This window comes from Oncorhynchus masou, chromosome 31 (assembly GCF_036934945.1).
Source record: "Oncorhynchus masou masou isolate Uvic2021 chromosome 31, UVic_Omas_1.1, whole genome shotgun sequence".
Taxonomy (NCBI): Eukaryota; Metazoa; Chordata; class Actinopteri; order Salmoniformes; family Salmonidae; genus Oncorhynchus; species Oncorhynchus masou.
Window position 1 is genome coordinate 19,822,638 of NC_088242.1, and position 144,179 is coordinate 19,966,816.

General features: G+C 45.7%; 4 protein-coding genes across 5 annotated transcripts; 1 reads left to right on the forward strand and 3 right to left on the reverse strand.

Annotated features, from left to right (window-relative positions):
• Positions 1 to 26,563: 26,563 nt before the first annotated feature.
• Positions 26,564 to 32,652, reverse strand: LOC135524911 (calmodulin-lysine N-methyltransferase-like). Its single transcript, XM_064952755.1, has 4 exons — positions 32,299 to 32,652; positions 31,459 to 31,643; positions 31,301 to 31,365; positions 26,564 to 26,577 (listed from the first exon to the last, which is right to left on the reverse strand). Exons 1-4 carry the CDS (start codon positions 32,464 to 32,466, stop codon positions 26,564 to 26,566), a joined length of 432 nt encoding a protein of 143 aa, XP_064808827.1. The 5' UTR covers positions 32,467 to 32,652.
• A 127-nt stretch (positions 32,653 to 32,779) lies between these two features.
• prepl (prolyl endopeptidase like) lies at positions 32,780 to 46,746 on the forward strand. Of its 2 annotated transcripts, none has more exons than XM_064950277.1 (14): positions 32,780 to 33,156; positions 33,480 to 33,605; positions 33,701 to 33,767; positions 33,892 to 34,113; positions 35,824 to 35,950; positions 36,105 to 36,321; positions 36,928 to 37,119; positions 37,529 to 37,735; positions 38,011 to 38,186; positions 39,963 to 40,179; positions 44,456 to 44,605; positions 44,803 to 44,929; positions 46,191 to 46,279; positions 46,595 to 46,746. In XM_064950277.1, exons 1-14 carry the CDS (start codon positions 33,016 to 33,018, stop codon positions 46,724 to 46,726), a joined length of 2,190 nt encoding a protein of 729 aa, XP_064806349.1. In that variant the 5' UTR covers positions 32,780 to 33,015; the 3' UTR covers positions 46,727 to 46,746. The 2 variants fall into 2 exon arrangements, with proteins under 2 accessions (XP_064806349.1, XP_064806350.1); XM_064950278.1 differs by having other exon boundaries at positions 32,780 to 33,067.
• Positions 46,747 to 48,333: 1,587 nt separating this feature from the next.
• slc3a1 (solute carrier family 3 member 1) lies at positions 48,334 to 57,424 on the reverse strand. Its single transcript, XM_064950279.1, has 10 exons — positions 56,944 to 57,424; positions 55,890 to 56,069; positions 55,636 to 55,778; positions 55,357 to 55,482; positions 51,600 to 51,719; positions 50,972 to 51,096; positions 50,547 to 50,748; positions 50,214 to 50,396; positions 49,830 to 49,952; positions 48,334 to 48,923 (listed from the first exon to the last, which is right to left on the reverse strand). The coding sequence occupies exons 1-10, from the start codon at positions 57,422 to 57,424 to the stop codon at positions 48,495 to 48,497; spliced, it is 2,112 nt and encodes a 703-aa protein (XP_064806351.1). The 3' UTR covers positions 48,334 to 48,494.
• A 437-nt stretch (positions 57,425 to 57,861) lies between these two features.
• Positions 57,862 to 101,424, reverse strand: ppm1ba (protein phosphatase, Mg2+/Mn2+ dependent, 1Ba). The gene is made up of 6 exons (XM_064950280.1): positions 101,019 to 101,424; positions 70,327 to 71,184; positions 70,008 to 70,125; positions 63,087 to 63,198; positions 62,734 to 62,791; positions 57,862 to 60,397 (listed from the first exon to the last, which is right to left on the reverse strand). The coding sequence occupies exons 2-6, from the start codon at positions 71,167 to 71,169 to the stop codon at positions 60,368 to 60,370; spliced, it is 1,161 nt and encodes a 386-aa protein (XP_064806352.1). The 5' UTR covers positions 71,170 to 71,184; positions 101,019 to 101,424; the 3' UTR covers positions 57,862 to 60,367.
• Positions 101,425 to 144,179: the final 42,755 nt, after the last annotated feature.

A 144,179-nucleotide genomic window follows, 5' to 3' on the forward strand; every position in this document is an offset into this window, starting at 1 on the left:
ACTGTACTGTGAGACCATACGATACTGTACTGTGAAAACATACGATACTGTACTGTGTAGACATTCTGCACTGTGTAGACATACTGGACTGTACGGTGTGAACATAAGATACTGTACTGTGAGACCATACGACACTGTACTGTGAGACCATACGACACTGTACTGTGTGAACATATGATACTGCACTGTGAGAACATACGATACTGTACTGTGTAGACATACTGTACTGTACTGTGTGAACATACGATACTGTACTGCACTGTGTGAACATACTGTACTGCACTGTGTGAACATACGATACTGCACTGTGTGAACATACGATACTGCACTGTGTGAACATACGATACTGCACTGTGTGAACATACGATACTGCACTGTGTGAACATACGATACTGCACTGTGTGAACCTACGATACTGCACTGTGTGATCCTACGATACTGCACTGTGTGAACATACGATACTGTACTGTGTAGACATACTGCACTGTGTGAACATACGATACTGCACTGTGTGATCATACGATACTGCACTGTGTGATCATACAGTACTGCACTGTGTGATCATACAGTACTGCACTGTGTGATCATACAGTACTGCACTGTGTAGACATACTGCACTGTGTAGGCATACTGCACTGTGTAGGCATACTGCACTGTGTAGACATACTGTACTGTACTGTGTGAACATACGATACTGTACTGCTCTGTGTGAACATACTGTACTGCACTGTGTGATCATACGGTACTGCACTGTGTGATCATACGGTACTGCACTGTGTGATCATACGGTACTGCACTGTGTGATCATACGGTACTGCACTGTGTAGGCATACTGCACTGTGTAGGCATACTGCACTGTGTAGACATACTGCACTGTGTAGACATACTGCACTGTACTGTGCAGACATATGGTACTGTGCAGACATACTGTACTGCACTGTGCAGACATACTGTACTGCACTGTGTAGACATACTGTACTGCACTGTGTAGACATACTGTACTGCACTGTGTAGACATACTGCACTGTGTAGACATATGGTACTGTGCAGACATACTGTACTGCACTGTGCAGACATACTGTACTGCACTGTGTAGACATACTGTACTGCACTGTGTAGACATACTGCACTGTGTAGACATACTGTACTGCACTGTGTAGACATACTGCACTGCACTGTGTAGACATATGGTACTGTGTAGGCATACTGTACTGCACTGTGTAGACATACTGTACTGCACTGTGTAGACATACGGTACTATACTGTGAGACCATACGATACTGCACTGTGTAGACATACTGCACTGTGTAGACATACTGCACTGCACTGTGTAGACATATGGTACTGTGTAGACATACTGCACTGTGTAGACATACTGTACTGCACTGTGTAGACATACTGCATTGCACTGTGCAGACATATGGTACTGTGGAGACATACTGCACTGTGTAGACATACTGTACTGCACTGTGCAGACATACTGTACTGCACTGTGTAGACATACGGTAATATACTGTGAGACCATACTGCACTGCACTGTGTAGACATATGGTACTGTGTAGACATACTGCACTGTGTGATCATACGATACTGCACTGTGTGATCATACGATACTGCACTGTGTGATCATACGATACTGCACTGTGTGATCATACGATACTGCACTGTGTGATCATACAATACTGCACTGTGTGATCATACGGTACTGCACTGTGTGATCATACGGTGCTGCACTGTGTGATCATACGGTACTGCACTGTGTAGACATACTTCACTGTGTAGACATACTGCACTGTACTGTGTAGACATATGGTACTGTGCAGACACACTGTACTGCACTGTGCAGACATACTGTAACGCACTGTGTAGACATACTGTACTGCACTGTGTAGACATACTGCACTGTGTAGACATACTGCACTGCACTGTGTAGACATACTGCACTGTGTAGACATACTGCACTGTGTAGACATACGGTACTGCACTGTGTAGACATACGGTACTATACTGTGAGACCATACGATACTGCACTGTGTAGACATACTGCACTGCACTGTGTAGACATATGGTACTGTGTAGACATACTGCACTGTGTAGACATACTGTACTACACTGTGTAGACATACTGCATTGCACTGTGCAGACATATGGTACTGTGGAGACATACTGCACTCTGTAGACATACTGCATTGCACTGTGCAGAGATATGGTAATGTGGAGACATACTGCACTGTGTAGACATACTGTACTGCACTGTGTAGACATACTGTACTGCACTGTGTAGACATACTGTACTGCTCTGTGTAGACATACTGTACTGCACTGTGTAGACATACTGAAATGCACTGTGTAGGCATACTGAAATGCACTGTGTAGGCATACTGAAATGCACTGTGTAGGCATACTGAAATGCACTGTGTAGACATACTGAAATGCACTGTGTAGACATACTGAAATGCACTGTGTAGACATACTGAAATGCACTGTGTAGACATACTGAAATGCACTGTGTAGACATACTGAAATGCACTGTGTAGACATACTGAAATGCACTGTGTAGGCATACTGAAATGCACTGTGTAGACATACTGAAATGCACTGTGTAGGCATACTGAAATGCACTGTGTAGGCATACTGAAATGCACTGTGTAGACATACAGAAATGCACTGTGTAGACATACTGAAATGCACTGTGTAGGCATACGGAAATGCACTGTGTAGACATACTGAAATGCACTGTGTAGACATACTGAAATGCACTGTGTAGACATACTGAAATGCACTGTGTAGACATACTGAAATGCACTCTGTAGACATACTGAAATGCACTGTGTAGACATACTGAAATGCACTGTGTATGCATACTGAAATGCACTGTGTATGCATACTGAAATGCACTGTGTAGGCATACTGAAATGCACTGTGTAGACATACTGAAATGCACTGTGTAGACATACTGAAATGCACTGTGTAGACATACTGAAATGCACTGTGTATGCATACTGAAATGCACTGTGTAGGCATACTGTACTGTGTAGACATATTGCAGTGTACTGTGTAGACATACTGCACTGCGATGTGTAGACATACTGCACTGTACTGTGTAGACATACTGCACTGCAATATGTAGACATACTGCACTGCAATGTGTAGACATACTGCACTGCAATGTGTAGACATACTGCACTTCAATGTTTAGACATACTACACTGCAATGTGTAGACATACTACACTGCAATGTGTAGACCTACTGCACTGCAATGTGTAGACATACTGAAATGCACTGTGTAGACATACTGAAATGCACTGTGTAGACATACTGAAATGCACTGTGTAGGCATACTGAAATGCACTGTGTAGGCATACTGAAATGCACTGTGTAGGCATACTGAAATGCACTGTGTAGGCATACTGAAATGCACTGTGTAGGCATACTGAAATGCACTGTGTAGGCATACTGAAATGCACTGTGTAGGCATACTGAAATGCACTGTGTAGGCATACTGAAATGCACTGTGTAGGCATACTGAAATGCACTGTGTAGGCATACTGAAATGCACTGTGTAGACATACTGAAATGCACTGTGTAGGCATACTGAAATGCACTGTGTAGGCATACTGAAATGCACTGTGTAGACATACTGAAATACACTGTGTAGACATACTGAAATGCACTGTGTAGACAAACTGAAATGCACTGTGTAGACATACTGAAATGCACTGTGTAGACATACTGAAATGCACTGTGTAGACATACTGAAATGCAATGTGTAGACATACTGAAATGCACTGTGTAGACATACTGAAAAACGCTGTGTAGGCATACTGAAATGCACTGTGTAGGCATACTGAAATGCACTGTGTAGGCATACTGAAATGCACTGTGTAGGCATACTGAAATGCACTGTGTAGGCATACTGAAATGCACTGTGTAGACATACTGAAATGCACTGTGTAGACATACTGAAATGCACTGTGTAGACATACTGAAATGCACTGTGTAGGCATACTGAAATGCACTGTGTATGCATACTGAAATGCACTGTGTATGCATACTGAAATGCACTGTGTAGGCATACTGTACTGTGTAGACATACTGCAGTGTACTGTGTAGACATACTGCACTGCAATGTGTAGACATACTGCACTGCAATGTGTAGACATACTGCACTGCAATGTGTAGACATACTGCACTGCAATGTGTAGACATACTGCACTTCAATGTTTAGACATACTACACTGCAATGTGTAGACATACTACACTGCAATGTGTAGACCTACTGAAATGCACTGTGTAGGCATACTGAAATGCACTGTGTAGGCATACTGAAATGCACTGTGTAGGCATACTGAAATGCACTGTGTAGGCATACTGAAATGCACTGTGTAGGCATACTGAAATCCACTGTGTAGACATACTGAAATGCACTGTGTAGACATACTGAAATGCACTGTGTAGACATACTGCACTGTGTAGACATACTGCACTGTGTAGACATGCTGCACTGTGTAGACATACGGTACTGTGTAGACATACGGTACTGCACTGTGTATACATACGGTACTATACTGTGAGACCATACGATACTGCACTGTGTAGACATACTGTACTGCACTGTGTAGACATATGGTACTGTGTAGACATACTGCACTGTGTAGACATACTGTACTACACTGTGTAGACATACTGCATTGCACTGTGCAGACATATGGTACTGTAGAGACATACTGCACTCTGTAGACATACTGCATTGCACTGTGCAGAGATATGGTAATGTGGAGACATACTGCACTGTGTAGACATACTGTACTGCACTGTGTAGACATACTGTACTGCACTGTGTAGACATACTGTACTGCTCTGTGTAGACATACTGTACTGCACTGTGTAGACATACTGAAATGCACTGTGTAGGCATACTGAAATGCACTGTGTAGGCATACTGAAATGCACTGTGTAGACATACTGAAATGCACTGTGTAGACATACTGAAATGCACTGTGTAGACATACTGAAATGCACTGTGTAGACATACTGAAATGCACTGTGTAGACATACTGAAATGCACTGTGTAGACATACTGAAATGCACTGTGTAGGCATACTGAAATGCACTGTGTAGACATACTGAAATGCACTGTGTAGGCATACTGAAATGCACTGTGTAGGCATACTGAAATGCACTGTGTAGACATACAGAAATGCACTGTGTAGACATACTGAAATGCACTGTGTAGGCATACGGAAATGCACTGTGTAGACATACTTTACTGCACTGTGTAGACATACGGTAATATACTGTGAGACCATACTGCACTGCACTGTGTAGACATATGGTACTGTGTAGACATACTGCACTGTGTGATCATACGATACTGCACTGTGTGATCATACGATACTGCACTGTGTGATCATACAATACTGCACTGTGTGATCATACGGTACTGCACTGTGTGATCATACGGTGCTGCACTGTGTGATCATACGGTACTGCACTGTGTAGACATACTTCACTGTGTAGACATACTGCACTGTACTGTGTAGACATATGGTACTGTGCAGACACACTGTACTGCACTGTGCAGACATACTGTAACGCACTGTGTAGACATACTGTACTGCACTGTGTAGACATACTGCACTGTGTAGACATACTGCACTGCACTGTGTAGACATACTGCACTGTGTAGACATACGGTACTGCACTGTGTAGACATACGGTACTATACTGTGAGACCATACGATACTGCACTGTGTAGACATACTGCACTGCACTGTGTAGACATATGGTACTGTGTAGACATACTGCACTGTGTAGACATACTGTACTACACTGTGTAGACATACTGCATTGCACTGTGCAGACATATGGTACTGTGGAGACATACTGCACTCTGTAGACATACTGCATTGCACTGTGCAGAGATATGGTAATGTGGAGACATACTGCACTGTGTAGACATACTGTACTGCACTGTGTAGACATACTGTACTGCACTGTGTAGACATACTGTACTGCTCTGTGTAGACATACTGTACTGCACTGTGTAGACATACTGAAATGCACTGTGTAGGCATACTGAAATGCACTGTGTAGGCATACTGAAATGCACTGTGTAGACATACTGAAATGCACTGTGTAGACATACTGAAATGCACTGTGTAGACATACTGAAATGCACTGTGTAGACATACTGAAATGCACTGTGTAGACATACTGAAATGCACTGTGTAGACATACTGAAATGCACTCTGTAGACATACTGAAATGCACTGTGTAGACATACTGAAATGCACTGTGTATGCATACTGAAATGCACTGTGTATGCATACTGAAATGCACTGTGTAGGCATACTGAAATGCACTGTGTAGACATACTGAAATGCACTGTGTAGACATACTGAAATGCACTGTGTATGCATACTGAAATGCACTGTGTAGGCATACTGTACTGTGTAGACATATTGCAGTGTACTGTGTAGACATACTGCACTGCGATGTGTAGACATACTGCACTGTACTGTGTAGACATACTGCACTGCAATATGTAGACATACTGCACTGCAATGTGTAGACATACTGCACTGCAATGTGTAGACATACTGCACTTCAATGTTTAGACATACTACACTGCAATGTGTAGACATACTACACTGCAATGTGTAGACCTACTGCACTGCAATGTGTAGACATACTGAAATGCACTGTGTAGACATACTGAAATGCACTGTGTAGACATACTGAAATGCACTGTGTAGGCATACTGAAATGCACTGTGTAGACATACTGTACTGCACTGTGTAGACATACTGTACTGCACTGTGTAGACATACTGTACTGCACTGTGTAGACATTACTGTACTGCACTGTGTAGACATACTGCACTGTGTAGACATACGGTACTGTGTAGACATACGGTACTGTGTAGACATACTGTACCTGTTCCCTGGGTCCTGAAGACATGTATGTCGATTAAGGCAGCCCCCCGCACCTTTCTGATTCAGAGGGGTTGGGTTAAATGTGGAAGTCATATTTCAGTTATATACATTCAATTCGACAACTGACTAGGTATCCCCATTTGCCTTACCGTGTAAACAAACTGTACTGTGTTAACATGCTGTACTGTGTAGATATACTGCAGTGTTTAGAAATACTGTGCTGCACTGTACTGTGTAGGCATACTGAAATGCACTGTGTAGGCATACTGAAATGCACTGTGTAGGCATACTGAAATGCACTGTGTAGGCATACTGAAATGCACTGTGTAGGCATACTGAAATGCACTGTGTAGACATACTGAAATGCACTGTGTAGACATACTGAAATGCACTGTGTAGGCATACTGAAATGCACTGTGTAGGCATACTGAAATGCACTGTGTAGGCATACTGAAATGCACTGTGTAGGCATACTGAAATGCACTGTGTAGGCATACTGAAATGCACTGTGTAGACATACTGAAATGCACTGTGTAGACATACTGAAATGCACTGTGTAGACATACTGAAATGCACTGTGTAGGCATACTGAAATGCACTGTGTAGGCATACTGAAATGCACTGTGTAGACATACTGAAATGCACTGTGTAGACATACTGAAATGCACTCTGTAGGCATACTGAAATGCACTGTGTAGGCATACTGAAATGCACTGTGTATGCATACTGAAATGCACTGTGTAGGCATACTGCACTGTGTAGACATATTGCAGTGTACTGTGTAGACATACTGCACTGCGATGTGTAGACATACTGCACTGTACTGTGTAGACATACTGCACTGTACTGTGTAGACATACTGCACTGCAATGTGTAGACATACTGCACTGCAATGTGTAGACATACTGCACTGCAATGTGTAGACATACTGCACTGCAATGTGTAGACATACTGCACTTCAATGTTTAGACATACTACACTGCAATGTGTAGACATACTACACTGCAATGTGTAGACCTACTGCACTGCAATGTGTAGACATACTGAAATGCACTATGTAGACATACTGCACTGTACTGTGTAGACATACTGCACTGTACTGTGTAGACATACTGCACTGTACTGTGTAGACATACTGCACTGCAATGTGTAGACATATTGCACTGCAATGTGTAGACATACTGCACTGCAATGTGCAGACATACTGCACTGCAATGTTTAGACATACTACACTGCAATGTGTAGACCTACTGCACTGCAATGTGTAGACATACTGAAATGCACTGTGTAGACATACTGAAATGCACTGTGTAGGCATACTGAAATGCACTGTGTAGGCATACTGAAATGCACTGTGTAGGCATACTGAAATGCACTGTGTAGGCATACTGAAATGCACTGTGTAGGCATACTGAAATGCACTGTGTAGGCATACTGAAATGCACTGTGTAGGCATACTGAAATGCACTGTGTAGGCATACTGAAATGCACTGTGTAGGCATACTGAAATGCACTGTGTAGGCATACTGAAATGCACTGTGTAGACATACTGAAATGCACTGTGTAGGCATACTGAAATGCACTGTGTAGGCATACTGAAATGCACTGTGTAGACATACTGAAATGCACTGTGTAGGCATACTGAAATGCACTGTGTAGGCATACTGAAATGCACTGTGTAGGCATACTGAAATGCACTGTGTAGACATACTGAAATGCACTGTGTAGACATACTGAAATGCACTGTGTAGGCATACTGAAATGCACTGTGTATGCATACTGAAATTCACTGTGTAGGCATACTGAAATGCACTGTGTATGCATACTGAAATGCACTGTGTAGGCATACTGTACTGTGTAGACATATTGCAGTGTACTGTGTAGACATACTGCACTGCGATGTGTAGACATACTGCACTGTACTGTGTAGACATACTGCACTGCAATGTGTAGACATACTGCACTGCAATGTGTAGACATACTGCACTGCAATGTGTAGACATACTGCACTGCAATGTGTAGACATACTGCACTTCAATGTTTAGACATACTACACTGCAATGTGTAGACATACTACACTGCAATGTGTAGACCTACTCCACTGCAATGTGTAGACATACTGAAATGCACTGTGTAGACATACTGAAATGCACTGTGTAGACATACTGAAATGCACTGTGTAGGCATACTGAAATGCACTGTGTAGACATACTGAAATGCACTGTGTAGACATACTGAAATGCACTGTGTAGACATACTGAAATGCACTGTGTAGACATACTGAAATGCACTGTGTAGACATACTGAAATGCACTGTGTAGGCATACTGAAATGCACTGTGTTGGCATACTGAAATACACTGTGTAGACATACTGAAATGCACTGTGTAGACATATTGAAATGCACTGTGTAGACATACTGAAATGCACTGTGTAGACATACTGAAATGCACTGTGTAGACATACTGAAATGCACTGTGTAGACATATTGAAATGCACTGTGTAGACATACTGAAATGCACTGTGTAGACATACTGCAATGTACTGTGTAGACATAACGCACTGCAATGTGTAGACATACTGCACTGCAATGTGTAGACATACTACACTGCAATGTGTAGACCTACTGCACTGCAATGTGTAGACATACTGAAATGCACTGTGTAGACATACTGAAATGCACTGCGTAGGCATAATGTACAGTGTAGACATACTGTAGTGTTAATATGCTATACTGTGTAGACATACTGTACTGTGTAGACATACTGCACTGTAAATACATACTGCACTGTGTATGCAAACTACACTGTACTGTGTAGTCATACTGCAGTGTACTGTGTAGACATACTGTACTGTGTAGACATACTGCACTGCACTGTGTAGACATACTGTACTGTGTAGACATACTGCACTGTATAGACGGACTAAACTGTACTGTGTAGACATACTGTACTGTGTAGACATACTTGCACTGTGTAGACATACTTGCACTGTGTAGACATACTGCACTGTGTAGACATACTGCACTGTGTAGACATACTGTACTGTATAGACGGACTAAACGGCACTGTATAGACATACCGCAGTGTTAATATGCTGTACTGTATAGACATACTGTACTTGATACACACAAAGAAACAAGCCCTAACAAATAACTAAATAAATTATCTGAAATAGTATTTAAACACATTTCCATTGAAAGGAGATTTCTAATACCACCATGTCATAGTGAATGGTCCTCTTCTATCTCTCAAACGTGTTTACAGACTACTACACACAGGCACTGTTCACACACTCATATTTGTATTTCGAGTAAATGTTTTCCACACAGTGTCTAAACAAAGGTGATGTGAAATGTACGCACCGGGGGTTTGGAGCCGTCCAGTAAGAGAGACACAATTAGGACGTTACGCCAGATCAATTAACCAGCTCTCCAAATAAAAAGACATTAGTGTCCTCATTGTGTAAAAAGCCACTTGGAAAAGCTGCTGTATAGTTCTCAGGGTACACGGGGGTGTGTGCGGCCCCCTCTGTGTGTGTGTGTGTGTGTGTGTGTGGCAGTTGGGTGAGTGTTGGCAGCAGCAGCACCACATTGGCACATAGTCAGGTCTATCTATAATGGTGGTAGACCAGTGTTGGTGGGTGGTAAAATAGCGTTGGTTGGGTGAGGCAGATTAGCGTTGGTTGTGTGGGGGGGAAGAACAGTGTTGGTGGGGGGTAGACTACTGTTGGTTGTGGGGAGGTGGTAGACTAGCGTTGGTTGTGGGGGGCGAGCTAGACTAGCGTTGGTTGTGGGGGAGAGCTAGACTAGCGTTGGTTGTGGGGGCGACGTAGACTAGTGTTGGTTGTGGGGGGCGAGGTAGACTAGCTTTTGTTGTCAGGGGCGAGGTAGACTAGCTTTTGTTGTCAGGGGCGAGGTAGACTAGCGTTGGTTGTGGGGGGGGCGAGGTAGACTAGCGTTAGTTGTGGGGGCGAGGTCGACTAGTGTTGATTGTGGGGGCGAGGTTGACTAGCGTTGGTTGTGGGGGCGAGGTCGACTAGCGTTGGTTGTGGGGGGCGAGGTTGACTAGCGTTGTTTGTGGGGGGGTGGTAGACTAGCGTTGGTTGTGGGGGGGTTGGTAGGTAGACTAGCGTTGGTTGTGGGGAGGCGGTCAACTAGTGTTGGTTGTGGGGGGAGAGCTAGACAAGCGTTGGTTGTGGGGGGCGAGGTAGACTAGCGTTGGTTGTGGGGGGGCGAGGTAGACTAGCGTTGGTTGTGGGGGGGGCGAGGTAGACTAGCGTTGGTTGTCGGGAGCGAGGTAGACTAGCTTTGGTTGTTGGGTGCGAGGAAGACTTGCTTTGGTTGTTGGGTGCGAGGTAGACGAGTGTTGGTTGTGGGGGGGTAAACCAGTGTTGGTTGTGTGGGGTGGTAGACTAGTGTTGGTGGGGGGGTAAACTTGTGTTGGTTGTGGGGAGGTTGTAGACTAGCGTTGGTTGTGTGGGGCGAGGTAGACTAGCGTTGGTTATGGGGGCGAGGTAGACTAGAGTTGGTTGTGGGGGCGAGGTAGACTAGAGTTGGTTGTGGGGGCAAGGTAGACTAGCGTTGGTTGTGGGGGGGAGGTAGACTAGCGTTGGTTGTGGGGGGAGAGCTAGACTAGCGTTGGTTGTGAGGGGCGAGGTAGACTAGCATTGGTTGTGGGGGGCGAGGTAGACTAATATTGGTTGTGGGGGCGAGGTAGACTAGTGTTGATTGTGAGGGGCGAGGTAGACTAGCGTTGGTTGTGGGGGGAGAGCCAGACTAGCGTTGGTTGTGGGGGGCGAGGTAGACTAGCGTTGGTTGTGGGGGGCGAGGTAGACTAGTGTTGGTTGTGAGGGGCGAGGTAGACTAGCGTTGGTTGTGGGGGGCAACGTAGACTAGTGTTGGTTGTGGGGGCGAGGTAGACTAGTGTTGGCTGTGAGGGGCGAGGTAGACTAGCGTTGGTTGTGGGGGTGCGGTAGACCTTCGTTGGTTGTGGGGTGCGGTAGACCTTCGTTGGTTGTGGGGGGCAACGTAGACTAGTGTTGGTTGTGGGGGCGAGGTAGACTAGTGTTGGCTGTGAGGGGCGAGGTAGACTAGCGTTGGCTGTGAGGGGCGAGGTAGACTAGTGTTGGCTGTGAGGGGCGAGGTAGACTAGCGTTGGTTGTGGGGTGCGGTAGACCTTCGTTGGTTACGGGGGCGAGGCCGACTTGAGTTGGTTGTGTGGAGGCGGTCAACTAGCATTGGTTGTGGGGGGAGAGGTAGACTAGCGTTGGTTGTGGGGGCGAGGTAGACTAGTGTTGGCTGTGAGGGGCGAGGTAGACTAGCGTTGGTTGTGGGGGGAGAGGTAGACTAGCGTTGGTTGTGGGGGAGAGGTAGACTAGCGTTGGTTGTGGGGGGAAGCGAGGTCAACTAGCGTTGGTTGTGGGGGGAGAGGTAGACTAGCGTTGGTTGTGGGGGGCGAGGTAAACTAGCGTTGGTTGTGGGGGGCAAGGTAGACTAGAATTGGTTGTGGTGGGCGAGGTAGACAAGCGTTGGTTGTGGGGGCGAGGTAGACTAGTGTTGGTTGTGAGGGGCGAGGTAGACTAGCGTTGGTTGTGGGGTGCGGTAGACCTTCGTTGGTTGTGGGGGGCGAGGTAGACTAGCGTTGGTTGTGGGGGGCGAGGTAGACTAGCGTTGGTTGTGGGGGCGAGGTAGACTAGCGTTGGTTGTGGGGGCGAGGTAGACTAGCGTTGGTTGTGGGGGCGAGGTAGACTAGTGTTGGTTGAGGGGGGAGAGCTAGACTAGTGTTGGTTGTGAGGGGCGAGGTAGACGAGTGTTGGTTGTGGGGGGGTAAACCAGTGTTGGTTTTGTGGGGTGGTAGACTAGTGTTGGTGGGGGGGGGTAAACTAGTGTTGGTTGTGGGGAGGTTGTAGACTAGTGTTGGTTGTGTGGGGCGAGGCAGACTAGCTTTTGCTGTCAGGGGCGAGGTAGACTAGCGTTGGTTTTGGGGGGTAAACCAGTGTTGGTTGTGGGGGGTCGTAGACTAGTGTTGGTTGTGGGGGAGGGAGACGAGTGTTGGTTGTGGAGGGGTAGTAGACAAGTGTTGGTTGTGGGGGGGGGGTAGCAGACTAGTGTTGGTTGTGGGTGGGTAGTAGACGAATGTTGGTTGTGGGGGGGTAGTAGACTAGTGTTGGTTGTGGGGGGGGTAGTAGACTAGTGCTGGTTGTGGGGGTAGTAGACTAGTGCTGGTTGTGGGGGGTAGTAGACTAGTGCTGGTTGTGGGGGGTAGTAGACTTGTGTTGGTTGTGGGGGTAGTAGACTTGTTGGTTGTGGGGGTGGACTAGTGTGGCTTCTAGGGGGTAGAGTTGTGTTGGTTGTGGGGGGGTAGTAGACTTGTGTTGGTTGTGGGGGGGTAGTAGACTTGTTGGTTGTGGGGGTGGACTAGTGTGGCTTCTAGGGGGGGGGTAGAGTTGTGTTGGTTGTGGGGGGGGTGGCACACTAGTGTTGGGGGGGTAGTGTGTAGTAGAGCGGAGAACAGTATTGTTATAGAAACCCTGCAAACAAAATGTCTCCATCTGGGAGCCTCCTTCACTGTGGCCTTCTGGCGCCCGGATACGCCCCTGTCTAAGGCCCCAAACACACACGGTGAAAGACTCAGTGGGGTGGCCCATGGAGGTTGGGGTACGTTCTGTCGAAACTTGGTTACACAGCAATGTTCTTGTAATCCCCACCACACACACACACACACACACACACACACACACACTTCTACTTTATAACGTCCCAGATGACTCCCCATCATTACTACCACAATGGAGCAGGAACAAACCTGTTATCACATCGGGAGACAGAGAGAGAGAAAAGAGGGAGGGAGGGAGATAGAGGGTGTTCTGGCCCCAGCAAGGAGCCTGCCACGATGTCTTCTGTCCCCTCCTCTGTCTACCCCTCTGTCCTCTCCCTTCGGTCTACCCCTCTGTCCGCTCCCTTCGGTCTACCCCTCTGTCCTCTCCCTTCGGTCTACCCCTCTGTCCTCTCCCTTCGGTCTACCCCTCCGTCCTCTCCCTTCGGTCTACCCCTCCGTCCTCTCCCTTCGGTCTACCCCTCCGTCCTCGCCCTTCGGTCTACCCCTCCGTCCTCTCCCTTCGGTCTACCCCTCCGTCCTCTCCCTTCGGCCGACCCCTCCGTCCCCTCCCTTCGGTCTACCCCTCTGTCCCCTCCCTTCGGTCTACTCCTCTGTCCCCTCCCTTCGGTCTACCCCTCCCTTCGGTCTACCCCTCCCTTCGGTCTACCCCTCTGTCCCCTCCCTTCGGTCTAGCCCTATGTCCCCTCCCTTCGGTCTACCCCTCTGTCCCCTCCCTTCGGTCTACCCCTCTGTCCCCTCCCTTCGGTCTACCCCTCTGTCCCCTCCCTTCGGTCTACCCCTCTGTCCCCTCCCTTCGGTCTACCCCTCCGTCCTCTCCCTTCGGCCGACCCCTCCGTCCCCTCCCTTCGGTCTACCCCTCTGTCCCCTCCCTTCGGTCTACTCCTCTGTCCCCTCCCTTCGGTCTACCCCTCCCTTCGGTCTACCCCTCCCTTCGGTCTACCCCTCTGTCCCCTCCCTTCGGTCTAGCCCTATGTCCCCTCCCTTCGGTCTACCCCTCTGTCCCCTCCCTTCGGTCTACCCCTCTGTCCCCTCCCTTCGGTCTACCCCTCTGTCCCCTCCCTTCGGTCTACCCCTCTGTCCCCTCCCTTCGGTCTACCCCTCTGTCCCCTCCCTTCGGTCTACCCCTCTGTCCCCTCCCTTCGGTCTACCCCTCTGTCCCCTCCCTTCGGTTTACCCCTCTGTCCCCTCCCTTCGGTCTACCCCTCTGTCCCCTCCCTTCGGTCTACCCCTCTGTCCCTTCCCTTCGGTCTACCCCTCTGTCCCCTCCCTCGGTCTACCCCTCTGTCCCCTCCCTTCGGTCTACCCCTCTGTCCCCTCCCTTCGGTCTACCCCTCTGATTACCCCTCTGTCCCCTCCCTTCTGTCTACCCCTCCCTTCCGTCTACCCCTCTGTCCCCTCCCTTCCGTCTACCCCTCTGTCTACCCCTCCCTTCCGTCCACCCCTCTGTCTACCTCTCCCTTCAGTCTACCCCTCTGTCTACCCCTCCCTTCCGTCCACCCCTCTGTCCCCTCCCTTCGGTCTACCCCTCTGATTACCCCTCTGTCCTCTCCCTTCAGTCTACCCCTCTGTCCTCTCCCTACAGTCTACCCCTCTGTCCTCTCCCTTCAGTCTACCCCTCTGTCCTCTCCCTTCCGTCTACCCCTCTGTCCTCTCCCTTCCGTCTACCCCTCTGTCCTCTCCCTTCAGTCTACCCCTCTGTCCTCTCCCTTCAGTCTACCCCTCTGTCCTCTCCCTTCCGTCTACCCCTCTGTCCTCTCCCTTCCGTCTACCCCTCTGTCCTCTCCCTTCCGTCTACCCCTCTGTCCTCTCCCTTCCGTCTACCCCTCTGTCCTCTCCCTTCCGTCTACCCCTCTGTCCTCTCCCTTCCGTCTACCCCTCTGTCCTCTCCCTTCCGTCTACCCCTCTGTCCTCTCCCTTCCGTCTACCCCTCTGTCCTCTCCCCTTCCGTCTACCCCTCTGTCCTCTCCCTTCCGTCTACCCCTCTGTCCTCTCCCTTCCGTCTACCCCTCTGTCCTCTCCCTTCCGTCTACCCCTCTGTCCTCTCCCTTCCGTCTACCCCTCTGTCCTCTCCCTTCCGTCTACCCCTCTGTCCTCTCCCTTCAGTACCCCTCTGTCCTCTCCCTTCAGTCTACCCCTCTGTCCTCTCCCTTCAGTCTACCCCTCTGTCCTCTCCCTTCAGTCTACCCCTCTGTCCTCTCCCTTCCATCTACCCCTCTGTTTACCCCTCTGTCCTCTCCCTTCCGTCTACCCCTCTGTCCTCTCCCTTCAGTCTACCCCTCTGTCCTCTCCCTTCCATCTACCCCTCTGTTTACCCCTCTGTCCTCTCCCTTCAGTCTACCCCTCTGTCCTCTCCCTTCAGTCTACCCCTCTGTCCTCTCCCTTCAGTCTACCCCTCTGTCCTCTCCCTTCAGTCTACCCCCCTGTCCTCTCCCTTCAGTCTACCCCTCTGTCCTCTCTCTTCAGTCTACCCCTCTGTCCCCTCCCTTCGGTCTACTCCTCTGTCCCCTCCCTTCGGTCTACTCCTCTGTCCCCTCCCTTCGGTCTACCCCTCCCTTCGGTCTACCCCTCTGTCCCCTCCCTTCGGTCTACCCCTCTGTCACCTACCTTCGGTCTACAACTCCCTTCGGTCTACCCCTCTGTCCCCTCCCTTCGGTCTACCCCTCTGTCCCCTCCCTTCGGTCTACCCCTCTGTCCCCTCCCTTCGGTCTACCCCTCTGTCCCCTCCCTTCGGTCTACCCCTCTGTCCCCTCCCTTCGGTCTACCCCTCTGTCCCCTCCCTTCGGTCTACCCCTCTGTCCCCTCCATTCGGTCTACCCCTCTGTCCCCTCCCTTCGGTCTACCCCTCTGTCCACTCCCTTCGGTCTACCCCTCTGTCCCCTCCCTTCGGTCTACCCCTCTGTCCCCTCCCTTCGGTCTACCCCTCCCTTCGGTCTACCCCTCTGTCCCCTCCCTTTGGTCTACCCCTCTGTCCCCTCCCTTCGGTCTACCCCTCTGTCCCCTCCTTTCGGTCTACCCCTCTGTCCCCTCCCTTCGGTCTACCCCTCTGTCCCCTCCCTTCGGTCTACCCCTCCCTTCGGTCTACCCCTCTGTCCCCTCCCTTCGGTCTACCCCTCTGTCCCCTCCCTTCGGTATACCCCTCTGTCCCCTCCCTTCGGTCTACCCCTCTGTCCCCTCCCTTCGGTCTACCCCTCTGTCCCCTCCCTTCGGTCTACCCCTCTGTCACCTACCTTCGGTCTACCCCTCTGTCACCTACCTTCGGTCTACCCCTCCATTCGGTCTACCCCTCTGTCCCCTCCCTTCGGTCTACCCCTCTGTCCCCTCCCTTCGGTCTACCCCTCTGTCCCCTCCCTTCGGTCTACCCCTCTGTCCCCTCCCTTCGGTCTACCCCTCCCTTCGGTCTACCCCTCCCTTCGGTCTACCCCTCTGTCCCCTCCCTTCGGTCTACCCCTCTGTCCCCTCCCTTCGGTCTACCCCTCTGTCCCCTCCCTTCGGTCTACCCCTCTGTCCCCTCCCTTCGGTCTACCCCTCTGTCACCTACCTTCGGTCTACCCCTCCCTTCGGTCTACCCCTCTGTCCCTTCCCTTCGGTCTACCCCTCTGTCCCCTCCCTTCGGTCTACCCCTCTGTCCCCTCCCTTCGGTCTACCCCTCTGTCCCCTCCCTTCGGTCTACCCCTCTGTCCCCTCCCTTCGGTCTACCCCTCCCTTCGGTCTACCCCTCTGTCCCCTCCCTTCGGTCTACCCCTCTGTCCCCTCCCTTCGGTCTACCCCTCCCTTCGGTCTACCCCTCTGTCCCCTCCCTTCGGTCTACCCCTCTGTCCCCTCCCTTCGGTCTACCCCTCTGTCCCCTCCCCTTCGGTCTACCCCTCTGTCCCCTCCCATCGGTATACCCCTCTGTCCCCCCCTTCGGTCTACCCCTCTGTCCCCTCCCTTCGGTCTACCCCTCTGTCCCCTCCCTTCGGTCTACCCCTCTGTCCCCTCCCTTCGGTCTACCCCTCTGTCCCCTCCCTTCGGTCTACCCCTCTGTTTACCCTCTGTCCCCTCCCTTCGGTCTACCCCTCTGTTTACCCCTCTGTCCCCTCCCTTAGGTCTACCCCTCTGTCCCTTCCCTTCGGTCTACCCCTCTGTCCCCTCCCTTCGGTCTACCCCTCTGTCCCCTCCCTTCGGTATACCCCTCTGTCCCCTCCCTTCGGTATACCCCTCTGTCCCCTCCCTTCGGTCTACCCCTCTGTCCCCTCCCTTCGGTCTACCCCTCTGTCCCCTCCCTTCGGTCTACCCCTCTGTCCCCTCCCTTCGGTCTACCCCTCTGTTTACCCCTCTGTCCCCTCCCTTCGGTCTACCCCTCTGTTTACCCTCTGTCCCCTCCCTTCGGTCTACCCCTCTGTCCCTTCCCTTCGGTCTACCCCTCTGTCCCCTCCCTTCGGTCTACCCCTCTGTCCCCTCCCTTCGGTCTACCCCTCTGTCCCCTCCCTTTGGTCTACCCCTCTGTTTACCCCTCTGTCCCCTCCCTTCTGTCTACCCCTCCCTTCCGTCTACCCCTCTGTCCCCTCCCTTCCGTCTACCCCTCTGTCCCCTCCCTTCCGTCTACCCCTCTGTCCCCTCCCTTCGGTCTACCCCTCTGTCCCTTCCCTTCGGTCTACCCCTCTGTCCCTTCCCTTCGGTCTACCCCTCTGTCCCCTCCCTTCGGTCTACCCCTCTGTCCCCTCCCCTTCGGTCTACCCCTCTGTCCCCTCCCTTCGGTCTACCCCTCTGTCCCCTCCCTTCGGTCTACCCCTCTGTTTACCCCTCTGTCCCCTCCCTTCGGTCTACCCCTCTGTTTACCCCTCTGTCCCCTCCCTTTGGTCTACCCCTCTGTCCCTTCCCTTCGGTCTACCCCTCTGTCCCCTCCCTTCGGTCTACCCCTCTGTCCCCTCCCTTCGGTCTACCCCTCTGTCCCCTCCCTTCGGTCTACCCCTCTGTTTACCCCTCTGTCCCCTCCCTTCTGTCTACCCCTCCCTTCCGTCTACCCCTCTGTCCCCTCCCTTCCGTCTACCCCTCTGTCCCCTCCCTTCCGTCTACCCCTCTGTCCCCTCCCTTCGGTCTACCCCTCTGTCCCTTCCCTTCGGTCTACCCCTCTGTCCCTTCCCTTCGGTCTACCCCTCTGTCCCCTCCCTTCGGTCTACCCCTCTGTCCCCTCCCTTCGGTCTACCCCTCTGTCCCCTCCCTTCGGTCTACCCCTCTGTTTACCCCTCTGTCCCCTCCCTTCTGTCTACCCCTCCCTTCCGTCTACCCCTCTGTCCCCTCCCTTCCGTCTACCCCTCTGTCCCCTCCCTTCCGTCTACCCCTCTGTCCCCTCCCTTCGGTCTACCCCTCCCTTCGGTCTACCCCTCTGTCCCCTCCCTTCGGTCTACCCCTCTGTCCCCTCCCTTCGGTCTACCCCTCTGTCCCCTCCCTTCGGTCTACCCCTCTGTCCCCTCCCTTCGGTCTACCCCTCTGTCCCCCCCTTCGGTCTACCCCTCTGTCCCCTCCCTTCGGTCTACCCCTCTGTTTACCCCTCTGTCCCCTCCCCTTCGGTCTACCCCTCTGTCCCTTCCCTTCGGTATACCCCTCTGTCCCCTCCCCTTCGGTCTACCCCTCTGTCCCCTCCCTTCGGTCTACCCCTCTGTTTACCCCTCTGTCCCCTCCCTTCGGTCTACCCCTCTGTTTACCCCTCTGTCCCTTCCCTTCGGTCTACCCCTCTGTCCCCTCCCCTTCGGTCTACCCCTCTGTCCCCTCCCTTCGGTCTACCCCTCTGTTTACCCCTCTGTCCCCTCCCTTCTGTCTACCCCTCCCTTCCGTCTACCCCTCTGTCTACCCCTCCCTTCCGTCTACCCCTCTGTCTACCCCTCCCTTCCGTCTACCCCTCTGTCTACCCCTCCCTTCCGTCTACCCCTCCCTTCCGTCTACCCCTCCCTTCCGTCTACCCCTCTGTCCCCTCCCTTCCGTCTACCCCTCTGTCCCCTCCCTTCCGTCTTCCCCTCTGTCCCCTCCCTTCGGTCTACCCCTCTGTCCCTTCCCTTCGGTCTACCCCTCTGTCCCTTCCCTTCGGTCTACCCCTCTGTCCCCTCCCTTCGGTCTACCCCTCTGTCCCCTCCCTTCGGTCTACCCCTCTGTCCCCTCCCCTTCGGTCTACCCCTCTGTTTACCCCTCTGTCCCCTCCCTTCTGTCTACCCCTCCCTTCCGTCTACCCCTCTGTCCCCTCCCTTCCGTCTACCCCTCTGTCCCCTCCCTTCCGTCTACCCCCTCTGTCCCCTCCCTTCGGTCTACCCCTCCCTTCGGTCTACCCCTCTGTCCCCTCCCTTCGGTCTACCCCTCTGTCCCCTCCCTTCGGTCTACCCCTCTGTCCCCTCCCTTCGGTCTACCCCTCTGTCCCCTCCCTTCGGTCTACCCCTCTGTCCCCTCCCTTCGGTCTACCCCTCTGTCCCCTCCCTTCGGTCTACCCCTCTGTTTACCCCTCTGTCCCCTCCCTTCGGTCTACCCCTCTGTCCCTTCCCTTCGGTATACCCCTCTGTCCCCTCCCTTCGGTCTACCCCTCTGTCCCCTCCCTTCGGTCTACCCCTCTGTTTACCCCTCTGTCCCCTCCCTTCGGTCTACCCCTCTGTTTACCCCTCTGTCCCTTCCCTTCGGTCTACCCCTCTGTCCCCTCCCTTCGGTCTACCCCTCTGTCCCCTCCCTTCGGTCTACCCCTCTGTTTACCCCTCTGTCCCCTCCCTTCTGTCTACCCCTCCCTTCCGTCTACCCCTCTGTCTACCCCTCCCTTCCGTCTACCCCTCTGTCTACCCCTCCCTTCCGTCTACCCCTCTGTCTACCCCTCCCTTCCGTCTACCCCTCCCTTCCGTCTACCCCTCTGTTTACCCCTCTGTCCCCTCCCTTCTGTCTACCCCTCCCTTCCGTCTACCCCTCTGTCTACCCCTCCCTTCCGTCTACCCCTCTGTCTACCCCTCCCTTCCGTCTACCCCTCTGTCTACCCCTCCCTTCGGTCTACCCCTCTGTCCCCTCCCTTCGGTCTACCCCTCTGTCCCCTCCCTTCGGTCTACCCCTCTGTCCCCTCCCTTCGGTCTACCCCTCTGTCCCCTCCCTTCGGTCTACCCCTCTGTTTACCCCTCTGTCCCCTCCCTTCGGTCTACCCCTCTGTTTACCCCTCCCTTCGGTCTACCCCTCTGTCCCTTCCCTTCGGTCTACCCCTCTGTCCCTTCCCTTCGGTCTACCCCTCTGTCCCCTCCCTTCAGTCTACCCCTCTGTCCCCTCCCTTCGGTATACCCCTCTGTCCCCTCCCTTCGGTATACCCCTCTGTCCCCTCCCTTCGGTCTACCCCTCTGTCCCCTCCCTTCGGTCTACCCCTCTGTCCCCTCCCTTCGGTCTACCCCTCTGTTTACCCCTCTGTCCCCTCCCTTCGGTCTACCCCTCTGTTTACCCCTCTGTCCCCTCCCTTCGGTCTACCCCTCTGTCCCTTCCCTTCGGTCTACCCCTCTGTCCCCTCCCTTCGGTCTACCCCTCTGTCCCCTCCCCTTCGGTCTACCCCTCTGTCCCCTCCCTTCGGTCTACCCCTCTGTTTACCCCTCTGTCCCCTCCCTTCTGTCTACCCCTCCCTTCCGTCTACCCCTCTGTCCCCTCCCTTCCGTCTACCCCTCTGTCCCCTCCCTTCGGTCTACCCCTCCCTTCGGTCTACCCCTCTGTCCCCTCCCTTCGGTCTACCCCTCTGTCCCCTCCCTTCGGTATACCCCTCTGTCCCCTCCCTTCGGTATACCCCTCTGTCCCCTCCCCTTCGGTCTACCCCTCTGTCCCCTCCCTTCGGTCTACCCTCTGTCCCCTCCCTTCGGTCTACCCCTCTGTTTACCCCTCTGTCCCCTCCCTTCGGTCTACCCCTCTGTCCCTTCCCTTCGGTATACCCCTCTGTCCCCTCCCTTCGGTCTACCCCTCTGTCCCCTCCCTTCTGTCTACCCCTCTGTTTACCCCTCTGTCCCCTCCCTTCGGTCTACCCCTCTGTTTACCCCTCTGTCCCTTCCCTTCGGTCTACCCCTCTGTCCCCTCCCTTCGGTCTACCCCTCTGTCCCCTCCCTTCGGTCTACCCCTCTGTTTACCCCTCTGTCCCCTCCCTTCTGTCTTCCCCTCCCTTCCGTCTACCCCTCTGTCCCTTCCCTTCGGTCTACCCCTCTGTCCCCTCCCTTCGGTCTACCCCTCTGTCCCCTCCCTTCGGTCTACCCCTCTGTCCCCTCCCTTCTGTCCCCTCCCTTCTGTCTACCCCTCCCTTCCGTCTACCCCTCTGTCTACCCCTCCCTTCCGTCTACCCCTCTGTCTACCCCTCCCTTCCGTCTACCCCTCTGTCTACCCCTCCCTTCCGTCTACCCCTCCCTTCCGTCTACCCCTCCCTTCCGTCTACCCCTCTGTCCCCTCCCTTCCGTCTACCCCTCTGTCCCCTCCCTTCCGTCTACCCCTCTGTCCCCTCCCTTCCGTCTACCCCTCTGTCCTCTCCCTTCAGTCCCCTCTTCTGTCCTCTCCCTTCAGTCCCCTCTTCTGTCCTCTCCCTTCAGTCCCCTCTTCTGTCCACTCTTCTGACCCACCCCTCTGTCTACCTCTCTGTCCTCTCCCCCCCAGGGCCAGGGAACAGGTGGGTTTGGAACACATCAGACCAGACCACACCACAAACAGGTTGCTACCCAATAGAACTAAGTCACAAATTATACAAGACAAAACAACATCTACAAAGCTGATCCACTGAAGCTAATTGGAGGAAATCAGAGGGGGAACAAGATGGAGAAAGGGGGGCTGAGAGTAAAATATAGGACATAGAAAAGGTTGAAGAAGAGTAGGAGAGAGAGATGAAGGAAGAGGGGAAATACAAGCGAGTGGTTACAGAGAAAGAGCAAGCAACAGAAGCAGAGAGAGATGAATATGGAGGGGAAGGAGTTAGAGAGCAAAGGAGAGAGAGATGAATAAGGAGGGGAAGGAGTTAGAGAGCAAAGGAGAGAGAGCGACAGAAGCAGAGAGAGATGAATAAGGAGGGGAAGGAGTTAGAGAGCAAAGGAGAGAGAGCGACAGAAGCTAGGAGAGATGAATAAGGAGGGGAAGGAGTTAGAGAGCAAAGGAGAGAGAGTGACAGAAGCAGAGAGAGATGAATAAGGAGGGGAAGGAGTTAGAGAGCAAAGGAGAGAGAGCGACATTGAAGAAGAGAGAGATGAATAAGGAGGGGAAGGATTTAGAGAGCAAAGGAGAGAGTGTGACAGAAGCAGAGAGAGATGAATAAGGAGGGGAAGGAGTTAGAGAGCAAAGGAGAGAGAGCGACATCGAAGAAGAGAGAGATGAATAAGGAGGGGAAGGATTTAGAGAGCAAAGGAGAGAGAGTGACAGAAGCAGAGAGAGATGAATAAGGAGGGGAAGGAGTTAGAGAGCAAAGGAGAGAGAGCGACATTGAAGAAGAGAGAGATGAATAAGGAGGGGAAGGATTTAGAGAGCAAAGGAGAGAGAGTGACAGAAGCAGAGAGAGATGAATAAGGAGGGGAAGGAGTTAGAGAGCAAAGGAGAGAGAGCGACATTGAAGAAGAGAGAGATGAATAAGGAGGGGAAGGAGTTAGAGAGCAAAGGAGAGAGAGCGACATTGAAGAAGAGAGAGATGAATAAGGAGGGGAAGGAGTTAGAGAGCAAAGGAGAGAGAGCGACATCGAAGAAGAGAGAGAGAAAGAAAGCGAGAGCGGGCCCCTGTCCTGAAAAGCCAGTGATGCGGAGCCGCATCAGCACATATGAAACAGTGAGCAGGACAATGGACCCGGGTCTGTAACCGGACCCCGTGTGCGTAATCTCTCCGTCACAAAAGAAAAGAGCGAGGGAAGGAGGGAGGACGAGGGAGGGAAGACAGGGGGCTCGGCCATCTTAATCTGGCTTCTCATGGCAAGGCTGGAGCCCAGAGGTGTCATGTTCCAATCCACCCTCGCAAACATTCCTCATTTTTCACTTGAATTGGTGGTGTTTTGTAGCGAGCGGCCCCGTAATTAACACAGGGATCTTCAGAACTCAATGACTGAACATAATTACTTCTCTCCTTTTCTTCTCTCCCTTTCTGCGGCCTGGGCTCTCCCCGGCGAGCAGCCCCTGGGGCCCGGGTTTAGGCCTGACTGGCCAAACACAAAGGCTGGCCCAGCCATCACCCGCTGTGGAGAGAGAGAGGAGGAGAAGAAAGGGAGGAGGAGGGTGAGAAATGGACTGTCTCCAGCCTGCTAGGGCTGTTGGATCAGCTGTCAGTGAGACACTGGCCCAGTCAGCACTATTGAGAGAGCGCGCTATGACCTTAAAACACTGCTGCAGGGGCCCCACAGCCTGTACTCATCCTGGCCAAGCTATTACAGAGAGAGAGAGAGATGGAGATAGAGAAGGGGAGAAGGACAGAGAGATAAATACACAGACAGAGATAGACAGAACAAGAGACAGAGAGAAAGACCAAATGAAAAGAGAGAGACAAACAAAAAGACTATGTTAATTGTTGTCAGCCAGCAGCACATTTCCACGTTTCCCTGACAAAAACAAACAGCCCTAAAGGGCCCACTTACCATCCTCATACAAGTCAGTCACTAAATGAACACCGCCACTGTGCATTCTGTCACTTGCCAGGCTGTGAGTGTGTTCTCCTGGGGTTGACAGAGTGACTGGCTCCCTTGGCTGCCACTAAAGTCACAGGAAAATGGTCCCTACAGGCCCAGAGCCCAGGGATCCTCCAGTAGCACAGCTCCCTCGGAGGGCCACTTAAATACATGCGCAACTGTAGGCTAGATTAGGGCCTGCACAAGCTACATTAGCGTTAGCATCTCCATTAGCGTCACAACAGTGATTGACTGACAGGGCCACTCTGGGCTTTGCAAGTGTGAACACAACCACACTAAAGTAAGGGAATGGGGTTTGGATGCTAGCTAATGGTCGAGTACCTCACTGACAAACACAACAACAACGTCAAAGACATGGTAATAAACTGATCGAAATTCACTCAAATGTAGAGGGCAGATGCACAAAAAGGGACAAGTATGCTGATGACATGCCTTTTTACAAACAGTTTGAATTTTTCATGAATATATATGAATATTTACAGCACATAAAACAGACATAAATAAATCATAAAACACACAAATCAAAAGACCACACAACACCAAGTGCACCGTAGCAATTAATCTACACAAACAAAGCAATGCAACTGACACAAAAAGAACACATGAAACAAGTACACAAACATTATACACAAACATCATTTAGACTAACACATGATTAGTGGTCCCTTCTCCTGATGCGGGTTTTGCAGGGATGTTTCAAGCATGTTGCAGGGTGGCCATTTATAAACTGCACTCTCAACAAAGACGCTAATCAGATAATCATCTATTTGTTTTAAAACATCATTAAGTAGCCTCCATTAGGCCCGGACGACTCCTCACCAGCCGTGTAGCCGTTGCTAGGCAAACAGCGGCGAAGGGTTTTGTGAGGTGAAAAGGGTGGAAGGAAAGGACCAATAGGATGATGCGGCATGGCACTCCACGGACGCAGAGCGAAGAGCCACTAATTAACCACCATGCACTAATCACTTATCTCTCTAATGGGAGGACACTCACACACAATGTGCATATACACATTACAAACACAATGTGCAGACATACACGCTGACATTTGCAGGCATCACGTATAATAGGGAGAACAGCTCTGCACCTATCCACAATTTCATTCCATTCATGTTCATGCTTGGCATCTAGTGGCCTTAGCAAATAATTTGACTTACTATGGATCTCTGTAGAATCGGAAGCGTAGGGTTCACAGAGTGTTTTAGTTGTAGGTTAACACACTGGGCCAGGTTGGAATTAAAAACCTGATTAGAAGGAGGGGAGGAGGGAAGGAGGGGAGGAGGGAGGGTTGGCGTCAGGGGAGGGTTGGCTTCTGGGGAGGGTTGGCTTCTGGGGAGGGTTGGCTTCTGGGGAGGGTGACTAAAGTGGTGAAAAATCCAATAATTGTGCCATTCTGGGGTGTGGTATTACTCTTTCATTCTCCCTCTTTCATTCTCCCTCTAATACCTTTGCAACAGAAGAAAAGAGAGAGAGAGAGAGAGAGAGAGAGAGGACGAGAGAGAGAGAGAGAGAGAGAGAGGATGAGAGAGAGAGTGAGAGAGAGAGCTGGCTGGCTGGCTGCTAAAGTATGTAGTCTTTGTAATTACCACAGTATTACTGGTCTAACAATGAAGGGCAGCTCTGACTGGGCCACCATCATTTCCTCTCTAATCCTCCTGCTCATTGGCAACGCTCAGGTTTCACCACCCCCATCTCCTACCACCTATACTGACCAATACCCAACCAACCATACACTTCACCGGGGGCTTTATTTCACTAGCCCTTGTATTCATTGGCTATTTTCCACAGTGGTACGTCTATTGTTTGTGTGTGTGTTTTCTTTCTCTGAGAATGTTTTTTTCTTCTATTCAGGGCTAAGACAGTTGCCTGCCCTGGACACGAACCCCTGAGCTCTTAACAGCCTAACCCTTGTAGAAGGCAAAGCCATTTCCTCAAGATATGGAACCAAACCAATTACCTTAAATTAAGTCAACTGGCAACTCTTCCCCACTTCTCATCCCCTGAGCCACACGGGGCCCAAAAGCTAATCATCACATCCAACACCTCCCCCTAGCAAACAGACAGGCCCAAGGGTACATTCACATCACACTCACAAACCATTTACTTTGCTTTTTACAATTTACTAGATTAACTCAAGACTGTAAATATAATATAATTGGGTAAATAAATGCAGTTGTCATGTAGTAGCAGACACCTTCATCCAAAGCAACTTAGGATTCATAGTGACATTCCCAGTAGCCTTAATGTGGGCCATGCAGGAATCTAACCCACAACCCTAGTGGTGCTAGCAGCACCATGCTCTCTAACTAAGCCAATGACTCCACTGTAACAGTGGTTGTGTGTAGCAGCGCTGGTCGCTCCACCAGTATAGTGTTACACTGAGGGGCACATAGGCTCGTCACAGAGCCTGGCCTGTAAACACACACAGGGGAGCACTAATTAACTGTCACCAACACAAGAGTTAAGAGTTGCAGTGTCACAGTGTGTCAGAGTTACAGCCCCCAGACCTGCATGTAGTACCCAGGGCCCCAGCCCTCCGCCATTGTCTAACGGGATATAATTAGATAGCATTCTGGCAGAGTGAATTAGCATAATTATGCAAACAGGGGCTGCTAAAGGGTTGGCACAAGGGAGGGCCACAGGGGGAACCTCTTAAAGCACACACAGTATGCAATACACTCACACATACACAAATGTGCACACACACTCACACAGGCGTACATATTCATGCTCGAACACTTTCTGCATTAAGGCAGGATCATCCATTATAGAGCTATGGTATCTGAACACACACAAAGACACACACACGGTGATGTATGTAAGCTCTCGGGCCTACGAGACAGCAGGAGGGGTCGTGTCACCGGGTAATGAGGATGATTAGAAGACTAAAAAGAGTTGTAACCAAAGTGACAATGAAAGGTTTTGTAAAGGAGCCACATTATAAAGCCTGTTTCCAGAGACCTGCTGGGCCCAAACAGAGGTCTGAATGGACACAGCTCATCCCACAGCATATGGATGACCCCTATAGCCCTGATTCACACAGCTCATCCCACAGCATATGGATGGCCCCTATAGCCCTGATTCACACAGCTCATCCCACAGCATATGGATGGCCCCTATAGCCCTGATTCACACAGCTCATCCCACAGCATATGGATGGCCCCTATAGCCCTGATTCACACAGCTCATCCCACAGCATATGGATGACCCCTATAGCCCTGATTCACACAGCTCATCCCACAGCATATGGATGGCCCCTATAGCCCTGATTCACACAGCTCATCCCACAGCATATGGATGACCCCTATAGCCCTGATTCACACAGCTCATCCCACAGCATATGGATGACCCCTATAGCCCTGATTCACACAGCTCATCCCACAGCATAAGGATGACCCCTGTAGCCCTGATTCACCCAGCTCATCCCACAGCATATGGATGACCCCTATAGCCCTGATTCACACAGCTCATCCCACAGCATATGGATGCCCTTTAGCCCTGATTCACACAGCTCATCCCACAGCATATGGATGGCCCCTTTAGCCCTGATTCACACAGCTCATCCCACAGCATATGGATGACCCCTATAGCCCTGATTCACACAGCTCATCCCACAGCATATGGATGACCCCTATAGCCCTGATTCACACAGCTCATCCCACAGCATATGGATGGCCCCTTTAGCCCTGATTCACACAGCTCATCCCACAGCATATGGATGACCCCTATAGCCCTGATTCACACAGCTCATCCCACAGCATATGGATGCCCCTATAGCCCTGATTCACACAGCTCATCCCACAGCATATGGATGGTTCCTATAGCCTTGATTCACACAGCTCATCCCACAGCATATGGATGCCCCTATAGCCCTGATTCACACAGCTCATCCCACAGCATATGGATGCCCTTTAGCCCTGATTCACACAGCTCATCCCACAGCATATGGATGCCCCTATAGCCCTGATTCACCCAGCTCATCCAACAGCATATGGATGCCCCTATAGCCCTGATTCACACAGCTCATCCCACAGCATAAGGATGCCCCCTGTAGCCCTGATTCACCCAGCTCATTCCACAGCATGTCTTACAACACCTCCCTGTAGAGTCTTATGACAGCACAGAGTGAAACCTACAATGGAGGAGCTCTCTAAGACACATGACTATCTGAACCCAACGTGTGACCTAGCCTAGCATACACCCCCCCCCCAAACCAGCCGTTCCTCTCCAATCCAAACCCTGTGTCAACAAGGCTCTCATGTACCCAGCTAAAACCTCTTCAGCCCCACCTATCCCCATTGTGCCTGGAAACATTGGTCCTCACAGGAAACAAGGCCAGTTAAACCCTAAAACAAGCCCCCCTACAAGCCCTACTCCTATGGCCAATGCAGCATAGAGCACCGAAGCACACATTTGCAGGACTAATCCACCCCCAGCGTTTTGGACTCCCATTCAGGAAGAGAAGGAGCCCAAGGATTGTGGCATGTACTCTCCTCAGGGGAGGATTTAGGGATGTGCAAAGTTGAGGGGGGGTGGAGGGGAGCAGGGGGCAGCTAACACAGGGGCAAGGGGCACCCCCTCTTCAGACAATGAGCTCCTGAGCTCCCCCTCCAGCCTTTCTGACAGGGGTATTTGGGGTGAGATGTTTGGGCCTAGCAATGCGTGAGATCAATTAGAAGTGGTTGAGAGGAGGGTTTGAAAGGCACTGCCTAGCGGTGAGGACCCAGGGCCCCCTACCTCTAGAATCTCTACCTCCACCTCCCTCTCCCTCCCCAGGAAAATCCAGACCAGATGTGGGTCAAGGAGCCAGATATCTATCTATCTGAGCCAGTGAATAGCTCCTCTCGCTGGGATGGTACGAGGGAGGTGGAGAAGACAAGCATCCTGCTGTGGTCATTGAGGAGAACGAACAGAGCTGGAAGCACCACATTCCTACCAGATGGGCTCGCTTGTACCCTCTTAACCCCAGACCCTGGTCCTGGTGATAGGGTCACCTCTCTCATCCCTCAGTCTACCAACTGGACACCAGATTAGCTGCAGGTCAGACAAGGTTAAGCAGATAGGATCATCAGCTCTCCTGACAAATAACAACAACATCGAGCCTACAGCTGTCTATTTCATACCACATCAATCTCTATTTAGACAGAATTCTGTAGAACCTCTAATAGTTAGAGGTAAAGATCTTTCAGAAGTAAATATCCTTGTTTGGTATAATGCCACAATACATCTGAATAATTACTCTATTATACTGAAGGGTCAAAGTGCATTTTAGTATTACCTATGACCCCTAGTTTACACCAGCTAGGCCTACATGTAACCCAGATATGCTAATAAGGGCAAGGGGACACACGGCTTATTATTTCTGGCTGTTTTCAGGTCCTTCAGGATTAGCTGAGGTGATGGGAAATGCTGTGCTGTGTGACCTGATCATGTGGGATGACTGAGTACAGTCCCAGTTTTGACCTCTACTACCACCCTAGACCCCTGTGTAGCCATCTGGCTCACAGATGACCCTCTGATTCCCATAGCTATGAAGACACAGGAATAACCGGAACCAATCAGGTGACTGTAAAGAAAGCTCAACATACACTATGGGCTGCTAAGTCATCCAATCAAACACAAGCGGTCCTTATTATCTTATTGATTCAAATCAGGATTAATATATGCATAGGTCTACATAGCTACATACAATGATTACCGTGTGTACTGTTACATCACAACATACACTGCGTGGCGCAAACATTAGGGACACCTGCTCTTTCCATGACAGACTGACCAGGTGAATCCAGGTGAAAGCTATGATCCCTTATTGATGTCACTTGTTAAATCAACTTCAATCAGTGTATGAAGGGGAGATGGGTTAAATAAGGATTTTTGATCCTTGATACAATAGAGACATGGATTGTGTATGTGTCCCATTCAGAGGGTGAATGGGCAAGACAAAAGATTTAAGTGCCTTTGAATGGGGTACAGTAGTAGGTGCCAGGCGCACCGGTTTGAAGGTGTCAAGAACTGCAACACTGCTGGGTTTTTCATGCTCAACAGTTTCCCCTGTGTATCAAGAATGGTTCACCACCCAAAAGACATCCAGCAAACTTGACACAAATGTGGGACCATTTGGGATCAACATGGGCCAGCATCCCGGTGGAACGCTATCGACACCTTGTAGAGTCCATGCCACAACGAATTGAGGCAGTTCTGAGGACAAAAGGGGGGTGGAACGCAATATTAGGAAGGTGTACCTAATGTTTTGTATACTCAGTGTATATCCTGGGTGACAAATTATTTGTATTTTCTCTGTGGACCCATTTTCTGAAAGAGGAAAAGTGAACACACAGGAACACAGAATGAAAAGCCCAGACCACCAGTGTTGTTCGACCACAGTCCTCAGCTATAATAACAAAACACTCGAGTTTGGGCTCACTTGAGAGGGAGCTAGAACACAGATAACAGCTTTAGCCAATCTGTTCCTTTCATCACATTTGTGGAATGCTCACCCCACTGGGTAGCAGGTATGTGGGCCTGCTAAAGGCCAGGCTGGTGGGGATCACATGATCACATGACCTGGCTGTCAGGCAGGCATAGAAAGAGAGAGGCAGCTCCCAGGCTCTCTCTGGCTCTGCTGTGTGAATACTGCTGATCAGCGCTGCCTGCTAGTGGGAGTACAGAGAGATGCAGCCTTCCCTGAGGGGTTCCCTCTTCTACAAACAACCTCTGATTTACTGATCAAACTGTTACTCAGCGTTATATAAGACGATACAGGACAGCTGTCACCGTGGTAGCAGAACAGAAAACAATGTTTCCATTACCATGGAAAAACAGCTGCATGACCTTCTCACCTCATCACCATCTCCTCAGGATACTGATTTGATTGGCTTCCACAGCTTAACATCAGATCATTTGTATTGCATGAGACTGTGTTAAGTCCTTATGAAAAGGTGATCCTCAATCTGCCCTCAGCGATAATGGTAAAAATAGCCTTTTCTCACTCTCTCTTTCCAACAGGCTGAGTGACTCACCAGAAGAGCAATCGATGTAAGTGGGAAAACAGTGTGTTACCGGAGGTCATCATAGGGAGGTAGTCATAGGTTAAATGAACGCACACTCTTAACATGTATATGGAGGATGTACTCACAGACATTCCCTGTATTGTCAAAACTGTTGAGAACCTCATTCACTCTGATGGGCCCGAGGTTATCTCTGGAAATGAATGAGAGAGTAATATGATTATACAGTGTGTGTGTAAGCTACACGGTGCTTGGCTTAAACACAGGACAAGGATCTCAAACCCACCTGAGAAAGGCACTGAACTCTGGGAAGGAAGCACTTGTGTATTCCACCCACTGGCCTTCGGAGGGGTCATCGGTCTCTTGGTGCATGACACTGGTTTTGTTGAACAGGTTGAAGGAGGAGAATCTCCGGACAGACACCTGCTTGACCTCCGAGTCTGCACTGTCCAGCTGTTTCTGTCTCAGCACCTGAGGGAGTGGGAGATATAGCAACTGTCAAACCACACAACCTGACCTGCTTTAAAAACACCACCTCAAAACACATGTACTGATCAAATTAGAGTGACATGGAGGAATTAGAACCTTCTATCTAGCCTAGTGATGAAGATCTGATATGGCTCCAGGCTCTATTGTTCATCCTTGAAACTGATCCCCACAGTTCCTGTAGTAGTGTGGTCATTAACTTGTCACAGGACACCTTAAGTTTATTACTAGCACGTGCATAGTGCAACATGAATTAGTGATGTTTTATTTGTATTTTTTATACTTTACAGTATTTGAAATGCAAGAGGATATTTCTGGAAGCATTTTGTGTATCAGTGAAATGCCCATGTAAGGACAAAACCTCCCTCTCAGGTCATGCCCTCACACTGTTATGGTTACAGCCCAACTGGGACAGAGGAACTGGAGAGCTGTATATAATCTCAGTTACACATGTTACTGTAAATACAGATACAGGTCTATGAATGGTAAATCGATGATAAATGTAGCTTAGCTAAAGCCAGTATATATCTAGCTAGCTAATGGCGCAATTATATTAGCTAGCTAGCTAACGTTAGGCGCAATGCAACATTGATTCTGTCAGTTGATAACAAACCCATTGGAAATGTGACGCTTGTTTTACCTGTCGTAGGAGAGTCCATCTTGCACGAGCTACGTCGGTTCCACAATTAGGGTCTCGATTGGATTGGTGGTTGGTAGTTAGCTCTTTTTCTTTATTTTCTGGCAAGGATGGCAACGGCGATTCGTGATATTTACATTTTTCTGGTTCACCTGTCAACTTCCCTTCCATCCTGTCTTCAGTGTTTTGGGCAAAAATAAATAAAATTCTAAATGATTTACAGTGTAAAACACACGGTCTAATAAAGCGAGTATGGCTCTGTTTGTTCACAGAATAGGACAAGTAGTACAGTGGTAGCGTGACATCAACCGGTAAAACCCTTACTGCTCCGGTGCTGCTGGAGAAAGCATGCTACTTCCGTACACTTATGACAGCAAGACATAGCAATTTATTACCAACATCATCGAACGCAGTATTGAGTTACAACTCGTATGCCGTCTGGGATGGATTAGTTCTGTCTAGTTTATACGCCATCAAACAGCGCTCAAATCAATGTTTTGAAAATGTTCTGCTAGTATCCTAGAGGTTGCCCAACGGCAAAGGCAATCAAACTACATTTAATTACAGTAACTAACTATGGACTATTAAAGCGACATAAGAAGACATACCTGATACTGTTATTTTAAAAATAATGTGTTCAAACTTGGGGTGGGGGTCACTTTCAAAACAATGATTGACATGAAATTATAGCTTGGTCGGTCAGTTACAGTGACAGCGACTATGTGTTCCATGACCAGTCTGCATTCGTGGCTCAGTCCTCTGATTCGGGGAGGTAAATTTAATAAAGTCTGGAGCCTTTTCACCTGCAAACCTAGAGGATTGATCTACTTAACGGATACACGTCGTTTCACAATAGTAAAGGTGCTGTAACTCGCTCTCTATTGGTGCTAGTTACACCGCAGACCTTTACTTCTGATTACTGTCCTCATCTAATATTTAAGGAATGTTTCTAGGGATCTGTTACTGACAAACATGCTAGCATTGTAGTAACCAAAGATGAAGTGGATATCGTAGAGAAACTGATCCTGTTGTTAGAATCTGATAGGCAATGGGGTCTTGTTTTTGATGTAGGAAATGTACTCTCAAACGGTCAATCCAAATGTATCAAGGCACATATATTCAGATGACAGTCACACTGTGAGCATTTGTGCATACATTTCACCTAATATGTTAATGTCCTTCAGGACCCTTCCAGCTCCACTGTGGAATTCAACTCTCGTAATAAGAAATACAGAAGTCTGGAGAGGTCTTTCAAGAGAAGATTAAGGGCCATATACCAGAGGTTCTCCGAAGGCCCTGACAATACAACGGTAAAGTTGTGCCTGATGATTTGGCAAAGGTGTCTAAACAACCAGCACTGGTTTAATAAAGTAGTCATTTTACTGACAAACAGCTGTCTCTCCAGATCCAGGGGCTTAACCACGTGTACTTCATGGAGGGGGATGGCATCTATAGAATGGACACCAGGCAGGGTAAGCACAATTTTCTGGACAGACCTTTCCCTAATCACACCACTTTCTACTACTGTCCAGAGCTGAAGAGAGGTAAATTTCATTAAGCAATGTAAGGTGTGGGTTTGTGACTGACTGGCTGCAGGTGACCCAGAGCCAGAAAAGGTGTTGTGTCTGGACTCTGTGGGGAAGGGAGATTGGAGCCTCCAGAGGTTGCGTCTCTCCCCCAATGAGCATGCCCTGGCAGCCACAGTGAAGACCCCCCACAGAGAGGAGGCCAGGTGTGTCCTGGTCAAGCTAGGAGACAGAGAACCTTCCCTGGACCCACCTCAACCTCTACTCACCATTGACAAGGTTTTCAGCGTCGGTGAGAGAGAGGGTTAATAACATGGAGATAAACAATGTAGTTTTATACTGTGCCTTCGGGAAACTTTTCAGCCTTATTATAAAATGTATTAAATATATATTTTTCCTCAAATCTACATACCCCATAATGACAAAGCAAAATAAGGTGATAATTTATTCAAAAATAAAAAAGTGAAATATTACATTTACATAAGTATTCAGACCCTTTACTCATTACTTTGTCTAAGCACCTTTAGGCAGCAATTACAGCCGTGAGTCTTCTTGGGTATGACGCTACACGCTTGGCACACCTGTATTTGGGGAGTTTCTCCCATTCTTCTCTGCAGATCCTCAAGCTCTGTCAGGTTGGATGTGGAGCTTTGCAGCACAGCTATTTTCAGGTCTTTCCAGAGATGTTAGATCAGGTTCAAGTCCGGGCTCTGGCTGGGCCACTCAAGGACATTGAGACTTGTCCCGAAGCCACTTTTGCGTTGTCTTGGCTGTGTGCTTATTGTTGTAGTCCTGTTGGAAGGTGAACCTTTGCCACAGTCTGAGGTCCTGAGTGCTCTGGAGTAGGTTTTCATCAAGGATCTCGCTGTACTTTGCTCCGTTCATCTTTGCCTCGATCCTGAGGAGTCTCCCAATCCCTGCAATTGAAAAGCATCCCCACAGCATGATGCTGCCACCACCATGCTTCACCGTAGGGATGGTGCCAGGTTTCTTCTAGATGTGACGCTTGGCATTCAGGCCAAAGAGTTCAATCTTGGTTTCATCAGACCAGAGAATCTTGTTTCTCATCGTCTGAGAGTCTTTAGGTGCATTCTGGCAAACTCCAAGCGGGCTGTCATGTGCCTTTTAATGAGGAGTGGCTTCGTCTGGTCACTCTACCAGTAAGGCCTGATTGGTGGAGTGCTGCATAAATGATTGTCCTTCTGGAAGGTTCTCCCATCTCCACAGAGAAACTCTGGAGCTCTGTCAGACTGACCGTCGGGTTCTTCGTCACCTCCCTGACCAAGGCCCTTCTCCCCCGATTGCTCAGTTTGGCCAGGCGGCCAGCTCTAGGAAGAGTCTTGGTGGTTCCAAACTTATTCCATTTAATAATGATGGAGGCCACTGTGTTCTTGGGAACTTTCAAAGCTGCAGAAATGTTTTGGTACCCTTCCCCAGATCTGTGCCACAGACAATTCCTTCGACCTCATGGCTTGGTTTTTGCTCTGTCATACACTGTCAACTGTGGGATCTTATATAGACAGGTGTGTGCCTTTCCAAATCATGTCCAATCAATTGAATTTACCACTGGTGGACTCTAATCAAGTTGTAGAAACAATTCAAGGATGATCAATGGAAACAGGATGCACTTGAGCAGAATTGTGAGTCTCATAGCAAAGGGGCAGAATACTTATGTAAATAAGCTATTTCTGTTTTTTTATTGGTAATACATTTACAAACCTTTCTAAAAACCTGTTTTCGCTTTGTCATTATGGTTATTGTGTGTAGATTGCTGAGGATTTTTATTTTTTATTAATCCATTTTAGAATAAGGCTGTAACTTAACAAAATGTGGAAAAGTCAAGGGGTCTGAATACCTTCCAAAGGCACTGTGTTTAGTATGGACTCTTCTACACAGAAAATAAGGTGTGTGTATATGTGTGTGTGTGTGTGTGTGTGTGTGTGTGTGTGTGTGTGTGTGTGTGTGTGTGTGTGTGTGTGTGTGTGTGTGTGTGTGTGTGTAGAATGGGCTACAGATGACATCCTATTCTACAGCAGTCAGCAGAAACTCCAGTGTCACCATGTGTTCCGTCTGGACCTGACTGCCACTGGGACCAGAAGCACCCTGGTCTACCAGGAACAGCAGCCTGAGTAAGACAAACACACACCTCCCTTTGTCACACCTGTTTGTGTGTACATCATGTACTGTAATGTTTGGAAGAGGCCATGTTAGGACACAAGCCATTAAAACACAGAGAACATGTGTTAAAGTGCTCTGTTTTCTTAAGTTTTCTTTTGTCCACAGTGTGTTTGTTGAGGTGAGTCTTTCCAGAGACCAGAGGCTGGTGCTTGTTAACTGCAGCAGTAAGAGGAGCTCTGAGGTGTGGCTGATTGACAGCGCCAAGCCCCTTATGGAGCCCACCCTGGTCCAGGCCCGCCTCCCTGAGCTGCTGTACCATGTAGAGCACTCCCACGGCCAGCTGTACATCTTGGCCAACACTGGACCTGGACAAGAGTATCAGGTAGCCTACTGCCTCAGACAACCCCATAGATATTGATAGAGTACCAGGTAGCCTACTGACTCAGACAACTCCATAGACATTGATAGAGTACCAGGTAGCCTACTGCCTCAGACAACCCCATAGATATTGATAGAGTACCAGGTAGCCTACTGACTCAGACAACTCCATAGACATTGATAGAGTACCAGGTAGCCTACTGCCTCAGACAACCCCATAGATATTGATAGAGTACCATGTAGCCTACTGCCTCAGACAACCCCATAGACATTGATAGAGTACCAGGTAGTCTACTGCCTCAGACAACCCCATAGATATTGATAGAGTACCAGGTAGCCTACTGCCTCAGACAACCCCATAGATATTGATAGAGTACCAGGTAGCCTACTGCCTCAGACAACCCCATAGATATTGTTAGAGTACCAGGTAGCCTACTGCCTCAGACAACGCCATAGACATTGAAGGAAAAATATTCTCTATGGACAAATCAGTGGATCTGCATTCAAACAAACAGCAACCACAGTTGCACACTGTGTTTGTGTGTGTACATGACGTGATAAATGCATGTGTTATCAATATAATATATGATTCTATTCTATGCTGTCCCAGGTGTTGAGGGCACCTCTCTCATCCCCCTCCATCAAACACTGGGTCCCAGTGTGTAGCCCTGGTCCTGGGACAGCTGTGAAGGACATGGAGGTGCTCCAGGACCACTGTGTGTTGGCCATTAGGGACCCCTCAGGCCTGCTAGCACTCCAGGTGGTCCCACTATCTCAGCCAGCAACCACATCCACCCTGCAGGTGACAGAAAGAGCTATATGAAGACATCTCTCTTATTTGATTAGTATCATTTTTATTCCACAGTTTTAAAATACATCAAATGTTACACCAGACAGAGGATACAAGTCAAGAGACTTGTTTCCATTGTGGTCCTTTAACAGGCTACTCTATTTCTTCTCCTGCTAAGGCAGTTGATTATCATTCTGATGGCCATGACTATGTTTAACACTGCACTGCCTAGCCAGGTGTACTGGTAGTATACTGTACCATGAAAGCTAGGCCTTAAACGAATACTGAAATTCCGGCAAAGCCATGAAACGACCTCTTAACTTCCTTCATACTGCACGTATAGACATAAATATGACATCCACAACTTAATTGCTAGAATCTAGCAGTATCCCTTTAACCAGAACTGTCCTCCACCTCTCAGCTGCCACCGTGGGCCTGTGCCATAGAGACCAAGAGGGCTGGGCTGACGGAGGGTGGCTGGTTGGAGTTCCTCCTGTCGTCTCCAGTCCACCCCCCTGTCCTGTACCGCTACTCCCCCAGGGAGTACAGGCTCCTCTTACAGGAGGACACAGAGGAACACAGAACCCCCCAGGAGTATCAAACCACCCGACTAGAGGCCCCCAGCCAGGTAGACTGGATCCGAATTGTGCACACACACACTCAGAGAGGAAAGCCTCAAGAATACAATGCCGAAATGATGGGTGTGGACTGTATTTTGGTAATCCACTGATGACATACCAGCCTGCAGTAAGGGTTCACCATAGGCTCATGAAACACCATAGTCTAGGAGCTCACACACACGTTACATTCCCTCACACACAAGCACAGTTTTTTTCCGAAAACAGTATGTAATATTTTGTGTGTGTATAGTGATTACTACACTCTCTCTCTCTCGGCCTGTAGGACGGTACCATGGTGCCACTGACTCTCTTCCACAGACCTATGCTGGAGGAGCTGAGGGGGGCTCCATTGCTGGTGCATGTGTATGGAGCCTATGGCATGGACCTTAACATGGACTTCAGCCCAGACAGAAGACTGCTGCTTGAGGATGGCTGGGCTCTGGCCTACTGCCATGTCAGGTAGCGCTACAACTCCCAAAAGCCTTTGCGCCACAGAAAAACTGTTCCTACAGGATAAAGTCTGTTGTTGTGGGTGGCTATATTAATTGTTAGTGCTTTCATTGTAATGTTTTCTGTAGAACATATAGTAACAGTCAGAAATGTGGACACACCTACTCATTCAAGGGTTTTTCTTTATTTTTACTATTTTCTGCATTGTAGAATAATAGTGAAGACATAAACTATGAAATAACACATATAGAATCATGTCGTAACTAAAAAAGGTTTTAAACAAATCAAAATATATTTTATATTTGAGATTCTTCAAAGTAGCCACCCTTTGCCTTGATGACAGCTTTGCACACTCTTGGCATTCTCTCAACCAGCTTCATGAGGTAGTCACCTGGAATGCATTTCAATTAACAGGCGTGCCTTGTTAAAAATTAATTTGTGGAATTTCTTTCCTTAATGTGTTTGAGCCAATCAGTTGTGTTGTGACAAGGTAGGGGTGGTATACAGAAGATAGCCATATTTGGTAAAAGACCAAGACCATATTAACGGAAAAAGAGCTCAAATAAGCAAAGAGAAACGACAGTCCATCATTACTTGACATGAAGGTCAGTCAATCTGGCAAATTCCAAGAACTTTGAAAGTTTCTTCATGTGTAGTTGAAAAAACCATCAAGCGCTATGATAAAACTGTCTCTCATGAGGACCGCCACAGGAAAGGAAATACCAGAGTTACCTCTGCTTCAGAGAATAAGTTCTTTAGAATTACCAGCCTCAGAAATCGGCAACTGCACCTCACAGAGTTCAATTAACAGACACATCTCAACATCAACTGTTCAGGGGAGACTTTGTGAACAAGGCCTTCGTGGTCTCATTGCAGTAAAGAAACCACTAAAGGACACCAAAAAGAAGAAGAGACTTGCTTGGGCCAAGAAACACGAGCAATGGACATTAGACACGAGCAATGGACGAGTAATGGACATTATACCGGTGGAAATCTGTCCTTTGGACAGAGTCCAAATTTGAGAATTTTGGTTCCAACCTATGTCTTTGTGAGATGCAGAGTAGGTGAATGGATGATCTTCGCATGTGTGGTTCCCACCATGAAGCATGGAGGAGGAGGTGTGTTGGTGCTTTGCTGGTGATACTGTCAGTGATTTATTTAGAATCAAGGCACACTTAACCAGCATGGCTAGCACAGCATTCTGCAGCAAATATGCCATCCCATCTGGTTTGAGCTTAGTGGGACTATCATTTGTTTTTCAACAGGACAATGTCCCAAAACACACCTCCAGGCTGTGTAAGGGCTATTTGACCAAGGAGAGTGATGGAGTGCTGCACCAGGGGACTTGGCCTCCACAATCACTCGACCTCAACCCAATTAAGATGGTTTGGGATGACTTGGATCACAGAGTGAAAGAAAAGCAGCCAACAAGTGCTCAGCATATGTGGGAACTCCTTCAAGACGCATGAAGCTGTTTGAGTGAATGCCAAGTGTGCAAAGCTGTCATCAAGGCAAAGGATGGCTACTTTGAAGAATCTAAAATATATTTTGATTTGTTTAACACTTTTTTTTGGTTATTACATGATTCCATATGTGTTATTTCATAGTTTTTATGTCTTCACTATTATTCTACAATGTAGAACATAGTTCAAATGAAGAAAAACCCTTGAATGAGTAGGTGTGTCCAAACTTTATTGGTACTGTATATTATTATCTGTCTTGTAAAAAAAGGAGTTTGCAGCACTTCTGAATGTTTTACCACTCAGACTACATGTGTGGTTGTAGGGGTGGAGGTGAGCGTGGCCTGGGCTGGCATAGACAGGGTCGTATGGAGGGCAAACCGAGAGGAGTGGAGGACCTGGCTGCCTGTATCCAAAGGCTCTATGACCTGGGGGTGTCGAGACCCTCTCTGACCGCCCTCACCGCTCGCAGCGCTGGGGCCGTACTGGTGGGGGCGCTATGCAACCTACACCCCCACCTCATACGAGCTGTCACACTACAGGTAAACCCTACCTGCAGCCTTCAAAAACACACACCCACACATTTCCACCCCTATTTTCTCTGCTCTCTCAGGCCTGAATCTTTACTTGTCAAACCTGTGTGTAACTTTCTGTGCATATACCCCATTGAAATACACAGTGGCGACCTGTAATTCAGGGCAGGTGGGGTAGAGCCGGTGGGGTTTTGAGCCCCACATTTTGAGTAGAAATTAATTAATTAATTAATTAATAAAATGTAATATATATATATATATATATATATATATATATATATATATATATATATATATATATATATATATATATATATATATATATATACAGTTGAAGTCGGAGGTTTACGTACACCTTAGCCAAATATATTTAAACTCAGTAGCGTGCCGTGGTTCTGGGGCCTGGGCCTTCAGTGAAGTCCTACACAGTCCCACCCAAATTAATCTACCTCTTATTACCATCATTATGATGCCATGGCTGTAGACACTATACATTTAGACAGAAACGTAGTATAAAACCAGGTGTTGCGTCACCTTGAAATTGATATTTTTATTCAGAGAATTGCAGGGGAAGAGTACAATACCTTTTCATTGTGCAGCTTCGTTGCCCTGCGCGCTTGTTCGTTGAGCTGTAGATCCAATCGGGTGTCCCCAAAAGTTTTCAAAAGCACCATTGTTTGTAAGTGCCCAGCCGTACTTTGGTGTCTCGTTGCTGCCTTGGTTAGACAACTCAGGTTTGCAAAGCCAGTGTGGCTCCAAACACCAAATCGATCACTTGCAAATAATAGGCATTCCCAGCAGTACAGTTTGCAGTGCTTCTCGGAGCCTGTCTTTGTAGCGTCGGCGTCTACCTCTCCTGACAATGTCTAACTTTTCTTGAAAAGTTTGTCTTGAGAATGGCGTTATAATTATATCCTCGACCAAATCGATATCTTCTCCTTCCGCCATTGTGGGTTGAAAAAACAGCTTAGTAGTAATTCGTTGATCAATTTCAGTTTCCTAGTTCTGAGACCTGCCCATATAGGACCTGCCTCTTAATATTGGTAATCCAATCAAAAGACGTGCAGGCACTACGCCGCTGGCTCCTGTGTAACACTGGAGCCAGCCAGCAGGCGTACAATAGCCAACTCTAAAGCTGATTGATTGACACTAAATTTTAATTTCCATTCACTTTAAGCTACAAGCACCCGCACTGTTGATTCTGAAGGCCTGAGGGCAGATTTTAGACCCCTGGCAACACATGATGGCTGAATATGATTGGATAAAATAAAGACCAGCCCTCCAAATCTCAACATGGGGCTGGAAGCAGTGCAACCAAGAGGAACGCTATGAAATGAAGAGTGTAACTCTTACTCTGGGGAAGAATTAAATACATATTTGTGGGAAATATATATTTTTTAAAATATATATTCTGATGATGTTTAGGCCATCAGAGAAGGCCTTGTCCTGACGGCCCACCACTGTTTAAACTCAGTTTTTTACAATTCCTGGCATTTAATCCTAGTAAAAATGCCCTGTCTTAGGTCAGTAAGAATCACCACTTTATTTTAAGAATGTTAAATGTCAGTATAATAGTAGAGGGAATTATTTATTTTAGCTTTTATTTCACATTCCCAGAGGGTCAGAAGTTTACATACACTCAATTAGTATTTGGTAGCATTGCCTTTAAATTGTTTAACTTCGGTCAAACGTTTCGGGTAGCCTTCCACAAGCTTCCCACAATAAGTTGGGTGAATTTTGGCCCATTCCTCCTGACAGAGCTGGTGTAACTGAGTCAGGTTTGTAGGCCTCCTTGCTCGCACATGCTTTTCAGTTCTGCACACATATTTTCTATGGGATTGAGGTCAGGGCTTTGTGATGGCCTCTCTAATACCTTGACTTTGTTGTCCTTAAGCCATTTTGCCACAACTTTGGAAGTATGCTTGGGGTCATTGTCCATTTGGAAGACCCATGTGCGACCAAGCTTTAACTTCCTGACTGATGTCTTGATGTCTTGCTTCAATATATCCACATAATTTTCCTCCCTCATGATGTCATCTATTTTGTGAAGTGCACCAGTCCCTCCTGCAGCAAAGCACCCACAACATGATGCTGCCACCCCTGTGCTTCACGGTTGGGATGATGTTCTTGGGCTTGCAAGCCTCCCCTTTTTCCTCCAAACATAACGCTGGTCATTATGGCCAATCAGTTCTATTTTTGTTTCATCAGACCAGAGGACATTTTTCCAAAAAGTACAATCGTTGTCCCCATGTGCAGTTGCAAACTGTAGTCTGGCTTTTTTATGATGGTTTTGGAGCAGTGGCTTCTTCCTTGCTGAGTGGCCTTTCATGTTATGTCGATATAGGACTCGTTTTACTGTGGATATAGATACTTTTGTACCTGTTTCCTCCAGCATCTTCACAAGGTCCTTTTCTGTTGTTCTGGGAATTATTTGCTCTTTTCACACCAAAGTACTTTCATCTCTAGGAACGCATCTCCTTCCTGAGCAGTATGCATACAGAACGCGTCTCCTTCCTGAGCAATATGCGTACTATTGTTTGTACAGATGAACGTGGTACCTTCAGGTGTTTGGAAATTGCTCCCAAGGATGAACCAGACTTGTGGAGGTCTACAATGTTTTTTCTGAGGTCTTGGCTGATTTCTTTTGATTTGCCCATGATGTCAAGCAAAGAGGCACTGAGTTTGAAGGTAGGCCTTGAAATACATCCACAGGTACACCTCCAATTGACTCAAATAATGTAAATTAGCCTTTCAGAAGTTTCTAAAGCCATGACACAATTTTCTGGCATTTTTCAAGCTGTTTAAAGGCTGTCAACTTAGTGTATGTAAATGTCTGACCCACTGCAATTGCGATACAGTGAATTATAAGTGAAATAATCTGTCTGTAAACAATTGTTGGAAAAATTACTTGTGTCATGCACAAAGTAGATGTCCTAACCGACTTGCCAAAACTATAGTTTGTTAACAAGAAATGTGTGGAGTGGTTGAAAAACGAGTTTTAATGACTCCAACCTAAGTGTATGTAAACTTCCGACTTCAACTGTATGCATATATATTTTAATATCATTTTGGGGGGGGCTTGCCTGTTTTGCCTGTGTCACATATCAGTTTGCAAACAATGTAAAAATATATATATGTACTACCGTTCAGAATTTTGGGGTCACTTAGAAATGTCCTTGTTTTTGAAAGAAAAGCACATTTTTCATCCATTAAAAAAAACATAAAATAATCAGAAATACAGTGTAGACATTGTTAATGTTGTAAATGAGTATTTTAGCTGGAAACGGCAGATTTTTAATGGAATATCTACATGGGCGTACAGAGGCCCATTGTCAGCAACCATCACTCCTGTTCCAATGGCACGTTGTGTTAGCTAATCCAAGTTAATCATTTTAAAAGGCTAATTGATCGTTAGAAAACCCTTTTGCAATTATGTTAGCACAGCTGAAAACTGTGGTCCTGATTAAAGAAGCAATATAACTGTCATTATTTAGACTAGTTGAGTATCTGGAGCATCAGCATTTGTGGGTTTGATGACAGGCTCAAAATGGCCAGAAACAAATACCTTTCTTCTTAAACTCGTCAGTCTATTCTTGTTCAGAGAAATGAAGGCTATTCAGTGCGAGAAATTGCCAATAAACTGAAGATCTCGCACAAAGCTGTGTACTACTCCCTTCACAGAACAGCGTAAACTGTCTTTAACCAGAATAGAAAGAGGAGTGGGAGGCCCCAGTGCACAACTGAGCAAGAGGACAAGTACATTGGAGTGTCTAGTTTGAGAAACAGACGCCTCACAAGTCCTCAACTGGCAGCTTCATTAAATAATACCCACAAAACACCAGTCTCAACGTCACCAGTGAAGAGGCGACTCAGAGATGCTGGCCTTCTAGGCAGAGTTGCAAAGAAAGAGCCATATCTCAGACTGGCCAATAAAAATAAAAGATTAAGATGGGAAAAAGAACACAGACACTGAACAGAAGAACTCTAAAAGGCCAGCATCTCAGAGTCGCCTAGTGGTTAGAGCAATGGGCCAGTAACCGAAAGGTTGCTGGATCGAGTCCCCGAGCTGACAAGTTAAAAATCTGTCGATCTGCCCCTGAACAAGACAGTTAACCCACTGTTCCCCAGTAGGCCGTCATTGTTAAAAATAATTTGTTCTTAACTGACTTGCCTAGTTAAATAAAGGATAAAAATAGTTCAAGTTACAGTATGGCCACATATCTTGAGTAAGGATTAGGCCTTCACCCTCACAAGTCACTCGTTAGGTGTTCTCTTCTATCTCCAGGCACCTTTCCTTGATGTGCTGGGCACTATGCAGGACCCCAGTCTACCCCTGACGCTGGAGGAGAGGGGGGAATGGGGCGACCCCATGTCAGACCCCTGCCAAAGGGACACTATTGCCTCCTACTGCCCCTGTCATAACATTACACCTCAGGTTTGCTTATAAACCTTACTGTACTTAACACAAAACCATAAAATAATATGCAAACATTGCCTAAACAACTTTTAAACTCTGTGCTTTTTCTCTTTGGAGTTTTAGGCTGCGTATCTGTATAGCAGTTTGTGACAACTGCTGAGATAAAAAGGGCTTCATAATATAAATGAGCGGTTTCGTATGTGTGTATTCCACAGCACTACCCCTCCATGCTGCTCACAGCCTACATAGAAGACAACAGAGTGCCTGTAGCCGGAGTACACAAGTACGAGGAGAGACTTCAGGAAGCAGTTCACACACACCTCAATGGTCACCCTGTATCTGGTGAGCAGATGGACATGAAACAGTTCCTCTACCTGAAGCACATTCCTATGAAGGCTCATTGTCCCAGAATTGTCCATAGTTTTGTTCTTCCCGAAGAGCAGCAGTGTGGTCAGATTCATGTCCCACTAGAGGAGTGTGTGTTCCTCAGGAGACTGCTGTAATAGATCATTGCTAGAAGTGTAGGAGTTTATTTCCAGTACAGAGCAGAGGTCACCTTGTAGCACAGCAGCTCTATGTGAATCAGTGTCAGTGAATCATACTGATTCCCACAGTGAGGGACTTACTCTAGCTCGTTACCGCTCCTTAATAATCTCACATCAGGCCTTTATTGGCATGGGAAACATATGTTAACATTGCCAAAGCAAGTGAAGTAGATGATAAACATGTGAAATAAATAAATTAATAGTAAACATTACACTCACAGAATTTCCAAAGTCATATGTCTATATACAGTGTTGTAACGGTGTGCAAATAGTTAACGTGCAAAAGGGAAAATAAATAGACATAAATGTGGGTTGTGTTTGTACATCTTTCTCTCAACCACACACTGTCTCCTACTCTGTTACTCACACACACATTCACTCGGTCTAATTTTCTGTCACTCACAGACATACACACACTTGTGTGCATAGGCAGAGAGGGTCTCTCACTAATCTCTACCGCTCTCCTCTGTCATTGATAAAGTGCTGATCGCACACCCACAGCCGGGTTCATTAGCATGTTCATGAGATAGTGTATCAGCAGGAGAGATAAGGAACAATACACTGGGCTCTGGCAAGGTCAGGAGGAGGCTTGTGAAACACAGCACATTGAGGAGAGAGGGAGGGAGGACAAGAGGGAGGGAGGGAGCCTAGGAGAGCAGTAGTCAGATTAGAGAGAAATGACTGAGGACTTTTCAGAATTAGAGCTCCTCTTGTTTCCTTTGCTCTTCTCATCAAGCTGTGATCACAGGAGGAAACACTACAGAACACACCAGACACTCACTACATTATAGGGGAAACATATATTGCTGTTGTACCCAGCCTAAAATATCTTCGCTACTATTGATTAAATGACCATTTTGCTACTAGAGCGACTGGATATTGTTGCACTCCGCCTGACTGCAGCCACTGATGGCACATTCCGATCAGAACCCTTCATCCCTAATGACAACCTCTGATGTGGTCATGTTGACAGAGATCGGCCACTTGTATTGGACATGATGAACCATGCTGATTTGTTTGCTAATTTGTTGTTTGTGTGTTGTCATCTCTGTATCCAGAATCTGAGCCCACACCCAGTGTCATTCTGGACCTTCAACCGGGAGCAGACCACTTTGGCCCAGGGGACTTTGAACTGTCTCTGACTGAGGTATCTATGGGTTCTCTCATGATATCCCTTCTTTTATAGAGTCCACGACAATATGAACTGATCAATCTCTGACCCATAAACCATCTGAGTGGCACCCTATTCCATATATAGTGCATGAGTTAGTGTAGATTTATGAACACTACATAATCATAAACACTGTAATAAGCATCACTAACCTGCCAACCAAGGTTGTTGAGTTATAAAACATGTTGGCATTGTTGATATGGACTCAGGTAAGAGGATTACACTATTATACATTGCTGTTCTCAGGCTGACCTGACAGCCCACTCCTGTCTCTCTCCCTCCCCCACTCAGAGTGCTCGACAGCTGGCCTTTCTCCACACAGAGCTGGGCCTGAACCAGCAGAAGACCAAAAACAGGCGGAAGGAGAACTCATCAGAGCCATATAGAGATACATGTGTGGTTGACCCACGGGGGATTGAGTAAAATAAAATATTGGGGGTATGAACTCAAAATATAAAGACAACAATTTCTATTTTTTTACTGAGTTAGTTCATATTAGTAAATAATTAATTAGGCCCTAATCTATGGATTTCACATGACTGGGAATACAGATATGCATCTGTTGGTCACAGATACCTTTAAAAAATTAGGGGGTATATCAGAAAACCAGTCAGTACCCACCATTTGCCTCATGCAGCGTGACACATCGTCTTCGTATAGAGTTGATCAGGCTGTTGGTTGTGGCCTGTGGAATGTTGTCCCACTCTTCAGTGGCTGTGAGAAGTTGCTGGATATTGGCAGGAACTGGAACACGCTGATGTACATGTTGATACAGAGCATCCCAAACTTGCTCAATGGGTGACATATCTGGTGAGTATGCAGGCCATGGAAGAAGTGGAACATTTTCAGTTTCCAGGAATTGTGTACAGATCCTTGCAACATTGGCCTGTGCATAATCATGCTAAAACATGTGATGCCGGAGGATGAATGGCACAAAAATGGGCCTCAGGATCTCGTCACTGTATCTCTATGCATTCAAAATATAATTGTGTTCATTGTCTGTAGTTTATGCCTGCCCATACCATAACCCCACCATGGGGCACTTTGTTCACAAGGATGACATCACCAAACTGCTCACCCACAAAAAAGCCATAACGATCTCTGCCATCTACCTGGTACAGTTAAAACCAAGATTTATCCGTGAAGAGCACACATCGCCAGCCAGTGGCCATCAACGGTGAGCATTTGCCCACTGAAGTTGGTTACAGACCCTTGTGAGAACGAGGAGCATGCAGATGAGCTTCCCTAAGACGGTTTCTGAAAGTTTGAGCAGAAATTCTTTGGTTGTGCAAACCCACAGTTTTATCAGCTGTTCACACTGCAAAATTTCCTAAAATGATGTTGGTGGCTTATGGTAGAGAAATTAACATTTAAACACTCTGGTGGACATTCATGCAGTCAGCATGCCAATTGCATGCTTCCTCAACTTGAGACATCTGTGGTGTTGTGTAACAAAACTGTAGCCTTTTATTGTCCTCAGCACAACATGCATCGGTATAATGATCAAGCTGTTTAATCAGCTTCTTGATATGCCACACCAGTCAGGTGGATGGATTATCTTGGCAAAAGAGAAATGCTCATTATCAGGGATGTAAACAAATTTGTGCACAACATTGTGGAGAAATAAGCTTTTTGTGCATTTGGAACATTTCTGGGATCTTTTAACACTTTATATGTTGCATTTATATTTTTGTTCTGTATACTTTAAAATGACTAAAACCAAATCAAAACAGTGTAGTAATGATAACAGACCTACATTTATACAGTTTCCGGACTGTGTCCAACTCACTAATAATCACCCAAATTAAAATACCAAAAACAATGGATAGAGGACTATCTTTTGCTCATTTTGACAGTGAGGAAATAACACATTTTCAATGCAGCACCCGGACCTCGTGAAGACCGAATGCCGCCCCCGGGGACAAATGAGTGACACCCCTGATCTGCAGTATGACAGTCGTGACATTAGAAGGGTGGGAACTGCAAGTAAGTTGTTTCATCTGCATATTTGTGGTGAGAAGAGAATGACATTTGGAAAATGAATGCCGTTTTTAATGAGAACAAATAAACTTTTTGAACAAACAGTCAACTTATTTGAACATACACTGACTCAATCACAGCCAGTCTCATCATAACACATTTGATTGTCGAGGACATGGTGATTTCTCCTCCCACTCTGAGGCTGCAGTACTCAGCACTTATACAGAATGTCCAAGACTCCCAGATAGCAGGCCTTCTCTGAGACAAAACACTGGGAGGCGTGGCCAGGGTTGAACCGCATGTGGGTGGAGTACTCAAGTAGCAGCCCCTCCCCTCGCGCCGTGGCAATTGAAGATTTAATCACCGGCATCCCATAGTTTTCCTGCTTGGTACTCATATGAAGTGTTAGCTGCTCCGGCAACTCTGTTATGGCCGAGAGGTTTATAACAGAGTCCGCTCCAAAGTTGAGCACCACGAGGAAGGCCTTGTCCAAGCCGTCTATCTCCCTCAGAAAGGCAAAGACATCCGCATCGCTCCAGATGTAGCACATCCAACCCCGATGGAGAGGCAGCTGGGCCTGTCGCAGGAGACTCAGGGCCCGGTACTGAGACAGAACTGACCCGCTGTCTTTCTGCTGAGCCTGGAGAGGGCATGGAGAATAGAACAGAGAATTGATTGTATCAATCCGATGACAGTGAACTACTATACAGACAACCTCATAATACTGTTCTTTTCAGTCCCACCAGGTTTTCATGAAACTGTATTTGTGATTGATTGATTGCTTGATTTTGCTGCAGCAATTCTGACATTTTGCATGGTGATATGCAATGATTTTGTCCAATTTGTCGCGAAAATGCGCTGACGAGGGGAAAAGTTTGTTGATGTGTGGCTTGATTGAACCATACCATGCAGTAAATGTGCAATGATTAGTTGAAATTGCGAGGCCTTTTTTTATACTGCGGTAATGGGTCATTTTTATGAGACGATATTGTGACGATTTGCCTGTTTAATGCAGAAATGGTGCAGTGATTGGTCAAATTATCATACCCTTTCATAATAGGGGTGGCAGGTAGCCTAGCGGTTAAGAGCGTTGGGCCAGTAACCGAAGGTTTGCTGGTTCGAATCCCTAAGCCAACTAGGTGAAACAGATGTCTGTGCCCTTAAGGCACTTACCTCTAACTACTCCTGTAAGTCGCTCTGGATAAGAGCGTCTGCTAAATCAACGTTCCCAAACTCGGTTCCCCCCAGGTGCACCTTTTGGTTTTTGCCCTAGCACTACACAGCTGATTCAAATCATCAAAGCTTGTTGATGAGTTGGTTTCTTGAATGAGCTGTGTAAGAGCTATAGGGCAAAAACCGAAAGCTGAGGCCCCAGGACCGACTTTGGGAAACCCTGTGCTAAATGACTAAAATATAAAACAGTAATAATATGCCGGGAATTGTTGATTTTACACACAAAAAATTGCGAACACGGAATCCTGGAGTTTCAATGTTCCACTCGGAAGTATAACCCAGATCTCATCACTAAAAGAGGAGTGTACTCTACCTCCACATTAACTGTTGTGTGGTGTGGGTGCAAAGGCAGCCAGGTATGATTGGCATCACTGAAGCCAGCATTCGGCCCATCACTCCACTGCATGGGGGACCTCTGAGGGTCACGACTGGCATTCTACAGTATGGGACAGGCACATGTGTCAACATTAGAGTCCTGGATGTTGACTGTTGTACAAGCAGGCCCAGAACAGGTTGAGTGCTGATCCTACTGTAGACCAAGGGCTTGTTCAATAAAATGTTCAGATATAAATATATTGTGTAGAAAGAGCTACAATGGTCTGTCATGTAGAATATGGAATCATGTCAGCCATGAAATTTCTATCAACGTACAAAACATTTGACTTCAGTGGATGCATTCTAGGTTCGGTACACTTACAGGGTTAAACTTTCCAAAGGGGTCCTGGATCTCGTCAATGGTCACATTGATGTTCATCATGCCTATCTCCTCTCCATAGTAAGTGCTGGGTGTGCCGGGCAGGGTGAGCAGTAGCATGTTGATCACTTTAATGTACTCCTGGCCAACACTGGAGGAGATACGAGGTTTATCGTGGTTCCCAACCTAAAGACAGAATGGAACCATTCCTCAGGGGTAAATGCTGTTTTTGATGTGCAATTCTTATCAATACAGCTTTGTATCTGCTATCTCATAATGTTACACTGCATTTTTACATGTCTGATGTTGACAAGTTCTGTTTTTCTAACCACTTACCACCCAGTTTGGCCATTTCCCTACTGGCATGTTGGCCATCCACAGATTGACCAGGCCTTGAGCCCCAGTTCCAGTCAGATCAGTTGGCAGGTCCATCAGATAGAAGTTGAAAGGGAAGTCGCTCTCTTTAACGTAGGGTGTCCCATAGTACATCATGGTCTTGTCAGTCTCCTCATAGTCATAGGACTCAGCTACCATAAACCTGTTGGACGTTAGGACAATACAAATTGAAATATACTACTAACTTCAAGGTGAGTCAGAATATGAAAAATCTGTAGCGCTTGATATTAAGTTTCCATTATACCTAGGTAGTACAATGTACAACATGTTTTTAACAATGTTGTTACTGGAGTAATAACAGCAGTATTACACATATATAAAGGGTTACTGACAAATTATGGAAGGTGAAATGGATAGTGGGATACCTGTATCGGCCTGGCTCTCTACTGTAGACGTCCATTTCTCCCCTCCAGGCCTGCAGGATATCATGCAGCCCTAACTGAGTGGTGGTGTAGTCATGGTGGAGCTCAAACTCTGTGTCAATTGTATCCTGAAATGGGTGAGAGGGGGGAAGAAAGAGGAAAACCAGGGCCAGAGGGGGGAGAGAGAAGACGGGAGAGATGGTATCAGTGGAGGTTACTTCCTCCACAATCCTTCTCTAGTTACTGTGCTACCGCTGAGGCTTGGTGTAATTGTGCCGAATGAGGAAAATAACGGTGACTCTCAAATCCACAGAAATATGCTCCTAGTAATCCCTTCCCTGTGAGAACGTAGCCTATCAGAAAGCCTGGCGCCTCGTTCTCTCCAGGGGAAAGTTCATTCCCCTATGCTGAACAATCTGGCAGCCTGTTATAGTATGCCCATGCTATTACTCTGTGATGAAGTAATGTTGTTAGGCGTCACTTTACATTAAAACATACTAATTTTGTCAGGCCTTTGAGTGCCTTCCTTAGACCTTTTCTCTGTATCTAATTCACAAGAGTGATTAGGGGGAAAATCTGGTACAGCCTACCCCACGATCAGAGGTATATGGGCTGAAATGAGGAGGCTTACAGGATCTTGTTGTGGGTCCACTTGGGGCTCATCCCTCAGGTGCTTGGCCTCTAGGATGTGCTTCACAGCGTCCATACGGAACCCATCCACTCCTTTCTCCAGCCAGAAACGAACAATCTCCTGAAGAGAGAGATGAACGGAAGCAGTTATACATGGCTTTTAAAATCACATAGAAAATCTGCAGCATGAAGAAAGCAGGGCCCAGTCATTTTTCTTCACATTTCCTGACATTTAATCCTAGAAAAATTCCCTGTCTTAGGTCAGTTAAAATAAAGTGGTGATCCTAAGAATTTGAAATGTCAGAATAATAGTAGAGAAAATGATTTAGTTCAGCTTTTATTTCTTTCATCGCATTCCCAGTGGGTCAGAAGTTTTACACTCAATTAGTATTTGGTAGCATTGCCTTTAAATTGTTTAACTTAGGTCAAATGTTTCGGGTATTCTTCCACAAGCTTCCCACAATAAATTGGGTGAATTTTGGCCCATTCCTCCTGACAGAGCTGGTGGAACTGAGTCAGGTTTGTAGGCCTTCTTGCTTGCACATGCTTTTTCATGTTCTATAGGACTGAGGTCAGGGCTTTGTGATGGCCACTCCAATACCTTGACTTTGTTGTCCTTGAGCCATTTTGCCACAACTTTGGAAGTATGCTTGGGGTCATTGTCCATTTGGAAGACTCATTTGCAACCAAGCTTTAACTGATGTCTTGCTTCAATATATCCACATAATTTTCCTGCCTCATGATAACATCTATTTTGTGAAGTGCACCTGTCCCTCCTGCAACAAAGTACCCCCACAACATGATGCTGCCACCCCGTACTTCACGGTTGGGATGGTGTTCTTCGGCTTGCAAGCCTCCCCCTTTTTCCTCCAAAAATAACGATGGTCATTATGGCCAAACAGTTCTATTTTTGTTTCATCAGACCAGAGGACATTTCTCCAAAAAGTATGATCTTTGTCCCCATGTACAGTTGCAAACCGTAGTCTGGCTTTTTTATGACGGTTTTGGAGCAGTGGCTTCTTCCTTGCTGAGTGGCCTTTCAGGTTATGTCAATATAGGACTCGTTTTACTGTGGATATAGATACTTTGTACCTGTTTCCTCCAGCATCTTCACAAGGTCCTTTGCTGTTCTGGGATTGATTTGCACTTTCCGCACCAAAGTACATTCATCTCTAAGAGACAGAACACATCTCCTTCCTGAGCGGTATGACGGCTGCGTGGGTGCATGGTGTTTATACTATTGTTTGTACAGATGAACGTGATACCTTCAGGCATTTGGAAATTGCTCCCAAGGATGAACCAGACAATTTTTCTTCTGAGGTCTTGGCTGATTTCTTTTGATTTTCCCATGATGTCAAGCAAAGAGGCACTGAGTGTGAAGGAAGGCCTTGAAATACCTCCAATTGACTCAAATGATGTCAGTTAGCCTATCAGAAGCTTCTAAATCCATGACATAATTTTCGTTAATTTTCCAAGCCGTTGAAAGGCACAGTCAACTTAGTGTATGTAAACTTCTGACCAACTAGAATTGTGATACAGTGAATTATAAGTGAAATAATCTGTCTGTAAACAATTGTTGGAAAAATTAGTTGTCATGCACAAAGTAGATGTCCTTGCCAAAACTATAGTTTGTTAACAAGAAATTTGTGGAGAGGTTGAAAAACGAGTTTTAATGACTCCAACCTAAGTGTATGTAAATTTCCGACTTCAACTGTATATACACTGAATGAAAAATATAAATGCAACATGTAAAGTGTTGTTCCCATGTTTCATGAGTTGAAATAAAACACAGCAGAAATTGTGCAAACTCACAGAAAGCTTACATCAATGTTCGTGAGCATTTCTCCTTTTCCAAGATAATCCATCCACCTGACAGGTGTGGCATATGAAGAAGCTGATTAAACAACATGATCATTACACCTGTGCACCTTGTGCTGGGACAATAAAAGGTCACTCAAATGTGCAGTTTTGTCACAACACAATGCCACAGGCGTTTCAAGTTTTGAGGAAGCATGCAATTGGCATGCTGACTGCAGGAATGTCCACCAGAGCTGTTGCCAGATCATTTAATATTTATTTCTATACCATAAGCAGCCTCTCCAATACCGTTTTAGAGAACTTAGCAGTATGTCCAACCAGCCTTACAGATGCAGACCACATAAACGTGAAAAAAATACAACCACACTAGCCCAGGACCTCCACATCTGGCATCTTCACCTGCTGGATCATCTGAGACCAGTCGCCCAGACAGCTGATGAAACTGTGGGTTTGCACAACCAAAGAATTTCTGCACAAACTATCAGAAACCCATCTCAGGGAAGCTCATGTGCATGCTTATCTTCCTTACCAGGGTTTTAACCTGACTGCAGTTCTGCATCGTAACCAACTTCAGTGGGCAAATGCTCACCTTCGATGGCCACTGGCACACTGGAGAAGTGTGCTCTTCAAGTATTAATTCCGGTTTCAACTGTACCGGGCAAATGGGAGACAGCATGTATGGCGTTTATTTCAATTGACTAATTTCCACAGAGAAACTGTAACTCAGTAAAAATCTTTGAAATTGTTGCATGTTGCATTTATGTTTTTCTTCAGTGTACATATGATAGTTATTTCAACATGAATGTATTGATTGTAACATTGTAACTCACGTCTAGTATAATGTCTGCTTGTTCTCATAACTAAGGTCCACAGATGTCATTTGACACACCTAGTCACTCATCAATAGATAAAACACAGGCATACACTGGTTAAACATGGTCCGTGTCCTTCACTTTGGGCTCTCTGACTCTGTCTCCAGTTGTAAAAACCATAGTAACTACTCAGAGATAATGAGTAACCTGGCCACTAAAGCAGAGGATAAAACATCAATCAATAACCACAGCAAATGTAGCAACACATTGGTAAAGGCTGCTGAGATCCCAGTTTTGTACTTGCGTGAACATAGGAGATGGCCTGGATTATTTTCTCTCGGGTAAACCTTACCGTGCCAGCTAACTGAGTATAAAGGCTTCTCTGTGACATGAGAGGGACACCAGACTCCCTCTTCCCCCGGCCTAGGTAGACTCACGTGAGAAGAGACTAGAGGGGGTGAATGGGGTTGAAAACAACTCCTCTCTGTTCCTCATTCACACAGCACATCAATCATCACCTAAAACAGGGCTAGGCCACTCTCACTCTCATTCATCACTCAGCCCCCCCCTCTGACTCTATCATTCCTTTGGAAACTGGGTCTTATAGCTAGGAAATAAATCATGTCTATAGCATGATAAATGTATCATTATTTGATTAAAGAGATTATTTTGTATACCTTTTTGCCAGTAGTTCTGAAAGTAGTGCTCATGAGCCAAAAGTGGTCCCCGAAAATTGCGTACTACGTCACATATGTGCAGATACGTGCACCGTGTCATTGCTCTCGCTCTGCTGTTTGTATCTTGCTTGCTGTCACTTAAATGGCAAGGGGCTGAGGCTCATTGTCTACAACTGGAATTGTTTGGGTTCTAGGGCTGGCCCACGTAGGGGGAAATGTAGGGAAAATGGAGCAGCACAGCTTCCAAAAAAACTTGTCGCTTTCATACTAGAGATTTTGTGGCTAATTGAGGTAACACGGTAATTCTGCTCATAGATTATGCATGTATAAACTACACAGACACATCCAGCCCAAAGCGAGAGGTTTCAAAAATACTTACTAGTCAACAAAGTTCGGAACATGTCTTTAGATCGGCCACATATTGTGTGTGTGTGCATGAGTAATATCTTACAGTCATCTCTCTCCGAACATGTGGGTTGCGGAAGTTGAGGTCGGGTTGCTCCTTGAGGAACTGGTGGTAGTAACACTGCTGCCTCTCCTCAACATACGTCCAGGAAGAGTTCCCAAACACACTCACCTGGGTCGAAGACACAGACACACACACACACACACACACACACACACACACACACGGGAGTACAGTTATTTGGTTAATACTCTGTTCTGGTCATCCCTCTACAAATAGAACTTAAATAATAATAATCAATGACAGAGTGAAAATGATCCTCACCCAGTTGTTGGGGGCGTGGGTAGTATTGCAGTTGGCCCAGATATAGTAGTCTTTGTACTGTGCATGTCCACTACTGCTGAGGTTGAACCACTGGTGCGTGTCACTGGTATGGTTAGGGATAAAATCCATGATCAGCTTCAACCCTGGGGGAAGAGAGGTCAAAGGTGACACTTAGGAGAGCGGTGGATAATAAGTGAGGAATTGTACTACTATTACAGTTATTAAAATATACATATTTTGTCCAAATTGCTCACCTTTGTCATGCATGGCAGCAAGGAGGTCATCAAAGTCTTGCATGGAGCCAAAGAGTGGATCGATGTCTCTAAAGTCTTCCACATCATAGCCAAAGTCTTTCATGGGAGACTTGTAGAACGGACTGATCCAGATGGCCTTGATGTTCAGGTACTGAAAGTGATCCAGTTTATCCAAGATGCCTGAACATAAGGTGCAGCAATGTTAATCAACAGTGGCTAAACTAAATGTCCGTGCATGAACCTTAGAACTCTGACACACATAATTCTTAGCTTTCTGAAATTTGACACTATCTATATAGTTATTGTGCAATATTCAAGGTTTGGCTTGAACCATTAACTCTCTGGCTAAGGGGGAAAGCCAATATATTTTTATTTTAATCTATTTAACTAGGCAAGTCAAATTCTTATTTACAATGACGGCCTACACCGGCCAAACATGGACGACGCTAGGCCAATTGTGCGCCACCCTACGAGACTCCCAATAATGCCCGGTTGTTATACAGCCTGGATTCGAACCAGGGTGTCTGTGGTGATGCCTCTAGCACTGAGATGCAGTGCCTTAGACCGCTGCGCCCCCCAGGAGCCCAATATCTACTGTACCATGAAGGACCAGACCTCTTAGCTGGAGCTGTGGTAGTTCTTATAGAGGAAGGCTGCAGTAAGAGTATTGGGCCTGTAACAGGTTTGTTGCTCAGGATGTTTTGTATCCTTGATTACGGGGAATATGAGGGGATGTTTGGAGACTGATGTTAATGACCACCTAATGTAAGCCTGTAAAACGAGTGATGCGTAAAACAAGTGCAATTCAAAGCAGGAACAACAATCCTCTGACTTCACTACCCGGTGGTAATGACTCCATGAAAGCACTCATTATGTTCTTAAATAGACTCATCAAATAGAATGGTGAGCCATAGGCCGAGTAATATGCACCATAATTCATAGGAGTTGGATAGTGCTCACAGTGCTGACCAAAGTTTTCTGAATTAGGAATGAATATGAACACCGGGTAGGCTACAAGAAAATAGACTACTCTAAACAATTAGGAATATACTACCTTTGAGGTCTCCGATACCATCGCTGTCTGAGTCCTTGAAGGAACGTGGGTATATCTGGTACACAGGAGACGACTGCCACCAGCTGAGGCAACGGGGCGACATAACGATCACCGTGATGGTCAGTGCGACCAGCGCCAAGGTGCACACAATGGTCAGCCAGAACAGGATCTCCCGGGGCAGTCGGTAGCGAGCTTGGACTGAATATAAAAGCAGGACCTCTTTAGGCATGCCCGCGTAAGGTTTGATTTGGGTATAAGTATCCTCCTCTCTGCCCGGGGACATCTTGACCGTCGAAGTCCTGTTCTCTTCATCTCCACCAACAGCATCCTCTGTCTCATCATCCTCATGGAAGCCCGTATTTTGGATGCACTCCCCCAGTTCCATACTGCTACCGTTGGCTGTACCGGAGCTCATGTCTAGGAACATGTGCCCGTCTACTTCTAAATCCTTTGCTGAGATTAACTGACTCCTTGTAATCATTCGTTCAAACAACACTCTATAAAAGGTAGCACTAGTCACAGGGTCCATAGTACAACTCCCCCGGAATGTGGGAAATTGGAGAGTTGTAAACGTGTGGTCAGAGATTATCCTCTTGCTCTATTTGTTGGTTTGAATGCAATGGGCTTGAATACATCGAGTTAACTTTAAGACTGAATGCAGCCACATTTCCCTAGAATCAGAAGATTAGAATTGTGAGTGATACATCTTTAGATTATGATTTATGTGCAATTTCTTCTGGCACAACTGTACTATAAACACTATGACAAAACAGATGTCATTAATATAAAGTCACCATTTTATCAGTTTGATAACAGGACAACCCAAAATCCCAACACTAAATTGTGTGTGTGTGTGTGTGTGTGTGTGTGTGTGTGTATACCCCCATGCAGGACTGAACAATAACACACAGAACATAATTTCATCTAAATGTATCCATCCTTTATTGAAGATTATGCTCACGGTATGGTCTGAAACATCACAATGTTATACTGGGAACTATCAGGAGGTATGGTGAAAACTCACGATCGACCCCTGACCCCCTCATCACTCAGGTGACCCTGCAGAGGGGGCGGGGCAAACCCTGCCACACCTACACACGCATCATAACCGTATACCATTCTCAAATACAGCACCTTATGTTAAAGGCTAAAATCAGGAATAAATAAAATGTGGAAATGATCACCATTCTATATATCAATACTTGTAGATACACAAAAAAAGATAAAAGGAAAATCAGGATGAATAACATGGGCACTAAATCACCAAGTTCATTTCCAGCCCCCAAAACATCACAAACATTCTCATTTTTCAATCATTACAGTTAGTAATAGGGGGCGGGACCAGCAAATTGCTCCAGTTAGGGAGAAAGATGAGTGAGAATAAAGATCGTATTAATATAACCCCACGTGGGACTCTATAGCCTATATATTCCAATGAAACAATGAAAACTAAATGCCAGGGTAAGTTCTGTCATCAAATAACCAGGGGGAGGAAAGCATCTGTAGCCTCCGCTCAGCCTGTGCAGTGTAGTGTGAAGGTGAATTCCATTCAAAGCAGCCCCACACCCTCTTAACCCAGTGTCTACTATAGCTTAACCATACCCATTAACCAGGACCATCACCCCCACCCCACCCGTCTGACCCCCATCCCACACCACGCATTCCTCCAACACAAAACATGCACAGCTAAAAAATTATTAAACCCCCCCTACAATTACTTTTTTAATAATCTCATGAAAATCAATATTGCAAAAATAGAACCACACCCAACATTCAAGTACCTAAGTCACATGGCACCAAGGCTTCGTGTACCAGATCATAGCCAAGCCAGAAACCTGGGCCGAGAGCCACCTCACCCCTCTCCGGCACACTAAATCACGCTTGACTTCTCCTTTTAACACATTTCATCGGTTTCATTTTTTCATACAAGCAATTTCTATTGAAATTTAGAGAACGCAATGGAACAACCATATTACACTATTAACACGGCATTTGAAAAATAAACTAAAGGTGAACATCATCATTGCCTAGAAATTTTAATTGCTAAACGGAAAAAAAGAACACACGTATTATCTGAGAAAATTCTAATAAAAAGGCAAGTTGTTGCAAGAGTCCGTTTCTGCATTTTAAGGAGGGTGAGGAAAGACAGAACATAGGATAAACTAATAAGAAAGAGAGAGAAGTGCAAGGAGAAACGAGTAGTGAGGCTTTGGTGGACAGTTAGAATCCCTTTAGCCCAAAAAACAGAGTCCTTGGGCGGCTGGTTTGTACACACCCACACACACGTAGATCTCCTCACGTGTCAATCAAGATCTCTGTTTGACTCCTAAAGTCAAAAAACCAGCAACTTCCTCATCTTTACACACACACAGTAGGCCACATGACACATTTTTTTTGTGTTTTTTTTTTTTACATAAATCAAAAATATATGGATTTTATATATATTTTAAATTTTTCTTGATCAACAGCAGGCTAGAAAGCTTATGGAAGTGAAATGGTTGAAGTTGAGGCAGTGTCTGTCAATGCAAACATTAGCTGGGTCTCCGTTGTTTTTTTGTTGTTGGTTGGAGAGAAAAGGTGCAAAAAGCGGTCAGTCTCCAAACCCTTCCACACAAGTAATGCCATAGAATGCAGCCAGTCACTCCTATCCTGTCCACACATTTGGGTTTGTCTATCTGAAATCCCAGTAGCAATGTCCAGCCAGGCAGCCACAGGCCATTGAGTCCCTGACCCAGTGGTGGTCCTCTGTAGGGCCCCTTGTGTCTGGAAGCAGGGACTTGGGGCCTGGTCAGTTTACAGCTGGTTGCTAGCTCCTCCATCCTCAGCGATGGGGAAAAAGGCACCCCAGACTGCACAGGGATGGGCCACAAAATGTCCCAACTATGGCCCTCGTGTCTCTTCATCAGCACAAAAAGAAAAACCACAAAAAAGCTATAAAAAGGAAAACAAACAACATGTCTTAATTTGTCTAGTATATATATTTTGTGTACATCGTTTATACTACCATCGCAGTCTTTCTATCCCCCCTTTTTTAATATGAGAAAAAAGAAGAAACCTGCACACTGCTCTTGCTAGTATCGCTGTTCTTTATTAAGCTTCACGTATCGGCCTCAAGGCCTTCAACAAAGCTCTAACGTGTGCGCGTTTCTTCTTTTTTCTCATGTTATTCAATTGTTAGCATGCACCTGCAGCAAAGACAGCTCAGATGTGCGAGTGCTTTTTGAACACCCTTTTTTAATCAAAAATGTTTTGCAATCCTTTGTGTTGTGTGTTAACTGATTTTTTTGTGTGATTTTTTTAAATCGTCATTTATGGTCCAATCGATCTCTTGGTATCGTAGGAAAAATAAAAAGGAATAAAGTGAGTAAAGATGTCTTGTGTATAAAGGAGTCCCGTTGTAGGAACAGGCAGTTCTGATGGCCAGTTACCAGGGGTCCTCAAGGTCTGCTCCAGTCTGTGGGACGGCAAGAGAGAGAGATGGAGTAGAGGAGAGACAAAGTGAAAGAAGAGAAAATACATCGTTAGAAACAGCATGACAAGTAAATCCATATTACCTAATGACAGACTCCTCATCATACAGTCCTGGCTTGTTTACGTCACACCAATCCAAAATGGCCCCCTACACAACAAAACCAACTCCACTCCAAGGAGACAAGCAGGGATCGCTGCCCAGATCTCAGAGATAAGCACCTCTCCTGAAGTGCTCGACAATCACATCTGGTACATCCCCAAAGGAGGTAGCCTATAAAACAAGTCAGATTAAGAATGTGCCAATTTGAACACTTTACCTGAAGGCGACACTACTGAGCAAAGAGTTAAGGGTAAAGGTGGCGTGAGTACTGTAGGAATGTATTTGTATGTGTGAACTTACCAAATGATACAGGAGGGCTGCATTAATCAGAGTGACCACACAGTTAGATCTACAAGTACGCACCAGCTAACCCTCAGTGTCTGTCAAGAGTGTGTAAAGTATGACATTATCTGAGGACATACGCACACTTGCTTTGAATGTGTGTGCCTCCATATAAAAGTGTGTGTGTAGACGTCTTGCTACGTTACACAGACAAGTCTTAAGTTGTTTTCTATGATGTCAGTATCAGAGAAAGAAGCAGGGGCAACAAGGAAGAGAGGGAGAGCAGTTGTGTGTGTATAAGATTTAAACAGACACACAAACACCCATTCTTTGCTAAGGGCGCGCAAAGACCGCAAGCTCTCTTTTACACAAGACAAACCACGACACCACAACATATCACAGGAGAGTCAAAGGGCCAATCCCATGCACCTAGTACAGCACACTATCCAACAGGATACACACAGAAACACACACGGTCTGGAGGGTCCCGTTTTAGAACCCAAACCCTGGATTAGTTGTCATAACTCCAACACACACGCAAATCAATAGTTATGTATCCAGTTCATGTCCTCACACAGGCATCCCCATCATAGACTTCAGCCCACACAAGGTCCTAGGGGTCTCAGTGTGCCAGAATACATACGGTCAGACTGTTATACAGCAAGGCCACAGCATGTCATGCACCTTCCCCACCACCATGCAGCTGCTCTATATCAACCAAACCATCAGAGGACATGACATCATCATCATGAGTCAAACATCTGCACACAGCACAGCCAGTAGCGTTTTGGCAGCTGGACAGAATCTACTAGTCATGCATAAGATAATGGGTTATAGATGTTAATTGATGGAACTGGGTGTCATCCATGGAGAGGACTGCTACTGTGTATTAGTATCACAGCATTGCATGCATGTGGGAATGATTATATGAAGAGGTTTGGAAATGGGGTGTAACAGATTCCCATAGAAATAGATAGTTCTTTTGAGTTTCTGGATGTAGAATAATGTTGCCCCTATATCACACCTGGAGGGTTGTTTTTTTCCTAGCCACTGTGCTTCTGCCTCTGCATTGCTTGCTCTTTGGGCTTGTAGTCTGGGTATCTATCAACAATAACTGCTGATGTAAAAAGGGCTTTATAAAATACATTTGATTGATTCTCAGTCTGTGTAGGGACAACTTCATCTTAGACTGTATAAAGATATAAGCAGAAGAAAAAAAACCTGTCCCCGACGTGTCTTGCTGGCTTTCGTTGACTGTCCCATTTCTGCCCTGCTGGTTCTAATCTACAGAATATGTTATTATTTGGCCACAACAACCTGGCCACAACTTTAAAGCCTTTATCATGGTATAAGAAAACAGAATTCCACATTTGAGCAAATAAACACCAGTCTCTAATAAAAACCGGTGGTTGAAGCAAATAAATGACAAATACAATTTGATTAGATTTAAATGCTGTGCGTTGAAAGAAAGTTGACGGTTACATTGTATAAGGTTAGCCTATATTGTGCTAGAAAAATGGTGCAACACTATTCAAAATAATATTATGAAAACAAACGTGTTTTCCAAATTTCAGTACCAGCACATGTATAGAATGATGGGCTGTGCCCATAGAAACAGTGATCATTCTAGTTCTGTGGCTGTGACATCCTTGAGCTCCAGAATGGATGTCTTTTGTGTGTAGCTTGTGCTCTATGCATAAAAAAATCTATTAAAAGACTGCTTGACAACAAAACAATCTCAGTGACAGAGCAAAAGGAGTAAAAAGTAGAGTATCCAGCAGGGCTAGGCCTAGTGTAGGGCTAAGGTAGTCTGATGACAGGGGAAACATACTGTAGGAAAGACAGGGGTATGAAAGAGGTTCAAATATCTATATAGACATATATCAGTGGAATATATGTTGTGGAATACGTTTAGAAAAGAGCATCCTGATACTCACCCCATCCACTTCCCTGTGTGGGTTCAGCCGGTTGTACACTACTTCGATAACACTGCGTCTGAGTGGTGAACACACACACACACAGTGAGAAAAGTAAACACACCCTCTAGAAGTCAAGAAGTACAAATGACAGGTTTAGGACTAACCTAACAGGTTTAGGACTAACCCATTAAATCAATCCCTCTTACTCCTTGACATGGCCCATACGTTCATTGTCTAACTTTTGATGTTTTTTAACTAAACCATTTACCCAAGGATGACATTTACACAGGAGCTATTCACCATGTGAGTCTAATGACTGTGTGTGATTACAGGGAAGGCAGAGAGACAAGAGTAAAGTGAGGGGCTCTTACTTGCTGGCGAGGCCTCCCCCTGGTGGCAGGTTAGGGATGCTCTCTGAGGACAGGTTCCTCATGACCGTCACCAGGTCGGGAATACCCTCCTCTCCTGCCTTCTCTAAGATCTCTGAGAGGGGTAGACAGAGAGAGACAGAGAGAGAGTTAGAGATATAAGAGGGGTGTGATAAGTTGGGATTCATTTAAGATTGCTTCAAAAAACCACAACTGCTGTGAGACGAGTGAGTTTGAGAATGTTTAGTGTGTGGGGGTGTGTGTGGGGGTGTGTGTGGGGGTGTGTGTGTGTGTGTGTGTGTGTGTGTGTGTGTGTGTGTGTGTGTGTGTGTGTGTGTGTGTGTGTGTGCGTGTGTGCATGAGACAAAGGAACAAAGGTCAGAGAGAGAGAGGGGGAGGCAGACAAGAGGAGAGAAGAGGCGGGAGAAGGAAACCCTTGCAGCCCAGTTGGACTGGTTAGGCCAGGTGCCAGTTAGATGTTCCGCCAGAGCATTCCTCTCTTAAGCAGAGCATTCCTCTCTGCTTGGCAGCAGCTCCCGCCTGCGCTTCCAACCAAACAGCGCTCCGGGCCAACTCCAGGGAGAAGAGTTTACATAACCCCCGAAGACTTTAGAAAACTCTCGCCTGCTTGCTAGAGTATGTCAAATGTCCAAAAGACAGCCGAAAAAGATGATAAGAGAGAAACAGAGTTGGTAATTTGTCAAGACTGCAAGAGAGAAGGAGAGAGATACAGACAGAGAGACAGACGGAGAGAGAGAGTATTCTAAAATGGGGTGAAGAGAAGAATTATGGAGACAGGAGGAGAAGGGAGAGGGAGACTGTTGGAAGAAAAGCAGCGAGTGAAGGAGAGGAAGAGAGGGAATGTGGAGTTGGAAAGAGGGTCAGGACAGTAACGTGCTTCAGTGGGAGTTGATAGGTGTTCGCTTGAGCTCCAGCTGGCCTAAGGCAGCCAGCCAGTCAGTCAGTCAGTCTACCTGGCTGTCTTGGACTAGGCGGGTTGAGGTTTATTAAGTGTGTGTGATGGATTGGAGGCAGTGTTGTGTTTGAGACCACCTAAAGCGACACTGATTCAAAACCAAGACCGGAGAAAATCGAGCCCGAGTCAAGACCTGGAAGGGGACAATTGGTCCGAGCCCGAGTCAAGAAAGATGCGAGTCCAATTCAAGACCATGATTGTAATTTTGTCATATCACCACCATAATAATATTTCATAACATATGGATTCTTTAGACATTCAGAATAGTGAATAAAGGAAGGCTGAGGGCAAATAGAGCTAATCTACAAATTATTACTAAACCAAACACAGTAGGGAACAATGGGCCTTCAGAGGAGGCCTAAGGATTTAGAAAAAATATATAATAATATAACAATGATAATTATATTATTTTCAATGATGTTCTGATTTAGTTTCTTCAGTTTTTGTTAGAAAGGAAAGGGTTAACACTGAAGAGAAAAAAATATCCAATCAGGATTTTTCTTTGCTGGTTTCTGGGGAGACAAATCTAGCTAGCTAAGTCAGCCATAAGCAAAGCCATCAGAAGATAGATAAAGGTCCCACAGTTGGCAGTGCATGTCAGAGCAAAAACCAAGCCACGAGGTCTAAGGAATTGTGCGTAGAGCTCCGAGACAGGATTGTGTCGAGGCACAGATCTGGTGAAGGGTAACAAAACATTTCTGCAGCATTGAAGGTCCCCGAGAACACAGTGGTCTCCATCATACTTAAATGGAAGAAGTTGGGAACCACCAAGATTCTTCCTAGAGCTGCCACCCGGCTAAACTGAGCAATCAGGTGAGTAGAGGATTGGTCAGGGAGGTGACCAAGAACCCAATGGTCACTCTGACAGAGCTCCAGAGTTCATCTGTGGAGATGATAACCTCCCAGAAGGACAACCATCTCTGCAGCACTTCACCAATCAGGCCTTTATGGTAGAGTGGCCAGGCTGAAGCCACTCCTCAGGAAAAGGCACATGACAGCCCGCTTGGAGTTTAACAAAAGGCACTTAAAGGACTCTCAAACCATAAGAAAGAAGATTCTCTGTTCTGATGAAACCAAGATGGAACTCTTTGGCCTGAACGCCAAGCGTCACATCTGGAAGAAACGTGGCACCATCCCTACGGTGAAGCATAGTGGTGGCAGCATCATGCTGTGGGGATGTTTATCAACGGCAGGGACGGGAAGACTTGTCAGGTTTGAGGGAAAGATCAACAGAGCAAAGTACAGAGAGATCCTTGATGAAAACCTGCTCCAGAGCGCTCAGGACCTCAGACTGGGGTGAAAGTTCATCTTCAAACAAGACAGCGACCCTAAGCACACAGCCAAGACAAGACAGGAGTGGCTTCAGGACAAGTCACTGAAAGTCCTTGAGTGGCCCAGCCAGAGCTCAGACTTGAACCTGATCTAACATCGCTGGAGAGAGATGAAAACAGCTGTGCAGCGACGCTCCCCATCCAACCTGACAGAGCTTGAGAGGATCTGCAGAGAATTATGGGAGAAACTCCCCAAATACAGGTGTGCCAAGCTTGTAGCGCGATACCCCAGAAGACTCAAGGCTGCGTCAACAAAGTACTGAGTAAAAGGGTCTAAACACTTATGTAAATGTGATATTTCTAAAAACACGTTTTTACTTTGGATTATTGGGTATTCTGTGTAGATTGATGACAAGAAAAACATGAAGCAATTTTAAGTCAAGGGGTCTGAATACTTTCAGAATGCACTGTATTCTAAGCCATTTTAGAAAATTCTATAGAAATATATCTTAGGAAAGAGGCCGTGCTTTTGGAAAATGAATAGACACTCCAGTAAACAAAACCAAACATAAACATCTGTCTTGCCCAGGACCGGAGTCTACACAGACTGGGGCGCTGTAGCCAATCAGAGCTACAGTAGGCCTTTATACAAACAAGCCATTTGCCACAAGGACCTGCCATCATTCCCTTTGAACTGGATTGTGTGTTTACAGGCAGTTGCAACAGTGTGGCTTTTGATCATTAGAACGCATTTGTCAAATGCCACAAAATACACCTGAATGGATTTCTGCAAATATGTTAACACCACAGGAGTCCGCTTACACTTCGGAACGTTACAGTCCTATTGATCAAACAACCATGAAAAGGTAGGCTCTCTCTCCCTCAGTTGCACCTCAACAACAACTAATGCTAGCCAGAGCAAGATGAGCTAAAATCTAACAGAGAAACATTACATAAAATCTCTTATCTTTTTCAGCCGTCAAACTTGCACTGATAAACAATGGGGAATTGGAGCCTCCTTGTCCTTCTGCAGCTTGCCTGCCAATGCATGTTTGTCCCAACCAAGCACCCAAGCTAACTGGCTAAACTTGGCAGGCTTGCTAGCGAGATACAGTACCAGTCAAAAGTTTGGACACACCTACACAAAGGGTTTTTCTTTACTTTGACTATTTTCTACATTGTAGAATAATAGTGAACACATATGGAATCATGTAGTAACCAAAAAATTGTTAAACAAATCAAAGTAAATGTTATATGAGATTATTCAAAGAAGCCACCCTTTGCCTTGATGACAGCTTTGCACACTCTTGGCATTCTCTTCAAGTATAACTTTTGTATGACTGAAGCCTTTAGTGTGAGGTCTAACGCTTTAATATTTAGTCATTTCTGCCCTCCGAATTCATATTCATTATATAAGTAGGCCCGTTTAATTTGGTCAGGTTTGCCGTTCAAATCAAATTGAATATTTCTTTCTCATAAACTCGGATATGACTGAAGAGTTTTTCAGACAGACAGACATGTATTTTCCTTTCCATGGTAGCAAGATCTTATCTATTTTTGCTAACTTTCTATTAAAATGAAGTGAAATTATTTTTCTTTTGGGATATACCGAGTATGTCCACGTCACCAGATTGTCCAATACATATTATAAACTCAGCAGAAAAAGAAACGCCCCCTCTCACTGTCAACTGCATTTATTTTCAGCAAACTTAACGTGTAAATATTTGTATGAATATAAGATTCAAAAACTGAGAATAAACTGAACAAGTTCCACAGACATGTGACGAACAGAAATGGAATAATGTGTCCCTGAACAAGGGGGGGAGGGGTCAAAATCAAAAGAAACAGTCAGTATCTGGTGTGGCCACCAGCTGCATTAAGTACTGCAGTGCATCTCCTCCTCATGGACTGGACCATATTTGCCCGTTTTGCTGTGAGATGTTACCCCACTCTTCCACCAAGGCACCTGCAAGTTCCCAGACACTTCTAGGGGGAATGGCCCTAGCCTTCACCCTCCGATCCAACAGGTCCCAGACATGCTCAATGGGATTGAGATCCGGGCTCTTCGCTGGTCATGGCAGAACACTGACATTCCTGTCTTGCAGGAAATCACGCACAGAAAGAGCAGTATGGCTGGTGGCATTGTCATGCTGGAGGGTCATGTCAGGGTGAGCCTGCAGGAAGGATGTCTTCCCTGTAACGCACAGTGTTGAGATTGCCTGCAATGACAACAGCTCAGTCCCCATGCCTCCTTGCAGCATACATAAGGCATGTTCACGCAGATGAGCAGGGACCCTGGGCATCTTTCTTTTGGTGTTTTTCAGAGTCAGGAGAAAGGCCTCTTTATAGTGTCCTACATTTTCATAACTGTGACCTTAATTGCCTACCGTCTGTAAGCTGTTCGTGTCTTAACGACTGTTCCACAGGTGCATGTTAATTAATTGTTTATGGTTCATTGAACAAGCATGGGAAACAGTGTTTAAACCCTTTACAATGAAGATCTGTGTAGTTATTTGGATTTTTACAAATTATCTTTGTAAAACAGGGCCCCTTTTTTTTGCTGAGTTTAGTACATATATCATAATTTGGTTGTGATCTAGAGAGGTTAGAAAAAGTATCAAGATCCTCTATGAGGCTGGAGGGATCCAAAATGTGGATTTAAAAGAAAACAATCATCAGCGTACAATGACACCTTAGCATACCCATTGTTGCCTTAGTTAGCAATTGACTGGTAGATCTAAGTTGAAACGTCTTTCCTACTTTACCGGCTATTGATGTCATTCTTCTGTGAGCTGTTGAGAACTGCACCCTCTTGCTGTCTGCGTATGATATTCTGCTGAAACTAGGTTGTGTGTGCAGCGTGCAGGTGAATATGTCTCACGTGCTTTGCAATTGTGTAGGGTACTTTGTGAGTGATTTCTTTATTGTACTACATAATCGATAAGTCGTATACCTCAACTACACTATTTTGATACGCATCAGTAGGGATTAAGTAGTGAGTATAAACAATGCCCACTGAAAAGAAAAGTGGGTATACGGTGGGTATACCCTCCTCTACACCACTGGCCCTTTGTGTTTTACAAGAAGTGCACTCTCCTACCTGAGCGCTGGTATTATGAGCGCTGATGACCAGGTGGCGAATCGCATCTCTGCATGTCTGGCAGACATATCAGTGTGGATGACGGATCACCACCTCAAGCTGAACCTCGGCAAGACGGAGCTGCTCTTCCTCCCGGGGAAGGACTGCCCGTTCCATGATCTCGCCATCACGGTTGACAACTCCATTGTGTCCTCCTCCCAGAGCGCTAAGAACCTTGGCGTGATCCTGGACAACACCCTGTCGTTCTCAACTAACATCAAGGCGGTGGCCCGTTCCTGTAGGTTCATGCTCTACAACATCCGCAGAGTACGACCCTGCCTCACACAGGAAGCGGCGCAGGTCCTAATCCAGGCACTTGTCATCTCCCGTCTGGATTACTGCAACTCGCTGTTGGCTGGACTCCCTGCCTGTGCCATTAAACCCCTACAACTCATCCAGAACGCCGCAGCCCGTCTGGTGTTCAACCTTCCCAAGTTCTCTCACGTCACCCCGCTCCTCCGCTCTCTCCACTGGCTTCCAGTTGAAGCTCGCATCCGCTACAAGACCATGGTGCTTGCCTACGGAGCTGTGAGTGGAACGGCACCGCAGTACCTCCAGGCTCTGATCAGGCCCTACACCCAAACAAGGGCACTGCGTTCATCCACCTCTGGCCTGCTCGCCTCCCTACCACTGAGGAAGTACAGTTCCCGCTCAGCCCAGTCAAAACTGTTCGCTGCTCTGGCCCCCCAATGGTGGAACAAACTCCCTCACGACGCCAGGACAGCAGAGTCAATCACCACCTTCCGGAGACACCTGAAACCCCACCTCTTTAAGGAATACCTAGGATAGGATAAAGTAATCCTTCTCACCCCCCCTTAAATGATTTAGATGCACTATTGTAAAGTGGCTGTTCCACTGGATGTCATAAGGTGAATTCACCAATTTGTAAGTCGCTCTGGATAAGAGCGTCTGCCAAATGACTTAAATGTAAATGATAGACTGAAGGTTTATAGGTTCACCACTGTACTGTACTAACCTGTCTGTCTATAATAGATATAAAGGCTGTTAAGATACTGTATTTATGAAGAAAGGAGTGGATATATTTGGCCTGGCGAAGCAGTGATTGAATGTAAGCTGATAATTATGTTTTTTACTCCGCTGGTCTTGGGAAGAAATTACGAGTGTTCACTGTCTGAAACAGAGTCAAGACGGAGTACAAATGTATCCAACACCGAGACAAGAATGAGACACCCAATATACGGTCTCGAGACCGGACTCGAGTACTACAACACTGATTGGAATTGTGTCCCGGATGGGAGTGTAATACATTTAGACTGGGGCTGCGGTCGGATTCTCCTACCTTCTCCCCTGTGTGTGTTCACTCCTTCACTTCCCCACATGGATTTAAAAGCAAGTCTGAAATATGCTGTAAACTTCCTCCAATCCTAAATCTATGCTTTTTAAAGCCGTAAGGGGGAGGAAACGAGTGCACAGTTGTAGAGAATGGTACTACAGAATGATACTAGAGAATGGGATGGCAGCCTGGATGAAGACAACAGGATGGAGGGGAAGGGAGTCATGTGTACAATTATTCTCACCTTCCACACGAGACTCCAGGAACTTATCCAGCTCTGTATCTTTCTTCACCGCCTCCTCTGACACTTTAGGGCAGTTTGGCAAACACACCAACACAACACTCATGTTATCCCGACTTCCCTGTGGTGGAGGGGGGAGAGGGATGGAGAGAGAATCATTACATGTGGGGGCTCTTAACGCTGATGCCAAAACGAGAGAAAGAGCTTCCAAATTAAACTTCCTTAATTAGTGCAACAAAACACACGACACAATCATTTACATTTGTACATATTAAAACACACACAGTGACATACACAAACACCCACACTAGCCTCACTGTACCTTGTGCAGGCAGGTGTCCAGCACCTGGTTGCAGACCTTCTCCAGGTCGTGGGACACCTCCAGACGGGACTTGACAAACTCGCACAGCTCCTCGTTGCTCATCACGTCCCAGATACCGTCGCAGGCCAGCACCACAAACTCGTCCTCTGGGGCCCTCTCAATCTCAAACACCTCGGGCTCTGGGGACACAAGCTGTTCCGTGGCACCCCTACCATCCACACACTTGTAGTCGTAGTCTCCCAGGGCCCGGGACACGGCCAGGGAACCATTCACCCTCTGGATCATTACAGAGCCACCTGCGTTCTGGATCCTCTCTTTCTCCCGTGGGTTGCAGGGCTTGTGGTCAAGCGTGGAGAAGCAGACGTGCGCATTGCGGTAGAGCACGGCCCGTGAGTCACCACAGTTGATGAAGTAGAGGTGCTCTGGCGAGAGCAGTACGGCCACGGCTGTCGAGCCGCTGCGGTCCATACCGTTACGCAGGTCTGAGAAGTTCCTCATGTGCTCGTCGATGTTCAGGAAACCGGTGCGGATGCCCGTCTTGACCACATCCACAGTGGGGGCTGGGGTGACACCTTCAGGGCCTGGGGAACCCATGCTGTGGGTGATGATGTGCCCCAGCAGGTGTTTCGAGGCATAGTTAGCCACGCGGGAGCCGGCGTGGCCATCGTAGACAGCGAAGAAGGACCAGTCATCCAGGCCATGGGGTAGACCCACCGTAGCGGTGTGGGCGTCCTCCATCTCCACCCGCCATCCCTGCATGCTGCTCAGGCCATAACGGAGGTTGTTGCCCTCACCATGGGCATTGTGCTTCTCCGTCTTGGGCTTGTCCAGGAACGCCCCCATGGCTTAGGCCACCACCTGGGGACAGGAGACGAGGAGGAGAAAGGGGGAGGGAATGATGAGACTGGTTAGTTTGCAAAAATATTAACACATAATTCATTTCACTTCTGAGATGGGCCTATCCAAACAGAGCAACTGAAAACAGATTGTATTCAATTCATGCTGATAAAAGTTAAATGGCAACAGTAAGTGAAAGACGAAAACACCACTATAGGAGTTAAGAGTTTATTTCCTGATGCCTCTCACATTGCATCTGCTGTGGTGTCTACAGAGAATGTCTATTCAGAACAGAACATGTCTTTATAGCAACCAACAACTAAACCCACACAATGAGATTACAACACATTGATTTAGTTGGCATTGATGCCAGACTGCATTCAGTGTTACTCTCAGTATTTAATTTAAATAAAAAAATGAATGAGGAAAAGTCCAAAATGTACCCTTATCATGTAGAAATCTGATTTATATATGGAACAAAAATAAACATGCAACAATTTCAGATTTTACTGAGTTACAGTTCATAAGGAAATCAGTCTGTTGAAATAAATTCACTAGGCCCTAATCTATGGATTCCACATGACTGGGAATACAGATATGCATTTGTTGGTCACAGAAAACTTTTTTAAAAGGTTGGGGACTGGATCAGAAAACCAGTCAGTATCTGACATGACTTCCATTTGCCTCATGCAGCGCAAAATCTCCTGCCATAGAGTTGACCAGGCTGTTGATTGTGGCCTGTGCAATGTTGTCCCCCTCCTCTTCAATGGCTGTGAGAAGTTGCTGGATATTGGCGGGAACTGGAACACGCTGATGTTCACATCGATCCAGAGCATCCCAAACTTGCTCAATGGATGACATTTCTGGTGAGCATGCAGGCCATGGAAGAACTGCGCTGTTTTCAGCTTCCAAGAATTGTGTACAGATCCTTGTGACATGGGTCGTGCATTATCATGCTGAAACATGAAGTGATGGCGGCGGACGAATGGCACGACAATGGGCCTCAGGATCTCGTCACAGTAACTCTGTGCATTCAAATTGCCATTGATAAAATACGATAGTGTGAAAAGGAAAAACATCCTGCACCTTGAAAGTCTTGGAGAACGTGAATCCACCATTAGATGTCAAGATATCACCTCGCCAGATCAGAGACACTTTATAGAACAACATTCTATTAATGAACTGAGTTGCGATGATATCTAAAAAGTTAATCCGCCACGTAAAGTTGGTGACTATGACAACAGCATTTTTCAAAGAGAAGCCATGTGGATATATCAATTCAATTGTGTATCTCCACACGTTTTAAACAAAGAACTAGATCTAACCTCCTTCCTATAAGCCACATTTAGGCTGTTATACAAGAACACTGTCCATATCAGATTTGACATATCATTTATGGGTTGGCCCCACGTTTATGAACGGCTTTGCCTGATGTCCTCTCGTGAATTGATATGATGTATTTAGTTGAGCGGACACCTGGGGTGGTTGATTTGTTAATTTCTCTTTGTGCCCACTCCCATACCCTATAATTCTGTATTTCTTTTTGACTCATTTGCATACAGGTAGGCCAGAAAAGCCACATGCCTGATTGGCAGGTGAGTAGCAACCCTGATTAGAACCACCTGCTGCTCATCTGTTGTTCTTTATAAATGCTGTTTTTGAATTCAAATAAAAAGTGTACCTACACACTGAAGTTGGGTATGTAATAGAGCTGGGAATTGCCAGTGAACTCACAATATTATCATGATAATGGTGCCAATACAATATATATTGCAATTATCACAATGTATTGCGATGGGCTCCCGAGTGGCGCAGCGGTCTAAGGCACTGCATCTCAGTGCTAGAGGCATCACTGCAGACACCCTGGTTCGATTCCAGGTTCGCAACCAGCCGTGATTAGGAGTCCCATAGGGTGGTGCACAATTGGCCCAGCGTCGTCTGGGTTTGGCGGGTGTAGGTCGTCATAGTAAATAATAATTTCTTCTTAACTGACTTGCCTAGTTAAATATAAATAAATAAAGATGCAACATCGATTTTATTGCGATTCAATGTTCCAAACATATTGCACACCATATGTCTGCTGCAGAGGGACAAGAGAGAGTCATGAGAAAACACGTCTTAATCAGTCATGGAAATAACTGCTGAAAACAAATAGTCTCAGATACAACCAACTAGCGCAAAAAAAATATTTGCGATTGTCAAAAACGATTCTGTTTTGGAGGCAACAATGTTGTTGCAGGGGCAACAAGGCCAAACTATCTAAATCCTTCCATCTGAATTAGAGGACCATAGCAGTGCCTCCAATCGTAGTTTGCCTGAATGTTCTTTTCAGAAGACTAGACATTATGCCTGTCAGGAGAGTAGGCCATCTTCGACTGGACCTGCATTACTGTGGGCATACAGCAGCAGTTCCAGGTCTCTACCACTACAATATGGTGTAGACCCATTGTTGTAAAAACGTATGATCCTCTCTCCAAGTTAGTGATATCCAGAGACAGTCACAGGCCTACTCCAAGATTATGAATGGAGCAGCTTTAAGCTCCTTTGGCGAAACCTGACTGGTAAGAACATTACACACACCAAGAATAGACATGTGAACTAGCCTTCCTTCCAAAATTATGTATAAGCTAGGCTTAAGAGGTCAGACACACCAAGAAAACTGATGGCAGAGAGGTAATTAGCAAAGTGGCAGGCGGTTCCTTCTCTTGCTAAAACAAAAAAGACACCGCCTGCTGGGTACCTAACTGGTAGGGTCGAGCCGGCCGTTTCTACATGTAGAATCGGCCTGCCCAACAGTGGCCGACAACTTGACTTAAGGAAAATCAGAGAGCAAAGACCGCCGCAAGAGGGGAGCTGAAAGGAGTGACAACAAAAAGGTTAAGGCACTTTTCCCTGTGTAATTCACCCCATTTTCATCAGAATTGTTCTAACTAAAACAAAGCTGCCTAATACATATTTTTCTGGAACAAGTCTATACGTCTAGCTAAGGAGTTGTGCTCTTAAATAAGCTTTTTTGTTAGATTTGATAAATGTGCACTTGCTCATCAGTTAACTAGCTAATGTTAGCTTGCCAACTGAGCCAGGCAGTCACAAACAAACTTCATTTGAAATGAATGGGCTGGTAAGTGCAAAAAATGCACACAGCACTAAATGTTTTAGCAAGCTAGCTATCTAGCAAGATAAATACATCATCTAATTCAGTCTCCATTATCCCATACTGCCAGTGCCAGTATCACCATTTGCCAGTTCGCACAACATAGTTAGCTAGCTACAACATTGTTAACTAGTTGTGGCCATCTGACTGGTATAAACATGGGCTTACTAAAAATTATTGCTAGCTAGCAAAAATATTAGTACAGCTTGCTAGTTAGCGAACACTGGCTATCTACACATTTAGAAAGCAGGCACAAGTCAAACATAGCTTAAGAAAGAAACGTTACTGCTACCTTCTGGTCTGGAGTATTTTAACGAGGCTGATGAACTGTGCTATGTGATCAACAGAAAAAGTACTCCCGACACCCTGGGCAGAGTAGTAGTATCCTTGGTGTATCTGAGGCTTAAATGAAAACTTGCCATCCACTGCAGAAGACGGGTTATTCTACTCACACGAGTAGAAGAACATTAAGTTCACAAATGGCATTGCATACCGAGCGTAAGCTAGGCTACTAGTTCCCCTACACAGTAACACACCTACATTACTACTATTACATTTATAACAATCAATTTATAACATTTTTTACATACGTTTTTCTGGATCTTTTTTTGTTATTCTGTCTCTCACTGTTCAAATAAACCTACCATTAAAATTATAGACTGATAATTTCTTTGTCAGTGGGCAAAAGTATAAAATCAGCAGGAGATCAAATACTTTTCCCCCTCACTGTACCAGTTTAATAACAAGCAGTACAATGTGAAAGAAAAATAGGCTATATGAGCGAGTACAGTTCAGGTCAGCACGATAGTGTGAAAAAGGGTATTAGTTGATTTGAGTGGCCAAGGCTGAGCCAATTCTAGCCTGTCCTGTCTGTGGTCTGTCCAATGGTGTCACAAAGGGCGCACCGTGCCTGTCCTGTCTGTGGTCTGTCCTATGGTGTCACTGAGGGAGCACCGTGCCTGTCCTGTCTGTGGTCTGTCCTATGGTGTCACTGAGGGAGCACCGTGCCTGTCCTGTCTGTGGTCTGTCCTATGGTGTCACAGAGGGAGCACCGCGCCTCACTAACACAAGGCTATTAATACCACAGGGTTTGGGTTACACTCCACACTCATGTCCCCTTCACCCAGTGTACCGACAGACACGCCCAGAGGAAGACACTTACTGCAACATCCCAGGTCCCCCAGCAGAGCCGTGTGCCAAGGCAGAGACATTAACCCTGGAGCTGTGGTACCTAGGGAGGAGACTGTGACTGGCTTAGAAATTACGTCACTGACACTGTAGTTAAAAAAGCAACAGTTATGTTCAAGGTAGCTCAGAGCCCTCCCTCAACCTCCCTGTATTACCTAACTCCAAGAGGGGTGCCACGTGCAAGAGGCACATTTCAAGGTATTCTGTTTGTATAGCAGCTATGACCTGCTTGTCCAACATCTTTTCTTTACTATGTATTGTGGCTTTTCCCAATTTTTCTTCCAGTCTCACAGAATAACACCTGCAAGGGCCTCCCGGGTGGCGCAGTGGTCTAAGGCACCAGAGACTCTGGGTTCGAGCCCAGGCTCTGTCACAGCCGGCCACGACAGGGAGGTCCATGGGGCGACGCTCAATTGGCCTAGCGTCGTCAGGGTTAGAGATGGTTTGGCCAGTAGGGATATCCTTGTCTCATCGCGCACTAGCGACTCCTGTGGTGGGCCGGGCGCAGTGCGCGCAAACCAGGTCGCCAAGTACAAGGTGTTTCCTCCGACACATTGGTGCGGCTGGCTTCCGGGTTGGATGCGCGCTGTGTTAAAAAACTTATTGGCGCACCCATTCCGTTAGCGGGATCATATTCGTCAACATCCGCTGAATTGCAGAGCGCCAAATTCAAATTAAATTACTAAAAATATTTAATTTTCATGAAATCATGAAAGTGCCATATAGCAAAACACAGCTTAGCTTGTTGTTAATCCACCTGGCGTGTCAGATTTCAAAAAAGCTTTTAGACGAAAGCTATCCAAGCGTTTATGTTAGGACATCTCTCTCAGACAAAACATTACAAACAGCTAGCAGCCAAGTAGATTGGTCACGAAAGTCAGAAAAGCAATAAAATGAATCGCTTACCTTTGATGACCTTCGGATGTTTGCACTCACGAGACTCCCAGTTACACAATAAATGTTCCTTTTGTTCCATAAAGATTATTTTTTATATCCAAAATACCTCCATTTGGTTGGCGCGTTATGTTCAGAAATCCACAGGCTCGAGCTGTCACGACGGGGTAGACGAAAATTCCAAATAGTATCCGTAAAGTTCGTAGAAACATGTCAAATGTTTTTTATAATCAATCCTCAGCTTGTTTTTACAATAAATAATCGATAATATTTCAACAAGACCGTAGCTTTTTCAATAGGAGTGAGAGAAAATGTCTGCTCCAAGCTGCTCACTCATGCAAAACTCTGCTGGTACAAAGCCATCCAATGAGACGTGATGTGATCTTTCTCTGTAACGGTTTTCTTGAATTGAAGGAGAGGCGGACCAAAATGCAGCGTGGTTTCTATTCATGGTTCTTTAATAAAGAAAACTATACACGAATAGACTAATAAAACAATAAACGTGAGAAAACCTAAACAGCCCTATCTGGTGCAAACACAGAGACAGGAACAATCACCCACAAAACCCAACACCAAACAGGCTACCTAAATATAGTTCCCAATCAGAGACAATGACTAACACCTGCCTCTGATTGAGAACCATATCAGGCCAAACACAGAAACAGACAAACTAGACACACAACATAGAATGCCCACTCAGATCACACCCTGACCAAACAAAACATACAAAGCAAACTATGGTCAGGGAGTGACAGTACCCCCCCCCCCCCAAGGTGCGGACTCCGGCCGCAAAACCTGAACCTATTGGGGAGGGTCTGGGTGGGCATCTGTCTGCGGTGGCGGCTCTGGTGCTGGACGTGGCCCCCACTTCACCATAGTCTTAGTCTACCACCTTGTCCGCTTCCATGGCCTCCTAACCACGGCGACCCTACTAAATGACCCCACTGGACAGAGGGGCAGCTCGGGACAGAGGGGCTCTGGCGCCTCTGGGCTGAGGGGCTCTGGCGCCTCTGGGCTGAGGGGCTCTGGCGCCTCTGGGCTGAGGGGCTCTGGCGCCTCTGGGCTGAGGGGCTCTGGCGCCTCTGGGGCGCTGGGCAGACGGGTGGCTCAGGCGGCGCTGGGCAGACGGGTAGCTCAGATGGCGCTGGGCAGACGGGTAGCTCAGATGGCGCTGGGCAGACGGGTAGCTCAGATGGCGCTGGGCAGACGGGTAGCTCAGATGGCGCTGGGCAGACGGGAAGCTCCGGCAACGCTGGAGAGGAAGGCTCTGGGCTGAGGGGCTCTGGCGCCTCTGGGCTGAGGGGCTCTGGCGCCTCTGGGCTGAGGGGCTCTGGCGCCCCCTGGCTGACTGGCGGCACTGGCGGCTCCTGGCTGACTGGCGGCCCCTGGCTGACTGGCGGCACTGGCGGCCCCTGGCTGACTGGCGGCACTGGCTGCCCCTGGCTGACTGGCGGCCCCTGGCTGACTGGCGGCCCCTGGCTGACTGGCGGCACTGGCGGCCCCTGGCTGACTGGCGGCTCCTTGCAGACTGGCGGCGCTGGGCAGACGGGTAGCTCAGGTGGCGCTGGGCAGACGGGTAGCTCAGATGGCGCTGGGCAGACGGAAAGCCCCGGCAACGCTGGAGAGGAAGGCTCTGGCAGCGCTGGACTGAGTAGCTCCGGCACCTCTGGAATGAGGGGCGGGAGCTCTGGCAGCTCCAAAGAGGCGGGAGACTCCGGATGCGCTGGAGAGGAGGAAGGCTCTAGCAGCTCCGGAGAGGCAGGAGACTCCGGCAGCGCTGGAGAGGAGGAAGGCTCCGGCAGCGCTGGACAGGCGGGAGACTCCGGCAGCGCTGGAGAGGAGGAAGGCTCTGGCAGCGCTGGACAGGCGAGGCGCACTGTAGGCCTGATGCGTGGTGCTGGCACTGGTGGTACTGGGCCGAGGACACGCACAGGAAGCCTGGTGCGGGGAGCTGCCAGCGGAGGGCTGGCGTGTGGAGGTGGTACTGGATAGACCGGACTGTGCAGGCGCACTGGAGCTCTTGAGCACAGAGCCTGCCCAACCTTACCCGGTTGAATGCTCCCGGTCGCCCTGCCAGTGCGGCGAGGTGGAATAGCCCGCACTGGGCTATGCAGGCGAACCGGGGACAACGTGCGCAAGGCTGGTGCCATGTAAGCCGGCCCAATGAGACGCACTGGAGACCAGATGCGTAGAGCCGGCTTCATGGCACTTGGCTCGATGCTCACTCTCGCCCGGCCGATACGCGGAGCTGGTATGTACCGCTCCGGGCTATGCACCCGCACTGGGGACACCGTGCGCTCCACCGCATAACACGGTGCCTGCCCGGTCTCTCTCGCCCCCCGGTAAGCACAGGAAGTTGGCGCAGGTCTCCTACCTGGCTTCGCCACACTTCCTGTGTTCCACCCCCAATACATTTTTGGGGCTGACTCTTGGGCTTCCTACCGCGCCGCCGTGCTTGTCTCTCCAACTCCATTCTCCTATACCCCTCTTCACACTGCTCCAGCGAATCCCAGGCGGGCTCCGGCACTCTTCCTGGGTCGACCGCCCACCTGTCTATTTCCTCCCAAGTAGTATAGTCCATACTCTTGTCGTCCAAAACGTCCTCCCATGTCCATTCCTCTTTTCGCTGCTCCTGCTGCCACTGCCTGTCACCACGCCGCTTGGTCCTGTTGTGGTGGGTGATTCTGTAACGGTTTTCTTGACTTGAAGGAGAGGCGGACCAAAATGCAGCGTGGTAGAAACATACAAAGCAAACTATGGTCAGGGTGTGACATTCTCACTCATTTTTCAGAATAAAAGCCTGAAACTATGTCTAAAGACTGTTCACACCATGTGGAAGCTATAGGAAAGGGAATCTGGTTGAAATCCCTTTAAATGTAGGGAAGGCATGCAATGGAAAAACAGAACTTCCTGGTTGGATTTTCCTCAGGTTTTCGCCTGCAATATCAGTTCTGCTATACTCAGACAATATTTTTACAGTTTTGGAAACTTTAGTGTTTTCTATCCTAATCTGACAATTATATGCATATTCTAGATTCTGGGCATAGGCAGTTTGAGACATTTGGGTATGTTTTTCATCCAAACATCAAAATACTGCCACCTACACAAGAGGATAAGAAGCAGTGCGGCTTGGTTGGGTTGTGTTTCGGAGGACGCATGGCTTTTGGCCTTCGTCTCTCCCGAGCCCGTACGGGAGTTGTAGCGATGAGACAAGATTGTTAGTAGTTACTATTGGATACCACGAAATTGGGGAGAAAAGGGGGTATAAAAAATAAACAAAATAATAACACCTGCTACTTCACTAACCTGGTCCTTGACTCCATCCTCCTCTGCCTGCTTTGATCCCATGCTGACATTTTGATGACAGAACATTATCCCGCCCCCCAAAAAAAATCATGTTACCTGTGCAACTGGAGACAAAACTCTAGATCACCTTTACTCCACACACAGAAATACATACAAAGCTCTCCCTCGCCCTCCATTTGGCAAATCTAACCATAATTCTATCCTCTTGATTCCTGCTTACAAGCAAACACTCAAACAGGAAGTACCAATGATGTGCTCAATTCGGAAGTAGTCCGATGAAGCAGATGCTAAGCTACAGGACTGTTTTACAAGCACAGACTGGAATATGTTCCAGGACACATCCGATGGCATTGAGGAGATTACCACATCAATCACCGGCTTCATTAAAAAGGTGCACCGGCAACGTCGTCCCCATAGTGACTGTACATACATATCTCAAAGAGAAGCCATGGATTACAGGCAACATCCGCCAAGAGCTAAAGGCTAGAGCTGCCGCTTCAAGGAGCAGGACACTAATCAGGACGCTTGTAATAAATCCCACTACGACCTCCCAACGAGCTATTAAACAGGCAAAGCGTCAATACAGGACTAAGATCGAATCCTAACCTGCCAGCACTGAAGCACATCAGATGTGGCAGTTCTTGCATACTAACATGGATTACAAAGTGAAACCCAGCCGCGAGCCACCCAGTGACGCGAGCCTACCAGTTTCGAGGCAAGCAACACTGAAATATGCTTGAGAGCACCAAATGTTCCAGAAAATCACGCTCTCCATAGACGATGTGAGAAAGACCTTTAACCTCTTGATGCTATGGGGGCGCTATTTCATTTTTGGATAAAAAGACATGCCCGTTTTAAGCGCAATATTTTGTCACAAAAAGATTCTCGACTATGCATATAATTGGTAGCTTTGGAAAGAAAACACTCTGACGTGTCCAGAACTGCAAAGATATTCTCTGTGCGTGCCCTAGAACGTGAGCTACAGGCAAAACCAAGATGAGACGGCATCCAGGAAATGAGCAGGATTTTTGAGGCTTTGTTTTCCATTGTCTCCTTATATGGCTGTGAATGCGAGAGGAGTAAGTCTGCCCTTTCTGTCGTTTCCCCAAGGTGTCTGCAGCATTGTGACGTATTTGTAGGCATATCATTGGAAGATTGACCATAAGAGACCACATTTACCAGGTGTCCGCCCAGTGTCCTGCGCCGAAATTGGTGCGCAAAAGTCAGCTGCAAGTATTTTTCCACAGATTTCAGAGAAGAATGTAGGCTTCCACGAACGATATATCAATGAAGAGATATGTGAAAAAACACCTTGAGGATTGATTCCAAACAACGTTTGCCATGTTTCGGTCGATATTATGGAGTTAATTCGGAAAAAGTTTGACGTTGTAGGTGACTGAATTTTCGGTTAGTTTCGGTAGCCAAATGTGATGTACAAAACGGAGCGATTTCTCCTACACACAGACGCTTTCAGGAAAAACTGCACATTTGCTATGTAACTGAGAGTCTCCTCATTGAAAACATCCGAAGCTCTTCAAAGCTAAATGATTTTATTTATTTGGTTATCTGGTTTTTGTGAAAATGTTGCGTGCTAAATGCTACTCAAAATGCTAAGCTAGCTTAGCATACTCTTACACAAATTAGTCAATTGCTATGGTTCAAAAGCATATTTTGAAAATCTGAGATGACAGTGTTGTTAAGAAAAGGCTAAGCTTGAGAGTAGGCACATTATTTTCATTTTATTTGCGATTTTCAGAAATCGTTAACGTTGCGTTATGCTAATGTGCCTGAGGCTTTAGTCACGATCCCGGATCCGGGATGGGGAGTTTCAAGAGTTAAGCAAGAGCCAGATGGATTACCAGGACTCGTACTAAGAGCATGCGCGGACAAGTTTCTTGTTAACAAAGTATAGTTTTGGCAAGTCGGTTAGGACATCTACTTTGTGCATGACAAGTAATTTTTCCAACAATTGTTTAGACAGATTATTTCACTTATAACCTACTGTATCACAATTCCAGTGGGTCAGAAGTTTATATACATTAAGTTGACATTATTTGAGTCAATTGAAGGTGTACCTGTGGATGTATTTCAAGGCCTACCTTCAAACTCAGTGCCTCCTTGCTTGGCATCATGGGAAAACCAAAATAAATCAGCCAAGACCTCAGAAGAAAATTGTAGACCTCTACAAGTCTGGCTCATCCTTGGGATAAATTTCCAAACGCCTGAAGGTGCCCCGTTCATCTGTACAAACAATAGTACGCAAGTGTAAACACCATGGGACCATGCAGCCGTCATACCGCTCAGGAAGGAGACAAGTTCTATCTCCTAGAGGTGAACGTATTTTGGTGCGAAAAGTGCAAATCAATCCCGGAACAACAGCAAAGGACCTTGTGAAGATGCTGGAGGAAACAGGTACACAAGTATCTATATCCACAGTAAAACTAGTCCTATATAAACATAACCTGAAAGGCCGCTCAGCAAGGAAGAAGCCACTGCTCCAAAACTGCAATAAAAAAGCCAGACTATGGTTTGCAACTACACATGGGGACGAAGATCGTACTTTTTAGAGAAATGTCCTCTGGTCTGATGAAACAAAAATAGAACTGTTTGGCCATAATGACCATTGTTATGTTTGGAGGAAAAGGGGGGGGCTTGCAAGCCAAAGAACACCATCCCAACCGTGAAGCCCGAGGGTGGCAGCGTCATGTTGTGGGGGTGCTTTGCTGCAGGAGGGACTGGTGCACTTCACCAAATAGATGGCATCATGAGGGAGGAAGCAACATCTCAGTCAGGAAGTTAAAGCTTGGTCGCAAATGGGTCTTCCAAATGGACAATGATCCCAAGCATACTTCCAAAGTTGTGGCAAAATGGCTCAAGGACAACAAAGTCAAGGTATTGGAGTGGCCATCACAAAGCCCTGACCTCAATCCTATAGAACATTTATTGGCAGAACTGAAAAAACGTGTGCGAGCAAGGAGGCCTACAAACCTGACTCAGTTCCACCAGCTCTGTCAGGAGGAATTGGCCAAAATTCACCCAACTTATTGTGGGAAGCTTGTTGAAGGCTACCTGAAACGTTTGATCCAAGTTAAACAATTTAAAGGCAATGCTACCAACTACTAATTGAGTGTATGTAAACTTCTGACCCACTGGGAATGTGATGAAAGAAATAATAGCTGAAATAAATCACTCTCTAATATTATTCTGACATTTCACCTTCTTAAAATAAAAGTGGTGATCTTAACTGACCTAAGACAGGTCATTTTTACTATGATTAAATGTCAGGAATTGTGAAAAAGAGTTTTAATGCATTTGGCTAAGGTGTATGTAAACTTCCGAATTACCTCGTACCTTTGCAGACTTGGTAATGGTATCCCGTGTATATAGCTAAGTTTTTATTACTCATTGTGTATTATTATGTGTTATTACTTTTATTTTATTTTAAAAATGCTCTGCGTTCTTGGAAAGGGCTCGTAAGAAAGCATTTCACTGTTAGGCTACACCTGTTCTTTACGAAGCATGTGACGAAAAAATTGGATTTGATAACCCAGCTCTGCTCATTGCTTATGGATGTGTGTGTGTGCGAGTATGAGAAGGTGTGTGTGTGTGTGTGGTGTGACAAACACCAAACACACACCGCTTAATCAGGCAATGTCAAGGGGAGGAAGTGAGCGACGGTGTTGTCCGTTTGAAGTGTGTTTCTTTGACGACGGGCATCGCAGGGACAAAACGGTTGGGCTTTACAAACCTCTGATGTCTGGGTTCAGCAGCACAGGGCTTTGTTCCACAGCAAACACCCACTCTGACTTTCATCCTCTCATGTTTGTCCATTTATAGCTTGTTCTTTTTTTTCCTGGTTGTTACGGCAATGACAACAAAGCCTTAAGCCCTGTTGAATCAGAGCGGTGAATAAGGGTCACTGATATAATACTCTAATATAGATTACTATTACTCTCCAATCAGCCTTTGCTTGCACAGCAGGTAGACTGGATACAGTTACAAGACTAATGCAAACAGGCTGTACAGTACTGTAAATGGCTGCAAACAGGACTCTACAGTGCGGCCATTTAACTCACATATGCACCTAAATATTTTGCTGTGCGACCTGGAATTTTTATTTAGGAGCACCAGTGCGCCAACATTTTTAAAGAATTCAAGCTTTATTACTTTTAATATTTTGCATTGTGCTCCTAAATTTCTGTGCGCGCCTACATTTTTCAAAACAAAAAAGGTCAGCATTGAGCTCTGCTGCAAGGCATCCTTGAAACATGTAAGCTCATATCAGATAGTAGCCTGTTCTTGTTTACCTATCTCAAGAAACAGATCATACTGTCCTGATTAAGTTATTCCTATCTTGCTAAACATATGATATAAAATGGTGTATGAATTGAAAGCTGTTCCCATACTACAAGTTTCCTTTCTCTCGCTCTCCCACACAATACTACAGAAAGCCCTTGAAGTCAGTGGCACTGCAGTGATGTAACCACACAACTGCTTCAGCTCTGGGGCTGATGTCATGTGTTCCATCTCTATGGTTACAGGGCTTGGAGTGGCAGCCAAGTGGTTTCGACAGAGAGCTCCAGCAGTGCTGCATAGCAAACCCCTGACCATGCACTGTTCCTTTGCTGAAATGACAGGAGTGTTGTGGAAATAAACAACACACACACACACACACTTCAGTCGTCACCCTATCTCCCCCTGAATCCTCGTGTTTAAGTGTAAGCCAGTGTATTTCAACAACAACAAGTGTAAGGTAATAACACCTCTCAGCTTGGATTCATGTCCCACCTCCCCCAAACATATTACACAGCTCTCAGTGAGTCACCTGGATATCAATTAATTTAATCACAGCACAGTTTAATTTAATTTAATTAATCACAGCACATTCAATTAAATGTCCCCAGGAATATAAGGAATAGCCTGCTTGGTGGGATTTATTACCAAAGATGGGTTTTTAGATTCAGATATACCTCTTTTCCTTAGGGCAATTCCTACATGAGAGCTGCCACTGAAGAGTTGATTTAATCTCCTAGGCATCAGTCAGTCAATCATGTACGGTTTACACCTGCTGTATTCTGCATATGTAACAAATAAACGTTGATTTGGCCCTTTCATTCCCATTACCACACTCTAATCCGAGCCCATTCATATGCTCATCACATCCCCACCAGGGTCATGCAGATTTAAGCGTTAGCTAGCAGCCAGACAGCATCTCACTGGTGACTTCAGTCCAGTTCTATACCATATTAAAAATGGGCCATGCCAGGGGGAAACAATTCTAAATAAAAGATAAACATAGAGGCGTTTCCAAGCTACTCAGAGATCCCCTCCTTAAAAGCCTGCATGGCATCATCCAGACCAGCTGTCCCATGAACACCATGTGATAAGATGGTGAGGGTATCCCATAACAGGACAAGGCCACAAGTGACCGCCATGCAGCCCCAGACCACACCCACCCCCCAGGGGCAGGCAGCCACTCGAAGGGTGCCAAGATACAGAGAAGTGCCTCATAATTAACAATGCCCCCAAGTTGTGTCATGCTACACTGCTATTTTCACGATACTCAGTGGCTTATTGTAGTCTTCAAAGTAGATATTGTCCATGTCCCTCAAATAGAGGTATAATTAAATCACATTTAATTGCTCTGTATAGAATTTCAACAAAATTGATTTGAAGTTGATATCCCGGACTTTGTGTTTGAGCTGCGGTCCATTGTCCATGACTTTCTGGTCCCTCTCAAAGAGGTAGAGTTCCAGTCCATGTCCTTGGTACAGGCCCATCTCACGGCCTGTGGACTGGGGTAGACTAGACCAGACATAGAACAGAACGTAGACCTGGAATTGTTTATCCCCTCTCTGTCAGTAGTATGGATTCTCACTGGACTACTGAGAGACATTCTAAATTCACAGCTTGTGGGACAGCTCAATCCCCTACTATTTCCTTTCAGTACCATCACATCTGTGTTGTTTTCCTGCACCCAGCCAACACAGACACACACACAGCCAACACAAAGACAGACACACACCCTTGTGACCTTGACAGCAGACCTCTTCCCTGGTTCTCCAGGAACCTATAAGATGGACCAGCTTTAAAATGTCCACTTCCTCACTCTAACTGGGAGAAGCAAAAATATCTGGCCAGGGGGACTTCAGAGTGTCTTTTAACAAGGTAACTAGATTTGGTAATCTACTCATTGGATCCATGCAGTGCCAAATTAGCCTCTGAACAGTGGCCGGCCCAAAGGGAGGGGTGCATGGCACTGCTCTTCTCTAGCTCTCATAGGGGGAAATCATAACTTTGACTTAAATGAAATTTCACTTAGTCATGCATTGAGGTCAATGGGAGACTAGCCTAACAAAAAATGTGATTTAGGACAGGCCCCATGACGTATTCAGAACCACCATAGAAGACCACGGAGATCAGCAGAGAAACTAAGGAGAAGTAAAGCCTAGACAAACGTAACCTTTAGTTTGTCACCTATATCTACAGGTGGCAAGAAAAAGTATGTGAACCCTTTGGAATTACCTGGATTTCTGCATAAATTGGTCATAAAATTTGATCTGATCTTCATCTAAGTCACAACAATAGACAAACATAGTGCTTAAACTAATAACACAAATTGTATTTTTCTTGTCTATATTGAATACATCATTTAAATACATCCTTTAAACATTGACAGTGTAGGTTGGGAAAAGTATGTGAACCTCTAGGCTAATGACTTCTCCAAAAGCTAATTGGAGTCAGGAGTCCGCTAACCTGGAGTCTAATCAATGAGATGAGATTAGAGATGTTGGTTAGAGCTGCCTTGCCCTACAAAAAAAAACAAAGCAAAAAAAAAAAAAAAAACTAAATTTGAGTTTGCTATTCACAAGAAGCATTGCCTGATGTGAACCATGCCTCGAACAAACGAGATCTCAGAAGACCTAAGATTAAGAATGGTTGACTTGCATAAAGCTGGAAAGGTTTACAAAAGTATCTCTAAAAGCCTTGGTATTTATCAGTAAGACAAATCTACAAATGTCTATAAATGAAGAAATTTCAACACTGTTGCTACTCTCCCTAGTACTGGCCGTTCTGCAAAGATGACTGCAAGAACACATTATTTGTAATACATTTACAAACCTTTCAGTTTTTTTGTACATTTATGGGGTTTTGTGTGTAGATTAATGAGGGAACATTTTTATTTAATCCATTTTAGAATAAGGCTGTAACGTAACAAAATATGGAAATAGGGAAGGGGTCTGAATACTTTCCGAACGCACCGTATACACAGGGTACCAGTCAATTTGAGAGTAAATTTGTGCAGGGTTACGTGCTAAGGGGCGGCAGGGTAGCCTAGTGGTTAGAGCATTGGACTAGTAACCGAAAGGTTGCAAGTTCAAATCCTCGAGCTGACAAGGTACAAAAAAAAAAATGTTGTTCTGCCCTTGAACAGGCAGTTAACCCACTGTTCCTTGGCTGTCATTGAAAATAAGAATTTGTTCTTAACTGACTTGCCTAGTAAAATAAAGGTAAAAAAAAACAACAAAAAAAAACAATTGAGGTAGATATGTACACATAACTAGGAATTAGGGTGACAGATAAAACAATAGCAGCAGGATATGTGATAAGTCTAATGTAGTGTTGAAAAGGGTCAATGCAGATAGTCCGGTTAACTAACTATTTATCAGTTTTGGCTTGGGGTAGAAGCTGTTCAGGGTCCTGTTGGTTCCAGACTTGGTGCATCGGTACCGCTTGCCGTGCGGTAGAACAGTTTATGACTAGGATGGGTGGAATCAGAATTTTTTTTTAAGGCCTTCCTGGTATAAAAGGTCCTGGATGGCAGGTAGATCAGCCCCAGTGATGTACTGGGCCGTATGCACTACCATCAGTAGCGCCTTGAGTTCGGATGCCAAGCAGTTGATACAAGAGGTGATACAATCAGTAAAGATATTCTCAATGGTGCAGCTGTAGAACTTTGAGGATCTGAGGGCCCATGCCAAATATTGTCAGCCTCCTGAAGGGGAAGAGGCATTGTCGTGTCCTCTTCACAAAAGTGTGTTGGTGTGTGGAGCATGATAAATCCTTAGTGATGTGGACACCGAGGACCTTGAAGCTCTAGACCCACTCCAGTACGGTCCCGTTGATGTGAATGGGGGTGTACTCGGGCCTCTGTTTCCTGTGGTCTAAGATCAGCTCCTTTGTCTTGCTGACGTTGAGGGAGAGGTTGTTGTGCTGGCACCACACTGCCAGGTCTCTGACCTCCTCCCTATAGGCTGTCTCATAGTTGTCTGTGATCAGGCCGGCCACCGTTGTGTTGTCGGCAAAGTTAATGATGGTGTTGGGAGTCTTGTGTGGCCACGCAGTCGTGGGTGAACAGGTAGTGCAGGAGGACTAAGCACGCACCCCTGAGGGGCCTTCTTGTTGATGGTCAGTGTGGCGGATGTGTTGTTGCCTACCCTCACAGCCTGGGGCGGCCCGCCAGGAAGTCCAGGATCCAGTTGCAGAGGGAGGTGTTCAGTCCCAGGGTCCTTAGCTTAGTGATGAACTTGGAAGGCACTATGATGTTGAACGTTGAACGGCAGTCAGCTTATTTGAGGTGAATCACAGCCCTTTTTTCCCCCCAACAAAGTAGACATCTTCATGGTAAGATGAAGAAAGCTATTTCTAAATCCTCAGTCACTCCTTCAGAACAAACACCCCTGCAGGGCACTAACTAGCCTAATCATGAAATCACAGTCTGGCCTTAGATGAAGACCAGATCCTAATTTCATCATCCAAATATAGGCCTATACAAACACGCACAAACAAATCTACAGTCAAGCCCATGAAAACTTCACATTCTTACACAGTAATAAGTGAACTGCTCCCAATGGTCCAGTAAAAAGTGTTCCCAGGAATGACCGGGCCAGAGGCAGGTCTCTCCCATGCAGAAAGCTGGAACCGCTTCAACTGGCTTGAATATTAGGCTAGATGGAATGTTTTTCAGAGGGCAAAAAGTTAAATCAACACTTGTACTAGGATAAATAATTATCCTCTTTGGGAGAACCTGGGTCCTCAGGGGCTTCATTGTGATATGGTGTGAATATCAGAGTGACTCCCCGGGCTCTCCACACTAAAACACCCAACATTGCACATACACCAGCACACACTCATAGATGGTGCACAACCCTCAAAGCAAATGAACAAGCTGCACCTATACATAGCCGATCTGTAAATAGCCCATCCAACTACCTCATCACCATATTGTTATTTATTTTGCACCCCAGTACAGCTACTTGCACACTCATCTTCTGCACATCTATCATCCCAGTGTAATTTGCCATACTGTAATAATTTTGCCACTATGGCCCATTTATTGCCTCACCCTCCTTATCCTACCTCATTTGCACAAACTGTATATAGACTTTCTCTATTGTATTATTGACTGAATGTTTGTTTATTCCATGTGTAACTCTGTTTTTGTTTGTGTCGCACTGCTTTGCTTTATCTTGGCCAGGTCGCAGTTGTAAACGAGAACTTGTTCTCAACTAGCCTACCTGGTAAATAAAGGTGAAATAAAAAAAATATATATATTTTTTTAAATGTGTTAAGTTAGGGCTTCACTTTATATTGATTTTGAGTTCACTTATCTGACCTCTCGACCCGTTCATCTCTTTCCCCACAGATACACAACACTATTTACACAGACAACCTGTTCAACATTATAAGTAACCCAGCACTTGACACTTATCTGAGAGTTATTCTGAGCCCTCCAGTCAACACTCTGTGTGCCGACACGTATGGGCAGAGAAGACAGGGTCTATCAGATTTGGAGGAGGATAGAGAGCCAGCCAGAGCGGAGTTGCTCACAGTTGACACCATTTCCGTTGGTGACCTCATCAACGATCACGTCAACTAGTAACTGTTTGACAAACATTGTTGCATCGTGACCCGAAGGAAGCAATTCATATTTTCTTGAGAACCATACAATAAACAAACATTATATTTTTGTCACGACCACAAATGGATTTGCAGACTGCCTGAATAAACTCAACTCCAAAGGACTGTCTGTGTGACAGTGTCATGGACATGGTATTTTATAAGGATAAGCATTAGCTGTTGCAAAAGCATCAGGTCCACACAAACCATGAAACATGACATAATACAGAACATTAAATAGACAACAAAACTACATACATTTGTTTTTAAAAAGGCACACATAGCCTACATATCAATGCATACACACACTATCTAGGTCAAATAGGGGAGAGGCCGTGAGTTGTTGATTTATTTGTTTTTTGAAACCGGGTTTACTGATTATTTGAGCAATAGTAGATGGATCAGAGTTCCATGCAATAAGGGCTCTATATAATACTGTACGCTTTCTTGAATTTGTTCTGGATTTGGGGACTGTGAAAAGACCCCTGGTGTCATGTCTGGTGGGGTAAGTGTGTGTGTCAAAGCTGTATGTAAGTTGACTATGCAAACAACTTTCTTATAAAAATAAGTGATGCAGTTAGCCAAGAAAGACTGGCATGCATAGTATTTATATCAGCACGCTGATTACAATGAAGAGTAAGACATGCCACTCTGTTCTGGGCCAGCTGCAGCTTAACTAGGTCTTTCCTTGCATCACTGGATCACACAACTGGACAATAATCAAGATTAGACTAAACTAGAGCCTGCAGAACTTGCTTTTTAGTGTGGTGTCAAAAAAGCAGAGTATCTCTTAATTACGGACAGACCTCTCATCATCTTTAAAACCATTGAATCTATATGTTTTGACCATGACAGTTTACAATCTAAGGTAACGCCAAGTAATTTAGCAACATCAAATGGTTGTGATGAATAAGCCATCTGATTTGATGAAAGACGGAGTTGAATTTGTCTTTCTGCCCATAATTTCATTTAAAGTACTCCAAAGTTATTTTCCATCATTCTTTATATCATTGATCTTGGCTTCATGAAACAGTTTCTTATTTTTGTTGAATTTAGTCACAATTTCTCAATTTGCAGTAAATCAGCTAGTCTGATGTGCAGCCAGACTTATTAGCCACTCCTTTTTCCCCATCTCTTTCATCCACACAGTTGTTCAATTCCTCATCAATCAATGGAGCCTTAACAGTTCAAACAGTCACTTTCTTAACAGGTGTATGTTTATCAATCATTTGAAGTAATTTCATAAATTGATCAAGTGCCGCAATGCTCCTCATTAATCACATCAGACCAACAAATATTTTTAACATCATCCACATAAGAGTCACAGCAAAATCTTTTGTATGATCTCTTATACACTATTTTAGGCCCAGCTGTTGGAACTTTGGCTTTCCTGGATATAGCCACTATTTTGGATCACGGCATTCAATGGGTACGGATACAGCTTCAGAGCAAAGTTCTACAGTATTAGTAAAAATGTGATCGACACTGCATCGCAATGCTAATTGTGCCACTAGAGATCCTGGTTTGAGTCCAGGCTCTGTCGCAGTCGGCCGCAACCGGGAGACCCATGGGGCGGCGCACAATTAGCCCAGCATCGTCCGGGTTAGGGGAGGGTCTTGCCAGCAGGGATGTTCTTGTTCCATCGCGTACTAGCAACTCCTGAGGCAGGTGTGGGTGCAAAGCATGCTGATACATCCGGGTTAAGCGGGCATTGTGTTAAGGGAGTAGTGCGGCTTGGCTGGGTTTCGTAGGACAATCCGCTCTCGACCTTAGTCTCTCCCAAGTCCGTACGGGATTTGCAACGATAGGGCAAGAATAACTACCAATTGGATAAGAAAGACAAATTGGGGAGAAATAGGGGGTAGAAAAATATATATAATAAAAAAACACAAAAATACATGTGGATGATCTTGTTCCTGTAGTGTTTGTAAACACCCTGGTAGGTTGATTAATAACCTGAACCAGATTACAGGCACTGGTTACAGTAAAAAGCTTCCTCTTGAGTGGACAGCTCGATGAAAACCAGTCAATATTCAGGTCACCAAGAATGTAGACCTCTCTGTTTACATCACATACACTATCATACCTTTCACACCTTATTTAGATACTGACTGTTAGCACTTGGTGGCCTATAGCAACACCCCAAAAGAAAAAGCTTTAGATGTGCCAAGTGAACCTGCAACCACAACACATCAATAACACTTGACATAAGATATTCTCTAAGTATTACAGAGATTTGGCTCTGAATATATACAGTAACACCTCCCCCATAAGCATTTCTGTCTCTTCTATAGATGGTATATCCTTATATTGCTACGAGAGGTCGGCCGATTAATCGGAATGGCCGATTAATTAGGGTCGATATCAAGTTTTCATAACAATCGGTCATTTGCATTTTTGGACACCGATTATGGCCGATTACATTGCACTCCACGAGGAGACTGCGTGGTAGGCTGACTACCTGTTATGCGAATGCAGCAAGGAGCCAAGGTAAGTAGCTAGCAGGCATTAAACTTGTCATGTAAAAAAACAATCAATCTTAATCACTAGTGAAATATCATCAACCATGTGTAGTTATCTAGCTTGTCCTGCGTTGCATATAATCGATGCAGTGCCTGTTAATTTATCATCGAATCACAGCCTACTTCGCCAAATGGGTGATGATTTAACAAGCGCATTCGCGAAAAAAATCACTGTCGTTGCACCAATGTGAACCTAAACATAAACATCGATGTCTTTCTAAAAATCAATACACAAGTATATATTTTTAAACCTGCATATTTAGTTAATATTGCCTGCCAAAATGAATTTATTTTAACTAGGACAATTGCGTTCTGTGCAAGCAGAGTCAGGGTATATGCAACAGTTTGGGCTGCCTGGCTCGTTGCAAACTATGTGAAGACCATTTCTTCCCAACAAAATCAAACTTGCCAGAATTGTACATAATTATGACATATCATTGAAGGTTGTGCAATGTAACAGCAATATTTAGACTTAAGGATGCCACCCATTAGATAAAATATGGAACAATTCGGTATTTCACTGAAAGAATAAACATTTTGTTTTCGAAATGATAGTTTCCGGATTTGACCATATTAATGACCTAAGGCTCATATTTCTGTGTTATTATATTATAATTAAGTCTATGATTTGATATTTGATAGAGCAGTCTGACTGAGCGGTGGTAGGCAGCAGCAGGCTCGTAAGCATTCATTCAAACAGCACTTTCCTGCATCTGCCAGCAGCTCTTCGCTGTGCTTCAAGCATTGCGCTGTTTATGACTTCAAGCCTATCAACTCCCGAGATTAGGCTGGCAATACTAAAGTGCCTATAAGAACATCCAATAGTCAAAGGTATATGAAATACAAATGGTAGAGAGAGAAATAGTCCTATAATAACTACAACCTAAAACTTCTTACCTGGGAATATTGAAGACTCATGTTAAAAGGAGCCACCAGCTTTCATATGTTTTCATGTTCTGAGCAAGGAACTTAAACGTAAGATTTTTTTACATGCCACATATTGCACTTTTACTTTCTTCTCCAACACTTTGTTTTTCCATTATTTAAACCAAATTGAACATGTTTCATTATTTAATTGAGGCTGATGTAACCATTTCACTTCGGTTACACCAGCCTCATCTCGGGAGTTGATAGGCTTGAAGTCACAACAGCGCAATGCTTGACACACAACGAAGAGCTGCTGGTAAAACACACGAAAGTGCTGTTTGAATGAATGTTTACGCGCCTGCTTCTGTTTACCACCGCTCAGTCAGATACTTAGATACTTGTATGTTCAGTCAGATTATGCAACGCAGGACACGCTAGATAATATCTCGTAATATCGTCAACCGTGTGTAGTTAACTAGTGATTATGATTGATTGTTCTTTATAAGATAAGTTTAATGCTAGCTAGCAATTTACCTTGGCTTCCTGCATTCGCGTAAACAGGCAGTCTCCTTGTGGAGTGCAACGAGAGAGAGGTAGGTCGTTATAGCGTTAGACTAGTTAACTGTAAGGTTGCAAGATTGGATCCCCCGAGCTGACAATGTGAAAATCTGTTGTTCTGCCTATGAACGAGGCAGTTAACCCACCGTTCCTAGGTCGTCATTGAAAATAAGAATGTGTTCTTAACTGACTTGCCTAGTTAAATAAAGGTATATAAAAAAAAATATTATAATAATTCAAATAAAATTAAAATTAAAATCGAGCCCAAAAATACCCTAATGAATCGGCCATTCCAATTATTCGGTCGACCTCTACTCTCAACAAGCTATAACTTAATTAGTGACACACAGACATCACTGATTAGGTTAGCACTGCCAGAAGAGGACTGGCCACCCCTCAGAGCCTGGTTCCTCTCTAGGTTTCTTCCTAGGCTCCTGCCTTTCTAGGGAGTTTTTCCTAGTCACCATGCTCCTACATCTGCATTGCTTGCTGTTCGGGGTTTTAGGTTGGGTTTCTGTATAAGCATTTTGTGACATCTGCTGATTTAGAAGGGCTTTAAATGAATTTGATTTGATTACTTTCTTTGCATTATGCACACACCCATAAACCCACACTCACCCAGTTGGTAAGACTGGGGACCATATCCCTACAGTTTTCAGAAGATAAAAAACTAACGAGAGTCTACACTGAGAAACGTTACACCACTGGTAATAACCATACTGTTCAATGAACATGTCAGACCTACAGGTTGGCTTTCCATATCCCATTAATGAGACCAAATGTGTGCGCGTCCACCGTAAACACCAGCACGACAGCTAAGTGGGAATAACAGACTGAATCAGCAGCTGGGTTGTGTTTGGATCTGTGCAACAACAAAAAAGGATGACATGTTTTGAAATACAATGAAAAGAGCCTAGACCTACTAGGCTACTTCATCTTAACCAATAGGAACCAGGACCAGGAGTCAAGAGCATCAACAATTACACTCTCCTCCATCAGTAGAGGTCAGCAAAAAATAATATCTCCCACGTTCCATCCTCTCTATTTGGGCTATCAGCCCCACCTCCACCCCTCATGAGGGACTACTGAGACCAAGGATAACAGGATGTTACGACACCTTGAGGCCTCAGGTAGCCTAGAGGTTAAGAGTGTTTGAATACCCAAGCCGGCAAGGTAGAAAAATCTGCTGTTCTGCCCTGGTGCAAAGCCGTTAAACCCAACAACAACTGCTCCATTGGCACCGATGACGCCGATTAAGGCAGCCCCCTGCATCTCTCGGATTCAGAGGGGTTGGGTTAAATGCAGAAGACCCATTTGGGTTTAATGCATTCAATTGTGCTACTGACTAGGCATACCCTTGCCCTTTCCACTAATTCTCTATGGCAGTTGAGGCGACAGGATCAAAACAAACAGAGAGCTACCTTCCTTCCAAGAATGTGAAAGGCTCTTTCTTGGAAGTAGACATCACTGTTTGTTTTGACTCCATCACCACCTCACCTGAGGTCATCTGAAGCCCTAGGGCTATTAAGGCCTAATCACTTTCACTTAATCATAGAGAATCTCAGTCATCATGAGTGTGGCCCATCTACACCAACATAAAAATACACACTACTCAAAAAAATAAACATTAAAATAACACATCCTAGATCTGACTGAAATGAAATATTCTTATTAAATACTTTTTTCTTTACGTAGTTGAATGTGCTGACAACAAAATCACACAAAAATGATCAATGGAAATCAAATGTATCAACCCATGGAGGTCTGGATTTGGAGTCACTCAAAATTAAAGTGGAAAACCACATTACAGGCTGATCCAACTTTGATGTAATGTCCTTAAAACAAGTCAAAATGAGGCTCAGTAGTGTGTGTGGCCTCCACGTGTCTGTATGACCTCCCTACATCACCTGGGCATGCTCCTGATGAGGTGGTGGATGGTCTCCTGAGGGATCTCCTCCCAGACCTGGACTAAAGCATCCGCCAACTCCCAGACAGTCTGTGGTGCAACGTGGCGTTGGTGGATGGAGCGAGACATGATGTCCCAGATGTGCTCAATTGGATTCTGGTCTGGGGAACGGGCGGGCCAGTCCATAGCATCAATGCCTTCCTCTTGCAGTAACTGCTGACACACTCCAGCCACATGAGGTCCAGCATTGTCTTGCATTACGAGGAACCCAGGGCCAACCACACCATCATATGGTCTCACAAGGGGTCTGAGGATCTCATCTCGGTACCTAATGGCAGTCAGGCTACCTCTGGCGAGCACATGGAGGGCTGTGCGGCCCCCCAAAGAAATGCCACTCCACACCATGACTGACCCACCGCCAAACCGGTCATGCTGGAGGATGTTGCAGGCAGCAGAAAGTTCTCCACGGCGTCTCCAGACTCTGTCACATGTGCTCAGTGTGAACCTGCTTTCATCTGTGAAGAGCACAGGGCGCCAGTGGCGAATTTGCCAATCTTGGTGTTCTCTGGCAAATGCCAAACGTCCTGCACGGTGTTGGGCTGCAAGCACAACCCCCACCTGTGGATGTCGGGCCCTCATACCACCCTCATGGAGTCTGTTTCTGACCATTTGAGCAGACAAACCTTCTTGCCACAGCTCGCATTGATGTGCCATTCTGGATGAGCTGCACTACCTGAGCCACTTGTGTGGGTTGTAGACGTCTCATGCTACCACTAGAGTGAAAGCACCGCCAGCATTCAAAAGTGACCAAAACATCAGCCAGGAAGCATAGGAACTGAGAAGTGGTCTGTGGTCACCACCTGCAGAACCACTCCTTTATTGGGGGTGTCTTGCTAATTGCCTATAATTTCCACCTGTTGTCTATTCCATTTGCACAACAGCATGTGAAATGTATTGTCAATCAGTGTTGCTTCCAAAGTGGACAGTTTGATTTCACAGAAGTGTGATTGACTTGGAGTTACATTGTGTTGTTTAAGTGTTCCCTTTATTTTTTTGAGCAGTGTACATATTCAGGGGCTACGACAGAAAGACCTGCAGTGCTCAGTTCACTTTACATGGCAGCAGAATGAATGAGGCCTCTGGCCCTCTTGAACTGCAGGTTTATGGCATTTCAAAAGATGACATTGACGTGAACATCAGACTTCGCTCTCACCCTTCATTCCAGACTATGAACGCACCACTTACTAATCACTGTCAGCAACTATGTGGGCTACTTTCCTTTCTCCTCCCTCTTCTTGTCAGTGACCTCTGTATAAAGGATATTACAATAGACTAGGCCTGTTTATTGACTCATGTAAAGGCAAGTGGATTCAACAGAATAATAATCAATGTAATAGCTCCCATCTGACACACGTCTTGGAAATGTTCAGGCTACATCAACACATTTAACAGTTGACACTGGCAGACCAAATAGAATTCTACTTGGTTGTTGTGTTGGCAGTGACAGGATGGCACAGGGCAGTCACGTTTACATCTAGCGCAAGGATGTTGAGAGCTTCTGACCAACAAACGTCCCTTTCCCCTCCCCTCGAGCTGAAAGAAGTGATGTTTACAGTGGGAAAGGGTTAGCATTTTGCACCAAAGTGTCAATATAAACATGTCAATGATGATTCAATTTCATCCACAAAGCTGATCCTCCCCCAAGGTGTTGGTGGTCAGTACCAACAACACAATAAGTCATTGTCACCTCTAGGGCTGTTGCGGTCACGAAATTTCATCAGCCGGTGATTGACAGTTATTTGCTTGACAATCTCACGGTAATTGACCGTTAATTAACATAAAAACATTTAGCGTCTCCTGGCTTTCACACATAGCCTACAACCCCATTTTAAAAAGTCTAATACATCCATGTAATGTAGCCTACACCATCACAATAAATCCATTATTTATTTTAGACAGGTCTAAAGCTGATATGAAGAAAATGAAGTCTATTTCAGAAGAAAAGAATAGCATACTCTGAGTTGTCCTTATGTTCGGTCCTCATGTGCCAAATGGCTGTGGGTGACAAGTTCCTTTAGCAGGCAAGATTTGCTTATAATTCCGTGGCATTATTTTATAGAAAGAACAATACAATTGAACAAAGCTGAATCACATATTTTCTCCAAACAATGAGGGAGTGCGCACATGCAGCTATTCTGTGCTGAGAGGTAAACAAAGAAATAGGTACTCCTATATGCTTAACTTAGAGTTATTAATGTAACTTTAGTAGTTCTACAAACATTGGGCTATATGTTTTGATTGTATAATACATTGTGAAGCTGCATGATGAGTAATGATGATAACTTAATACTTTGTATCGCCACCTTTTGCTGCGATTACAGCTGTAAGTCGCTTGGGGTATGTAAAAGGTGGCGCTACAAAGTATTAACTTAAGGGGGCTGAATAATTTTGCACGCCCAATTTTTCAGTTTTTGATTTGTTAAAAAAGTTTGAAATATCCAATAAATGTCGTTCCACTTCATGATTGTGTCCCACTTGTTGTTGATTCTTCACAAAAAAATACAGTTTTATATCTTTATGTTTGGAGCCTGAAATGTGGCAAAAGGTCGCAAAGTTCAAGGGGGCCGAATACTTTCGCAAGGCACTGTACATGAGGTGTTCGACTATGATTATTTATTTTTTCTATTGTGTTATTGACTGAACATTTGTTTATTCCATGTGTAACTCTGTGTTGTTGTTTGTGTCACACTGCTTTGCTTTATCTTGGCCAGGTTGCAGTTGTAAATGAGAACTTGTTCTCAACTGGCCTGCCTGGTTAAATAAAGATGAAAAAAATAAATAAAAAATGATTCAAACAAGTCGCAAAGTGATAGTATATAATTCACAAGTGATAAGCTAATTGTCACCCATCAGACTATTTTCGATGGAATACACTAAATCATATGTGCGACTTTTTAAAATTTATTTAGAACTTACCATTATCATGCACCTGTATCAAAATGGGGCAGCGGGAAAAAAATACATGTCATCTATGCACTGAAATAACAAACGGAGTACGTTTTTCCCCGTAGCCCCATATCAAACATATCCAATTGAAAATCAAATCTAGAGTCGGCTTTCTATTCCGCAACAAAGCCTCCTTCACTCACCCGCCAAACTTACCCTAGTAAAACTGACTATCCTACCGATCCTCGACTTCGGCGACGTCATCTACAAAATAGCTTCCAACACTACTCAGCAAACTGGATGCAGTTTATCACAGCGCCATCCGTTTTGTCACTAAAGCACCTTATACCACCCACCACTGCGACTTGTACGCTCTCGTCGGCTGGCCCTCGCTACATATTCGTCGCCAGACCCACTGGTTCCAGGTCATCTACAAGTCCATGCTAGGTAAAGCTCCGCCTTATCTCAGTTCACTGGTCACGATGGCAACACCCACCCGTGGCACGCGCTCCAGCAGGTGTATCTCACTGATCATCTCTAAAGCCAACACCTCATTTGGCCGCCTTTCGTTCCAGTTCTCTGCTGCCTGTGACTGGAACGAAAATAAATAGCCCACCCAATTTTACCTACCTCATCCCCATACTGTTTTTATTTATTTACTTTTCTACTCTTTTGCACACCAATATCTCTACCTGTACATGACCATCTGATCATTTATCACCCCTGTGTTAATCTGCAAAATTGTAATTATACGCCTACCTCCTCATGCCTTTTGCACACAATGTATATAGACTCCCCTTTTTTTCTACTGTGTTATTGACTTGTTTATTGTTGTTTACTCCATGTGTAACTCTGTTGTCTGTTCACACTGCTATGCTTTATCTTGGCCAGGTCGCAGTTGCAAATGAGAACTTGTTCTCAACTAGCCTACCTGGTTAAATAAAGGTGAAATAAAAATACATATATATTTTTTTAAAGGCTATATTCCTGTTGTAAATATAAGCAATGTGCTTAATATTAGGAAAATTGAGAAATAAATAGTCGGTCTAGCCTATAGAAAGCTGATGGGATCCTCGTCTTTTTGTTAGCGGCCATCACTCTGTTTTCTCCCGCAATTGCATAGCCTAAAGAAGTGTTGAGCAACATGAGCTCTCATGAAGTGTTTGATTGGATTTTCAAATTTGCATTGGTATCAGAGTGATTTGAGGGAGAATCGAGAGCTGAGTACCAGCCAGTTAAGCAAGTTTGGTAGACTACTAAAACAGCTGTGGAATTTGACTGCCTTCATGACTCGTGATGGCCCGGTGTGGCGGTAATACGGTCACGGCAACAGCCCTTGTCACCTCCACTGAAACCTGAAGGGGGGAACCATATGGTGCACCCATCCATAATCTAAGCAGGTGTGACCATTCAGATCTCACGTGGTGGAGAAGAGTTAGCCTACAATTAAACATTTCTGGTCCTGCCAGTACTTGCACTTAGCCTAATAGTTGTACAATATATATAACTACCAGTAAAGCCTGAACTATGTCTTTAGTTGCACCTGTTTGTTTTTAGAAATAATACTTTCTCTCTGAGATGGAATGAAGGGACTACACCTGTGTGACAAGTGCAGTTCACAATTGTGTTGCATAAATGGGGTGTATTCACCTGGAACCAAACAGATTGGAGTAAAACGTTTAGCAATGGTGTCCAACTAATAAATACATCCCCGGCAACAGGAGTTCCACTGAAGGCCACTGCTTTCACACAAGTTACAAAGGTCAACAAGTTAGTCAAGGATACAGAACACACCATGTCCGTTTGCATTTGGTTGTAGTCATAGCTTAGCTAGCTATATTCACCTGTCCTGGCACTGTTGATCCTGGGATAGCTAATGAGGAACAATAAAATCACGATTGTTCCTGATGTTAAACAACTTGCCAGAGGCTAAATCTCGGAGGTTTAATGTTACATTTAGGGTTTAAACCCCTCATAATAGTTTCGGCGGCGGCGGCGGCGGGGGGGGAGAATTGCAGTCGACCAATGTTTGTAGTTAGCTAATGTTGTTTATTTGAGTTAAGTGATAGCACACTACCAACTACTGTCACTTACATACAGCTATATACAGAGTAAATTAGTGTAACGGTAACCACAATTAAAGCTAGCTTGCTGGCTGTCTATGTCCAACATGGATGGCGAACAAATTAGCGTGTATTTTTAGCTGGCTAGCTTTGTGTAGCCAACAACAAGTAAACAATGGACCAGTGTGGGTCCTGTGGCAATGGCCTAGTTATCTATCTAACTAATGTACTGTTGGGACATTTTCTATGTTGTCAACAACAACAGCTAGCCAAATACCGGTATGTTACCTACAAGCAACGGTCGACTTCAATCAATGGCCATGTATTGTTTTCTCTACATAAATTAAATTAACTATGGTAGCCATAACTACACACATTACTAGCACATACTTAGCCTGATAGTCATGATTGAGTGTGACTTCAATTTGACTAGTGAACGTTACTAGCTAGCTAACGTTAGCTAGCTGGTTAACTTAGCTAGTTACCTAACATGCTAGCTAGCAAGTTGGCTAAATCCAATCCACCTAAAAGTGAAATAGTTCTCTACTTACGTTTTAGCAGAAATTGAGTTTGCTTCAGATAGCCCCTCGTCTGGATGCAATTGAATATTTCTTTACTTGGATATTAATTTTGGGTTTTAATTCGGTTTCTTGAACTTGCTAGCTGATCAGAATTGTAGCTATCTAGGTAACCAAGATAGCAAGGCTAGCACTTGCCTTTACACGAATTCCCTTTTCAACATTTCTTGGCACTGACTGTTGTCTTTTTTATGCATATTTGGTACACAAAAGAGACAGCGCTATGAAAACAATGTGTTGTGGGATAAAAATACTAGTTTATGGAAGAACTGAACTGATTTGGCAGCTAACTAAATGTATGAAACAGATGACGTTCTTTCCTCCATTGATGGGCCAAAGCACAGAAGAGCTCCGCTCGATGTCCAGCTCCATGGGAGTGACATTCTCTCCACTCTGTACAGTCATTGGCCAAAGTCTACTACAAATTTGAGCTGAGATTGGTATTTAAATTTGTCAGTCAAATTACACTGTGACCTACCCTTTGAGGCAAAATATTATATAAACATTGTTTCATTGACGGCCTAGTCTATTAACTGTATACCCCCCCCCCCTCCCCTTATATGTTATTTAACATTTTCCAAATAGAAATAGTTGGGTTTGGAAAGATCGGCTGCATTACAATCTACAGAACAGTATATTTTAAAACCCTATTATCTTTTATTCTGTTCAGGTGTCTTATGGCTCGGGGTAGAAGCTGTTGAGAAGCCTTTTGGACCTAGACTTGGCGCTCCAGTACCACTTGCAGTGCGGTAGCAGAGAGAACAGTCTATGACAAGAGTGGCTTAAATCTTTGACAATTTTTAGGGCCTTCTGACGCCACCTGGTATAGAGGTCCTGGATGGCAGGAAGCTTGGCCCCAGTGATGTGCTGGGCCGTACACACTACCCTCTGTAGTGCCATGCTGTCGGAGGCTGAGCAGTTTCTATACTAGGCAGTGATGCAACCAGTTAGGATGCTGGCGATGGTGCAACTGTAGAACTTTTGTGGATCTGAGGACCCATGCCAAATCTTTTCGGTCTCCTGAAGGGGAATAGGCTTTGTTATGCCCTCTTCACGACTGTCTTGGTGTGTTTGGACCATGATAATTTGTTGGTGATGTGGACACCAAGGAACTTGAAGCTCTCAACCTGCTCCACTACAGCCCCGTCAATGAGAATGGGGGAGTTCTCGGTCCTCCTTTTCCTGTAGTCCACAATCATCTCCTTTGTCTTGATCACGTTGAGGGAGAGGTTGTTATCCTGGCGCCACACAGCCAGGTCTCTGACCTCCTCCCTATAGGCTATCTCATTATTGTTGGTGATCACGCCTACCACTGTTCTGTTGTCAGCAAACTTAATGATGGCGTTGGAGTCATGCCTGGCCATACAGTCATGAGTGAACAGGGAGTACAGGAGGGGACTGAGCACGACCCCTGAGGGGCCTCCGTGTTGAGGATCAGCGTGGTGGATGTGTTGTTACCTACCTTTACTACCTGGGGGGGCGGCCTGTCAGGAAGTCCAGGATCCAGTTGCAGAGGGAGGTGTTTAGTCCCAGGGTCCTTAGCTGAGTGATGTGGTTTGATTTCACTATGGTGTTGAATGCTGAGCTGTCGTTAATGAATAGCATTCTCACATCGGTGTTCCTCTTGTCCAGGTGGGAAAGGGCAGTATGGAGTGCAATAGAGATGGCATCATCTGTGGATCTGTTGGGGCGTTATGCAAATTGGAGTGGGTCTAGGGTTTCTGGGATAATGGTGTGTCAGTAGTCATTTAGGCAGATTACCATAGTGTTCTTGGGCACAGGGACTATGGTGGTCTGCTTGAAACATGTTGGTATAACAGACTCAGTCAGGGATAGTTTGAAAATGTCAGTGAAGACACTTGCCAGTTGGTCAGCACATGCTCAGAGTACACGTCCTCGTTATCTATCTGGCCCTGCAGCCTTGTGAATGTTGACCTGTTATGGAGTGCAATAGAGATGGCATCATCTGTGGATCTGTTGGGGCGTTATGCAAATTGGAGTGGGTCAGGGTTTCTGGGATAATGGTGTTGATGTGAGCCATGACCAGCCTTTCAAAGCATGGCTACAGACGTGAGTGCTACGGGTCAGTAGTCATTTAGGCAGGTTACCTTAGTGTTCTTGGGCACAGGGACTATGGTGGTCTGCTTGAAACAAGTTGGTATGACAGACTCAGTCAGGGATAGTTTGAAAATGTCAGTGAAGACACTTGCCAGTTGGTCAGCACATGCTCAGAGTACACGTCCTCGTTATCCATCTGGCCCTGCAGCCTTGTGAATGTTGACCTGTTTTATAGGTCTTACTCACATCAGCTAAAGAATTGTCAATTTAGCCAAATTTAGCCAATTTATTCATAACTAAATTTACCTAACATTAGATAGTTAATCCAGAGATTCTTAAAGTCTTGTCAAAATCATCATGGCATTTGTAGTTCTTTATGATAGCCACATTAGCAGCTAACTAGCATTTAATTTTTGTGGGGTAAATACAGGCAAATATATTGATAAAAGCCACTTTGTCGTAGAGAGATGTACACGGCTATCAAAATGTCACGCCAGGGTAAGGCTGCAGAAAAACCAGCCCTGTATTCATTTTGTTTGTACTTTACAACCCTTTTTCTCCCCAATTGGTAGTTACAATCATGTCCCATCGCTGAAACTCCTGTACGGACTCAGGAGAGGTGACTGTATGTTTGTTTTACTCCATGTGTAACTCTGTGTTGTTGTATGTGTCGAACTGCTTTTCTTTATCTTGGCCAGGTCGCAATTGTAAATGAGAACTTGTTCTCAACTTGCCGGGTTAAATAAAGGTGAAATAAGAAAAAAAAAGGTGAAGTTCGCCAGAATCACCAATGTGTCAGATGAAACACCGTACAGCTAGCAACCGAAGTCAGACGTTATGCGCCCGACCCAGCACAAGGAGTCACTAAAGCACGATGGGACAAGGACATCCCGGCCAGCCAAACCCTCCCCTTACCCGGGCAACTCTGGGCCAATTGTGACTTTCCTCGTGGGTCTCCCCGTCGCAGCCTGGGATTGAACCCGGGTTTGTAGTGACCCTTAGACCTCTGTGCCATTAGTGTTTCTAAAATCCTGTATGGGAAAACTGAATAGGAAGTAGGAAGCTACAATGGCTTGCTAAAGTATTCACCCCCTTGGCATTTTTCCTATTTTGTTTGCCTTACAACCTGGAATTAAAATAGATTTTTTCGGGGCTTTGTATCATTTGATTTACACAACATGCCTACCACTTTGAAGATGCAAAATATTTTTTCTTACAAAACAAACAAAAAAGAAGAAAAAAAATCTGAAAACTTGAGCGTGCATAACTAATCACCCACCCAAAGTCAATACTTTGTAGAGCCAACTTTTGCAGCAATTACAGCTGCAAGTCTCTTGGAGTATGTCTCTATAAGCTTGGCACATCTATCCACTGGGATTTTTGCCCATTCTTCAAGGCAAAACTGCTCCAGCTCCTTCAAGTCGGATGGGTTCTGCTGGTGAACAACAATCTTTAAGTCATACCACAAATTCTCAATTGGATTGATGTCTGGGCTTTGACTAGGCCATTCCAAGACATCGATATGTTTCCCCTTAAAGTACTGATTTAGCAGTTTGCTTAGAGTCATTGTCGTCCTGGAAGATGAACATCAGCCCCAGTCTCAAATCTCTGGAAGACTGAAACAGGTTTCCCTCCATCCATCATTCCTTCAATTCTAACCAGTTTCAAAGTCCTTGCCGATGAAAAACATCCCCACAGCATGATGCTGCCACCACCATGCTTACTGTGGGGATGGTATTCATGGGGTGATGAGAGGTGTTGGGTTTGCGCCACACATAGAATTTTCCTTATTGGCCAAAAAGCTCAATTTTACTCTCATCTGACCGGAGTACCTACTTCCATATACAGTGGGGAGAACAAGTATTTGATACACTGCCGATTTAGGAGGTTTTCCTACTTACAAAGCATGTTGAGGTCTGTAATTTTAATCATAGGTACACTTCATCTGTGAGAGATGGAATCTAAAACAAAAATCCAGAAAATCACATTGTATGATTAAGTAATTAATTTGCATTTTATTGCATGACATAAGTATTTGATACATCAGAAAACCAGACCTTAATATTTAGTACAGAAACCTTTGTTTGCAATTACATAGATCATACGTTTCCTGTAGTTCTTGACCAGGATTGCACACACTGCAGCAGGGATTTTGGCCCACTCCTCCATACAGACCTTCTCCAGATCCTTCAGGTTTCAGGGCTGTCGCTGGGCAAAACGGACTTTCAGCTTCCTCCAAAGATTTTCTATTGGGTTCAAGTCTGGAAACTGGCTAGGCCTCTCCAGGACCTTGAGATGCTTCTTACGGAGCCACTCCTTAGTTGCCCTGGCTGTGTGTTTTGGGTCGTTGTCATGCTGGAAGACCCAGCCAAGACCCATCTTCAATGCTCTTACTGAGGGAAGGAGGTTGTTGGCCAAGATACATGGCCCCATCCATCCTCCCCTCAATACGGTGCAGTCGTCCTGTCCCCTTTGCAGAAAAGCATCCCCAAAGAATGATGTTTCCACCTCCATGCTTCACGGTTGGGATGGTGTTCTTGAGGTTGTACTCATCCTTCTTCTTCCTCCAAACACGGCGAGTGGAGTTTAGACCAAAAAGCTCTATTTTTGTCTCATCAGACCACATGACCTTCTCCCATTCCTCCTCTGGATCATCCAGATGGTCATTGGCAAACTTCAGACAGGCCTGGACATGCGCTGGCTTGAGCAGGGGGACCTTGCGTGCGCTGCAGGATTTTAATCCTTGACGGCATAGTGTGTACTAATGGTTTTCTTTGAGACTGTGGTCCCAGCTCTCTTCATGTCATTGACCAGGTCCTTCCGTGTAGTTCTGGGCTAATCCCTCACCTTCCTCATGATCATTGATGCCCCACAAGGTGAGATCTTGCATGGAGCCCCAGACCGAGGATGATTGACCGTCATCTTGAACTTCTTCCATTTTCTAATAATTGCGCCAACAGTTGTTGCCTTCTCACCAAGCTGCTTGCCTATTGTCCTGGAGCCCATCCCAGCCTTGTGCAGGTCTACAATTTTATCTCTGATGTCCTTACACAGCTCTCTGGTCTTGGACATTGTGGAGAGGTTGGAGTCTGTTTGATTGAGTGTGTGGACAGGTGTCTTTTATACAGGTAACGAGTTCAAACAGCTGCAATTAATACAGGTAATGAGTGGAGAACAGGAGGGCTTCTTAAAGAAAAACTGCGAGAGCCGGAATTCTTACTGGTTGGTAGGTGATCAAATACTTATGTCATGCAATAAAATGCAAATTAATTACTTAAAAATCATGCAATGTGATTTTCTGGATTTTTGTTTTAGATTCCATCTCTCACAGTTCAAGTGTACCTATGATAAAAAATTACAGACCTCTACATGCTTTGTAAGTAGGAAAACCTGCAAAATTGACACTAAACGTGTTTGCTTATATTCTTCGTTAAGCAATTGCTTTTTTCTGGCCACTCTTCCTGTAAAGCCCAGCTCTGTGGAGTGTATGGCTTAAAGTGGTCCTATGGGCAGATACTCCAATCTCCACTGTGGAGCTTTGCAGCTCCTTCAGGGTTATCTTTGGTGTCTTTGTTGCCTCTCTAATTAATGCCCTCCTTGCCTGGTCCTTGTATTTTGGTGGGCGGCCCTCTCTTGACAGGTTTATTGTGGTGACATATTCTTTCCATTTGTTAATAGTGGATTTAATGGTGCTCTGTTGGATGTTCAAAGTTTTGTATATTTTTTTATAACCCAACCCTCATTTGTACTTCTCCACAACTTTGTCCCTGATCTGCTTGGAGAGCTCCTTGGTCTTCATGATGCCGCTTGCTTGGTGGTGCCCCTTGCTTTGTGGTGTTGCAGACTCTGGGGCCTTTCAAAACAGGTGTATATATACTGGGATCAGGTGACAGATCATGTGACACTTAGATTGTACACAGGTGGAATTTATTTAACTAATTATGTGACTTCTGAAGGTAACTGATTGCACCAGATCTTATTTAGGGGCGTCATAGAAAAGGGGGTGAATATATATGTATGCACCACTTTTCCGGTTGTTATTTTTTTGAATTTTCTTGAAACAAGTAGTTTTTTTTTCATTTTACTTCACCAATATGGACTATTTTGTGTATGTCCATTGCATGAAATCCAGATAAAAATCTATTTAAATTACAGGTTGCAATGCAAACGGGGATGAATACTTTTGCAAGCACTGTATCTCATCCATTTAGAAGGCAGATGACACAGTCTTATACTCAGCTGGCTCCTCATCGGATGTTGTGTTAAACACTCTACAACAAAGCTTTCTTAGTGTTCAACAAGCTTTCTCTGCCCTTAACCTTGTTCTGAACACCTCCGAAACAAAGGTCATGTGGTTTGATAAGAAGAATGCCCTTCTCCCCACCGGTGTGATTACTACCTCTGAGGGTTAAGAGCTCTCGGTAGTCACCTCATACAAGTACTTGGAAGTATGGCTACACTGTCCTCCTCCCTTAGCTGTAGGCTCAGGTTAAATCTAGACTTAGTTTCCTCTATCATAGTTGCTCCTCTTTCACCCCAGCTGCCAATCTAAGCCTGATTCAGTTGACCATGCTAGATTACGGAGATGTAATATATAGATCAACAGGTAAGGGTGCTCTCGAGCGGCGAGATCTTCTTTACCATTCGGCCATCAGATTTGCCACCAATGCTCCTTATAGGTCACATCACTGCACTCTATACTCCTCTGTAAACGGGTAATATCTGTTTACCAATCGCAAAACCCACTGGTTGATGCTTATTTATAAAACCCTCTAAGGCCTCACTCCCCCTATCTGAAATACCTACTGCAGCCCTCATCCTCCACAAACAACACCTGTTCTGCCAGTCACATTATGTTAAAGGTCCCTAAAGCACACACATCTCCTCTTTTCAGTTCGCTGCAGCTAGCGACTGGAACGAGCAACAAAAAACACTCAAACTGGACAGTTTTATATCCATCTCTTCATTCAAAGACTCTTTAACTGACAGTTGTGGGCTGCTTCACACAACATATTGCTGTTTCTACCTTCTTGCCTTTGTGCTGTTGTCTGTGCCCAATAATATTTATACCATGTTTTGTGCTACTACTATGTTGTGCTGCTGCCATGTTGTGTTGCTACCATGCTATGTTGCTGTCTTAGGTCTCTCTTTATGTAGTTTTGTGTTGTTTCTCTTGTTGTGATGTGTGTTTTGTCCTATATTTGTATTTTTTATCCAAGCTCCCGTCCCCGTATGAAGCCTTTTGGTAGGCCGTCATTGTAAATAAGAATTTGTTCTTAACTGACTTGCATGGTTAAATAAAGGTTACATAAACAAATAAAAAATACTCTGGTATTGAGCCAACAATGATGGGCGGTGCACACTTAAGCAGACCAGGATCCAATTGGTCAGGCCATGTGGATTTCTTGTTGTTTATTGTTAGCAAAGCAACCAGGACATATTTTTCTGATAATAGCCTAAAATAAATGGTTTGAATATAGTTTCTCTGATCCTTCAGCATATCAGTATCCAGTCCAATATCATTGTAAATAGGCTTAGAAGTTATTTCAAATAGATAGCCCGCTGAAATAAAATAGTGATTAAATGCATCAATGATGGAATGCTTTCTGTAATGAGACCCGTGTTTGAATTAATTTGTTGTGGCAGAGAGGAGGAAGTATAACCCTTCAGGGATTTGACAGTTTTCCCGAATTTAGCCGGATTCCCATTACAATCCGAAAGAGCGGTTACATAATAATCAGATTTAGCCTTTCTGATTTGTCATACACAAGGATTCCTCAGTTGCTTAAAAACTTGGCAGTCCGGGCCTAAGCCTGTGTTCCTGGCTTTGACCCAAGCATCATCTCTTTTATGAATGACTTCTGATCATTTCAGAATGTACCAGGCATTCAATCTACCTTTAACCCTTAATTTATTTAAGGAGCATGATTATCCGCAATAGTATTGAAGACATCTGCGAAAAGGTTGAAAAGCTAAATGAGGTTCAGGGTTTGCTGAAAAACAATCAAGGCCACTAAAATAAAGATCATGTAAAAAAGCCTGTTCACTGAATTGTTTTAAGTTCCTCTTTGTGATGACACGAGGCTTACATTTTTGTTTTCTCACATCTAACACAAACAACTGGGCAATGGTCACTATGGTCATTCATATTTTGGGTGAAGACACCATTAGAAACATACACTACCGTTCAAAAGTTTGTGGTCACTTAGAAATGTTCTCGTTTTTGAAGGAAAAGCAATTTTTTTGTCCATTAAAATAACATCAAATTGATCAGAAATACAGTGTCGACATTGTTAATGTTGTAAATCACTATTGTTGTAAATCACTATTGTAGCTGGAAAAGGCTGATTTTGAATGGAATATCTACATGGGCGTACAGAGGCCCATTGTCAGCAACCATCACTCCTCTTCCAATGGCACGTTGTGTTAGCTAATCCAAGTTTATCATTTTAAAATTGATCATCGGAAAACCTTTTTGCAATTATGTTAGCACAGCTGAAAACTGTTGTGCTCATTAAAGAAGCAATAAAACTGTCCTTCTTTAGACTAGTTGAGTATCTGGAGCATCAGCATTTGTGGGTTCGATTATAGGCTCAAAATGGCCAGAAACAAAGAACTTTCTTCTGAAATTCGTCAACAGTGAAGAGGTGGCTCCGGGGTGCTGGACTTCTAGGCAGAGTTGCAAAGAAAAAGCCAAATCTCAGACTGTGTTACGAATATTACCGACAGTGGTGCCAGGGATTCCTACTTCAACTAGACCTCTACCTGGCCACCGTTCGGCCGGCTCCCTCGGACGAGGAGAGCGTGAGTGTCCTCGTCACTTGCCTTACGGGTAGAGCCCCGGAGTGGGCCAATGCTGTCTGGAACGGGCCCGACTCAGCGAGGGGCAACTACCCGGAGTTCACCCGCCATTTCCGGGCTGTGTTTGGTCACCCTCCGGAGGGCCGAGCTGCGGGTGAGAGGTTGTTCCATCTCAGGCAGGGGACGAGGAGCGCACAGGACTTCGCCGCTGGAGCAGGGTGGGCCGCTGGAGCAGGGTGGAACGACAGGGCCCTGATAGACCATTACAGGTGTAGCCTGAGAGAGGACGTCCGCAGGGAGCTGGCTTGTCGGGACACTACGCTTAGCCTGGATGAACTGATAGACTTGTCGATCCGGTTAGACCACATATGTCAGAGTCAAGGCCCGCGGGCCACATCCGGCCCGCGAGAAGGTTTTTTACGGCCCCTGGGATGATCTTGATTTATTATTAGAACCGGCCCGCAGACCGCAGCAAGCCGGCAGCCCGCAGATCTTTTACACGCACCAATACTACATTTCCCACAATGCAACGGTGACGCACCGAGCAGTAGGCTGCTTCATTTCAATATTTATTTATTGGCACAAAATTTGAGCCACTTTCCCAGCTGCCAGACCATGAAAGAGAAGCTCTCTACCAGTGCGTTCCCAAGCGCACAGTTGGCTGATAAAATAGGTATGCTTGCCGCTGACTTTCGACGCCGATTTGCTGACTTTGAAGCACAAAAAAGCAGGTTGGAACTGCTCGGTAACCCATTTGCTGTTGACGTGGAAAGCTCACCACCAAACCTCCAAATGGAGTTGATTGACCTCCAATGCAATGATGCACTGAGGGCAAAATATGCGGCAGTGGGTGCTGCGGAGTTCGCCCGTTTCCTCCCCGACACAATGCCCCAGCTGCGCATCCAGGCTGCTCAAACGTTGTCTATGTTTGGCAGCACATACCTGTGTGAACAACTTTTTTCTTTGATGAACCTGAACAAAACATCACACAGAAGTCGACTTACTGCTGAACACCTCCACTCAATTCTGAGGATTTCCTCAGCTCAGAGCCTTACCCCGAACATTGATGAACTTGTGGAAAAGATGGGACACCACCAAGTATCACCCTCAACCTCAAACAAGTGAACATTACTGTGCAATCACATATTTAGAGTTTTTACTCAGTTCAAGTTTAAAAGTTAAAGTTTAATATTTGTTTTCACTGCATGTTACTTCTCCTTAAACAAAGTGTTGTTTTTGATTAATAGATTTTTGCACTTTATTTTATTGTATTTCAATCCAATTACATTTTAAAAATATTTCAGTTGAGTGGATGATAGAAAATTGCTATTATTGTTTTTTTCTTTGAAGTAAATTTAGCCCACTTTTGCTAAAATAGAAAATATAGGCTACTGATGGTGCCTTGAATACCGGTTTCTTTCATTTAATGTTCATGTTATGGGGATTTTTATATAAAGGAAATTTGTCTTTTGTGTCTGTTGAAAATTAAAGATTACTGACAGAGCCATAAGAAAATATTGCTTTATTTATCTGATCATATTGGAATATATTTGTTAGGTTTTCAGTAGGTTCAATTAGGTTCACTAGACTATATGCGTCATTTAAAAATTTTTCAATGAACATTCGAACAGTCCGGCCCTCGGCTTGTAGCTAAATTTTTTATTTGGCCCTCCGTCCATTTGACTTTGACACCCCTGGGTTAGACCATCTGCTAGCTGCTCGCGGACGTTCTGAAAGGGTCCTGTTAGTTCCACCTCCTGACCCTCCCGCTCCTATCCCGATGGAGCTAGGAGGGGCCGCGTCTAGGGAGATCGGAGGAGGAGGCTCCTCCTGTTCCAGTTGTGGCCGGAGAGGGCACACTTCAGGTCGGTGCTGAAGGAGTTCATCTGGGAGTCGAGAGGGCAGGCAGAACACTCCTCAGTTACCCCAGGTCAGTCAGCACCACACTCTCCCAGAGTTTCCTGTTGGTCACATGTTTTTATTAATTTGTTTCCTTAAAATGTTTCCCTCTCTCCAGCATAAGGCGCTAGTCGATTCAGGCGCAGCTGGGAACTTTATAGATCGCGGACTCGCTCAGAGGTTGAGGATTCCGTTAGTAAAAGTAGACCCCCCTTTTCCCGTGCACTCTTTAGATAGTCGACCATTAGGGTCGGGGCTGGTCAGGGAGGCCACAATTCCTTTAGAGATGATTACGCAGGGGAATCATAAGGAGCGGATTAGTCTGTTCCTTATCGATTCATCTGCGTTTCCGGTGGTGCTGGGGATTCCCTGGCTGGCTATTCACAATCCGACGATTTCGTGGAAACAGTGAACTCTCCAGGGGTGGTCTGATGAGTGTTCAGGCAGGTGTGTAGGAGTTTCCATCGGTGCGACAACGGTGGAAGTCCAGACCAGGTTACCACCGTGCGCATTCCCGCTGAGTATGCCGATTTGGCTATCGCTTTCAGTAAAAAGAAAGCGACCCAATTACCACCCCATCAACAGGGGGATTTTGTGATAAACCTCCAGGTAAACGCTGCACTCCCCAGGAGTCATGTGTATCCTTTATCCCATGAGGAGACGTTGGCTATGGAGACATATGTCACGGAAGCTCTGGGACAGGGATACATTCGGCCCTCCATGTCACCCGTCTCCTCGAGTTTCTTTTTTGTGAAGAAAAAGGATGGTGGTTTGCGTCCGTGTATTGATTATTGAGGTCTCAATTCCATCAGGGTGGGTTTTAGTTACCCACTACCTCTCATCGCTACGGCAGTGGAATCATTTCACGGAGCGCAGTTCTTCACGAAACTGGATCTCAGGAGTGCGTATAATCTGGTGCGTATTCGGGAGGGAGATGAGTGGAAAACCGCGTTTAGTACCACATCTGGCCATTATGAGTACCTCGTCATGCCGTACGGGTTAAAGAATGCTCCAGCTATCTTTCAATCCTTTGTTGACGAGGACGGAGCTTTCCGTAGGTTGAAGGCGCTGTTCACTGAGGCGCCGGTGTTGGCGCATCCGGACCCTTCTTTGGCGTTCATAGTAGAGGTGGACGCATCCGAGGCTGGGTTTGGAGCAGTGCTCTCACAGCGCTCGGGTACGACACCGAAGCTCCGCCCCTGTGCTTTTTTTTCGAAGAAGCTCGGGCCAGCGGAGCGGAATTATGATGTGGGGGACAGGGAGTTGTTGGCTATGGTTAAGGCTCTGAAGGTATGGAGACACTGGCTTGAGGGGGCTAAGCACCCTTTCCTCATCTGGACTGACCACCGTAACCTGGAGTATATCCGATCAGCTAGGAGACTGAATCCTCGTCAGGCAAGGTGGCCATGTATTTCACCAGATTTCGTTTTACAATCTCGTATTGACCAGGTTCCCTCAACACTAAGGCCGACGCGCTGTCCCGCCTCTATGACACTGAGGACCGGTCCATCGATCCTACTCCCATCATTCCGGCGGCTAAGCTGGTGGCACCAGTAGTATGGGAGATGGACGCGGACATCGAGCGGGCGCTAAGGGAGGAACCTGCGCCTCCACAGTGTCCGGAGTGTCGTAGGTACGTGCCGCTCGCTGTTCGTGATCAATTGATTCGATGGGCTCATAGTCTACCCTCGTCGGGTCACCCGGGTATTTAGAGGACAGTGCGAGGTCTTAGGGGGAAGTACTGGTGGCCCACCTTGTTGAGGGATGTGCGATTCTATGTCTCCTCCTGTTCGGTGTGCGCCCAGAGTAAGGCTCCTAGGCACCTGCCACGAGGAAAGTTACAACCCCTCCCCGTTCCACAACGGCCGTGGACCCATCTATCGGTGGATTTTCTTACCGACCTTCCCCACTCTCAGGGGAACACTACGATCCTGGCCGATGTGGATCGGTTCTCTAAGTCCTGCCGTCTTATCCCATTGCCCGGTCTCCCTACGGCCCTGCAGACTGTGGAGGCTCTTTTCACCCATGTCTTCCGGCACTACGGGGTGCCCGAGGATATTGTTTCTGATCGGGGTCCCCAATTTATCTCCCGTGTGTGGAAGGCATTTATGGAACGTCTGGGGGTCTCGGTCAGCCTGACCTCAGAGTATCACCCGAAGAGTAATGGGCAAGTGGAGAGAGTGAACCAGGAGGTGGGTAGGTTTCTGCGGTCGTATTTCCGGGACCGGCCAGGGGAGTGGGTGAGATACATCCCCTGGGCAGAAATGGCCCAGAACTCACTAAACCACTCCTCTACCAACATGTCACCATTTGAGTGTGTGTTGGGGTACCAGCCGGTCCTGGCACCATGGCATCAGAGCCAGACTGAGGCTCCTGCGGTGGAGGAGTGGGTGCAGCACTCTAAGGAGACCTGGAGGGCCGTCCAGGAGTCATTACGCCAGGCGAGTGGACGGCAGAAGAAGAGCGCTGACCGTCACCGCAGTGAGGCCCCTGTGTTTGCACCAGGGGACAGGGTCTGGCTCTCGACCCGAAACCTGCCCCTCCGCTTGCCCTGCCGGAAGCTGGGTCCGCAGTGTGTAGGGCCATTTAAAGTCCTGAGGAGAATAAACAAGGTTTGTTATCGATTATTACTTCCTTCGTATTATCGTATTAACCCCTCGTTTCATGGGTCTCTCCTCAGGCCGGTGGTAGCTGGTCCCATGCAGGAAGGTGAGGTTCTGCAGGTCCCTCCGCCCCCTCTGTACATCAAGGGGTCCCCGGCGTACACGATACGAGCTATTCTGGACTCAAGAGCCGGGTGAGGGGCCTGCAGTACCTCGTTGACTGGGAGGGGTACGGTCCGGAGGAGAGGTGCTGGGTCCCGGTGTGGGATATTCTGGATCCATCTATGTTGAGAGAGTTCCATCGCCTCTATCCGGATCGCCCTGCGCCTCGGCCCCCGGGTCGTCCCCGAGGCCGGCGTCGGCGCGCTGCGGGAGCTGCGCGTCTGGGGGGGGGGTACTGTCACGAATATTACCGACAGTGGCTGCCCTTCTGGTTCAGGTGGCGCTCGGCGGTCATCGTTGCCGGTCTACTAGCTGCCACCGATCCTTTGTTCTGTGTTCGTTTGGTTTTGTCTAATTGGTTTCACCTGTTCCTTGTTTGGTTGTTTGGGTGGGGTTATTTAAGTTTGTTTAGCCTGCTTCTGTTTGTGCGGGCTTGTTCATTCTGTATGTGTTAGAGTGGTTAGTGTTTTCAATGGGTTTCTCGCTGTCATTATATTTCACGTTAGGGTACATTTTTGTTTTTGTAGTTATACCAGGTTTGGGTATACTATTTTGTTCCTGTGATTATTTTGGACATTAAAGCATGTTTTTCCCGCATCCTTTGCTCTCTGCGCCTGACTCCACACCTATTCACTCATTGATCGTTATAGACTGGCCAATAAAAAGATAAGATTAAGATGGGAAAAAGAAAACAGACACTGCCTAGAGGGCCAGCATCCCGGAGTCGCCTCTTCACTGTTGACATTGAGACTGGTGCTTTGTGGGCACTATTTAATGAATCTGCCAGTTGAGGCGTCTGTTTCTCAAACCAGACACTCTAATGTACTTGTTGTGCACTGGGGCCTCCCCTTCCTCTTTCTATTCTGGTTAGAGCCAGTTTTTGCTGTTATGTGAAGAGAGTAGTACACAGCGTTGTACAAGATCTTCAGTTTCTTGGCAATTTCTCGCATGGAATAGCCTTCATTTCTCAGAACAAGAATAGACTGACGAGTTTCAGAAGAAAGTTCTTTGTTTCTGGCCATTTTGAGCCTGACATTTTTAAGTGACCCCAAACTTTTGAACGGTAGTGTATTTCTCTGGTGTATTCATTAAAATAAGATCAATCAGAATTGGCTTTGAAGGACCTTTAAGGTTGGGCTGGGTATGCTTAGTCACCAGCTGGGTTAGGTTTAGATCAGTACTCGTCTTCTAGAATGCCTGATGCCTGCATTTCCCAATCATAATTTAGGTCACCTAGGATAATAACTTCTGATTTCGTAAAAGAAGACAACAAACTAGTTCACGAGATTCAATCATCCATTCAACTTCACCCGACAGCCATTGGGTCCACTGCTTTGTGAACCTGAATGTCAGATTTAGTGGTAATTTAATCCGACCACTAATTCTCTCTTTCTGTCTCTCTCTCTCAAAGGACCTGAGCCCTAGGACCATGCCTCAGGAACCTGACATGATGACTTGTTGTCCCCAGTCCACCTGGCTGTGCTGCTGCTCCAGTTTCAACTGTTCTGCCTGTGATTATTATTATTTGACCATGCTGTTCATTTATGAACATTATAACATGTTCTGTTATAATCTCCACCTGGCACAGCCAGAAGAGGACTGGCCACCCCACATAGCCTGGTTCCTCTTTAAGTTTCTTCCTAGGTTTTGGTCTTTCTAGGGAGTTTTTCCTAGCCACCGTGCTTCTACACCTGCATTGCTTGCTGTTTGGGGTTTTAGGCTGGGTTTCTGTACAGCACTTTGAGATATCAGCTAATGTACGAAGGGCTATATAAATACATTTGATTTGATTTGCTGAGGGCTGGTCACCAATGGGAAAGGGAGATGACATCCTTTGTCGGAGGTGATACGAATAAGTAAAAGGATTGATTATTAAAACCTCTCTGCTTCGAAACAACTCACTTTCTGAATATTTGAGTATGTGCTTTGTATGAATATGTTAAGGATTTGACTGTATAATAATGACATTCGTTCAATCAATGGTTAGTGGGTCAGGTCCCACAATAATTAAATAATGGTTTAATGGTGTAGGAGTGACATGCCTCCAAGCTCCTGAGGAGCAGGAAATTCTTCACAGATTCCACTGTATTTCAGTCAGCAATCCAATGGGTCCAAGATAACAGGGGAGAGTGGGGTAAGTTGAGTAATTTTATACATTCAGCATCACTCTGTGAAGGGAAATATAGTATTCTTGCTTCTACACCTGCATTGCTTGCTGTTTGGGGTTTTAGGCTGGGTTTCTGTACAGCACTTCGAGATATCAGCTGATGTACGAAGGGCTATATACATACATTTGATTTGATTATTCTTTACTATTATAATAATTATGTTTTTTTACCCCCTTTTCCTCCCCAATTTCGTGATTTCCAATTGTGATCCAGTCTCATTGCTGCAACTCCCCAACGGGCTCGGGAGAGGCGAAGGTCGAGTCGTGTCCTCCGAAACATGACCCGCCAAACCACACTTCTTAACACACGCCCGCTTAACCCAGAAGCCAGCTGCACCAATGTGTCGGAAGAAACATCGTTCAACTGACGACTGTAGTCAGCCTTCAGGTGGCCGGCCCGCCACAAGGAGTCGCTAGAGCGCGATGACCCAAGTAAAGCCTCCCCGGCCAAACCCTCCCCTAACCCGGACGACGTTGGGCCAATTGTGCGCCGCCTTATGGGACTCGCGGTCATGGCCGGTTGTGACACCGCATGGGAACGAACCCGGGTCTGTAGTGACATCTCACTCCAGACCCGGGATCGACTTCTGCGCTGCTCAGGACACCATATAGTATTCTTTCTAACAAAGATATCTACATATATTTCAGGATGTTGTGTATCCCTGTAAAAAAGCTGAATTCATGTAAACATAACAGTTTTTAAAACATAGCTTGTCCCAAAAACGTAGTCACTTGTCACAACATATCCCGGGTATGGAGTAAGTTGAGCCACAGGATAGGGTAAATTAAGCCGCCTACAAATTTCTGTACTAAATTAAATATTCCCACTACCTTTTTTTAAACCACGTCTATCTGTATTCCCAAACATAATTCAACACAATCACAATAATTTTTGGTCTTTTAATACTTTAAAGTATCTTTTAACACAGGCTTAACACCTAACAAACTCTTTGTACTTTTTTAAACAAACTTTTAACATAGGCCAGGTCCCGTTGGTACCTCATATACCAGCGATAATGCCTTGCATTACACCTGGGAAGAAAACACTTCGATTTGCTCAACTTGCCATTGGCTCGACTTACCCCATGGCCATTGGTTCACATTACCTCAAGGTAAACATTTGGACTATATTAGCCCACACAGCTACAAGTTTAACTTTAAACAATGCCACTTTATATAATGTGTACATACCCTACATTACTCATCTCATATGTTTATACTGTACTCTATACCATCTACTGCATCTTGCCTATGCCGTTCGGCCCTCGCTCATTCATATATTTGTATGTACATATTCTTATTAATTCCTTTACACTTGTGTGTATAAGGTAGTTGTTGTGAAATTGTTAGGTTAGATTACTTGTTAGATATTACTGCATGGTCGGAACTAGAAGCACAAGCATTGCGCTACACTCGCATTAACAACTGCTAACCATGTGTATGTGACAAATACAATATGATTTGATCAAACCACGGTCTGGAGTGACACCTCGAGCACTGAGATGCAGTGCCTTAGACTACTGCGCCACTCAGGAATCATCATTAGATAAGTATTCAACCCCTGAGCCTGGTGGAAAGCAGACTGAACCAGGATTTCCTCTACGATTTTGCTTTGCTTTGCTCCATTCCGTTTCTTTTTTTATCCTGAAAAACTCCCCTGTCCTTGCTTTTACAACGATTACAAGCATGCCCATAACATGATGCAGCCACCACTATGCTTGAAAATATGGAGAGTGGTACTGTAATGTAATGTGTTGTATTGGAATTGTTCCAAGCATAACACTTTGTATAGAGGACAAGAAGTTAATTTCTTTGCACATTTTATTACTTTACTGCCTTGTTGCAAACAGGATGCATGCTTTGGAATAGTTTTATTCTGTATATGCTTCCTTCTTTTCATTGTTAATTAGGTTAGTATTGTGGAGTAACTACATTGTTGTTGTCCATCCTCAGTTTTCTCCTACTACAGCCGTTATTAAACTCTGTTTTTATAACTGTTTTAAATGTCACCATAGGTCTGTTGGCGAATTCCCTGAGTAGTTTCCTTCCTCTCCGGCAACAGAGTTAGGAAGGACACCTGTATCTTTGTAATGACTGGGTGTATTGATACACCATCCAAAGTTTAATTTATAACTTCACCATGCTCAAAGGGATATTCAATGTCTGCTTTTTTTACCCATCTGCCAATAGCTGCCCTTCTTTGCGAGGCATTGGAAAATGCCCCTAGTCTTTGTGGTTGAATCTGTGTTTGAAATTCACTGCTCGACTGAGGGACCTAACAGATAATTGTATGTGTGGGGTAGAGAGATGAGGTCATCATTCAGAAATCATGTTAAACACTATTATTACACACAGAGTGCGTCCATGTAACTTATACAAATATTTACTCCTGTTTACTTATTTAGGCTTGCCATAAAAAAGGGGTTGAATAATTATTGACTAAAGACATTTCAGCTTGTCATCTTTTATTAATTTGTAAACCATTTGAAAAACATAATTCCACTTTGACATTATGGGGTATTGTGTGTAGGCCGGTGACAAAACAAATCTTAATTGAATACATTTTCAATTCAGGCTGTAATACAACAAATTAGAAAAAAGTAAAGTGGTGTAAATACTTTCTGAAGGCACTGTACCTTGGCAAACATGTCAGAGAGGTCATACCTTCCTGTGTTGTGTCCCATATACAACAGGAGTTCCCTGATCCTGGTGCAGTTTCTCCCTCCCGATATTGAATGACACCATTCAATTCAATAATAAAAAAAGGCAATACAAGTAAAAATTGTGTCGAGTCAAATGTTTATACCGAATGCCAGGTCTCTCTCCATTCAACGACATCAGTATCTGTCACACCCTGATCTGTTTCACCTGTCTTTGTGCTTGTCTCCACCCCCTCCAAGTGTCGCCCATCTTCCCCATTATCCCCTGTGTATTTATACCTGTGTTCTTTGTCTGTTGCCAGTTCATTTTGTTTGTCAAGCCTACCTCCGGTTCACTCCTTGCTCCTGTCTTTTTCTAGTTCCTGTTTTCTAATGTTCCCGGTTTTTACCATTCTGCCTTCCCTGACCCTGCCTGCTGTTCTGTACCTTGTCACACCACCCTGGAATATTGACCTTTTTCTGCCCTGCCCCCGAGACTGCCTGCTGTTCTGTACCTTATGGACTCTGATCTGGATTACTGACCTCTTCCTGCCCTTGACCTGTCGTTTTGCCTGCCCTCTGTTCTAGTAATAAACTTTTGTTACTTCGACACTGTCTGCCTTGGGTCTTCTCCTGAAACGTGATAGTATCAAGCCCTTCTGTCAGTCTGGACTTCATCACATCATCTTGCATGTCTCCATTTGCTGGCTCCATACATGTTTCTGTAAACACAGATACACATAGTCGTTGTTCTATTACCAATGGCAGTTAGTGTATGTTTGTGTCAGATATTAACTATCCTATATTGAATTTTAAACAAGTCAGACTAACCCTACCTAATTCTGTTCTCCCCATCAACGATCGTTGGTGAGCAGGCAAGTGGTGAGTTCTTTGCCAGTGCCCTAGGGGGCTCCCGAGTGGCGCAGTGATCTAAGGCACGTGAGCCACTCTAGTCTGACATTAGGGCTCCCGAGAGGCGCAGTAGTCTAAGGCGCTGCATCTCAGTGCTATAGGTGTCACTACAGCCCCTGGTTTGATTCCAGGCTGTATCACAACCGGCCATGATTGAGAGTCCCATAGGACGGCGCACAATTGACCCAGCGTCGTCGGGTTAGGGTTTTGCTAGGGTTAGGCCATCATTGTAAATGAGAATTTGTTCTTAACTGACTTGCCTAGTTAAATAAAGGTTCAAACCAGGGGCTGTAGTGACACATCTAGCACTGAAATGCAGTGCCTTAGACTGCCTGCGCCTCTCGGGAGCCCTAATGTCAGACTACATAAATTATGTTTCCTGTCAGGACCCGGTTACGAACCTGGGTCTCCGGAGTGAGAAACAGTCACTTAACCAACTGAGCCACGAATAGTCAGCAGAACCAGAAGATGAGGCAGACACAGCAGTACTTAAGACGGTGTATTTAATAAAGTAAAAAGGAGAAGTCCTTCAATACAAAAATGGCAAATCCAAAAGGTGGTAGGTATAGCACAAAAAAGCCTCAAGAGATACTCAAAAAACAAAAACAGAATTCCACAAGAGCGTCCACCGGAATCGACAAGAATACACAGAACACTAGGGCTGGGTGCTAACATACAAACACAGAGCACAGAACTGAGGGAAACTAAGGGTTTAAATACAATCAGGGGAAACGAGGCACAGGTGCAAATAATAATGGGAATCAAGGGAAAAAACATAAGGTCAAAAAGCACAATGGGGGCATCTAGTGACCAAAACCCGGAACAACCCTGGCCAAATCCTGACAGTTTCCCAATTGGTTTATCAAATGTACCAAATTAATGAAGTGGGTTACCTTCTGTATTTGTACAAATCATGAGCCTGTGAAAGCTGTTGCTACTGATAGGTGAAGGTTGCTGGCCGGATACTTGCCAATATGTGGCTCTGTTATATTCATGGGAATGCTCACCTTGCTGGTCTTCTCTACACTGCATGTTGGGCTGCAAAATGAAAATCTCTCAAACAACTGCAGCAGCAAGCAATCTTATGAGGTGGTGTTGACTGGGAGAGCACTGTGATAGGGTAAGATAATAGGCCAGTGTTTCCCAACTGGGGGTGCACATACTCCGAGAGGTATGTGGGCAGTCCCCAGAGGGTACATGGGAAGATTTTTTTAAATGTACAAAAAAATATATATTTATATGTTCATGTTAATTCTATCTTAATAGGCAAGTAAACATTTACTGAGGTCACTGGTGTGAAATTTCCAGTTATTTCCAGCCTGCTTTTTTACTTTAGTTTCAGTGTGTGCGTATTGCTCAGTCCCCCTGGCCTCCCCCCATTGATCCTCTGCTTGTGCCAATTGCACATGATCCTCTGCTCCGCAAGCTAGAGTGGCTCACCATTTCAATTAGCTTTCAGTAGAAACTAGCTATGGATCCATGGCTGAAACGCACTTTTCCAAGCAGCAGTAACAGCGCTAGCACCAGCTCAAGTGAACCCATGGAAAAAAGAAAGTTTAACAAGTTAAAGTACTGTCAATTTCATGAACAGTATGTTGTTTTCGGTTTCACCTCAACACCTACGGAGCCAATGTGTTTCCTCTGCAGCAAATAATAGCTCTCAAATAATAGCATGAAACCAGCCCATTTAAAACAGCACCTCAGTACCAAGCATCTTTCCTGTGTGGGTAAGACAGGTAAGAAAGTCAAGAGAAATTAAAGAAAGTGACTACGGTGTCAACAAAAACATTGGAAGCTTCATATGCTGCATTGTTACGTGTGGCTCTATCAAAAAAGCCATTCACTATAACTGAGAGCTAATTTTGCCTTCCGCTGTTATCTTAGCAGGAAGTATGATTGATAAGACAGCAGCTGATACACTGAAGACTGTACCATTGTCAGAAAACACGGTGTGTCTTAGAATTGATAACATGGGCGTTGATATTGTTGATCAAGTGGTGGAAAAGTAAAAAAATTGCGGTCCATTTGCTCTGCATTTGGACGAATTGACTGATGTCAGTGGGGAAGCCCAATTGATTACTTTCGCTTGCGATATATAGACATGTTGGAAATGAATTAGCACATGTTATGATAACATGGGCGTTGATTTGTTATTTGTTAAATTGTGAAATTTACAGTGACAGAATTCAGAACATGGGCCATTCTTATAGTATTCTCCCTGTAGACCAAGTCAGAACTGAAGGATAAATAAAAGGGTTATATAAGCTGACAATGAAAGCTCTTACAATATTCAATGATGACATTTCTCTAAAACAGGCTATAGGCTACATGTGCACCACCAAGTCAGAACAGTAGGCTAAATTATGAGGGGGGAAAGGGACCAAATTATTATTATAATAATATTTTATTAAACAATCAAATGCAACGCCATGGGCCAGAAGTTACTATCTTGTCTCATCGCAGCAACTCCCCTACGGACTCGGCGAAGGTCGAGAGCAAAGCCGCTCTGTTTCTTGACACACTGCCTGCTTAAACCAGCCGCACCAATGTGTTGGAGGAAATACGGTCGAACTGACGCCTGAAGTCAGCTTGCAGGTGCCTGGCTCACCACAAGTAGTCACTAGTGTACACAACTTGTTGTGTAATGTTTGTTTGGCCTTTGTGCACCGACACGTTTAATCTATAATTTCTCTTCATGTGACAAGGATTTAAAAGGATTTGCCAGTAGATTGTCGACTTGAGTCATGACAATGATTGCTTGTCTAGCTTGCTAGCTGAGATTTTGAAAGTATGACGTTGACATGATCAGTCCAATCAAAGCTATGGTAGATATAATGTGATTTGACGTAATTTTATCTGTGGCCAATGACCTTGAGCCTTCTTGGATGGGCACTTCTAATGTAACTCTATGGCAGCACCAAAGGTGTTTGAATTTTCAAGCTCTTCCTGTAGATTTTGCAGTGATGTAGTGTTCCCATGACTGACAGAACACTGAGCCAATCACGGCGCAACTAGAGAACATTACCAACCCCTCCATATTTTCCGCTGGCTGCCCCACCACCACAGAGAGCACTGAGCTAGGCTGAATGTCACACCCTGACCATTATTTGCGTTGTTTGTTTCTATGTTTTGTTTGATCAGGGTGTGATATGAGTGGGCATTCTATGTTGCATGTCTAGTTAGTCTGTTTCTATGTGTTTTGGCTTGATATGGTTCTCAATCAAATCAAATCAAATGTATTTATATAGCCCTTCGTACATTTACATTTACATTTAAGTCATTTGGCAGACGCTCTTATCCAGAGCGACTTACAAATTAGTCTGTAGCAACCACTTCATAATAAAAGTCCCGATGAACCATATTCCTGCAGCTACGCATTGCACTGGGCTGACCACATTTTATGTTGAATAAATATCACCAGGCCCTAGAAAGCCCAATGAGAAAAACTTGGTAAGCACTACTTTTGACACTACATTTGGTTGGTGTCAGTGATAGATTTCTTTGCATTTGTCAATTTTTGACACCATAGATTACAACATTTGCATTGAACACTCACAATCACTTGATGAAAAGGGCTTTGCTGCTTACAGTACATAGCCTATGCACAGTCAACATACAACTGCTTAAGCATTTCCCAGGAATGGTTAATGAGTTGATGAATGAGATCCTACCAATCGAGTGCTTATGACAGTCAGTAATAAGAGAATCAAACTCGCATTGCATGAGATTAACCATCTCTCACGCTCTTCTTCACTTCTCAACAGATGCTGACTGGCAACGATGACATTTACCTGCTGATATCTCAAAGTGCTGTACAGAAACCCAGCCTAAAACCCTAAACAGCAAGCAATGCAGGTGTAGAAGCACAGTGGCTAGGAAAAACTCCCTAGAAAGGCCAAAACCTAGGAAGAAACCTAGAGAGGAACCAGGCTATGTGGGGTGGCCAGTCCTCTTCTGGCTGTGCCGGGTGGAGATTATAACAGAACATGGCCAACATGGCAAAATGTTCATAAATGACCAGCATGGTCCAATAATAATAAGGCAGAACAGTTGAAACTGGAGCAGCAGCACGGCCAGGTGGACTGGGGACAGCAAGGAGTCATCATGTCAGGTAGTCCTGAGGCATGGTCCTCGGGCTCAGGTCCTCCGCGAGAGAGAGAAAGAAAGAGAGAATTAGAGAGAGCACACTTAAATTCACACAGGACACCGAATAGGACAGGAGAAGTACTTCAGATATAACAAACTTACCCTAGCCCCCCAACACATAAACTACTGCAGCATAAATACTGGAGGCTGAGACAGGAGGGGTCAGGAGACACTGTGGCCCCATCCGAGGACACCCCCGGACAGGGCCAAACAGGAAGGATAGTGGCAGGTGTTTGTCGTTGTCTCTGATTGGGAACCATATTTTGGTAGCCTGTTTTGTATTGTGGTTTGTGCGTTATTGTCTATGTTATGTTGCATGTTAGCACAGTGTTTCTATAGCAGTCACGGTTGTCTTGTTAGTTAGTTTGTTTGTTTTGTTTAGTGTACTTCGTGTTTTTTCGGCAATCATTAAAGTATGCATTCACATCACGCTGCACTTTGGTCTACTCCATACGACGACCGTGACACTGAAACATCTGCATTTTGGAGCTGCCTTACTAAAGAAGGCAAAAAAAGAGACCATGTTTGTATGCGGCTTTAATAACACAATTTTATTTTGTTTACATTGTTTGCAAACTGATATGTGACACGTATTATTGCCAATATAACATGTAAACAGGCAACAATAAAATATATATATATATACAGTGCCTTGCGAAAGTATTCGGCCCCCTTGAACTTTGCGACCTTTTGCCACATTTCAGTCTTCAAACATAAAGATATAAAACTGTATTTTTTTGTGGAGAATCAACAACAAGTGGGACACAATCATGAAGTGGAACGACATTTATTGGATATTTCAAACTTTTTTAACAAATCAAAAACTGAAAAATTGGGCGTGCAAAATTATTCAGCCCCCTTAAGTTAATACTTTGTAGCGCCACCTTTTGCTGCGATTACAACTGTAAGTCGCTTGGGGTATGTCTCTATCCGTTTTGCACATCGAGAGACTGAAATTTTTCCCATTCCTCATTGCAAAACAGCTTGAGCTCAGTGAGGTTGGATGGAGAGCATTTGTGAACAGCAGTTTTCAGTTCTTTCCCAGATTCTCGATTGGATTCAGGTCTGGACTTTGACTTGGCCATTCTAACACCTGGATATGTTTATTTTTGAACCATTCCATTGTAGATTTTGCTTTATGTTTTGGATCATTGTCTTGTTGGAAGACAAATCTCCGTCCCAGTCTCAGGTCTTTTGCAGACTCCATCAGGTTCTCTTCCAGAATGGTCCTGTATTTGGCTCCATCCATCTTCCCATCAATTTTAACCATCTTCCCTGTCCCTGCTGAAGAAAAGCAGGCCCAAACCATGATGCTGCCACCACCATGTTTGACAGTGGGGATGGGGTGTTCAGGGTGATGAGCTGTGTTGCTTTTACGCCAAACATAACGTTTTGCATTGTTGCCAAAAAGTTCAATTTTGGTTTCATCTGACCAGAGCACCTTCTTCCACATGTTTGGTGTGTCTCCCAGGTGGCTTGTGGCAAACTTTAAACGACACTTTTTATGGATATCTTTAAGAAATGGCTTTCTTCTTGCCACTCTTCCATAAAGGCCAGATTTGTGCAATATACGACTGATTGTTGTCCTATGGACAGAGTCTCCCACCTCAGCTGTAGATCTCTGCAGTTCATCCAGAGTGATCATGGGCCTCTTGGCTGCATCTCTGATCAGTCTTCTCCTTGTATGAGCTGAATGTTTAGAGGGACGACCAGGTCTTGGTAGATTTGCAGTGGTCTGATACTCCTTCCATTTCAATATTATCGCTTGCACAGTGCTCCTTGGGATGTTTAAAGCTTGGGAAATCTTTTTGTATCCAAATCCGGCTTTAAACTTCTTCACAACAGTATCTCGGACCTGCCTGGTGTGTTCCTTGTTCTTCATGAGGCTCTCTGCATTTTTAACAGACCTCTGAGACTATCACAGTGCAGGTGCATTTATACGAAGACTTGATTACACGCAGGTGGATTGTATTTATCATCATTAGTCATTTAGGTCAACATTGGATCATTCAGAGATCCTCACTGAACTTCTGGAGAGAGTTTGCTGCACTGAAAGTAAATGGGCTGAATAATTTTGCACGCCCAATTTTTCAGTTTTTGATTTGTTAAAAAAGTTTGAAATATCCAATAAATGTCGTTCCACTTCATGATTGTGTCCCACTTGTTGTTGATTCTTCACAAAAAAATACAGTTTTATATTTTTATGTTTGAAGCCTGAAATGTGGCAAAAGGTCGCAAAGTTCAAGGGGGCTGAATAATTTCGCAAGGCACTGTATATACAGTACCAGTCAAAAGTTTGGACACACCTACTCATTCCAGGGTTTTTCTTTATTTTTACTATTTCTACATTGTAGAATAATAGTGAAGACATCAACATTATGAAATAACACATATGGAATCATGTAGTAACCAAAAAAGTGTTAGACAAATCTCAATATATTTTATGAGATTCTTCACAGTAGCCACCCTTTGCCTTGATGACAGCTTTGCACACTCTTGACATTCTCTCAACCAGCTTCATGAGTCTTGAAGGAATTCCCACATATGCTAAACACTTGTGGCTGCTTTTCCTTCACTCTGCGGTCCAACTCATCCCAAACCATCTCAATTGGGTTGAGATCGGGTGATTGTGGAGGCCAGGTCATATGATGCAGTACTCCATCACTCACCTTCTTGGTCAAATAGCCCTTACACAGCCTGGAGGTGTGTTGGATCATTGTCCTGTTGAAAAACAAATGGAAGTCCCACTAAGCGCAAACCAGATGGGATGGCGTATTGCTGCAGAATGCTGTGGTAGCCATGCTGGTTAGGTGTGCCTTGAATTCTAAATAAAATCACTGACAGTGTCACCAGCAACAACACAAAAAAACACACCATCACACCTCCACCTCCATGCTTCACGGTGGGAACCACACATGAGAAGATCATTCGTTCACCAACTTTGCATCTCACAAAAACACAGAGGTTATAACCAAAAATCTCAAATATGGACTCATCAGACCAAAGGACAGATTTCAACTTGTCTAATGTCCATTGCTCATGCTTCTTGGCCCAAGCAAGTCTCTTCTTATTATTGGTGTCCTTTAGTAGTGGTTTCTTTGCTGCAAATTTACCATGAATGCCTGATTCACGCAGTCTCCTCTGAACAGTTGATTTTCAGATGTGTCTGTTACTTGAACTCTGAAGCATTTCCTACTACATGATTCCATATGTGTTATCTCATAGTTTTGATGTCTTCACTATTATTCTGCATGTAGGACATCTTACAAATAAAAGAAAAACCTTGAGTAGGTGTGTCCAGACTTGACTGGTACTGTAATATATATAAGGGAAAGGGGGATACCTAGTCAGTTGTACAACTGAATGCCTTCAACCAAAATGTGTCTTCTGCATTAAACCTCTGAATCAGAGGGGTGTGGGGATTCGATCCAGCAACCTTTTGGTTATTAGCCCAACGCTCTAACCACTACTTTTCCATGTTATCAGAACTCAGGATAAGACCCAGATGCAAACAGCTAGAGTCACAGATGTTTATTGACCCAAACAGGGGGCAGACAGAAGACAGGTCAAAGGCAGGCAGAGGTCCATGGCGAACACTGACATTCCTGTCTTGCAGGAGGGTCATGTCAGGGTGAGCCTGTAGGAAGGGTACCACATGAAGGAGGAGAATGTCTTCCCTGTAACGCACAACGTTGAGATTGCCTGCAACAAGCTCAGTCCGATAATGCTGTGACACACCGCCCCAGACCATGACGGACCCTCCACCTCCAAATCGATCCCGAGTACAGGGCTCGGTGTAACGCTCATTCCTTTGACGATAAACGTGAATCCAACCATCACCCCTGGTGAGACAAAACCGCGACTCGTCAGTGAAGAGCACTTTTTGCCAGTCCTGTCTGGTTCAGCAACGGTGGGTTTGTGCTCATAGGCAACGTTGTTGCCAGTGATGTCTGGTGAGGACCTGCCTTACAACATGCCTACAAGCCCTCAGTCCAACCTCTCTCAGCCTATAGCAGACAGTTTGAGCATTGATGGAGGGATTGTGCGTTCCTGGTGTAACTCGGGCAGTTGTTGTTGCCATCCTGAGAAACACCAAAAGAAAGATGCCCAGCGTTCCTACTCATCTACGTGAACATGCCTTAGGCATGCTGCAAGGAGGCATAAGGACTGCAGATGTGGCCAGGGCAATAAATTGCAATGTCCATACTCTGAGACGCCTAAGACAGTGCTACAGGGAGACACCACACCTGTCCCGCAGGTGTGATGTTCGGATGTACTGATCCTGTGCAGGTGTTGTTACACGTGGTCTACCACTGCGACGATCAAATCAAATCAAATTTTATTTGTCACATACACATGGTTAGCAGATGTTAATGCGAGTGCAGCGAAATGCTTGTGCTTGCAGTTCCGACAATGCAGTAATAACCAACAAGTAATCTAACTAACAATTCCAAAACTAATATCTTATACACAGTGTAAGGGGATAAAGAATATGTACATAAAGATATGAATGAGTGATGGTGCAGAGCAGCATAGGCAAGATACAGTAGATGGTATCGAGTACAGTATATACATATGAGATGAGTATGTAAACAAAGTGGCATAGTTAAAGTGGCAGTAGATGATAGAGTATATACGTATACATATGAAATGAATAATGTAGGGTATGTAAACATTATATTAGGTAGCATTGTTTAAAGTGGCTAGTGATATATTTTACATCCTTTCCCATCAATTCCCATTATTGAAGTGGCTGGAGTTGAGTCAGTGTGTTGGCAGCAGCCACTCAATGTTAGTGGTTGCTGTTTAACAGTCTGATGGCCTTGAGATAGAAGCTGTTTTTCAGTCTCTCGGTCCCAGCTTTGATGCACCTGTACTGACCTCGCCTTCTGGATGATAGCGGGGTGAACAGGCAGTGGCTCGGGTGGGTGTTGTCCTTGATGATCTTTATGGCCTTCTTGTAACATCGGGTTGTGTAGGTGTCCTGGAGGGCAGGTAGTTTGCCCCCGGTGATACGTTGTGCAGACCTCACTACCCTCTGGAGAGCCTTACGGTTGTGGGCGGAGCAGTTGCCGTACCAGGCGGTGATACAGCCCGCCAGGATGCTCTCGATTGTGCATCTGTAGAAGTTTGTGAGTGTTTTTGGTGACAAGCCGAATTTCTTCAGCCTCCTGAGGTTGAAGAGGCGCTGCTGCGCCTTCTTCACGATGCTGTCTGTGTGAGTGGACCAATTTAGTTTGTCTGTGATGTGTATGCCGAGGAACTTAAAACTTACTACCCTCTCCACTGCTGTTCCATCAATGTGGATAGGGGGGTGTTCCCTCTGCTGTTTCCTGAAGTCCACAATCATCTCCTTAGTTTTGTTGACGTTGAGTGTGAGGTTATTGTCCTGACACCACACTCCGAGGGCCCTCACCTCCTCCCTGTAGGCCGTCTCGTCGTTGTTGGTAATCAAGCCTACCACTGTTGTGTCGTCTGCAAACTTGATGATTGAGTTGGAGGCGTGCGTTGCCGCGCAGTCGTGGGTGAACAGGGAGTACAGGAGAGGGCTCAGAACGCACCCTTGTGGGGCCCCAGTGTTGAGGATCAGTGGGGTGGAGATGTTGTTGCCTACCCTCACCACCTGGGGGCGGCCCGTCAGGAAGTCCAGTACCCAGTTGCACAGGGCGGGGTCGAGACCCAGGGTCTCGAGCTTGATGACGAGCTTGGAGGGTACTATGGTGTTAAATGCCGAGCTGTAGTCGATGAACAGCATTCTCACATAGGTATTCCTCTTGTCCAGATGGGTTAGGGCAGTGTGGTTGAGATTGCGTCGTCTGTGGACCTATTTGGGCGGTAAGCAAATTGGAGTGGGTCTAGGGTGTCAGGTAGGGTGGAGGTGATATGGTCCTTGACTAGTCTCTCAAAGCACTTCATGATGACGGAAGTGAGTGCTACGGGCGGTAGTCGTTTAGCTCAGTTACCTTAGCTTTCTTGGGAACAGGAACAATGGTGGCCCTCTTGAAGCATGTGGGAACAGCAAACTGGTATAGGGATTGATTGAATATGTCCGTAAACACACCAGCCAGCTGGTCTGCGCATGCTCTGAGGGCGCGGCTGGGGATGCCGTCTGGGCCTGCAGCCTTGCGAGGGTTAACACGTTTAAATGTTTTACTCACCTCGGCTGCAGTGAAGGAGAGACCGCATGTTTCAGTTGCAGGCCGTGTCAGTGGCACTGTATTGTCCTCAAAGCGGGCAAAAAAGTTATTTAGTCTGCCTGGGAGCAAGACATCCTGGTCCGTGACTGAGCTGGATTTCATCTTGTAGTCCGTGATTGACTGTAGACCCTGCCACATAACTCTTGTGTCTGAGCCGTTGGATTGAGATTCTACTTTGTCTCTGTACTGACGCTTAGCTTGTTTGATAGCCTTACGGAGTGAATAGCTGCACTGTTTGTATTCGGTCATGTTACCAGTCACCTTGCTCTGATTAAAAGCAGTGGTTGCGCTTTCAGTTTCACGCGAATGCTGCCATCAATCCACGGTTTCTGGTTAGGGAATGTTTTAATCGTTGCTATGGGAACGACATCTTCAACGCACGTTCTAATGAACTCGCACACCGAATCAGCGTATTCGTCAATGTTGATCAGCTGTCCATCCTGTCTCCCTGTAGCGCTGTCTTAGGCATCTCAAAGTATGGACATTGCAATTTATTGCCCTGGCCACATCTGCAGTCCTTATGCCTCCTTGCAGCATGCCTAAGGCACGTTCACGTAGATGAGTAGGAACCCTGGGCATCTTTCTTTTGGTGTTTCTCAGAGTCAGTAGAAAGGCCTCTTTAGTGTCCTAAGTTTTCATATCTGTGACCTTAATTGCCTACCGTCTCTAAGCTGTCAGTGATGCTAACGACCGTTCCACAGGTGCATGTTCATTAATTGTTTATAGTTCATTTAACAAGCATGGGAAACAGTGTTTAAACCCTTTACAATGAAGATCTGTGAAGTTATTTGGATTTTTACAAATTATCTTTGAAAGACAGGGTCCTGGGATGTTTATTTTTCTGCTGAGTTTATTTTTGCTAAACCGGTGGGTCTCTGAATGACGCGTCGCCACTGCTGAGCACTCTCACTCCCTTTAGGTTGTGTTCGAGGACACAGCCACTAGCCCTCCTTTGCCTATCTTGCTGATGTGTTCAGCAAACTGAACAATCTGAATCTAACTCTGCAAGGTGAAGACACACACATTCTATACCTGTATGATAAGGTGTGTGGATTCATGAAGAAGATCAAACTGTGGGAGAGGAAATGTGAAGATATAAGTTGTTTCCAGCAGCTCGACATCTACCTTTCTACAGGTGATGTTCACAGTGCTGCTATGGCGCAAATAGTAAACTCACATTTATCCAAACTCAATAGTGAGTTCAACTCCTACTTCCCTGACGTTGAAAACATAGAAGCCAAACTTGTCTGGGTGCGTAATCCTTTCATGACTGACAGTACCAACAACAACATTCTGGATATGGATATGTCCTCCGACTGTGGCCTGAAGATGAGGTACTCAGAAACAAGAATGGCACAGTTATGGTGTGATGTGGAGAAGGAATATCCCGAGGATACGTATCCTGGGGAAACATTCACTGAATGAACTGCTGCCCTTTGGATCTACATACTGTACTTATGTGAAGTGACATTTTCATCCATGGTCCTAATCAAGATCAAGCACAGGAACTTTCCCAACTTGGAAAAAAGCCTGATCACTGCTGTTGCCACACTGCCCCCAAGATTGACAAAGCTTATTGGTGAGAGACAAGGTCAAGTTTCTAATTAATTGTTGAGTCCTCATATGTTATACACAAGTCTAGAAATATGGGTTACATGTATTGGGAGTATGTGTATAAAATGTGAACTTTTGTTTTTGTAGAATTTGTTGGGACACTGTCAGGACCCGGTTACGAACCTGGGTCTCCGGAGTGAGAAACAGTCACTTAACCAACTGAGCCACGAATAGTCAGCAGAACCCAGGAGATGAGGCAGACACAGCAGTACTTAAGACGGTGTATTTAATAAAGTAAAAAGGAGAAGTCCTTCAATACAAAAATGGCAAATCCAAAAGGTGGTAGGAATAGCACAAAAAAGCCTCAAGAGATACTCAAAAACAAAATTCCACAAGAGCATCCACCGGAATCGACAAGAATACACAGAACACTAGGGCTGGGTGCTAACATACAAACACAGAGCACAGAACTGAGGGAAACTAAGGGTTTAAATACAATCAGGGGAAAAGAGGCACAGGTGCAAATAATAATGGGGAACAAGGGAAAAAACACAAGGTCAAAAAGCACAATGGGGGCATCTAGTGACCAAAACCCGGAACAACCCTGGCCAAATCCTGACAGAATCCCCCCCCTAGGAACGGCTCCTGACGTTCCTACCAGCTCTCTCAGGGTGGAGGGCCCTGAACTGACGAATGAGGTCAGGGTCCAGGATGTCTTTGGCAGGAACCCAGGAGTGCTCCTCGGGACCGTAGCCTTCCCAGTCCACCAGATACTGCCAGGACCGCTGCACCCGGCGGGAATCCAGTATCCGATGGACGGTATAAGCCGGCTGGCCTCCAATGACACGAGGCGGAGGGGGAGGTCTGTCTGCCGGGACAAGGGGAGAAAAAACAACAGGTTTTAACAACGAAATGTGAAATGTGGGATTAATCTTAAGGGATCTGGGTAAGTGTAGGCGATAAGAAACTGGGTTAACTCTCCTGGCAACCTTGAAGGGACCGATGTATTTTTGGGACAGCTTGCGAGACTCCACCCGTAGAGGTAAGTCTCTTGTGGAGAGCCAGACTCTCTGGCCGGGGCGCAGGGTAGGCCCGGGACGGCGACGTCTGTTGGCTTGTTGTTGGTACCTCTGTGAGGAACGCATAAGATTAAGACGCGTCTTCCTCCACATAAGCCGACAGCGTCTGACGAACTTCAAGGCTGAAGGCACTCTGACTTCTGCCTCCTGGTCCGGGAACAATGGAGGAGCATAGCCAAACTGACACTCGTGCGGGGACATACCAGTGGAGGAGGAGCGCAAGGTGTTGTGCGCGTATTTGGCCCAAACAATAAAGGATGACCATGTGGACGGGTTGTCACGAGTCATACATCGGAGGGTGGTTTCCAGCTCTTGATTCATCCTCTCTGTTTGGCCGTTGGACTCCGGATGGTACCCTGAAGATAGACTGGCAGAAGCCCCCATGAGTTGGCAGAAGGCCTTCCAAAACCTTGAGGCGAACTGGGGACCTCTGTCAGAAACCATATCTTGAGGAATGCCGAAGACTCGGAACACATGATTAATTACCAACTCAGCCGTTTCCTTGGCAGAAGGTAACTTAGTCAGAGGGACGAACCTGGCCGCCTTTGAAAACCTGTCGATTATGACTAGGATAGTAGTATTGCCATGGGATGGAGGAAGTCCAGTAATAAAGTCCAATGAGATATGGGACCAGGGTCTGTGGGGAACAGGTAAAGGGTGAAGGAGTCCTTGAGGGCGGAGGTGAGAAGATTTGCCCTGGCAGCACACGGGACAGGCATTGACGAAAGTGGCAACGTCTTCTCTTATGGTAGGCCACCAGAACTTACGCTGGATGAACTCCAAGGTGCGACCTACGCCCGGATGACAGGTGAGGCGAGAGGAGTGCCCCCACAGAAGGACCTGAGTCCTCACTGCCTTGGGGACAAACAACCGATTGGCAGGACCTCCTTTCGGGTCCGGTTCGCTAGCTTGAGCATGTCTCACGGTATCCTCAACTTGCCATGAGATCGGAGCCACAATCTTAGCAGCAGGAAGGGCAGGCATGTCCGTGTCATCTCGAATGGCAGGAGCGTAGACTCGGGACAGGGCATCCGGTTTGAGATTCTTCGACCCGGGCCGATAGGTGAGGATAAACTGGAATCGATTGAAGAAAAGAGACCATCTAGCTTGTCTAGAGTTCAACCGCTTCGCCTGCTGGATATACTCCAGATTTTTGTGGTCCGTAAGCACTTGAAACGGGTGAGAAGCCCCTCGAGCCAGTGTCTCCATTCCTTCAATGCCATCTTAACCGCTAGGAGTTCACGATCCCCACATCGTAGTTCCTCTCAGTCGGGGTAAGCCGGTGTGAGAAGAAAGCGCACGGATGAAGCTTCTTGTCTTCACCCCTCTGAGACAGGACAGCTCCAACACCAACCTCTGATGCGTCTACCTCCACCACAAATGGTTCATCCGTAGTCGGTAGTATCAGGATGGGAGCAGAGAGAACGCGCTGCTTGAGTCCTTGGAAGGCCGTCTCAGCTTCTCTTCCCCACAAAAACCTTGCATTGCCACCCTTGGTTAAAGCTGAGAGAGGGGCTGCCACCAAGCTGAAGTTCTTGATGAACTTGCGGTAAAAGTTTGTGAAGCCCAGGAAACGCTGAACTTCCTTAACGGATTTGGGGGTGGGCCAATCCGCTACCGCCCCTACCTTCCTGGGGTCAATTTGGACTCGACCGGGTTCCACTACAAATCCCAGGAATTGTACTCGGGATGAATGGAATTCACATTTTTCCGGCTTAACGTACAGATGGCTGTCTAGGAGGCGTTTGAGTACTTGTCTGACATGCTTAGTGTGTTCTTGAAGGGAGCTCGAAAAGATGAGGATGTCATCCAAGTAAACAAACACAAATATGTTAAGCATATCCCTAAGCACATTGTTTATGAGCGCTTGGAACACCGCTGGGGCGTTGGTCAGGCCGAAGGGCATCACCAAGTATTCATAGTGACCAGTAGGCGTGTTGAAAGCGGTCTTCCACTCGTCACCAGGTCTGATCCGCACAAGATGGTATGCGTTCCGCAGGTCAAGCTTAGTGAAAACAACTGCTTCCTGGAGCAGCTCGAAGGCTGTGGCCATAAGGGGTAGCGGGTAACGGTTACGGACGGTTATGGCATTGAGTCCCCGGTAGTCGATGCAAGGACGTAATCCACCGTCTTTCTTGGCCACAAAGAAAAACCCTGCTCCCGCCGGGAGGTGGATGGACGCATGAGGCCTGCTTCCAGAGCGTCCTTGATGTAGGTATCCATAGCAGCTCGTTCGGGTGGAGATAGGGAAAAGATCCGACCCCTGGGGGGCAAGTGCCCGGAAACAGGTCGATGGGGCAATCGTAAGGTCTATGGGGTGGTAGCATGGTGGCCCTCTGTTTGCTAAACACCAGTTTGAGGTCATGGTAACACTCGGGAACTCGGGTCAGGTCGATGGATTCTAAAGACTCGGGAGTAGAACTCGGGAATTCTGGAAAATACAAGTAGCTTGGCACGTAGGGCCCCACTGCTTGATAGTGCCCATAGACCAGTCGATGTGAGGGTTATGGCTGTGAAGCCAGGGGTATCCAAGGACGAGAGGGAACTCGGAACAGGAGATCAAATGAAAGTTCATCAATTCCTGGTGTTGTGAAACTGAAAGTCGCAAGGAGGTAGTGACATGAGTGACAAGTCCAGATCCCAAAGGGCTTCCATCCAATGTAGTGACCCTCATGGGTTCACTTAGAGGTTCAGAGGGAACGCCATTCTCCTTCGCCCAGACACCATCCATGAAGTTACCTGCGGCTCCAGAGTCTACCAAGGCTTGAAGGTGAAGCTTGTGGTTGTCCAAGGAGAGGGTGACTGGAATGAGCAGACGGGAGTTGGACGGATGGGAGGAGGTTATGTTTCCCGTTACAGTTCCCCCCGGTCTGTACGGGACAGAGCGTTTCCCTGGAGCCCGGGACACGTGGAACGGAAATGGCCCGGTTTGCCGCAATATAGACAGCGTCGCTCCCTCATCCGGCGGTCTCTCTCAGCCTGGGAGATGCGTCCAATCTGCATGGGTTCCGATGGAGCCAGCGAGGATAAAGGTGGGGACTCGGAGCTGGGACTGATAGGGGCTAGAGGTCTACGGTTGAGTTCTCTCTCTCTCAGACGCTGGTCAATGCGTGAGGCCAACTTGATCAGGGACTCGAGATTGTCCGGTGGTTCCCGAGTGGCCAGTTCATCTTGGATAGTGTCGGAAAGGCCTTTCAGAAAGCACACCGTGAGCGCCTCGTTGTTCCAGCCACTTGCTGCTGCCACCGTGCGGAACTGGATGGCATAGTCCGTCACGCTGCGCCAACCTTGGTGGAGAGTCAGGAGCTGTTTGGCTGAGTCAGAACCACTGCTTGGGCCTTGAAACACTCGTTTGAATTCCTCAGCAAAGGCAGAGTAGCTGGCACAGCAGGAACTATGGGCATCCCACACAGCAGTAGCCCAGGCCAGGGCTTTTTCCGACAGCAGGGTGATAATATAAGCGATCTTAGACCGGTCGGTGGGAAACGACGAGGGTTGTAGCTCAAAGGAGAGAGAACATTGGGTGAGAAACCCTTTACAAGCACTTGGATCACCTGAGAACCGTTGGGGAGGTGGAAGACGAGGTTCAGCCAGGGGGTTAACTGCCATGGGTACGTGAATCTGAGGTACTGGGACGGGAACTGTTGCCGGGGTAAGACGATCAGATATTTGCTTAATGGGAGTCAGCATCTCCGACAGAAGATGAGAATGTCTAGCCATTAAGGCCTCTTGCTGAACCAGGGCGGCTTCGTGGCGTTGGACAGTCTCCTGGTGGTGGGACAGCATGGCAAAAGGTCCTGGGAACTGGCTGCCTCTGGGTTCATTTTTGGCTCTGTGTTTCTGTCAGGACCCGGTTACGAACCTGGGTCTCCGGAGTGAGAAACAGTCACTTAACCAACTGAGCCACGAATAGTCAGCAGAACCAGAAGATGAGGCAGACACAGCAGTACTTAAGACGGTGTATTTAATAAAGTAAAAAGGAGAAGTCCTTCAATACAAAAATGGCAAATCCAAAAGGTGGTAGGAATAGCACAAAAAAGCCTCAAGAGATACTCAAAAACAAAAACAGAATTCCACAAGAGCATCCACCGGAATCGACAAGAATACACAGAACACTAGGGCTGGGTGCTAACATACAAACACAGAGCACAGAACTGAGGGAAACTAAGGGTTTAAATACAATCAGGGGAAACGAGGCACAGGTGCAAATAATAATGGGGAACAAGGGAAAAAACACAAGGTCAAAAAGCACAATGGGGGCATCTAGTGACCAAAACCCGGAACAACCCTGGCCAAATCCTGACAGACACTTGAAGAAAAAAATCCTAGAATAAATATTAAACTGATGTTAAGAGTACATTAATATTATTACAGTTATACATTATCATTGTTCACAGTTACATGACAGATATAGACAAATAATATTGATATTAAACCACATTTGTCAAATTTACACCTAATCTAGGAATCTGGGGAATTAGCCTATTTTATCAAGCCTGGTATTTTTTAACACAACTATTCACATAACACACATTACCTGTCGTTGATGAAGTCATCTAGGTCCAGCGTTGTTCGGGTTAGGGGAGTGTTTGGCCGGCAGGGATGTCCTTGTCCCATTGCGCACTAAAACACAAAAATAAATGTAATCAGGGCAATAAAACTCGTGTCACTATCAGAGTTGAGTGTGCTTTTCATAGGAGTCGAGGGAGACTTTGGCAAGAACGGAGGAGGTGTCACAAGGGTACATGTGTCGTAAGACACACTTTTATTCATTTGTCTTGCCTGAAAAGCTGTGAAAATAGCAAGTGAACAGTGGAATTAAATCATTTTTGGAGGTCGCTGAACGATCACATTGCTGGACATGTTACGATACTCACTTCTGCTCCTCCTGGTAGGTCCCGGCATCCGTTCCTGACCATGGGATCAGTCTGGCACCCAACCGTGCACTTTATCTAACAGAAAAACAGGGTCAACGATTCTCATAATCCCTCAATTATAAACATAGCTTGAGAAATAATTTAATTGTTTGGAATATGCTTAATACGTTTAATATTCTTTACAGACTGAATGGCTCCAGATTGCATTTGATTCAGGCAGGTGACGCCATTCTGACGTTTTGCTATGGCCCTGAGTTTGCTTGAGTTTGTTGCTGCTAGTTAGTACACTGTTGTTATTTGCTTTCTTTTGAAATGTTGTCGTGTTTCCAAACCAAATCTGAATTATATTGAGATAGCTAGCTAACATTAGTCTAGGTAACTAGCTTGTTTGGTTGATAGCTAGCTAGCTTGATAGTTGGTAGCGAGCTAGCAAACATCAGCTATGCTAGCGATGATAGTGATAATGATTATCAAAATATACATAACCAGATAGATAACCAGCAGTCTATGGTCTAGCTACCGGTATACTCACCACTACTGGGGACCAACAAACTCCAACCACCTATTCTGCATTATAGGGTCAATCGTCAGGTCATGCAAACCATGCATTGCATGGCAATCCGTATAGGGCTTTTCAGACTCAAACGGCTGTTATTCTTTGAACGTGTTGCTTGAAAACATGAGACAACCGTCGCCCACTCAATGATGGGAAGCGGAGGGGCGATTTTATATGTGGAGCTTTGCACGTGGAGCTTGGAAAAAGGGGGCATGATTTGTTGACATAATGTAAATGTAATCAAAACCAGTCTTTATTCACTCGTTGTGACACACTGAGGCTCCAAACTCAGTTTTAGATGAGACTGACTTTATGACCAACTTACTCCACTCTCCCTACTGTGTTCACATTTTCATGCACTGATTTCCTGCAAAATTCAGAGGAAAAAAATAACTTTATCTGAAAGAATAGTATGCATGAAGAGGGACAGGCAGTCAGAGCTACAGAGCTTAGGCCGCTGTGAAGAGCAGAGGGTTTTGTGAAAAATAAAGATCTAGAGACTGCATTTCACAGTTTCCATAGCAATGAAAGGCTCTCACTCCATGGTCTCCATAGCAATGTCTGTTTAATGGCAGTCACTAATGGACCCCACAGTGTATGCTGTCCATCTAGCTGTAGAAGGAGGAAAGTGGAGAGCACCATACAAGAGAGACAGGCATACATATTACATTGAGACCTACTTTCCTATGGAATGAGAGCGTAAGGTTCAATCCACATTACCTGCCCTTCACTAAGCCATACAATACAGGCACAATCAAGAGCTTGACAATTGACAAATTGCCTTGGAACCAATGCTGGGTTTGGGGATACAGTGCATTTGGAAAGTATTTGACTTTTTCCACATTTTGATATGTTACAGCTGTATTCTAAAATGTATTCAACCATTTATTTCCTCATCAATCTACACACAATACCCCATAATGACAAAGTGAAAACAGGTTGTAAGAAATGTTTGCAAAAGTATATAAAAAAAACAGAAACACCTTATTTACACAAGTATTCAGACCCTTTGCTATGAGTCTCAAAATTGAGCTTTGGTGAATCCTGTTTCCAATGATCATCCTTGAGATGTTTCGACAACTTGATTGGAGTCCACCTGTGGTAAATTCAATTGATTGGAAATTATTTGGAAAGGCACATACCTGTCTATATAAGGTCCCACAGTTGACAGTGCATGTCAGAGCAAAAATCAAGCCATGAGGAAATGTCCGTAGAGCTCCGAAAAGGATTATGGTGAGGCACAGATCTGGGGAAGAGTGACAAAACATGTCTGCAGCATTGAAGGTCCCCAAGAATGCGGTGGCTTCCATCATTCATAAATGGAAGAAGTTTGGAACCATCAATACTCTTCCTAGAGCTGGCCCCCGGCCAAACTGAGCAATCAAGGGAGAAGGGCCTTGGTCAGGGAGGTGACCAAGAACCCAATGGTCACCCAGAGCTCCAGAATTCCTCTGTGGAACCTTCCAGAAGAATAACTATCTCTGCAGAATTCCACCAATCAAGCCTATATGGTAGAGTGCCCAAACGGAAGCCACTCAGTGAAAGGCACAGGCCTCTCATCTTTTTAAGAGGGAGAACTTGCATAATTGGTGGCTGACTAAATACTTTTTTGCCCCACTGTATGCACTATACATACACATGGATTTAGTACTGTAGATATGTGGTAGTGGTGGAGTAGGGGTTTGAGGGCACACTGTGTTGTGAAATCTGTAAATGTATTGTAATGTTTTTAAAAATGTATAAACTGTCTTAATTTTGCTGGACCCCAGGAAGAGTAGCTGCTGCTTTGGCTGCAGCTAATGGGGATCCATAATAAATACAAATTCAAATACATTGACGGGGCTGTAGTGGAGCAGGTCGAGAGCTTCACATTCCTTGGTGTCCACATCGCTAAGGACTTTACATGGTCCACACTCACCCACACAGTCAGGAAGAGGACACAACAGCTCCTCTACCCCCTCAAGAGTCTGATATTTGGCATGGGCCCTCAGATCATCAAAAAGTTAGACAGCTGCACCATAGGGAGCATCTTGACTGGCTGCATAACCGCCTGGTATGAAAAATGCACTACCCTCATCCGCAAAGCAATACAGAGAGTGGTGCGGACGGCCCAGTACATCACTGAGACTGAGATCCCTGACATCCAGGACCTCTATGTCAGGTGGTGTCAGAGGAAGGGCAGAAAAAGACTTCAGGCATCCAAGTCATAGACTATTCACTCTGCTACTGTCTGCAAATGGTACTGGACCAACAGGCTTTGAGGAAGCTTCCACTCCCAAGCCATGAGACTGCTTAATAAGACTGCTAAATAGTTAATTAAATGATTGCCCAGACTATCTGCATTGACGCTATCTTGTACTGACTCTATGCATACTCACAAGACTATATATGATCACTTTAATCTGAGTGGACAAAATATTAAGAACACCTGTTCTTTCCATGGCATAGACTAACCAGGTGAATCCAGCTGAATGCTATGATACCTTCTTGATGTCATCAGTTACATCCACTTCAATCAGTGTAGATGAAGGGGAAGACACCGGTTAAAGAAGGATTTTTAAGCCTTGAGACAATTGAGACATGGATTGTGTATGTGTGCCTTTCAGAGGGTGAATGGACAAGACAAAATATTGAAGTGTCTTTGGTAGTATGTGCCAGGAGCATCGGTTTGAGTGTGTCAAGACCTACAACGCTGCTGGGTTTTTCACTTTCTACAGTTTCGCATGTGTATCAAGAATGTTCCACCACCCAAAGGACATCCAGCCAACTTGTCACAACTGTGGGAATCATTGAAGTCAACATTGGCCAGTATGCCCGTGGAACACTTTCCACACTTTGTAGAGTCCGTGCCCTGACGAATTGAGGCTTAACGTTTCATACACTCAGTGTACATTCTTATTAGTTATATAGGGTGAAGACTCTTTACATGTATGTACAGTCAGGTCCATAATTATTGGCACCCTTGATAAAGATGAACAAAAACTATTGTATGATCCAAAAAATGTGGAAATGATATTATTTTCACTAATACAATTAATTGCTCAGAGAAAGAGATTTCAAAAAGAGATTTTGGCGCCCTTGTTTTCAATACTCTAGCACCCTCCATTTGCGAGGATAAGGACACAACCTTTTTCTAAAATGTTTCCTGAGATTGAAGAACACGTTGGGAAGGATCTTTGACCATTCGTCCATACAGAATCTTTCCAGATCCTTGATATCCTTCATCTGTTTTTCGTCCACATGTTTTCAATCGGGTTCAAATCTAGAGGCTGTTTGTCGATTTTGTGGTCAATTAACAATTTCTATGTGGATTTTGATTAGTGGTCTTGCTGGAAGAGCCACTTGCCAAGTGTCAGCCTCCTGGCAGAGTCAACTGGGTTTTTGACTAAAATGTCCTGTTACTTGATAAAGTTCATTATGCCGTTGACCTTAACAAGGACCAGTGGAAGCAAAATAACCCCATAATATCAAAGATCCACCACCATATTTTACTGTAGGTATGAGGTACTTTTGTGCAAATGCTGCATATGCTGCATATGCTGGAACTTGTGCTATGGTCAGATGACATGATAGTAGAGCTCTTTGGCCACACACACCAGTAGTGGGGTTGTCATTGAAAAACAGAAGCATATGCATAAAAGTACCTCATACCCATGTTAAAACAAGGTGGTGTCTTATGTTATGGGGCTTTTTTGATTCCATTGGTTAATGGCTGCTTCCCCTCCATAATGGGATTACACTCATTAAACAGCTGTTTGTTAAATGGCAGTGGACCTCTCTGTGTCATTCCCAGGATTTTTCCAGACCTTTTTGATCCGTAATCAGCGGGCCTGGGTTAGTTCTGTGGGGTTGAATAGGAACGAGCACAGCTTCCCAAGGCGAGAGGATTACTCTGAGAGGACGGGCTCCCCACGAAAAACCACTTGCTTGTATGTCACATTCACCGACATATGTTCTGACACACCCACTCTCATAACGTGTTAAACTGGGAAAGGTTTATAAAGATTGCGTTAACAGAGTGGCCTATATGTGTGTGCCATAAGCTCTGTTTTTCCTATAAGCAGCACAGCTATCAAAATCACGACAGAACTTTACAAAATGAGGATGTCACCAATCACTGTCATGGTGTGACTATGATCTGACTGAATGCCATTGTCATGGTGACTCCCATTGTTTCAGTTGTGGGTCTTTCAATGAAACCAACCAGACCCTGAAAGTCAAACCCCAACGGGAAATTGTATCTATTTTTACAGTCAATCTTACTAGAAGTAATTTACACAAGGATACATTTACCTGAAGTGTGGGACATGGGGCGGCAGGTAGCCTAGTGGTTGGGCCAGTAACCGAAAGGTTGCTAGATTGAATCCCCAAGCTGACAAGGTAAAAATCTGTCGTTCTGCCCCTGAACAAGGCAGTTAACCCACTGTTCCTAGGCCATCATTGTAAATAAGAATTTGTTCTTAACTGACTTGCCTAGGTAAATAAAAGTAAAAAAGTTCACAATGGCATGCTGAATGTTGGTCTGACCTGCTGTAATAGAGTCTGTTTTACAGTATCTATCAGCAGCGTGACACCACCATCTAGTGGTACTAGGTAGTACTGCCACGGTAGTGTAATGGTTACCTCACGGTTCTAATTATGTTTTAAGAGTATTATCAGAACAGGGTTGACGGAAGGAGATGACTAGGACAGGAATGACAGGGAGGTGAAGTGATGACCAGGAGTAGGATGCCAAGGTGACCTGGGAACTCTGGGGAACTCTAACCTCTACCCTGCACCTACAGTATCTTGGCCTCTCCGACTGAAAATGGTTCAGCCGGAAGAAATAATCGAACAAAGCATGGGCAGCCTTTTTGCCTAAGCATGCACAGGGCCACCTCTGACTGTCTCACCATGACATTTCACTGTGTATCGATCTGGATAGGAAAACACGGCGTATTTGTTTGTCTGCATGGGGATGGAGCACCAGGGAGAGTTCAGGATAGCCGTGGAGACGAAGAAGGGGAATGACAGAGAGAGGAGTAAAGATCCAGGGAGGACCAGGAGTAATGGGATGGCAAAGACCGATACAGAGAGTGATCTCCAAGGAATAGCTACAGGTTCTGTCTTCTCTCATCCACCTCATAGCAGTGAGCAGCAGTAACATTGACCCTTGGGTGGAATGGGAGCAGTGGGTGGAAAGGGACAGTTTATAAAGTATGTTAAACTATGTGAAGCTGAATTCTGCTCTTGAAATGTTGAAAGTAGTTGCGCAAAACTGAAAAAAATATTCACACAATTTATTCTCATAATAATCACTTAGGTAATCTCAGTTAACATTATTAGATATGTGCTGCTTTTTTTGAGATATACAGACAGAAATGCAAATGGACACATGCTCTCTTTGTGCATTCTTCGTGATTGCATAAAACATGCAAAGAGTAGGCATCTTGTCATGCGTCACAACTCCCTTAAATGCAGAGTGGTGAGTGAGTTGGAGCCCTC

Coding starts and splice junctions, on each gene's coding strand:
- LOC135524911 (XM_064952755.1), bottom strand. CDS start 32,466: ATGGAAGGGAAGTTGACAGGTGAACCAGAAAAATGTAAATATCACGAA. Junction 31,644..32,298: donor GATGGACTCTCCTACGACAG/GTAAAACAAGCG, acceptor CCACTCCCTCAG/GTGCTGAGACAGAAACAGCT. Junction 31,366..31,458: donor GAGTTCAGTGCCTTTCTCAG/GTGGGTTTGAGA, acceptor ATTCATTTCCAG/AGATAACCTCGGGCCCATCA.
- prepl (XM_064950277.1), top strand. CDS start 33,016: ATGTGTTCCATGACCAGTCTGCATTCGTGGCTCAGTCCTCTGATTCGG. Junction 37,120..37,528: donor CAACCACATCCACCCTGCAG/GTGACAGAAAGA, acceptor TCCACCTCTCAG/CTGCCACCGTGGGCCTGTGC. Junction 44,930..46,190: donor CAATGGTCACCCTGTATCTG/GTGAGCAGATGG, acceptor CTCTGTATCCAG/AATCTGAGCCCACACCCAGT.
- slc3a1 (XM_064950279.1), bottom strand. CDS start 57,424: ATGATTACAAGGAGTCAGTTAATCTCAGCAAAGGATTTAGAAGTAGAC. Junction 56,070..56,943: donor TGGTATCGGAGACCTCAAAG/GTAGTATATTCC, acceptor CCTTATGTTCAG/GCATCTTGGATAAACTGGAT. Junction 55,483..55,635: donor CCCACGCCCCCAACAACTGG/GTGAGGATCATT, acceptor TCTTCGACCCAG/GTGAGTGTGTTTGGGAACTC.
- ppm1ba (XM_064950280.1), bottom strand. CDS start 71,169: ATGGGGGCGTTCCTGGACAAGCCCAAGACGGAGAAGCACAATGCCCAT. Junction 70,126..70,326: donor TGGACACCTGCCTGCACAAG/GTACAGTGAGGC, acceptor CCTCCACCACAG/GGAAGTCGGGATAACATGAG. Junction 63,199..70,007: donor CCTGGAGTCTCGTGTGGAAG/GTGAGAATAATT, acceptor TACCCCTCTCAG/AGATCTTAGAGAAGGCAGGA.